This window comes from Patella vulgata, chromosome 1, assembly GCF_932274485.2.
Source record: "Patella vulgata chromosome 1, xgPatVulg1.2, whole genome shotgun sequence".
In the NCBI taxonomy this organism is placed as follows: Eukaryota; Metazoa; Mollusca; class Gastropoda; family Patellidae; genus Patella; species Patella vulgata.
In genome coordinates, this window is record NC_065879.2 from 75,994,841 (window position 1) to 76,139,019 (window position 144,179).

Genomic DNA, 144,179 nt, shown 5'->3' on the forward strand with positions numbered 1-144,179 from the left:
ATTACATTTTCAAGCAATTTATTGTGTTCATGTAAATATTAGTCCTGTGCGTGCAAAATGGAGATTGAAAAACGCCACTGCCGGTGTGTGATGTGTTGTATCTTTGTTTTGTATATAGATTCATCAAACCCGAGTAACCCACAACGAATTTCTTAGAAAAGAGAGTATCCTCGTCGAAACGTAGCCCAGTATTAAACTCAGTAATAAACACAGCGAATATAGGCAAGGTGAATGATAAATGGTGTGTATAAATACAACAAATATCTCTTATTTCAATGCCGTTGATAAGATTAAATATATGAAAAAGAATAGATCCCGTATTTCTGAAACAATATAATACCGCGATACTTACAAGAACGGGGACAATGTCAGTTCAATCATGGACCTTAAAATACATGTATTATAAGGTCCATGGTTCAATCTTAAAGGAGAACAACCATATTGATGTCCGTGAAATAACACCATTTTTATTGGAGATCCAGTGAAAATGTGAATTTCCCCTTTACACTGCGGGATACCAAACCTCTCCTCAAGTCACTGTATAGACATAAACAGTTTTGCAGCAAGAAACCCATTTGACACGCACCAAACAGAGAGCTAATCCAAAGAAGATAGGGACGAAGCATCAAACCCATTGAGTAACGAAGTCTACGCATCTACCCCGAAGCGCGGTAACATCACACAGGACCAAGTACCAAACATCTCTCAGATCACAATCGAAACACCATCATCACACACAGGCAGTTTCGAAAGCGAACAAACTTCATCATACCTTGGAGGCTCACACCGTGCCTCAGTTACAAGTACATCCATCGGCGAAACCCCTCCAAACACTTCCAGTTATACAGACAAAAATAATCTCAAAATTCTGATTATAAACTTTCAAAGTGTTCGAAATAAAAGGACAGATCTTTATAATATCATTTCAAGCTGTGCATCTGGCATAATTAAAGGGTCAGAGACACACACTGATAGCGATTTTCATAATGCAGAACTATTTCCACCAAACATCCCAGATGAACATAAATACCAAATATTTAGGAAAGACAGGAAAAAACTCGTAAATAAAAATGGTGGAGGCGTCATGATCATGGTCCGTCCTGAACTACCAGCCGAGGAATGTGTAGATCTAGACTCAAATTGCGAAATAAAGTGGGCCAAAGTCTCCACATCAAACAAGGAGACCATACTCATAGGCGCTTACTATAGGGAACCCAAATCTAAAGTTGATGCCCTTGATGAACTAGACAGGTCATTATCCTTAATACAAAATGAGCCAGCATATAGAAATATGAAAATATTCATAGGAGGCGATTTCAACCTCGGCGATATAGATTGGGAAGTAGGTCGCTCGATGGTTGGAGCAAGGGACAAGGTCCATTGTGATAAGATCCTTCAAATAAGCTCTAACTACTCACTTGAACAGATCAACACTCTTCTAACCCGTCAAGGTCGAATTCTGGACCTATTATTCACCAGCCACCCAAACCTTATCAAGAGATATATTACAATCCCACCTATAGGTCTAAGTGACCATGACATTCTATCCGTGACGACCAACATAAAACCAGTTATAAATAAAAAGGCACCAAGAACAGTTTATAACTATAAAAAAGCTGAATGGGACAACATACGACATGATATGTCAGTCTTTAGTGAAGAATACCTTCGAACATCCAACTCTAAACCCGTTGAAGACAATTGGACTACTTTTAAACAAGCATTGTTCGCCTCCATGGATAAGAACATTCCAAAGAAGGTGATCAAAGGCAAACCAGATATACCTTGGATGACCCAAAAGATAAAACGTATGATACGCAAAAAACAGAAACTGTATAACACAGCCAGGAACTCACAAAGTAAAGAAGACAAAGAATCATTTAATAAATACAGGAAAACAGTAAGGAATGAACTTCATACATCATACCATAACTACATTAGTAACCTCGTAGAACCAGAAGATGATAAAGCCAGCAAAAACTTTTATAAGTACATAAAGTCAAGGAAACAAGACACCATGAGCATTGGCACCTTGAAAAGCAACGGCCGCATTAGAGACAGCACGAAAGAGAAAGCTGAGATGCTCAACGACCAATTCTGCTCAGTATTTACAGAGGAGGACCTTATTAACATACCCAGCAAAGGAATGTCACCACATCCAACAATGCCGAATATTCAAGTTACAGCAAAGGGAGTGACTAACTGTATAAAACGACTTGATGTGAAGAAGGCAAGTGGTCCTGATAAGATTCCTATTATAGCATTAAAAGAAACTTCGATTGAAATAACACCTATCTTACAAGAACTATATCAGCAATCTTTAGATACCCATGAAATACCTAAGGACTGGAAACAGGCCAACATAGTCCCAATATTTAAGAAAGGTGATAGAACCAAACCGGCTAATTATAGACCGGTGAGTCTCACTGTAGTAGTATCAAAGATGCTAGAACATATAGTAGTTTCACAGATCATGCACCCCCTTGATACCAACAACATTCTACATGAAAACCAATATGGGTTCCGCTCAAAAAGATCATGCGAGTCACAACTCCTTCTCTCGACAGACGAAATCTCCCGACATATGAATCAAGGCCTACCGGTGGATATGGCGATACTCGATTTTGCGAAAGCCTTCGACAAGGTACCACATCGCAGATTGGCGGAGAAGATGTCATACTACGGGATTCGTAAGAATACCCTGTCATGGGTTAGTAGCTTCCTCAGAGGACGCCTACAACAAGTGGTGATAGACGGCGAAACATCCAACCTATCCCATGTCACATCAGGCGTCCCACAAGGCACGGTGCTCGGGCCCACGCTATTTTTACTGTTTATAAATGACATTGCGTCTAATATATCCTCCTCTACAATACGCCTATTTGCGGACGACTGTGTAATTTATATCCCCATAACATCTCAAGACGACCACTTACTACTCCAAAAAGATTTGAACACCCTGGTAGAATGGAGTAACACCTGGCAGATGCAGTTCAATATTAACAAATGTGCAATCATGAATATATCAACAAAGAGGAAAGTTTCCCATTTTGATTACAAAATGGAAGGAATATCGTTAGAAGTCGTCAAAAAAACACCCATATCTAGGAGTAGAACTCCATGAAAAACTGAAATATAACTTACATATAGACAACATAACCACAAAAGCTTCAAGAGTTTTAGGGTTCCTGAAACGTAATCTCAAACATTGCCCAAAAAACGTGAAAGAACGTGCCTACCAAACATTAGTACGACCGAAACTTGAGTATAGTTCACCAATTTGGAACCCGCAGCAGAAAACACGAGTGAAACAAATAGAACAGATCCAACGTAATGCAGCTAGATTCGTACTTAGCAAGCCATATAATTATCAGAACCCTAGTAGCGTGACACTCATGATAAACAAGTTGAAGTGGCCAACACTGGAACAACGCAGACAACATTCGGACTTAGTACTTATGTACAAAGTTATGCATAAGCTGGTAGCAGTACCAACATCTATACTACCAGACCCATCAGTTCGACACAGCAGAAAGTTCATACCATACCACTGTAAAATTAACGCATATCAACACTCATTCTTCCCACGCGTAATCGCTCATTGGAACCGCTTACCGGACCAAATTCTACAGTTGAACTCACTGGACAGCTTTAAGGAAGCATTACATTCAACCGTGGGTGTGTAACCCGAGTCATTAAATGTATAGTGTACATACAAGTTGAACTTCTTAACCTTTCACGCTATGGGGGAAGATCCGACCTCGCGCATGTACAGTTCACCCAGCACCTTCACGTCATGTCCATCAGAGGATTTTGTGAAGTATCTCATTGAAGTTGAAGTTGAAGTTAAACCAAGACTTGTTTTCTTACAAATAGTGTGAATTACTGGGGCATAATATAAAACCATTACAAATGGCTCGCACTTAAAAGATTTTCATTACAACAAGTGATTACCCAAAATTCAATACCAAAAACAGTAATATAAAAACTAAACAGAAAAATCTAGTTACAATTAATAAATTGTGTGGAATGGGTTTTTTTGGTCTATTTTAAACAATATTTTTATTCAGGATGTCTGAATGGGATTGGGGAACAGGCTTAGCCTATGTAAAACCCCTCTCCCTGTGGAATGGTTCTATGTTAACATTTTTTAGACACCCTCCATTAATACAAGAGACAACATTATTTATATGTTCCTTGATAAATATATTCTGTAAACAAGACAAAATTAAACATGCATTATGCAAGAGCCTAATCTGCCTATTGCAGTCTTTCTTTAGGTCTGAAATGTTTTCTAAAGTATTAATTAGACATTAATTAACTGATCCAGGCCTTAATCAACTCTCGATGGCACCAGTTTTCTCCGATATTAAATAGATTAGAATGGTTCAGCGATACTTGGATTTAATCAAATATGGAGGACCGAGACTTAGCTTCGATCAACCAGTACGGTGGTTGACATTATTGCACAAGTCTGTCAAACCTTTAAAGGCTAATATCTCCGCTTGCAATAGAGTAATTAGAATGAAATTTTCAAATTATTCATTTTACATCATCTACTTTCGAACTATTATAGCAAGAATGGCTAGTTCTTTATCTAAATCTTACATACTGTATCTTTAAGTTGTCATTCCATTATCATTTCGATTTACAAATTTATTTACACAACAATTAACAAACACAAAAAATAATGTAATATTTGGAGGGCTTGTGAGATTTCCTACAAATCTATGGAGATGTTTTTATAGGAAAATACGCTACGGTACTATAGTATTCTAAATATTATTTCCATGATAGTGCTTCCTGCAGCAATGTATAGGAAGGAATACTGTAGTATTCTATAGTTTGGGAATAGGGTAATTACAGTTTTCTGAAGGAATTGGCACTACAGAAATCTAAAGATTATTTTATTAATTTTATTTTAGGAAAAAAAATATTTGGGACATGACATATTCTAAATTGAAAGCTGTCTTCTAACTCTGCGTAAGATGACTGACCTTTATAATTTCACATACATTACAGGTCTACGTGTGACGTCACATCACAAGGTGTCCATAGCGCGTGCATTTTAGGGCGTGATAATAATTTAAGTTGCAGAAGAAAATAGAATTGATATAATTAAGACATTTGTTCACACGGATAAAAACATGTTACCTATAATTTAGCAAGACCCACACAGTAAGAACCTTTTACCAATTAGCATGACTCACATTATAGTTACATAGCAATCTGAAAAAAATCTAAAATGATTGTATCTAACTAGCAATTATCTAACTAAATAAAATTGTATGTAATATTTTCAGGAGAGGTATAATAAAAGTATAATTATAGTAAGTAATGATTGGATGGGTTTGAATGTGCATTTTGCGCCAAAATCTGGGTAAAAATCTATGTTATTTATTGGATGAAATATCATCAACAGGTACAGAGCAATAGATTTTTTTTATTTAAATATATAATTGTAAACATTGACTGCTTCGCTGATCAAATGACGAACACAACTCACAGCCCAATTCATCAAATAATTACCACATATTTTCACACAAAGAGCAATGTGTGTTTAGTGCAAAATAGACCTGTGAGTTGATTGTTGAACATGTTGCCGCAATTAATTTGTGTCAGATCTATCAGATTTATTCCAGTGAATATTGAAATCTTCTAAAAAATATTGTATCCAATTTGTGATACTGTTCAAAATGTTTTGTAATAATATCTTCCAAAATCGATGAACATGAGAATTTATTCTTTGTCGAAGGTGAAGGCCTGTAAATACAGACAAGGTGGCATGATTTGTTTTGGACGCTCACTGTCAGACTGAGATCCTCGACTGAGGGCAGATCAATTGACGATGCATTGAGTTTTACTGAAACTGCGGTTTTATAGGTATAAAATTACCTGGTAATTTATTTTTAATTTTGTAGTCGAATTGCCGCTTTAAACCGTGATAGGTTTCAAATAGCTAGCGTGCGTTCCCTTTAGCCAATCCGTGAACTCGCTCAACTTCCCGCACGTGCGTGGGTGGTAGGTGTTGTTCACCTTGTAATCTACTGCGGCGGGTGTGGCTGGCTGGCGACAAACCTCATAACAACAGTTTTTTTATTTGTTTTTCTTGACCAGAATGCCTCCTAAACGTAAAACTAACCGAAAACAGAGGAATGCATCAGAGAATGAAGAAGAGATGGATCGACAACCTAATCACTGTGACCATACATACCAACATCAGACAGATATCGAAAGTTTAAATGTATTTGCTTACTCTCATAAATTAAGTTCAGAGACGGTGTCGATCTTATGTGAGGAAGGATTCACATCGACTAAAGCTCTTTGTTTGCTAGAGGAGGCGGATTTAGCCCACACTGAAATCAAAAGAGGACAGTTAAAGTTATGTCTTCACGCTGTTAAAGAGGCTATAGCAAGTTATCCTGATCGGGTCCCGACGGTGTCTACCAATAACTTTGATTGGAACGATTCGCATCACAGGTCTGATATCCAATCGTCTGCTGATAAATCTTCTACAGTCAAACACCTATTAGATGGATTGGCGGCCCATAAAGCGACACTCACACAATCTCAACAGTCAAATGATCCAGGTTGTGAAGTTTCCTGGCAAGACCCTCACATCCACCTCAAGTCAAGTCCACTCGGTAAGAAATCGTCGCATCTCGATATTGTAGATTATATACCTAGAACTAATATATACGACACTGAAGAGCACGTGGTATTGAAGTCAAATTGTGGACAGGACATAGTGTTCAGATCAGGAGTTTCAAAACCAAAGTTGGAGTCAATATCCCTCGTACAGTGGTCCCTCGCCAATATCGCAATACTTAACTGTTTTCTTGAAAAAGGGGAGATGACCATTAGTGAGATCAGAGATTATTTGGCCTATACAACTCGCACACTCGAACTTTTCACGCGATACGAACATGTGTCTGTACTCTATTATGACAGGGAATACCGCATTCTGCAGAGCCAGTCCGGGTTTCGTTGGGGCATGTCTGTCACGCACTTGCAAACGATTCATCTTGTACCAAAATACTATCGACAAGGACAATACACTCAATCAACGTATAGGAACTCAACTCAACCATCGATGCCGTATCCGGCAACAAGCACCGGCCAGGTCATCTGCAAATTGTTCAACTCCACGCGCGGTTGTCATTTTTACAACTGTAAATTCAAACACGTTTGTTCAACAGTGGGGTGTGGTGGGAAACATTCTGCAGTAGAGCATGGTTCATATCCAAAAAACTAGTAAAGGGTCCCAGCACATCAGGGGGCTTAAAATATTCGGCTTTGGATCACCTTTTAAAAAATGACAAAGACAGGGATTTTATTTTAAAGGGCATTTCAAATGGATTTGATATAATTGATTCAAAATCGAGTCCTAAATTTTCTGAAAGTCATAATCATAAATCTGCCGGCTTGGGTAGTGAATACTTCGATAAAGCCACCAAAGAAATCACAAACGAAATTATTAACGGGAATTATTTACCAGTTTCTTGTAAACCCCTAATTACAAGTCCCATCGGCATCATACCAAAACCAAACGGTGGCATTAGGCTAATTCACGACTGTGGCTATCCTCCTGGCAAAGCTGTAAACGACTGTGTAAGTGATATAGATAAGCATCGTTATCAGACAGTAGATGATGCCGCCAGACTTGTAAAGAGGGGTTACTTCATGGCCAAGGTAGATCTGAAGTCGGCGTATCGGTCTGTACCAATTAGTAAACATAGTCAAACTGTAACGGGTTTAAGGTGGAATTTTAGCGGTGTATGGAGGCACCTTATTGACACAAGCTCTCATTTGGTTCTAAACTCGCACCCGGAATATTCCATCGACTAATACAGGCCGTTCGCCGGATGATGATGCGCCAAGGCTATGAAAATACTGTTGTGTATCTTGATGATTTCTTCCTCTGTTATCCCACCATGGAGCAATGCTCAGCAGCATTATTTTACGTTATCTAGGATTTGCCATGAACTGGTCTAAGGTAACCGACCCTTGCCAACGCCTTACATTCCTTGGCATCGAAATTGACTCAAATGCTATGTCGCTATGCTTACCTTCGAAAAAATTTAGAATCTCTAAAGTACGAAATTGGGTCGTGTTTAAGTAAAAAGCGCTTATCGAAGAAACAATTGCAGTCGCTGGCTGGCATGTTAAATTGGGCATCAGGCGTAGTTCGTGGCGGGCGTGTATTCATCCGACGAATTTTGAATCGCATTAATAGTATGTCATCTTCGCGGCACAGGGTTTTATTAAACCAAGATATATTACTGGATTTACAATGGTGGAAACACTGTTTAAAAACATTTAATGGCAGATCCTTGTTGCTTGATAATCTTCCAGAAGTGTCCGTCGTTACCGATGCATGCAACATTGGTGGAGGCGGCTACTTCCGGAATGATTGGTTTTATGTAAATTGGGAATATGATTTCCCTAACATTGCCCCCATGCATATAAACTATAAGGAAACGATGGCGGTGATAGCTGGCATATGTCGTTGGTGCTATAAACTGCAAAACAAACGCGTTATTATATTTTCGGACAACACGTTTACGGTGGCATGTTTAAATAAGGGAACCTGCAAATATAACGGTATCGTTATGCATGCTTTTAGGCACATGTTTTGGCTTTCGGTTATGTTCAACTTTCACCTTTCAGCAAGATATGTTAGAGGTGATCTTAATACTGTAGCCGATAAAATATCTCGGTTACACGAATTCGCCCCTGATGAAAGTTTTATATCTATTTCGGATTATCATATGCACATATCCGCTAAAACTCTTCCTTTTCTTTTGCAGAATCAAGTCCAAACCTTGTAAATCGGCTTGATTCCAGAGTGGATATCCTTTGGAGAAATATATTCTCTAAATCAACCCAGCTAACCTACGCAAATCACCTTAAATCATATCTACATTATTGTTCACTGGTTGATATTGACCCCGTTCCAATTAGGTTAAACGACCTACTCCGTTATATTGCGTACCCATCCGAAAGGTTGTCTTTCGCGTCCATTAGACAGTATCTGAATATCATAAGGTTGTTGCATGTGGAGGCTAATTTAAGGAATCCCCTAGATAACTGGCACGTAACCTCTCTTCTGCAAGGCACAAGGCGTACGTTAGGGGACAGAGTTAAGCCCAAACAACCTATTACTCCCAAAATCTTGCTTGATATTCTAAAAGTCTTAAATCTTACTTCTCCGTTTGATCTGTCCTTCTGGGCGGCTTGTCTATTCGCATTTTTCGCATTTTTTCGGAAATCAAACATCTTGGTTCCCGTCCAACCCTTCGGTTCTGAGCATGTATACCTTTTGCGTTCGGATTTTAGTTTTACAGCCAATTTAGGCATAATAACTGTGCGATGGTCAAAAACTATCCAATATCAGCAAAGAGTCCTAAAGATACAAATACCGTGCATTCCTAATTCCCCCCTGTGTCCCGTAAGAGCTTGCCAACTGGCATTCGAAGTGAATAGTGTTCCTCATAACGGTCCCGCCTTTTCATACCTACACATGGGTACTGTCACACCCATGAATTATTCCCGCCTTTTCATACCTACACATGGGTACTGTCACCCCTATGAATTAAACCGCGGGGAAATGTTGGCTTACCTCATTTTTCCTCGGGTTTAAACACCAAGACTTTAGGTAATTACAAATTCATTTCAAAATGGGGTTTAGTGTTCACTTGACAAAAACGAGGTCATTTAGCTGTGGAATGAAACCGGGGGACCCAGAGGAAACACATAAGGTTGAGCGAAACCACGGAACTTAAAGACGAACCTTATGATCTAAAGCGAACACATTAGAACCACCCCACACACCAATCTCCGATCTTACAACTACATGTATAAACTGTAAGTATGTACTAACTAATGGATTGGGCTATAACAAATCGCTTATCTGAAATGAAATGAAATGAAATGGTGTTTAACGTCCTACTGTTCTGCTCCTATGCTGGGCTAATGAAGACGGGCATACGCCATACAGTGTGCGATGGGGGAAATTTTGCCCGGGCAGCGGCACTATCGCCTACTCTTATATCGAATTCCAACTGCCAAAGGACAGCTGTCCTTTCCTTGTCAGGCCCTCCGTCCTGCATCACTGACAAGGGGGGACCACGCCGGAAAATCTGGATGAACTTTCTCGGCCAATGCAGGGATCGAACACCCGACCTCCAGGTTAGCGAGCCAGCGTCTTACCCACTTAGCCACGTGATCCCCTAATTGCTTATCTACACTTCACTTAGATCATTTGGAGACCAACATAATGGCATATTTTTTCTAAAACAGGGTGGCGGCATTTTTTGTCTACTCTTCTTCGAATTCCAATTGCCAAGGGATTTTGTATTTGTCGCCAATACCAAATATTATACCCCACCTCCCACATAGTATGTGCTCTTAATGCCAACATGATGAAAATACAATGTGGAGTAGATACTGTTACTCCTAGCTTACAAACACCATTATTTAGCCTTTATTACACTCGTGCCATGACGTCTCACACAATGAAGACACAATATCTGTTTGATAATCTAAATTTATTAATTATATTATAGGCAATCACTTAAAATTGAAATAGTTACATGTGGACCCACAATCAAATTAATAGTAATTACAAAGGCCTTGTTTATATAAAAAGATAGATTGTTGAATTGTTGAATTCCAATAGGCTTCTTCGTTTCATTATTCTAAATGATACATATGGTTTTTGTCATTAGAGCGTTTACAGGGTTCAACAAAGTGAAGAAGGGTAGTAATACTAGAAGTTATTAACGGAAATGGTGAAATACATGACGCTTTTTTGTGTTACTAATTCAAATAATACATATAAATTTAAAGGAGCTAAGTCGCTAATATTTGGGATCTCGATATTGACAAAAATGGGTCGCAACACATGTAATAATGTGATATGAATGTATATAAACTGATTTACATTCAATCGTTTCTGTTTTTACTGTAATTTCTAATCACCAGAAGTCTCGACTGAATGGCAATCTCTAGCTTCTTGTTATTCCAGTCTACACCGATAGTATTTGTTGCGCATGCTCTCCAGATAAGAATATGACGTCACCGTTTGACATGACTTGTGGAATATGCCTAGCCTCGAGTGTCTTGTTACAAATGGCGATGAAACGCATTATGGTACACGATTCGTGTACCAATGGTAAAATGTTTATTTTGTCGTAAATATTGGGTATCAGAAGCCCATCTTTTCCCGGTAAGATCACAACATCAATGTTGATTTAAATTGACAAATAATTTGTGTTTTCAATGTCGAAGAATTTGGATGATATTGAGTTAGAGACTTAGCTACTTTAATATGGATTGGATGATAACTTTTGTTGTTAACACTGACTAGAAGCAAATATTTGTTGGTTGAACCCCAACGCTTTGAGTAGCACATTGAGAAAAGCCCAAACTTTTGATTTCCCAAATCTAATTATCTAATTCACGGTTCCTACTTGAGATACTCAAATACAAATTTAAATGAAGAAAGAAGTCACTTTCATAGGAATATTGGGAATAAATCATGCATAGAGAAACAAGCTAACAGTGAGGCTGATGTCCACCACCAAATTTATAAAGTAATTAGGTGACACACATTTTTTGATTGTATATTTAATTTATCTTTTTATAAAGCATTGTTTGTTTGCTTATCAGTGATTAATGTGAGCAGAATATACTTATTAGTGAAGCACACATATGTTCCAAAAGGTTACAGACGAACAGATTCATTTTAATACTCCCTGCTTTTTACTTCAGAGTGATCAATCAGGGTTAGCATCTGCGAGTAAGAAACTTGTGACCAAATCAGGGTGATCAACTAGGACAATCATCGTATGGTGAGCTAGATAAGAGTTGAAATCTTCTCATCATCTCATAGTGTGATCAACCAGGACCATCATCTGCGAGTAAGGGTGATCAATTACCACCCCATCAGATGGATCAGCCAGGACAACCATCGTATGATGATTTATACAGCGTTGAAATCCCCCCACCACTCCATCTGAGTGGTTAACCAGAACCATAATCAGGTGATGAACTAGATAGAGTTGAAATGAAATGAGGTTTAACGTCCTATGTTCTGTTCCAAATGAAGACGGGAATACGCCATATAGTGTGCTATGAGCGAAAGTTTGCCCGGGCAGCGATTATATCGAATTCATTGACAGGCGCTCCGCCCTGCACCGCTGACAAGGGAAATATAAATGTATGTAGCGAATGACAAAGGTTTATAAGGAATCATGCTACTGCTTGTTGCTTATCACGCGCAAGTGTTATACAATATAATGGGGATTTCCACATAGTGCAGGTAATACAATTATTATGTTTTGGGACAACTATACAAGGCAGACTGTATTTGTGGGCAGCCCTGCACCTGTTGCCATCAGGTTTTGGACAAATGCTTATTTAGGTGAAAGTCCCATGCAACACTATGTGTCGCTGATTAGATGTGGAAAGTACAACTCCAAAAACCTCTCCCACAGCCGCCGTGTGATACATACTATCTTCTGCTACAGATTGTATTAGCCCTGTGCTCGTCTACTATTGTCCCTGGTTAGCACGTGCGCACTGTATCATAAGGTCTGTCATCGAGTCAACTGGCGTGGTTTCCATTCCTCGGCTGTATGTGACAAGGAGCAGGGTCGCCTTCCAACCCCGTGGGGTTTCTCCTACCGCTAAAGACCCCTACGAGCAAGCGAATTATTGAAACATAATTGAACCATGTGTTAGTCCCAAAACGACCTAGTTTGTGTCGAGTGGACTTTAAACCCCATTTCTCTCTCCCTCTGGTTACATTTGCAATTCTTTTCTCAGGATTCCTTTCCACGTAGTGTTTTTTTTTCTTTAGTTCACTCAGATTATGATTTCACATAGGAATAACAATGCAACAGTTCGTTTTAACTGGATACATAGGTTACCAAATTAGGTAAAATTAACATGTCTTTTTCGTAACACACAGATCTAGTTTACTGACAGGCCGGAGCCACGGGGCTAAGTGGGTAAGACGTAGGCTTGCTAGCCTGGAGGTCGGGCGTTCGATCCCTGCATTGGCCGAGAAAGTTCATCGGGATTTTCCGGCGTGTTTTCACCTTGTCAGTGGTGCAGGACGGAGGGCCTGACAAGGACAGCTGTCTAGTCGTTCGGATGGGACGAAAAACCGAGGTCCCGTGAATACATAGGCGTGCACGTAAAAGATCTGTTGGAATTCGATATAAGAGTAGGTCACAGTGCCGCTGCCCGGGCAAAATTTCCCTCATAGCACACTGTATGGCGTATACCCGTTATCCTGGCCCCATTTTGCAAAAGTTATGTTGGAATTGATCAAAAAGGAAAAGAAAAAATAAATAAATAAAAGAATAACAAATTTTTTAGAGGGCATGCTACCATCCATCAAAGTTTGAACAAAATGTGATTTTTTGCCTTTTTTATTTTTTTTTTAATTTTATGGAAAAAACGCTTTACATAAAAGGAAATGTTTCCTGTTGAATTACAATGTAAACAAGATGAAAGAAATATTTACTCAGCTACAAACGTGATTCCCGTGTTTTATACAGTGGTTCGACAATTAATTGATGAAATAAAGACTTTTCCGGAAAACTGCACCTTTTCCCTAAACCTGTAGTCGTCGCTGGTGATGTTGTTTGTAGAAGATATTTTTTGTATAGTTGTTGTATCGTCAACTTGATAGTTAATGACAACCGTTATTACTTTCGGGTCTGGCATTCAGCTATGAACGCGAAGGGTATTCAATGACATTATAGTGGTGGATTTTTTCCGAAATACGACATCGTTCTATGTTTGTGAATTAATGAAAACCTTCACTGATAGACGGCTGCAAATTACCCTCAAAACGTGAAGTGTTGAAAGTATTTTTTCATCACAATCAGAATGAAAGAAAAACTGTCAGGGAGAGTGCTACAATAGTGGCGGATATGATACTAGTATTCCATGCAAACTGAAAAAAAACCCAAAGAAAATAAACAGAAAAGATCTAAAGCGCTACAGGAAAAAGAAGATAAATTCAGTGACGATTTGGACGATTTATTCGACATTGATCACCCAGATGCACTGTCACTGATAACCACTGAAGAAGACAGACAGTTTTTGTTGGCGCAAAGAAACTGAAGGAGATGGGTTATGGTTTCTAATTTAGTCAGTGTGAACGGCGACTATTTTTAAAAAAAACACAAGAAAAAGTACAGCAGGTAAAACAAGAAAAGATGAGCGCCGAAAAGGCATCAGAGATTATTGAGTTTAATTCCAGTACTGAAGAAGGGGGGGGGGGGGGGCATTTTTAAAAAAAAAAAAAATTGTCAGTCATTTTGAAAGAAATGCCGGCCACCAAATGAAAAATACATTTTTTAATTGATGTTTGTCAAATTTGACTTTTCGACACATTTTGCTTGCATAACCACTCTGTTTGAGGAATTTAAAATACATTATTATATAGAGCGAAGCTCGAAAGCATCGCGGGAAGTACAGCTATATGACGACATGACGTCATAGTGGGGACCCAAAATGGCGCCTGTAAATGAGTTGTCGTAACTTTCCCTATACAGGGCTTTGGCGCCAACCACCTCGCTACCCGGGAACTTTCGGGACTTTTGGTTTGCATTTTTGATTGTTGAAAATGGCAGCATATCGTTCATCAGTTCATGAATCGACCAGAGTTACACCTAATGAGGTTGTCTTCGGTAAAAATATTAAACTTCCTGTTGATCTGATCTTAGGCAAGGTTGAACCTGAAAGTAGAATAAAAAGCAAATCAGAATATGTATCAGAACTTTCTGAAAATTTAAATCAAATACATAATTTTGTTCGTAAGCGGCTAAAATTATCCGCTAATGTCATGAAGAAAGAACATGACCGTAGCATACAGCTAAATAAATATAATATAGGGGACTATGTCTGGTGGTATAACCTTCGTAGTCGAGACAGTGGGGCCAAGTTGAGTTGTCCCTGGGAAGGCCCATTTCGTATTATAAAAAGACTCAATGATGTTGTTTATAAAATAAGGAGAGACAGGTGTACAAAAATTAAAATTGTTCACCACAATTACTTAAAACCATATGTTGGAGTAAGAGGCGAAAATTAAATTATTAATAATAAAATAAAGAAAATTATAAACTTAAAATTTCTATGGTTATGAATGTACAAATAAAACAGTCCAAGGGAAACCTTGGGAAGCAGTGATAATATAATTTTCGAACCAAACACTAGTTATATAAAACAGTGTGAGTAAAATGCAGACAAAAAAAAACAACAAAAAAATTCTTACACGCTTTATTACAATGTATTCTTCGGGTGACCAGATACAGATGCAAGATTTGTCCACAGAATGGGAGGGAGTGTGTTACTCTACAAGCAGTAGAAAGACACTTGTCTGCTGCGCATTCTGGATTTACCTACCAATGCTCATCATGTAGTGGTCTTTGTAATAGGGGGTTGCGGCACCAGAGATGTCCGGGGTCAAACATGAACCTTATAAAACGACAGAATATGAAATTCGGACCGGAGGAGCAAAAAGAATATTGACTTTTCAGAGACAACAGGAGAAACAGTATAAGTACCGTTTTGAGACGCCCCGTCTCGGAACAGGAGAGGCAGGAGGCCAGAAGAAAAATCACTGTACCACTAGTCACTGAAAAAGAAAATACTGCAAATATAGTCAAGAGGGAAAATGCTCAAAGAAAACGTAAAATTCTTGTAGGAATTTATGACAACAACCCATTAAGCCCAGGACTGAGAGCAATTAAAGTCAAGAGAGACATCCCAGAACCACAGCCTCCAGCACCTCAGCCAACCTTACCACCATCTCCTCTTTCCCCGATTAGCTGTCCACCAATTTCAATAGAAGCTGACACAATTCCCCTAGCACCATCTTCCACATCATTTCCTTCATTGTCTGTATCCCATGCAGTATCACCAGGTCATCCAACTTACACACCAACGAATAAAACAGATTTAAAACTAGCTGCCATTAAAGAACAGCAGTCACCAGTCATCTTGATTGTTGGGGGGTTTAAATTTACTACTTCAAAATTCACATTAACATCTGATCCAAACTCGTTGCTGGCCGAGTTAGTACAACTAGATTCACCTGTAAAGCCTGAAATTATTGATGGAATTAATACTTACAGAATAGACAGAAATCCTCGCCACTTTATGGTTATACTTTATTACCTAAGAAATAAAGAGAATAGTGATGTTAACAGGATACTACCCAATCAGCAACATCATTTGCAACAACTGCTCTTCGAAGCCATCTATTACGAACTTTCTGAATTACAGACTGTCATACGCTCCAGGATGAGAGAATTATGCTGCTGGTCTATGTAATTGTAAACCAACTCGTATTGATGACTTATTATATTTAATTTAAGCCTTAGAAAACAATTGTATTTTATATTATAAGCCTTCCTACATATTGTTGTTCTTATTGTCAATCAATTTAAAAGAGTTATATATATATTATTTACCATAGGCTATTTAAATTGCATAAATGTAGGCCTACTACTAGCTTAGATACACAGGTACAAATTATATGGAACAATATTAGTCTGTTTATTACTGTGCGACGTTTCGACTAGGCTTTTCTAGTACTGTAGTGGTATTGTATAATTAATTAATTGCATGTAGTAGGTTCAGATATTGTTAACTTACCTTGTCGAATTCCAAGGCCCTCCTGTTGTTATTGTTTCATTGTTAATTGGATTGTTGAGTCATATTCTTTCTTATCCTAAAGTTAAAGTATAATTAATTATAAATACTGGTAATAATTACATTATTCTTTAAATTCTTACTGAATGTTATATTATAATATTGCATGCTCTATTGTTTATTGACATAATTATTGTAATGTATTTTTGTGCACTTGCATTTTCTCAGTTATAGTAATGTATCGTCATTCGGGACGAATGCTTTTCAGGGAAGGGGGTAATGTTACGAATTATGTAGACGGCTAGCTGTCATTTCAATCACTCTGTTTACATCTACTCTAGGCCTTTCGCCGGTCTCGTTAAACCGGAAGTGTACTTTCATGGTGGAATTTAGCTTATTTTCACAATAAATACATATTGTCAATAATTTGTAATATCTTTAATGAACTCCTTGTACATGAATTACTTTTATAACTTACGTTATAGTTCATTAAACTTACGTATTTAGGAGATACAGCTTGAGATTCTCCGCTTCCATTTACCGCTATGTTAACTGTTAGAAGACGAGCGCGTGCCATTTCAAGCATTCCCATTGGACGACAGGAAATGCCATGCAGGGATTGGATAATATCGTCACGTGATATCTATGGAAGGTTATATAAGCAACCGCGTTCGGTTGTTTCGGCGCACTATGCCCTGGCTCGTATTCACGTCTGCTAAGAGACAGTGATCAACAGTTATTACAGTCTAATTGACTCTAATTACGACTTATTAAGTTCTACAATATGGAAGACTTAATGGTAAGAAACGAGTCAGTCTAAATATTAAATCGATTTACAAATTATATAATATATTATGATACTTATAGCCGCTTAATTATTATTCGCGGCGCTTCTAGCCTAGTCTACCGATTACTGCGATAGCCTAGTCCTATTCCGACTATTTTAGTATTTAGCCACACAATGGCTAAGTAGAAGTAACTTAGCCAGGTCTTGAATTAGTCTTAAGACAAAAGAACATAATGATGCATACTTGAATACAATTCTATACTATTAATATTGTCATATTATTAATAACATATTATTACCGTATCGCGGTATCCTTGACATATTATCATTATCATTAGGCCAATTGGAAATACATTTATTTTTACTTTAGTAATCTAGCCTAATAGCATACTAGTACTAATACCGGTAGTAGCCTTATTTATTATATATAGTGGCCTGTTAATACATGTATAAATAAAACTTATTGATTATTTATTAATGCCTTGTGTCATTTCTTTTGGTCGAATGCTAGAACTTTATGGAGACGAGCCCACTAGGAGGATTGCTCTTAGCTCTTTGGCGAGCCACAAAAGACAGTCCCGTTACAGGCCCAGCATATCACATCCCCTATTCTCGCATGTGTGTACTATTTATAAGAAGTGTCACTGACAGATCAAGGTGAGGACAAATGACTGAGTTGCCTCCGACTCTGGTTGAATGTGCTTCAGTCCTTTGCCCATCGATATTTCATAATCAATACAGGACAGGTCTATCTATGATAGTAGGCCTATAGTCAATAAATGGTCATGTTTTAAATATCTGGAATAGGCAGGTTTAGCCATCACATAATGCATCTTTAATATACATACATGTGCTTTTATGTAGGCTAATGAAGACGAGCATACGTCATACAGTGTGCTATAAGGGGAAAATGTTTCACGGACAGTGGCGCTATGAACTACTTTTATATCGAATGCCAATATGTACACGGGGCATCGCTTTTTCGTCAGCCCCTCCCCCCCTCCTGCACCACTGACAAGGAGAAACCACGCCGAAAAATCACGAAGAACTTTCTCGGCTAACACCGGGAGAGAATGCGAGACCTCCAGGCTAGCGAGTCAGCGTCTTACTAAGCCACCGTGGTTCACATGGCGACAGGGTATTCTGTAATACTAGGCCTATTACTGTGGAAGATGTTGGTTCTGAATACAAATTTACAAAATTGAAAACAAATTTACATAATTAAAAAGTATTCTACAAATGAATTTACGATGAAAAATGAATTTACAAATTAAAAATGAATTTACAAATTAAAAATGAATTTACAAATTAAAAATGAATTTACAAATTAAAAATGAATTTACAATATTATTAATAAAAATAGGAAATAAAAAATTATTCTACAAAATTAAAAATAGAAATTATTTTTACATAATTAAAAAGTATTCTACAAATGAATTTACGATGAAAAATGAATTTACAAATTAAAAATGAATTTACAAATTAAAAATGAATTTACAAATTAAAAAGGAATTTACAATATTATTAATAAAAATAGGAAATAAAAAATTATTCTACAAAATTAAAAATAGAAATTATTTTTTCAAAATTTAAAATAGGAAATAAAGGAGAAAACCCCCTAAAATATTTCGTTATTAAGCTTTCATAGAAAAGGCCTTATAAAATACGGTTGACAGTATGATTCCCACAAGGAAATCAATTGTTAAATTTGATGCATGGCATGTTTGTTTGCTGCACTGATATACAGTTATATAAATTACTCACCATTGAAGGGCGTACATCCCTAGCCATTATTATCTACAATATTCGGCATTAAATTAGAATTCAATATCCATTAAAATTCAGTATTGGCCCAATTCAATCAATGTTGATGGTGTTATCTTTACGTCAAAATATAATCATTATAATTTGCTAAATACAATTTTAAAGATCGAAATATCGAGAATGGGTCGGGTGCGTAACAATTCCTTGATATTAGGAATTCGAAAAAGAATAGACAAAATTAATACATTGTCATGTCCATGGTAAAGACGATTTATTAATGTGATAATCATTATTTAGTGGTTTCGTCGAAGTCCCCATATCATTGGCGCAATATGCCGAGGACGTGCATTAAACCACACTTCATTTCATCCCCATAGTAAAGTAAATGAGTTATATAACCGAAGCATTGCGTTAACAGACTTTTATGATTTGACATGACAGGCTAAGAATAGCATCGACAATTTAAAGAGAGACTGGCACTTTTGCAATCTGGTACATTGACGATGATCAAATTAGATAATTAGTTGAATGCTCGTCTGGGGTTATTTTCATAAATACCAAATTTACAATTAATTATACATTAACTTGGTGAAAGTGGGCCTCTTTAAGCACAGAATTCGGATATCCCTTTTTTATTGATTTTATCATTTAAAGGGAGACTGGCACTTTTGCAACCTGGTTCACTTGCGATGTTCAAATTAGATAATTAGTGGATTGCTAGCCTGGGGTTATTTTCATAAATATCAAATTTATAATTAATTACATTTATTAAAATGATGGAAGTGGGGCCTCTTTAAGTACATAATTCAGATATCCCTGTTTTATATAGGATGTAAATTACGGCTGTGAATGTTGTTATTATTACAGTAGAATTATTGTCTATATATTATTATGAAATGCTTAACACCCGGATGTCTGTATATAAGTAGTTAATAAGTGGTCGTCGTATAACTTCAGAGTTTAATGATATAGATTTATCTGGAAAACAAACTGAATATTACATCTCATTAAGAAGTAAGTTTTAGATACAATTATTTATTTGTATACTTATACTGTTGTAACGCAATTGAAATGTAAAAAAAACCCTACTGTTTCTCTGATTATCATTATACGTATTAAAATAACAATTATCATTGGGAGACCTGGTGACTCAGTGTGTAGGACGCTGGCTCGCTCTCGCGGAGGTCTCAGGTTCGCTCCAGGTGTTGGTCGAGAAAGTTTTCCTGTTTATACGACGTGGTTTCCCCTTGTCAATGAAGCAAGACTGGGGGTCTGACAGGGAGCATTGTCCAGTCGTTTCGATGGATGAGGTTCCGTGTACGCAAAGGAACCCCCTGACAGCTGGGATTCAAAATAGGAGTATCCCGTATGTATGTCTTGATTAGCCCAGTCCATGTCTAAAAGTAATATGTTAAACCCCATTTCATTTAGTGTGTCACTGGTGTGTATGTTTTAATAGATATTATACGAGATTCGGTGGTTTTCTCAAAGTCGATCTAGACCTATAACCGACCGTTTGAGACCCCATTGCATAGATACTGAGCTAATATAAATATGTGACAATTAGATCCTGAACAACTAACGTTATGTATCTAACTATATTCACCATTATATTGTTATTTTACAACAGTGGATTGTTCTCAACAATATAATTGCCATGAAGATGACCAAACAGCGAAGAAAGCCTTATTCATTTTCAACATTGCCATCAGCTCTGTTTTAGTGTTCGGATATATTTTTCATGTTTATTTTTTAAGTAAAATAAACGTCAAGGATGTGGAATGGCAGAAGAAGATTTTAGTGTTATGTTTAATTTGTTTTATTGTGTTAGTTTTGGTCGTGCTGATTCAAGCCGTGATCAAATTGTCGGTGATATTCTACGGTTTCCTAACAGCTTTGTCGATGCTTGGATATGTACTGTGGGGAGTGTTGCTTTTTATCGGCTTACAATGTAAGTATAACACTATTTTCTAAAGCCCGATTAACAATATGCGATTATTTGTAAGAAATATAATTATAGCTTGAACCTAAGACAAGACAAATGCGCCGAGATCATTTCAAAAGAACCCCGAAGAGTAGAGAAAGAAACGCCGCCGATTAGGTAAAACTCATCTCCAAAGCGATATATAAGACTCTAAATATTCTTTAGATTCCTTATACGAAATTGCCCCGAATAGGTTTCACTAATCCAAAGTGAAAATCTAGTTAAACCGATGCCTTTTAATAAAGTTAAATTTCTTTTTTCTTCAGGGAGACAGATCGAGATTGAAACAAGACATGATAATTATGAAAAACAGATTCTTGTATAATGTTTACTGTTAGAGAATAACGTCCGTGGAGCCATATATTATATAGATCCAGAATATTGATTGGAAAAAGACATTTAATTTATGCGAACGCCAAATGACAATATGTTTTCAATGAATCGAACTAGCATTAAACTTTACGATGAGGGGAATTTTCATTAGATCTACTACTTTAGTATCTAAAAGACTTCCAAGTATCAGTTTCAAATTCAAATCGAAGATTGTGTTTTGCTTTCACTTTAACATGTTATCATTAGTTTAATATTTTTTAATTCTGAAACCAAAGAAATAAAGATAGCACACTTTTATAATTCTGTATTAGCATGTAAGGTATGATATATAATATTCCTCAAGCAATGGTTACGTCAATATCAGATAACTATCCATTGACATTGGTACATTTACTACTGTAAAGTAAGTCGTGTTTCTGATCAATCAGTCGGATTGGCACCAGTTTAAATGAGGAATAGAAGTTTAATAAAGTTCGAAATAAGTGGCACCACAGGAGTATTGACTATTTCGATTTCTTTGTATATAGACCAATGAAAACAGCGGTCCATAATCGATATACACCATACTCACCATTTCTCAGCAATAATTAAACCAATTTAGAATTATTTACAAATATTAACAGCAATTGAAAATAGATAAGTGGAATACATATCAAAGATGCATTATATAAGAGATACATCTCCCTATTGCAGATCTTTATTTGGACTTCAAATGTTATATAAACTATGGTATATACATCTATTTATATGACAAGCCTATAGTCAACCACAGACCATCGGGTTGGTGTGTGTGTGTGTGGGGGGGGGGGGGCAATAGATTAACGCTTACGCTTTTGATCATCATGTCAGTGCCGATGCTTTGATTCCCCGCACGTGCGTTGGTTTTCTCCAGATCCCCCCACATTTAAATACCCCTACGCCCAAGCATGTTATTGAAATAAAATTGAACCGTGGCTACGCTTATAAAAGAGAGAGAGAGAGAGAGAGAGAGAGAGAGAGAATGGGGTTTAACGCCCACTCGATACAAACTAGGTCATTTCGGGACTAACCTGGTTTAATTTTATTTCAATAATTCGCTTGCGCGTAGGGGTCTTTAGCAGTGCGAGGAAACCGGAGGACCCGGAGAAAACCCACGAGGTTGGACAGGCGACCCATTTATTAATATTTTTATGATATACAACCAAATTATAAACTGTAACAGAAGACTAGGTCTTGGTGTTAACAATACAATTACCACCACAATTATAATCAAACACAAGCAGTTATCCTCTACAGAGACGTGTGGCATCCTATTAACGTATTAAGCAGGAAGGGTGGGTTAAATAGTACTATATTGTAGAATATCATATTTGGCCATAACTACAAAATCTGCTTATAAAACAAAACCGGAAATCGTAATTGAACCTCAACCAGCAACTTAATTATGTGGTTGTTAAATGCAGTAAAATCTCTGATTATTATGTTAGGCACCCACTATCGTGCGATGCGTGACGGTAGGACTGTCTCAATTATCCGTATTGATTTTGCGCGTGCCGTCATCAATGTGTTTGTATTTCTCATACGTGATACGGCACACGGATACGGCAGCACGTATCGAACAGATTTCATACGGAAAAGGTCCGTATAACACCTTCGTCTTTTACAGTCAACTTTGCTACTTTTAGACGCTGAAATGTGGCGCCATAGCGTTTTTATACGCCCACATTTTCATGTGGACGTATTATGCCGTCGCCCGTGTCCGTCCGTCCACAATTGTTTGTGGACTCTCTACAGGTCACAATTCTTATCCGATTTTGACGAAACTTTAAATATTGGTTTATCCCCAAAAGATCTCGGCTGCTTTCGATATTGGCATGTATCGGATCGAAACTTCATGGAGTATGGCCCCTGATTGTACTAAAAATCACGTTTTTATCTTGTGGAACCTATAGAGGTCACAATTTTTATCCGATTTTGTTGAAACTTGAAATGTAAGTTCGATATTTGCGCATATCGGACCGTAACTTCCTGAATTATGGCCCCTGGTTGTACGAAAAATCGCGTTTTTAGCTTGTGGACCCTATAGAGGTCATAATTTTTATCCGATTTAAAAAAAACCGTATTATTATATCACCGTTACACCCTAAAGACGGCTGAGTTCGAATTTCGTGAAAATCGGCCCAAAATTGAAAGACAAAATGGCCGCCTTCGTTCTCAAATAGCGTAAAAATATGGTATATCAAGGTTGTGGACCCTATAGAGGTCACAATTTTTATCCGATTTTGTTGAAACTTGAAATGTAAGTTTATAACACAAAGATCTCGGCTCCTTTCGATATTTGCGCATATCGAATTGTAATTTCCTGAATTATGGCCCTTGATTGTAGGAAAAATCACTTTCTTTTTAGCTTGTTCTCTATCCATCTCTCGAAAATGTGGGCGTATCCTGCCTGGCAGCCGCTGGTAAAGTTTCTGAAATTGCACCATATTTTAAACTACTACATGTATCACTTCATTTTATTCTTTTGGTTTAAAATGACAACGAGAAAGTGTATGCGTACTGCTTATTGATTGGTTTATTACACAATGTATTAACTGATGATCAATAGGATTCTGCAATGTCTACATACATGTATTCTCAGTATTATGAATACTACATGTATATCGTAAAACAATCATCGTCTCTATTCAATGTGTGGTGGATTGAGTCACACATTTTATAATTTCATGATTTTATTTGTACTTCTAAGTTTAGTCACTTCCTAGTGTGAAAGCCTACAATTATTCTCTTATACCAAAATTAGTCAACTTTTGACATGCTTATAATGTAAAATCTACAGACAAACAAAATGACATCCGTTTGTTTAAAGAGGAAGTAATAGTTTCATTAAGATTAATTTTAACTTTCATCTCAATCACCAAAAATCTCTTTTATTTTAAATCAGATTTTGTTGAACGATTTAGATAATAATTTCCAATCTGCTCAATATTTTGTGCTGGCAGTTTCTGAAAAGGTAAATCTATTTCTTAATAGTTTGATTTGCACATTTTAATCAATTTGTAACCAATTTGAAAGCTGGGTGCGTTCTTTAACAGGTTTTGTAGAGAAGCTGCCTAACTTGTGCAATGTATTGCTGACATGAGTTTTCTAATTCAAATAGATGTAGTACTATACCTTGTTCTATTTGATATTCGCATTTATATCAGATCGTAACTGCCTGAATTGTGGCCCCTGATTGTACGAAGAGTCACGTTTTTAGCTTGTGGACCCTTCAGAGGCTACAATTTTGATTTGATTTTAAAAACCGTTCAAAGCTATCACCATTACACCATCATAATGGTTGAGTTCAAATTTCGTGAAATCGGACAGAGACTGACAAAATGGCCGCTCCCCTTTACGCAAATAGAATAATAAGGTTGTGGAGTGTGGACCCACTAGAAGTCACAATTTTTATTCGATTTTGATGAAACTTAAAATATATGTTTATATCCCTAAAATCGTGGTTCCTTTCAATACTGACGCGTGTCAGAACGTAACATCCTGGATTATGGCCCCTGATAATCCCTGATTGTTTGAAAAAAAATCACTTTTTTTAGCTGGTTCCCTGTCCATCTCTTGCAAAAGGTGGGTGTATCTCGTATGGCAACCGCTTGTTTATGAATCTATGTGCAACCTAGAACACAAAGTTGTATATTTGGTGTGATTTTAACCACGATAAAGACTGGAATTTAATCATTATTTTCGATGAGTTTTTCTCGGAATTTTCATATTTTCCCTGTCTGTATGCTGGTTAATCTACGTGCTAAATTTTGGGAGGATGTGATTCTATGGTAAAGGGGTATAAAGTAATCTGATATGATAATTTAGTAAAACCAAAAATTGCTGTCGAGTCGAAGTCGAAGATTTTTATACGCCCACATTTTCATGTGGACGTATATTGTCGTCGCCCCTGTCCGTCCGGACGTCCGCAATTTGTTTGTGGACACTCTACAGGTCACAATTCTTATCCGATTTTGACGAAACTTGAAATATAGGTGTATCTCCAAAAGATCTCGGCTGCTTTCGATATTGGCATGTATCGGATCGAAACTTCATGGATTATGGCCCCTGTTTGTACGAAAAATCACGTTTTTAGCTTGTGGACACTATAGAGGTCACAATTTTTATCCGATTTTGTTGAAACTTGAAATGTAAGTTTATTACCCAAAGATCTCGGTTCCTTTCGATATTCGTGCATATCGGACAGTAACTTCCTGAATTATGGCCCCTGATTGTACAAAAAATCGCTTTCTTTTTAGCTTGTGGACCCTATAGAGGTCATAATTTTTATGCGATTTAAAAAGCCCTTTTATTATTTCACCGTTACACCCTAAGGACGGGTGAGTTCGAATTTCGTGAAAATCGGCCCAAAATTGACAGACAAAATGGCCGCCGTTCGTTCTCAAATAGCGTAAAAATATGGTATATCAAGGTTGTGGACCCTATAGAGGTCACAATTTTTATCCGATTTTGTTGAAACTTGAAATGTAAGTTTATAACCCAAAGATCTCGGTTCCTTTCGATATTCGCGCATATCGGACCGTAACTTCCTGAATTATGGCCCATGATTGTCCAAAAAAATCGGGTCTTTAGCTTGTGCACCCTATAGAGGTCATAATTTTTATCCGATTTAAAAAATCGGTCCAAAATTGACAGAAAAAATGGCCGCCGTTCGTTCTCAAATAGCGTAAAAATATGGTATATCAAGGTCGTGGGCCCTATAGAGGTCATAATTTTTATCCGATTTTGTTGAAACTTGAAATGTTAGTTTATAACACAAAGATCTCAGTTCCTTTCGATATTCACGCATATTGAATTGTAATTTCCTGAATTATGGCCCTTGATAGTAGGAAAAATCACTTTCTTGTTAGCTTGTTCTCTATCCATCTCTCGAAAATGTGGGCGTATCCTGCCTGGCAGCCGCTGGTTAAGAAGATGCGACATAAATATATTTTTTAATTGCTCAGCGACTGTCGAACGACTTAACTCCTTCCAGGAATTTTAGGCTAGGCACGTGTCTGGTACTGATGGTGATCTTGGTAGATATCTGCCATCATGCTGTAATAGAAATACGCTCAGCTCCGCGAAAATCTGCCAAAACTCTAAAACTGCATGGACGCAACGTATCTCGTGACGATATGGGTGGGAAAAATTCCGTATCCGAATGGTTAGCACGTGCGCGCTGTATCATAAGGCCTGTCATTGTGTCAACTGGCGTGGTTTCGAATCCCCGGTTGTACGTGACAAGGAGTAGGGTCGCCTGTCCAAACTCGTGGGTTTTCTCCAGGTCCTCCGGTTCCCTCCCACTGTTAAATACACCTACGCGCAAGGGAAGTATTGAAATAAAATTGAACCATGTGTTAGTCCCGAAATGACCTAGTTTGTGTCAAGTATGGACATTTCTTTCATAGTTACCATGGATGGTGCTTTGGACGTAAAAGCTCCATGGTCGGTGAAGTTTGACATGTCCCTGGTTGTGTGTATCATTTTAAATTCATACATATCCTCCTCGGATGTTATTTGCTGAAGTTTCTCCTCCAGAATTTCTTTTTGTATGGGTTTGCAACATTTATTTCCAGGCTCATTTTCCTTTACCGCTCCAATCCCACACCAGGCCATAATCGATGACAACCACTGGTACTAGAACAATCTGATTTAAATACAGATCTATATTTCGTTTCGTTTTTTTATACTTTCGATGGCCTACACTACATGAAGATCTGACAAGTTATAGCGATAGGTCACGTCAGGGGTCAAAAGACCGACTTATAACCCTATGATGTCAGACATTTGATTAACCAATCAGCATTGATGTTACTAGTGGATTACCCACAGTTCAGTGCAAAACGGGCCTAAAGCTCGCCGTGACAAGACTTTTTCATTGGCTTATCCCTGACACCATTCAGAACACGAGTTAAATAACAACTCTTCCAGATCCAAGTGTAGTAAAGACAAGTAAAACGAAATTTTGAACTATAAAAACGAAACGAAATAGAATCTGTGTTTTAACCAGATTGGTACTAGAAATTAAAAATGAGGGTAAATTTGTATGCCACTGTAATTGGAATCATACTCATTAAAATACAAATTTGTTTCTTACGGGAAACCGAAAACCGGTCTAGCTTCACGATCCAACACAACAAACAATCCGGCTCGTGCAGTATCATCAACAGACGAGGGCCAGTCATACTAACCTAGGACAATTCCATCAACACTTATTTAGTCTGGTAACCCAATTTTAACAAATGCTTCAACATCCTCGCCCATGCATGCGTTACCATCTGCTGACAAGATGGCTTCAGACATCAAATGCGGTCAGGATGCTTATAATTGTCAGGGCACAAGTTGGTCTCAGCGGCCATGGAATCTGGAACAACCATTCCACATCAGTGCCACTAATCACTACAGAAGATAATTCACATGTCATTAACGATCAAGGTACTGGCATCTTTTCCCAGTAAGATCACGACATCATTGTTGATTTAAATTGACAAATAATTCGTGTTTTCAATGTCGAAGACTTTGGATGATATTGAGTTAGAGACTTGGCTACTTTAATTCTTTACCTACAACAATCAAGCATTCGTTACCACTGGATTTAGATATATTCCAGACAGTATGAAGGGACAAATTTGGTCAGACCAGTTTGTTGATTTTAGCTCTCTGATATATTTTTCCATTCCGCAAAAAGATAATGAGTCAGTGGTCTTGCATACAATAAGATCCAATTAGCTCAGGTGCAAAACGTAAGGAGATTTGGACCTTGCCACAAGGCAATTTATTACAAAAATTTCCTCAACACATCATGTCTTCAATTAAGTGCAGCAATAATATAAGGAACATGGCGTCAGTTTGGATTCCAATCTGCAACATCTTATGGTGAAGCTTTCCTTAAAGTAAGATCTCTTATAAAGTCCGACTGAGCAAATATTCGCGATAAGTTGTGGTGGAAGGCTATTTTCCCTACATTTAAACTCAATGTCACTCAAGGAGGCTCCATACAAAAATCTTCATTTCGTCTCCAAAACAGTGAAGTCTCCAACACCGAGTTCTTCAAAGTCCAGATTCGCACCGAATCATTCCTAAAAGGTTATTGTTCGTCCTTTGATTACAAGGGAACATGTTTGCAAACAATCTGCAAATTTGAAGCATGAATGTCCCATTTGTGGTTAGCAACACACCGCAACGTCCTGCAAATCAAGTTTCAACTACCAAAGAGAATACTACCGCAAAAAGTTGTTTTAATATGAGAAATAACGTTAATATTAGAATATTTTTGGCCCTGTGAAATTTTAAAAGTCACTCTAAATATTTTTACAAAGGAAAAATATACCCCCCCCCCCCTCAAAAAAAAAAACCCAAAAAAAAACCGAATTGACATTTATGCATATCTGCAGCCTCGTTTTGATTTTTTCCGTGAATGATGTCATACACGACAGACGTGAACTTCCCTATAGAACTAGAAGGCTATTGCAACTGAGCACTGCATGCCGTCATTTTGACTAACTGGAAGCATAAACATGGTCAATTGCGTTGATTGGGGATATACTAATATGCTAAAAGCACCAGCAATAAATCAGGAAGCACGTGTCTTTTTTTTTTTAAATTTCCAAGCGAGTCTGGGCACAGCGATGTCAACGAGGCGATGTCAAAACACACTTCTCTTTCTTGTGTTCGGAGAATTTTGAGTTATCTGCTTACGAACGTGACCAGTGCAATTTTAATAATATGTCGATCAAGATATAACAGTTATGTTTTCTTTCTATGTTAAAACTGTGCATTCTATGGCGAAACCGACACGCTTTCAAAATCTAGCAATAGAAAGGACTGGTGTACCCATAGCAACGAAATGTAAGCAACACAGCGTAGGCCTAGCCTAAATATTAATGTAAATTAATATCCCTTCTTCGAGGCGTCTTCCGCCTCAGTAGTAGGTGTAGACCTATGCCGATGATTTTGCAGTCGATCATAGATAGTCCTAGATGTAAGAAGTTCGTCAGATTTAACTAGGTAAATGAATGTGATAGAATTTTTTTTTCAGCGATACTATGCCGATCGACAAACTCAGATAAGCCCTACACTACTCCGAATCCGATGATAGTCCTGTGATTTGAACCGTTTTTAGCTACGTTCTCGTAGCTAGTTTAGGGCATATAATACCGTATTTCATAGTTTTTCTCTGATATATATTTTTGTCGATGAAGCGTGAACATCAACAGGGCCTAAATGAAGCGAAAAGTTATCGAGAATCGAAGGACTGATGATTAAGACAAGGTGTGTACGCTGTGTTTAGTGCCTATTTATCATTCTTCGTCGCAAGAAATGGTAGAATGTTCCGAACTATCATCGTCACCGTTGTTCCTCGCATTTCTAATTGGCTCGTTCTGACGGGGAAGAACATTCGGGGCGAAATCAATGTCTGACAAGCTGTCACTTTCTGCCGATGCCATATTGAAATATATATATCGACTGCTATAGGAGTGTCAACTCTTCACCTAAGGAACATCTACATCAAGTTTAAACATTCTACCTTAATTAAAAGCAGACTTGTTATGTTCCAAATGTATATATCGACTGCTATAGGAGCGTCGACTCTTCACCTAAGGAACATCTACATCAAGTTTAAACATTCTACCTCAATTAAAAGCAGACTTGTTATGTTCCAAAGTCTTGACCAATCAAATTGCTTATCGATCCTTAGCCTAAGCAGAAAATTCTCATCATCAACTTAGTCAAGGTAATGAGAAAATTAATCTATACTCGGAGCTTCATCACTCAATTAAAACCAAAGTTATTGGCCCCAAAGCATCAACCAATCAGATTGCTTATCTCTGCTTACCGTAAGCAGACAATGTTTATCATCGAACTCCATCAATGCATTCACCTAATGAACACCTACACCAAGTAGGAACGATAAGCAATTTAATTGTTCGAGACCTTGGAACACAATAACTCTAATGGCGCTAGGATGTTCACACTTGGCGTAGGTGTTTATTAGGTGAATGCCTTGGTGGAGTTCGAAGATGAGAATTTTCTGCCTAGTATAAGCAGAGATAATCAATTTGATTGGTTGATTCTTTTGGACACGATAACATTAGTTCTAATTAAAGATACATTATGGGAGACTTTAATAGAGAGTTGGCCATTCTTGCTATAACAGTTCAGAAATAGATGATGAAAGAACAATATATTGAAAATTTCAGTCAAATTACTTTATTCTGAACAAAGTTATCACCATTGTAATTTTTGACTAGTCAACTCTCTCTTCACCGTCTCCGAGAATGGTCGATCGTTTGATAAATAGGCGTTAACTCCACCTACATAATCTCGATTATCAAGTAATGTTTTCAATGGCTGTGGTACCGTTAAAGGCCCGGTCCCACTGCACTTACGGATGCAAAGAGGATGTAAAACGGGGGAAAAAAACATGCCCTCCGTTTGAAATTTCATCCGCGCCAAAACTTTTGAGCTGCACAAAACTTTTATAACGGATGAACTTTCATCCGTGTACGATGTAAATGCGCGACATATACGAGCACCAAACGTTCCATGTCCGTTATCATCCGTTAAACGTTCACTGTATCCTCTCTGCATCCTCGCAACTTACAACCGCTCCAGCTGAAAACGGAAAGAGAGAGGAAAGATAAGGTACATGGAACGACTATACATCGTTAGTAGCACGGAACTAGGAAGGATGTAAGCGTATGCATCTCGTATATAAAGTTTTCAAAACGGACAAAGCGTTTGTATCTGGGATGTATCTGGTATGTTGGAAGGATGTCTGGCGTTTGCCTAACCCGTTCGGAGCTGTCATCCACTTCCATCCGCTAGGCTTCCGATGAACATTCATTTAACATCCCCGCTACATACTTCCCACGTTCGTTCTTTTCCGTTCTGTTTTCGCAAATTTTCGTCAATTTTGTCCATTTCTGGAGCGGATGAAAACGGATTGAGCCACCCCCGAAAGTTTGCTCGTCCTCTGTGTCCTTTTTGCATACGTTTTGTGTCCATCGGCCACTGGGACCGGGCCTTAACGGATGAACTTTCTGCCGTGTACGATGTAAATGCGCGACATATACGAGCACCAAACGTTCCATGTCCGTTAAACGTCCACTGTATCCTCTCTGGGAATCCTCTGGGCATCCTCGCAACTCACATCCGCTCCAGCTGAAAACGGAAAGAGGGAGGAAAGATAAGGTACATGGAACGTCTATACATCGTTAGTAGCACGGAAATAGAAAGGATGTAAGCGTATGCATCTCGTATATAAAATTTTCAAAACGGACAAAGCGTTTGTATCTGGGATGTATATTGAAGGATGTCGGAGCTGTCATCCACTTCCATCCGCTTGGCTTCCGATGAACATCCCCGCTACATACTTCCCACGTTCGTTCTTTTCCGTTCTGTTTTGGAAAATTTTCGTCAATTTCTGGAGCGGATGAAAATGGATGGAGCCATCCCGGAAAGGTTGCTCGTCCGCTGTGTCCTTTTTGCATACGTTTTGTGTCCATCGGCCACTGGGACCGGGCTTTAACATATTCGGTTTGAGACGAGGTTGCAATTCAATTCGTATCACTTTTTTTACTACAAATTAAAAATAAGACTTTTAATATAGATAAGAAGCGTTTGAAAGGATTGGACCAATGAGGCATAATAATAATAGCCGACTGACTTTTTGTTAGCCTGCGTGTACTCTTGTACTGTAACTGGTAGGCCTAAGTAACTCCCGAAGCAGACAAATAGGAAACAGTGATCCAATGGGGCTGCAATTCAACTGGAGTGACGTTAGCTGCGATGTTTATCAATTTCCATAATTTTTCTGTAAACACAAGTAACAAAAGAGCGTATAGCCTAATACCGACATCCAAACTCTCATTTTAACCACAACTAAACATAATATCAAGGCCGGATATATATCGAACTTTCAATCAAATTGACTGACAGCTAGTCTCGCTCAACAGCGGCCTCGCTTCGTACACTCTTTCATTTAGCCTCGATCTAAAATTTCCGGGAGTATGACGTCAACGTAACGGTTAATCTCCGCTTACGACGCCATTTAAAAATTTAATCAATCAATGAAATCCAAGCCATCCGTGGGTCTACAGAGTTGATTTTGTGCTTTTTGTGTAAATAAAGATCGAATTTATAATTTCTATGACATCTGAAGCCTAAATAAAGACTTGTAATAATCAAATTTAGCTCTTGTATAATGTATGTTTAAGTGAAAGTGAGGACACTTGGTGTATAGTTTTATGAATGACATCAATAGTTTGACTAAGTTCGATAGTGAGCAATTTCTGCTCAGGGTAAGCTGAGCTATAAGCAATTTGATTGGTCGATATTTTGGAACACAATAACTCTCCTGGTAGAATCTTAAAACTTGGTGTAGGCGTACATTAGGTGAATGCCTTGATGGAGTTCGATGATAAACATTGTCTGCTTAACTTAAGCAGAGATAAGCAATCTGATTGGTTGATGCTTTGGGACACCATAACTTTGATTTTAATTAAGTGAGAGTGATGAAACTCCCGAGTATAGATTCATTATATCATTACCTCGACTAAGTTCGATGATGAGAATTTTCTGCTTGGGCTAAGGAGCGATAAGCAATTTGATTGGTCAAGACTTTGGAACATAAGTCTGCTTTTAAAGGGACAATAACACCCGTGCTGGCTTGAAAGCTCCAGAAAATAAATAATATCTATATCTAAGTACTAGATGTTTAAGTGTCCTACCTGTTGTGTAAATTATCCATTACATCCTATTTGACTTGTCCAGAGGGTTCGAAAATATTTTTAAATCGAAGTTTCATTTGAAAAGGTTTACGTTAGACGTTTCAAACCATTATGTTGAATTTTTCAAAATTTTTAAATAAGGTGTGTTAAGATGAAATTTGTATCATCAATTAATTGAAATATTCTAAAATAGTACAATTTGTTGACCAGAATAAAGATTGGGACATATTATTCAGTTACAACAAGAGTGGTATTGAGCCTTTAATTATGGTAGAATGTTTAAACGTGACAAATCGGCCCCGTTTGTCGCGACGCAGGAGCGCCATCACGTAGTGATCTCTAAAACTATTATGGCCACTTCCGCCTTCATTTCTATCGGGTTTGGAGCTCACAGTACGGCAATAAACTCACTCTAACTTGACTGAATGAAAAATCTAACATACCTTTCGACTTTGTGCAATAAAAATCTATAATTCTACTGATCTTTTTTTTTTAAAATCTTATCGGATTCCTGAGAACAGATCTAGGCCTATTTTCTTCATGATCACCATCAAAACATTGAAGAATCCATTATGTCGTAAATTTTATGTTAATTAGATTGCCATTACTTAGATTTTCCTTTTTCTCACTGTTTTATTGTCGATTTGGGATGATACGAATATTAAGTATATATTAAAGACGTCTCTACGCCAGTTGAGGACGTAGTAATAGTGTCTCGTAGGTAAACAAAGGCCAAGATAAACTATTAGTTTATATTATGAGAGAACATGTGTACATAAAATATGGCTGACCAACACGACGAGTAAACAGGAAAAGCGCCCTCGCAGAGAAGGGAAATAACTCGCAGAAAAGACAGTTCGATTACTCTCGATGAGAACAGTTCGGTTACGTCACGCACCAACTCGCACCGTTAGGGTACTAATTAATCTAAACTAAAACATATATTGGCGTGACCTCTTTTTTCTTTTCCTTATCTCCTAAGCGTAAATATAGAGAACATAATAATGTCAATTGAACACAGATTAAAAGTCTAATTCAAAGTCTGCCAGGTTCAGCAACAGATGTGGGCTCTGGGGGTTCTGTGTTCACTTGGTGGAGGAGATCAGACGACTGAGATGTGGTAAGAACCATAGGTATATCATACTGTACTGTATTCAAGTCAGGTGGCTCGGATTGATCATGACGTAAAGAATGAGATGACGTCTCCCTGGTAGTAGTGGTAGGTTCTATAGGGTGTTCTTCGTCGCTGGAGAGACATTCCTCAGCATCCCGATAAGGTACCGATTCCGAATAAACCTTATAACACTCTGACAACTTAACTCTGTAAGATGTTTTGCGTAATTGTCGACCACTAAATTTACAGACATTACACCATGTACCTTCGGTTTTGGTAACCAAATAACGTTGTCGGGCTTGTAATTTGTTGCCATCAGCATGAAGGTAAACTATATCACCAACACAGACAGGTGACGAACTGTGAATTTTGGCAGAAGGAGCCTTTGATTTTTCACTAAACTCGTGATTGCTATTGCGATTTGAATGCTGGTTTAAAATGAGTTCCCTGTCAACTACAGGTATTTGATCTGCAGAGAACTGGTCCCTTTGTGTCCACATTTCGCGAGCCGATAACCCACTTGATCGAATTCGAGTATTGAGTCTGGCAGTAGAGATAGCTAATGTTAGAGACGTGATAGGACCAGCGGTGGGCTGTTGTCTAAGAATTTCATTTTGCAACTCTTGAATGGCCTTTTCAGCAACCGGGTTTTTGTTAACATTTTTTACACGTCCTATTTTAACACGTAAACGATGGTACAGCAATAGTTGATCGTTCTGAAGTGCTTGAAATGCAGGAGCTGGGTCTGTTCGAATAATGGCAATGGGACCATAAAGTGGACAAAGTTCTACACAGAGTTTGATGAGAGCTTCCTTTACGGGTACTGCTGACTCGCTATTAATAAAACTGGAAACAGTGTAAGATGTGACGGTCTCTCGCAGCACGAGTATGAGTTGGAGCTCTCTCTTCATTATATCAGCCGCGAAAGATATACCAATAACTTCGGGAGGGTCAGATGTGGACTGTTCAATCAAAGTATGAGACTTTTTCTGTAAAGACGAGCATTGGTGACAGGACTCTGTAGTCTTGCTGACAAGTTTATCGAGATCCAAAGCAAAGAAGTGTCTCTTTACGGCGCGTGATAATTGGTGACTTGACGGATGATCAAGTGTGAGATGCAATGATGTCAATAAGCCATCAATGATTGAACGAGGAACAACTATACATTCCCTGGGAGGCTCGAGTGCTTCTGTGTGTTTGACTACAAGTAAACCATCCTTGGCAATAGTTATAGAATTTAGGTAACGCTTGACGTCCTTAATGTTAGTTAATTTCTTTGAAGGTCTCGTACCTTGTATGAGATGAGCATGGACACGTCTGAGGTCCTGACACTCGCCTTGGATTTCCTGCCACGCGGCCCTGTTCGTGTAGGGTAAAGTGGAATAATGGTCTGAGGTAGATGTCTTGCGAACTATGGTCTCGTGACACTTCCTTAGACATTTACTAACTAGGCCATCTCAAAATAACAACTATGAAAACATACATATAATTTTAATCAAATAATAATTCTTATATATACACAGTATACACAATTATAATATTTAATCAAATTTAATAAAAATAGAAAAATAAAATAAATATACAATTGTAGAATATATAATTCAATATTGTATGTTACACATAATTTGTAGACAGCATAGATCGTGTTTGGAATAAACACACAAAAACAGAAGTAGGAAGATATGTGTAAAAATGTTGATAATAGTGCCACATTCTGGTTGATCAAACCCACATCCCTGTTAAGTTGACCAAATACATTCGGTTAGACAGAAGAGAATGAATTGTGTATATGGTTGGTCATGTCTACCGTTAACACAATGACTGCGTGGCTTTTAGAATATTGCTTAATATTTGTCAAGATCAATGTTCGTCTAGCCACTTTTTGCAAAGCGTGTCCATTTTACGCGGGTCTATCAGGAATAGATGCACCGCCGCTAGAATTGGTGCATTCATTGAAGCGGTTCATTCATTGAAGTTCTGTGTAATATAATCGGAGAGTTTGGGAAGGAAAACCTTAAATTATCCATAAACTTAAAGATGCAGTATGCAAGAATTCAATGAAACGGTCGTTCGTTCTATACTAAAAAAAAAAGGTAGTGAAAAAGGAAGGTAATTGAAACAAAGTCATGCTTCACTTTTTCTTTTTTTACGTAAGAAACTTATAAAAATACCGTCCCTAGAAAATTCTCATGACCATTCTTACAAAAGCACAAGTCAAGTATAAGTCTAAGCACATTGTGACTGGTAAAGGTTACCATAAACTGAGACTACGATGCTCTTTAACGTCATAAAAACAACTTTGGTCTGCGAATTACGTCTCCATTTTCAGTCCACCACTCGGTAGTCTTGGTGCGTGGAGTCTGTATCAACGTTTAATGAAGATGTCTAGTCCATTCAATAACTTAGCCATCAGATAGTTGATTATTGACTAGCCATCTGAATAAATTTATATTTTATTTATTTACCATTTGAAACTAGAAAAACGATTTGCAATAGACAGGTTTAGCTCTTATAATGCGTCTTAAATAAATCGGACATTAAAAGCATCTGCCCAATCATTGTTCTTAATATAAATGCAAGATATTAGCATTAGAAAGAACATGTTTATAAATAAAACAAAATATGTATGATACAAAAGTACAAATATGTGAACTTCTCACATAACTTTAAAATGGTATCAGGCGTTCTAGAAAAAGAAAGCACTGTAATAAAAAATAAATTAGTGCCATTAAAGTTGTATTTAGTAAGTGGCCCTCGGAAAGATCCACTGCTCAATGGTAATAAAGAGGCAATATATTTGAAATAGAAAAGGACAACTTTCATACGTGGTAGTCATATCCCACGCTATAAATATACATGTATTTATAAAATTAAATGATAATGTTGTTTGTCGGATCGCAAAATTATGCAGTGGAAATACATTATTTTGGTGAAGGGTTTGTTTGGGTTTTTTTTTTTTGGGGGGGGGGGAATCTGCTGATTTTGAGAAAGCATAATTTTGTAATTATTTGTAGAATATAATAATAGGGATGCATGTTTAGCTATAAGTGGTAAGTTGTACTGAAGAGTTTTGTCCCTTGAGTCATATGTGGTGGCAAGAAGCTTTTGCAATGGGTCGAAGTAGAAAAACTGAAGCATTTATTAAAGCACGACGTGTCATGAGGTACAAGGAATCTGGTGTCCCTTTATATGTAACAATTTTGTTGTCAAAAGCATTTAATTTACTATTCAGGAGGGGACCTACGAACTTGTATTGTAACATTTGTTTGGTCACGATGGTGCCACCGATATGCGTTTAATTTACTATTCAGAGTTACGTTACTGTTGAATACATCAACGTTTTCATAAAAAAAGAGCAGATCAGCGTAAGTGTTGTTTTTTTCTTCTTCGAAATGGTACAAGGGCAGTTTTACATTATCCGCGCTTAGCACTATTTTCGTCACTGAATCCGTTTGAATAAACCAAAAGTGATGGCCAGTTTACGAGACCGGTTGCAATATTGGTAACGAGAAATAGTCGTATATATACATTAAGCTAACATCTACCTATGATTCTTTACTAACAAAGGCACTCAAATGGAATTTGCATTTGAATAGAAAAATATGTTGATAAAATTTTAAACCCAACGTAAGCGGTGATAAAGCATAATTTAACTGGATTATTACGTGTTGTCATAATTATTCTATTACAGTGGCGTATAAGACCTCTCGTGGTTGAAAAAGCCCGTTGCACATAAAATTATACATTACTAAATAATGATAATACTTTTTTTAAATGTTAGGTATTAAAACACCCAAAACACACCCATATACAGGATACTCGTCAATGCAATTCATAAATTCTATCACGATTTGAATTAGGAAAGTTTGAAAAGCCATTTAATAGTGAGGGTAATAGTATGACAACTCGCGACTCGGAATTTCGACAATGGTTTAGGAATATCACCCGATTAAAAAGAAGAATTCAATGATAGAGCCAGTGTCGCCAAAACAATTATTCCATTACCAGAACAATAATTCCAGCAAGTTTGGAAAACGCCACAGTAAAGAATGTAAACAACATAGCGGCAGGCGGGAGATGCACAAAGGTAATGGCAACCTTAAAATGCGTTAGCATAAAATGTAAACAATGGACACAAATTATCAAAATACAATATCGAAGATGAAAAACTAAAATGAAGTGGGTTTACTGGATGAACAAGGCTAGCGAGTTTGAGCAATATAACCAATCAGCAGCACCAATATAAGATGACGTAGACAATATGATACCGTCACTCTTTCTCACTGGGTTTCCTTTGTAACCATACCTTTATAAATTCTGAAATATATGAATATTTATAAAGGCACTATATGTAAGACTACAATCAAATATAGACCTTCAAACCATACATATTAACGAGTAGCTCGATGGAAAAAGGTGTGTGTCCAGGGGAGGGGAGGGGGTAATTGAGTAGACATGTCTCAGAACTTCTGATTTTATAACATTCTCTGGTAATCCCCCAGACTTTAAGCCACCCAGGACCATCCCCTGCTCAAATTCATAAACACGCCCCTAGTGAATAGTACTATTACTACACAAATTATTATCAATTTCATGTAATCTTAAACGGAAATTATGATTATGACCATCTAATGATTCCATTACTGTCTCCTGATTTTATGACGTTTCCCGTTTATCTCGTTTCTGTCCATGAAAAGATCGCGGGTTTGTTTTATTTAATGGACCAGATTACTACCTGAAGAACTCTTTTCGGTACTTTTTTCGTCGCATTTAAATGTAATAAACGAAAATGAAAAAAATCTCCCGGAAAAAGTCCATGAAGGACGCACGAAAACCATTTATGGGAAATACGAAATCCGATTTCTGGGAGGACAATTTGCCTACGAGCAAGATGGAGAATATATTGACCATTTGTTTATGTAAACCGGGGTTAGTGTCATGTGACTTATCAGTCCAGCAAAAGATATTTTGACAATCTTTTTTTCAAACCCATACTACATTAAATGGGCATTATGGGAGATAGATAAAGAGTTGACAGTTCTCGCTATAATAGTTAAAAAATTAATAACGCAAATAGAATATACTGAAAATTTCAGTCACATTGCTCCACTCTGAACCGAGATATTAGCTTTGGAAGTTTAGGCTAGCCTCGATCATCATTAGGCTAGTGATGGCACCGAGAGATGATTATGGTCTAGATAAGTTAATTAATGTCTAATTAATAATTTAGATAACATTTCAAGCCTAATGTATGTTTAACACTATTTTAGCGATGGACTTTGTCAACGATCTATATTGTATCACATGTAAAATGTGAATGATATAGGTAGAAACTTTTTGAATTATTCCACATAAAACATACATTATGCTAGAGCTGAATCTTCCTATTGCAGGTCTTTCTTTTTGCCTGAAATGTTATCTACATTATCAATTAGACATTAATTAACTTATCCAGATCATAATCAACTTTCGATGTCATCGCTAGCCTGAGATGTTTATTGGATTAGGTTCCGATGTGTTGTTCGACTTCCATTCCTGATTTAATCATGAAATGGATGATCAAGACTGATTTTTATCGTACCGACTTTAGTAATGATGATCGAGGTTAGGCCGAATATTCAATCGCTAAAATCCCGGTTCAGAGTGGATCAATTTGGCAGACATTTTCACATAAAATTGATTACACTCATTAAAGAAACTTTCAAAATATGCCCATTACCAACGTTGTCAAGGCACAGGTGTTCCAAGCTTATCTACGCAGGAAATTCTAATCATCGACCTTAAGTCACGATATTCACATAATGAACGTATGCATAAACTTGGAACATTCTACCTAAGAAACCGAATTTTGTATTCAAAAAGGGGTGACGGACAAAAAGAGAACGCTCATCATCGAAAAGTTTGAACATCCTACCGCGACTGGTTTTGTGCTTCAAAAGGTGTGACGGGCGGACAGCTGCTTGCTCATGCAGAAAAGGTTCAATATCGAACTCAGTAAAGGACGAACACCTACACCAAGTTTGAACATTCTACCTCAATTAAAAGCAGAGTTCTCGTGTGGCAAAACGGGTAGACAGAAAAGCGGTCGGGCGGACTCATTGTAATTCGTCCCCGCTTTCTTCCGCAGGCGAGAGGCATTGTTATGTGCACTTTGCGAGATTTCTCTAAGGCTTTCGTAGTTTTTGATATGATATGGAGATCTGCCGCACCCATGCAGTACGCCGGCTGCAAATATATGCAAGTGAAAAATATCGACAATATGTATTTCATAACTACAATTACAATAATATATATTCATGCTTACTATACATGTATAATGCTGTGTAATATTGCCAATAGAAATTAATCAGAAACATAGTAACGGGGTAACTTTGAATAAAATGCATATATCTGTATGACTTGATTATGACCCAAAATGCGTATTTTTTAAGGTATAGTTGATGACTACAGTATATACATTTTCATCCTTGTTTTGCTTGCCTTTAGCCATTTATCATTTAAGAACTTCATTAATTTGTCTTCAAAGAAATGAAAAATATTTAAAGCAGAAGTTATATGAGGGGTAAAATCAAATTTTAAAATGACCCCAGGTTCTTACCCTCATAATCTATTTTGCCCTCTTCATTAACTTTTGCCATATTAATGATGTCTTCTAGTTCTTCATCAGTGAGAGGCTCTCCAAGGTTTTTCATGGCTGATTTAAACTCTGTCAGTCCAATTAAACCTTCTGATTGCTTGTCAAAAACCCTAAAGGCGCTCCTCACTGTCTGTTCTTGATGTTCAGGGTCATCTACTTTCTTTAACTCTTCTTGCATAAAAGTATGAAACTCTCGATATTCTATTCTACCATTCCCTAAATTAATTAAAAGAGATACACCTGTCTGATTTAGGTGAAAATAAAGTAATGAAACGGTGTAACTGAATTGTTGTTTCGACAAGTTATTGGGTCGGCTCTGTACAATAAAATGTTTGTTTCAAAAGAGACTAATCGAAATGAATTGAATTGGGATTATACATCCTAATGACGCCATTTAATGTGCTGTATGGGAAAGTTTACCCGGGCTACGGCCTACTGTTATATCGCATTTCAACTGTCAAGGGTTCTGTTACGTGTACGCTAATGTGTACATACGCCTCGGGGTTTCATCCCATCCGAACAACTATATGTTGCCCTTGCCAGGGCCTCTGTCCTGTACCACTGACAAGGGGGTGGGGTAGGGGGCACGCTGGAAATCCCAATGAACTTTCTCGGCCAATACCGGGATTGGATATTGGATTTTCAGGTTGAAAAGCCAACGTTTTGTTCACTGATCCTCAGTTTCATTTCAATAACTAACCTGATTTACACGTTTCAAGGTAGATATTGGTAGTTTATTGACTGTTGTCATTAAGTACGAAACCAATCACCAATCCATATAGTGAACATATATGCGACGACAATCGTCTTTGTGAAGTGCTCAAACATGTCGACTCTTGATTTGTAGAGAAAGTGATCTAGTTTCTGTTGACATTTACACAGACAATTTAAATGACCTAGTTTGTGTTGAGGTCTCCTCTCTCTCGTTACAATATCCTAAGGAGGAGGTAGCGTGTCACTAAGCGACATGACATAAATCATTAAAAGGAATGTTGAATTTAAACGTTGGGAGTCTCCGTCAATCTCCGCTACCTTCATATATCACAAGACTTACACATAAGTTGCTACTTTTACTGAGCGAAACGGTCTCACTGGGCTATAAGACACCGTTGTTTAGGATCATTACACACCATTGCGATATGCGACAAAGTTCATTACTAAAGAAGCACGCGCAAGCGAATTGGTGGTAGTCATACATTTATATTCTGAATTTGATCTAGTTGTGTAACTCCGTTATGACGTGTAACGTAAGCGCTTGAATTGGGTTGTAATCTTTGATCTTGTTGAACAGGTAGCATCAGATGTCGTTTCATCTAACATATTCCATTGATTTCCAGGAGTGAAGTTATTCTAATTAAATTAAAAAACCGGATAACTCGTTTTTACCGGAGATGTTAGAGGTAAATGATATGAAACGCCCTGCTTTTCTGCACCAACGAGGATAATAATGAAGATGGGCAACGCCATGCAGTGTGCTATAAGAGGGCTTTCCCCGGACAGCTGGGTTCCAACAGCCAATGGTTAGTTTACCAATGGCACAACGACGAGTTCACGCCTCAAGAAAAAGACCCCAGATTCAGATAGTAAATAGAGAGAGAGAGAGAGAGATGGGGTTTAACGTCCACTCGACACAAACTAGGTCATTTCGGGACTAACATATGGTTTAATTTTATTTCCATAATTCGCTTGCGTGTAGGGGTCTTTAGCAGTGGGAGGAAACTGGAGGACCCGGAGAAACCCCACGGGGTTGGACAGGCGACCCTACTCCTTGTCACGTACAACCGGAAATTGAAACCACGCCAGTTGACTGGCACGTGCTAACCATTCGGCCATCCAACCCCTCTTCAGATAGTAAGCCTTCGTCTTTAAACAATAAAAGTTTGGAGATTGTCGATTGGTATTAGATTTAGGCCTACCTTCTTTATCTAATTCCTCCATATACATATGTATATCTTGGTCTGGCATCTCTATACCCATACATTTTAAAACTTTGCCTAATTCATTAGAGGAGATTGTATTATCGTGGTTTTTGTCGAATATACGAAATAGCTCTCGAATTTCTGAAAATAGACAACCATAAAAATACGAAACCTTAACAATACCAAATAGTTTCTGAACTAAACAAAATATAAAAAAACGAACCAGAAAAACAAAATGTGAAAAGGACAATTTCAAATATTCTGAAATAGAGAAAACATTTTAAAATACGAAACAATTCTCAAATTTCTGAAATACACAAGCACTAATATTTAAGACTTAAGATCTAGTAAACATAATTTCCCATTTTCCGTTCCATTCCTATGTAAGCTGCCACCTAGTTTGCGACAAAGGGTGATTAAACTATTGCTGTTTGTAAGTCAACGAAGCCTCCGCCAATTGTCAGCCACGTCGTCCGCGTGATTCTTCTTGTTTATCACGATTTGAATGTTTTGAAAATGACCTTAAAATTTGTTGATATGTAGATCATTGGCGAGCTGTTCACGAAGTAAGCTATAATTCCATGAATACAAACTCAAACACAGCGTTTATAATTTCTCTAGATAGGAGTGATAATAGGGAAATGTCGTAAGGGGTCGTAAGCACTACTCTGTCAAACACTACGAAGTATTACATAAACCAGAGGAGGCGTAATTATAAATGCTTACCTGCGTCCATTTCTTTATCTCTCTTTTTACCCTGCAAAATATACAAGACTGTTAAGATACCTGTCGATCATATCAAACCACAAACCATTATATCTGTTATTGTCTTACAGATAATAAAGTCTATTCTTGACAACCAGGACTATCATGTGCCCACAGATGTCAACCTCATTTTTACTGGCGAAAGGGATCACGATTTGTAGTCCATTACTGATGACGTATATGATTTATAATAATTCCAAAGTGGGTATATAGGGTTACAAAAAGCGAAATCTATTTTTAGCATTGTTTACGGTCCTGACGAAAAAAATGCCAATCTTATTAAAATCTGATTAAGATCTTTATCTCGTTGCGTTTTTAAATGACATACTTTAAATGGCATAAAACGGAATTTTAAACTATAAAAAACGAAATGAAATAGGATCTGTGTTTTAATCAGATTATGCATGCGGCAACCGGAATTTCATTTTCCTATTAACGTTTTTATGGTATCCCCCTGGAAAATAGCAAAACAAAGATTGTGCAGATTTTTTTTTTATTTTTAAGGGGAGTAGAACAGTAGGACGTTAACATATTTCATTTCATGTGTATTAAAAGTGTAAAACGGGTTAGAACATTGTAAACTAGCATTCTAATGGCATTCCTTGTGCCAAAGGGCGTGGTTTGGAAGTCCCGCTTGTAAGTGACAAGGATTGGGATGGTCTGTCCAACCTCGTAGGTTTCCCTGGGCCCTCCGGTTTCCTCCCACCGGTAAAGACCCAAACGCACAATGACTTAGTTTGTGTCGCGTGGACGTTAAATCCCATTTGTTTCAGTCTCACAATACGAGAGACGTAGTAGGTTCAATGAAGTAAAAGCTTGGTACGATCCCCGCGTTGGTTGGAAACGTTCTTCAGGGTTTTACAGTGTTTTTTGCACTGGGTAGATGAAGACAGTGAGCCTGGCAAGAAACAACGTATAGTTGATCGCATGGGAAAGAGAGAGAGAAATGGGGTTTAACGTCCACTCGACACAACTAGGTCATTTCGGGACTATGATCGCATGGGAAGGTAAATCAAAGTACATGTTGGCGGCGATGTGAAGTTAGCTTGTGGTTCGTTGTTCGAGCAGTTTCATATTGGCAAATAACGAACAACGAACCAATTTGTTGTTCGGTATTTGCGAATAACGAAAAACGAGCTGGTTTGTTGTTTGTTATTCACCAGATATGGAATTATTTATAGAATAAAGGCACTTTTGTAGGGAATACGCCGGGCGTGGGTTTATAATTATCCTAACTGGTTCATAAAACTTCAAAGTCTTGGGAAATAGATTCTAACAACCTGTCTTTCCACTCGAACAACGAGCAGTTTCACATTGTCGAATAACGAACAACGAGCCAGTTTGTGGTTCGGTATTCGCGAACAACGAGCTGGTTTGTTGTTCGTATTCGCGAATAACGAACAATGAGATGGTTTGTTGTTCGGTATTCACCATAGATATGGAATTAGTAATATAATAAAGGAATTTTTGTAGGGAATACGCCGGGAGTGGGGTTTTATGGGCATAATTTGATTATAAACCAGGTTGTTAGAATCTATTTCAAAGTTGTTGAAATCTATTTTCCAAGACTTTGAAGATTTATGAACCAATTAGGCTAATAAAAACCCACCCCCGACGTATTCCCTATAAAAGTGCCTTTATTATATTACTAATTCCATATCTGGTGAATAACGAACAACGAACAACAAGCTATCTTCACGTCGCTCACCTTCGGCGTTGGCATGCACGTTGGAATTCAACGAAGTCAACTCCATTTCATTTCACATATATAAAAACTTTTATGCCTTTAAGACAAGATTCGTTTGATTTTATTTCATGTAAACCCGTACTTGGTTCACATCCACTACTTGAAACAAGCGGACGTTAGTGTAGAAACATACTCTGTGTGTTTTATAACCTATTAAATGCAGTGGCATCTGTTCAGTTGAAATCCTAATAAAATGTTTCTGATTCTTGCTCAGATCTCCTTTGATTTATTTTGTAAAACTCACAGCAGCGTTTTATCTTCTGGCAGGACCTCTTATCAGTAGCGATTTTTGTTTGATCAGCATTATACTATTTTTAACCTCTGTATACGGATGCGAATTAAAATACTTCATTACAATGCCGAACAATGCATGCGTCTTGCCTATAGTATGTTTGAACACGGGTGTTCTCTGAAAGTCGGTTGATTGATTGTACTGACTCATATGTACTATCAGACTTAAGTGTTTTTGTTCTAACAATGAATGAAAGAGATGTGCGATTGGTTAAAAGCTGTATTGGAGTATTTCCTTGCCAGTCAGGCATATATAGCACATCTTGCGCTGCTGTTATCAGGATGTCTTTGAAGTCCAAATCATGGTCGTACATGATATTGAACATGCGTACCGGGTCCTTAAAAGCGGGTTCAGAAGCTAATAGTTTGTGCCGTGAGCACACATGACCGGATTAAGAGCGTGGGTGGGTGAGCTGACTGGGCTGCAGCCAGGGGCCCCAATATTAAACAAATGAAATGAAATGAAATGAGGTTTAACGTCCTACTGTTCTGCTCCTATACTGGGCTAATGAAGACGGGCATACGCCATACAGTGTGCTATGAGGGAAATTTTGCCCGGGCAGCGGCACTATCGCCTACTCTTATATCGAATTCCAACTGTCAGTAGATCATTTACGTGCATTCCAATATATACACGGGACCTCGGTTTTTCGTCCCATCCGAACGACTAGACAGCTGTCCTTGTCAGGCCCTACGTCCTGCATCACTGACAAGGGGGAATTCAGGCTAGGGAGCCAGCGCCTTACCCACTTAGGCACGTGATCCCCCAAATAATATTAAAGAATATGACATTATTTTGTATATGTTTGTGCCAAATAAATCTATCTATCTACCATACAAACATACAATTTGCATTTGTGATGCAATGGTCCCAGTGACATTTTAAGCCAGAGCAGCATGTAGGCATGTACCGTTTGTCCTTTACAGCATTTTTCATACGATTTCAAGATTTTTCGATTACTTCTTTGGGAACAGGAATTAAGGCTTTTTTCACACAAGACCGTACCTAAGCACCCGATTAAACCGGTTGCCGAGGTCAAATAACAAAAGAATTACAAGCCTACAACTTTAGACAATTATATTTTAATAGTTCAATTATTCTTAAGACAATTACTAAAAAGTCTTACTATAATAACATTTAAAATGAAATAAAGAAACCAATAAAAGTTACCATCCCTTGTGAAGGTTATCTCGGTATGTTTGTAGATTATTCAATAGTTTATCATGGGGTACATCTGTTTTGCGCGCTTATACATCGTCTATATTTACAAAGCATTTATAGGCCAATATACTCAATTTTAAAGATTTGAGTTTTAATCTAATAACTACTCTGGTTAATTTTAAAGGAGCTGGTTCACTATTTATGTGTCATGATGGAGCCACGGTGGATAGTGAGAAAAGCGTTGGCTCATTGACTGGGAGGTTCGGGGTTCGACCCCGGGGTTTGCCGAGAAAGTTCTCGAGATTTTCCAGCGTGGTTCTCTGTTGTGGAAGGAGTATGGTGAAGGGTCATGGCAAACAACAACGAGTGGACATCAGAACGCGCGGACATCCGTGACTGAGTTTATTATGCAATTATATTTCCTAGTAATTAGAAATATCGTACTTTCAGCTAGAAACAAAATCTGTGGGCCGAACAGTTAACCTAATTAATTATTGTGCTCGAGGGAGCATATCTTTAGCTTTATAGATTGTTATCAATTTCCATTTCCTTATATTGTTTGATATATTGAGTATTACGAGTTATTAAGACAAGGTTTAGCTATAAATCTTTGATTCACTTTGTAATAGGACTGCCTTGGTTATAAAAATGAAATGAAATGGGTTTTAACGTCCTACTTTTCTCTGGGTTGGATTTTGTTTTAGATCGGTTAGAAGTTGATTGCCCATCACGTTATTTTAAAGGTGGCAAGTCTTTAACCCAATATCACCTACAGTCTGCGACATTGCAAACACGACTTATTGGTCAATTTAAATCAACACTGGCGTTGTTATCTTACCATGAAAAGATTGCCTTCTGATATCCAATATTTATGACAAAATGAACATTTTAAAATTGGCAGAATGCTTTCGAGCGCCATGTTTAATGAAGCGACTCGATGGATACTACCGGACGTGAAAAATTCCGGCATACCTTAGAGGAGTTTTGGGATGTTAACTTCATCGGTATTTTTTTTTTCCAGTAGATAAAAAAATGGCCTAATTTCAATAATTGACCCGCTAGAACTCGGGGAAAGCCAATAGCTCTAGATATTCACTTGATGTCATCAGGATTTTTTTCAACAGTGGAACATTTGCTTAACTACTTACTATACTAAAAATTGCCCTGCTTTACTTGACCCAATGTCACCTACAGTCTGCGACATTGCAAACACGACTTGTTGGTCAATTTAAATCAACACTGGCGTTGTTATCTTACCATGAAAAGATTGCCTTCTGATATCCAATATTTATGACAAAATGAACATTTTAAAATTGGCAGAATGCTTTCGAGCGCCATGTTTAATGAAGCGACTCGATGAATACTACCGGACGTGAAAAATTCCGGCATACCTTAGAGGAGTTTTGGGATGTTAACTTCATCGGTATTTTTTTTTTCCAGTAGATAAAAAAATGGCCTAATTTCAATAATTGACCCGCTAGAACTCGGGGAAAGCCAATAGCTTTAGATATTCACTTGATGTCATCAGGATTTTTTTCAACAGTGGAACATTTGCTTAACTACTTACTATACTAAAAATTGCCCTGCTTTACTTGAAAGGGTGGTGAAGGAATTTCAACCGGCCTATTACAGTGTGCTTCGGCCTTATTTCGATTTTTAACTCTTAGGATGTTTTTAACGTGCTAATGGCATATCGGGAACCGAGGGTTTTTTTTTTTACCCCATCGGAACAACAAAAAGCGTGACCTTACGAACCATTATGGTTGGAAAACACATCTGGCTAATCACGTGGACCTTTCTAGGCAAACACAGGAATCAAGCATCGTCTTCCTCGTTCTAGTCACTCATTACAAAATATTGTTTACGTGATTCATTTCAGTTCCATAATTGGAATATGCGGTTAACAGAGGGCGCAAGTCATTCGATCTTAACCAAACCAACAGCTTTATGACTTTTACTATACTCTTCTGGTAAGAAAGTGAAAACGTGTTTTCTGCGTGTTTTCTGTTTATGTTGTTGTTCGTTGGTCTCTCTCCAAGCTAATTACGGTCACTCTAGATCGAAGAAGCGACAATCCGGACCACTAGCCCATTCCAACCCTCCCCCTTTCCTTTTATATCGAGTTGTTATTTATATATACATCATTGGACGATTATTGTCACTCTATAGATAACTGTATATCAATAAATGATGTACACGATGCTCAATAGTTTATTCATGCTTCAACGAGTGTATTGTATTCATTTATACGATAATGGCAATCACAATCAATGTACCCTGGAACACACGTAAACCATAATGCTTTGTTTGTGATGGCGTGACGATATAGCTAGTATTGTATCAACTATAATCGTACAGGTTAATAAAGGAAAATTGAAATGAAATGGGGTTTAACATACCGTCGTGTGAGAAACAAAATGCGGGATAATTAAGACGGGCATACACCATGCAGTGTGCTATGAGGGACATTTTGCCCAGAAAGCGGCCTTACGGTCTACTCTGATTTGTAATTTCAGGGGTTAATTTACGTACCCATTGTCTCGCTTGTTCCTCCCATTCGAAAGTTTGGAAACTTGCTTGCTAGACCCTACGTCCTACACCATTAACAAATTGGAAAATACTACCAATACCCGGGATCGAACCCCCTTTCTCCTGGTTAGTGAGTCTGCGCCTACTAACTCGACAATAATAAAGGCAAAATCCAACATTTTTTTCTCGGAGTAAAACTGGTTAAATGTGTGCGTGTGGCTCTACGAATCTTGTATTCTAGTCTCAGAGTAACTATCTGAACCCTTTTTTTTGTTATAAAAACAATACAAACAACCAGTTGTTTAGATGAGTTTGAGACAAGCCTTTAGACTAGCATTGCCCTTGTGTCTTGGTAAACCTGTCCAAACCTCCGCCAAGACCACACTGAAAACTTTCCGCTAAAATTTCTGTGTTTTTTGGGTGGTTCTTTCTGGTTTTACAGTTACTTATTATAGGTCATTCAATGATAAAATGGAGGCAAGGGCTCTAAAAGTGTCCGATATAGTCTTATTTCTAAACGGCTTTAAACATAATCTGTTGGTCTCATTTGCATATTTAATATAAACCAAGGTAGTAGGCTATTCGTTTTATGTCTCGGATGTATACATATTCGGGGGGTTGGATGGCTGAATGGTTAGCGTGCGCGTGCTGTATCATAAAGTCTGTCATTGAGTCAAGTGGCGTGGTTTCGAATCCCCAGTTGTACGTGACAAGGAGTGGGGTCGCCTATCCAACCTCGTGGGTTTTCTCCGGGTCCTCCGGTTTCCTCCCACTGCTAAAGACCCCTACGCGCAAGCGAATTATTGAAATAAAATTAAACCATATGTTAGTCCCGAAATGACATAGTTTGTGTCGAGTGGACGTTAAACCCCATTTCTCTCTCTCTCCGTATACATATTCCATAAAAATGTACAAAAGTAAAACGCCCCCCCCCCCCTTACGCATGGTTTTCGTCTCAGTCGGCCCTTTAGAATCACCAAACCTAAAAAATTCTAATAAATAATAAATTCTAAATCTTGTTTTTGTTTTATCTTATTACATTAACAAAACATACCGACTGCATTACATCATATATTTAGATTGGCGTAGAATTCAAAACGGGATGATTTCATTTTATTTCCGACAAAACATATCTGGACCCCAACGTGAAAACATAAACAAAAGCGGATCCCAAAGGGCAACCAAAGAGGGATTAAATCGGCCAATATGCACTAAGAATTCATCAGCAAGACCTTTTCCCGTCCCTTTTGTGATGTTCGGAAATTTGAATTCATTGATTGGGAAGATGGTCAAGGGTGGTAGTTAGCCCCAACTCTGTTTATGGAGTTGGGTGGGGATTAAACATACATTATGCAAGAGCTAAATCTGTCTATTGCAGGTCGTTTTTAAGGCCTGAAATGTTATATAAACTATTAATTAGACATTGATTAACATGGCAAGACCATAATCAACTCTCGATGCCATCTTATGTGTAGGATTTTCATTAGATATGAATCATATCTGCTGTTCAACGCCCACTCATGATTAACCTCAAAATGAATAATCGGGATATCTTTATTATCGTTACAGTGGTAACAATGACAATCGAGGATACAGTGTTTTTAAATGAGGTTTTCTCGGCTCCGAGTGAAGTATTGAAATTTTCGGCATATTTTTTAACTATTATAGTGAGAACTGCCAACTCTTTATCTAATCTCCCAAAATGTATCTTTAATATACTATCATTAAAACTAGAGAATATTTGTCTTAGGTAATATGGATTTGTGATACTATCAATGAAGAATCAGAACCGGACCTCAAGGAAATCAAATGAAAACGGCATGCAGTGTGTTATGCCGCAATTTTGCCTGCAATTTTGCCCTGACGGCCAGTCTTATTTCAATTTTCAACGGTAGCCGAAGGTCAATAGTAAAGACTATTTATAAGGCCTCAGTTTCTCCTCTTATCCGAACGACTAGACTCTTTTCAGGTCCTCCGTCGGACACAGCTGTTAATGAGAAACCATGATCAGCTTTTCTTGGTCAATGTCGAGGTCTAACCTGCGATCTCCTAGTCATCAAGGAATCGCCATACTCACCGTGTCCCCGTACGCAGGACAGAAGATAAAAATATCTAACTATATAAAACCTATTCAACGTCGGGTAAACAACTTTCTGAATTCACATAGGAATAATTTAACTAAGTAAAAACCTCGCCACGTTATGGTGAATAATTTGGTTAGTGGCCAGATTCACACATACGAGATTAAGGCATAGTAAGCGGTGTTAATGACAGTGCGACTCCCCAAGGAAAGGGGACCGTATGCGGTTAATAATTGTCTTTCTAGCTAATGCTAAACATCACACCTGTTATACAGTAGTAATTTGATTAGTCACCGAGTCTTGCCAATTTTTAAATTGCCGTGTCTGAAAAGCGTCATTGAAATTTCCAGCAATATTTAACAGTAAAACCTCTTAGTAAAGACCATAAATAATGACACATTCTATACACTAACAACCAGAGCTTATTGGTAAAGAAAATACCATACAAGACCAGAGCACATTGGTAAAGAAAATACCATACAAGACAGGAGGTGTCATGTATTGATAGAGTTAAAGATTCTATGCGTGATTTTTGTCTACAGAATCCATTGAAAACTACAATATTGTCTCTAATAGCGATGTCAGTCCAAAAAGGAGTTCAATTCCGTTCAATATCCATAGATCTATGTAACAAGACGACCTCCGTCTTTATTTGCCCGTGAACCAAATTGATGGGTCTGTTTTTAATTTGATTGAATCCCAGTTGGGAAATTATCCAGCATTAGTATTTTGATTTTGTTTTCTTAATAAAAGTTTAAGCACATATTAACGTCGATTAAGCATTGGGAAATTCCCCAAAAATGACAAAACACGTATGTGTGGTTATATTTTTATACAATCTCATCTCTGGTATATCGTGCGTTCTTGATAAAATAGCAATGTTCTCCCTTGAAAGGCTATACCAGCTATTGAAAAATGATATTTTGTCACTATGGACGTTATTTTGAAAGCGATTAATATATTTGTAAAACGTGTATCATGTCTCGGTATTGCTTGTTATTTTATCTACTAATTTTCATAAAAAGTCATTATAGCTTTCTTTACAATTTTGAAACTGCGGTGGCTCGCTCACTTGCAGGTCCCACTCGCTTCTGGTGTTGGTTAAGAAAGGTCTTCGCTTTTTCCGGGATGGTTTCTCGTTAACAGTGATACAGACAGGACCTAATGATAACGAACGGCGTCTAGCTGTTCGGATGGAACAAAAAACCGAAGTCCCGAGTAAAAGAACCCCTGACAGTTGGAATTCGAAAGAAGAGTAGACCGTTGCACAGCTGTTCGGTCACAATTCCCCTCATGGCGTGTGCCCGTCTTCATTAGTCCGGGTGGAACAGAAAAGTAGGACGTTTTACCTCATTTCATTTCTTTACAACTATATTTGAGCAGACGGGAAGCAAATGTAAAGTCTATAGGGGTGATGGGGTGATTAATTAATAGCCATATTTTGAAGTTACTGTGTTCCAGGAGAGTTATCTGTCAATCATATTTCCGAAGTACAAGAAAAACATTTTAAATAGCTGTAGAAAGATAAGCACCTGTTTTGTTAGTCTCTTAGATATTCAATAATGGTTAATTTGCCGAACTGCGTTGTTATCCAAATGACAGTCTTGCGATAGGGAGGACAAGTTGACATTCCTAGTCGTACATGTATAATCACATATGGTCTACCAGAATAGACAAATCAGAATATGCTGATACGTTGTAGAAAGATAAGCACGTTTTCTACTATTTTATAAGATATTCAAGAATGGAAATTTGCCGAACTATTGTCAATTCAAAGTGATGCCCCTGCGACAGCCAGGACATTTTGACAATGCTAGAGGTATATGCATGATCACAAATTGTATACCATCAGAATATGCTGATATAAACAATAATTGATATTGAACAAGAAAGGTTAACCATTTATTTCTATAAGTGGCTTCGAATAATTATCTTTAAAATTATTTAGATTCTTATTCATATATGTAATGGCTAAACAGAAAACGCATGTTCAAAGATGTTAACACAAGCATTAGTCTACACAAAACCAATTATATTCTCATCGATAACGTTTGAGTTAGAAATATTTCTGATATTTGTACTAAGACTTTAGACATTACAAAGATTGTGGTTTTATGTCTTGGTTCCTCCCTTGTTTTTTTTATTATTTATTATATTATGAAAATGGAAGTTGTGGTTTGGGACAGGATTTCAGAAACCGATGACTGTTGAGTTTAACATAACCCCGGGGTCAACTGGGTAAATGACGACAGCATGCGCCATGCACTGCTATTGGGGAAAGTTTGCTCGGACCGCGCGTTTTCGTCCACTGTTCACCAAGGTCCAAAGTTTACGTGGACACCAACGTGAGCACAAGGCCATCGTTTTACATCCTTGCCAGGCCCAGGGAACTTTTTTGGGTCAACACGCGGGGCCATCGTCTTATTCACTGAACCACAAGTCAGGATAGCTCAGTGAGTAAGAGGTCGCTAGCCTGGAGGTCGCGGGTTCGCTCCCGGTGTTGGTTGAGACAGTTCATCTTGATTTTTTAGTGTGGTTACCCCTTTTCAGTGGTGTGCACGTAAAATATCCCTTAGCAGTTGGAATTTGATGTAAGAGTAGGCCGTAGCGCCGCAGCCCGGGCAATATTTCCCTCATAGCAGACTGTATGACGTATGCCCTTCTTCATTAGGCCAGTCGGGCCAGAACAGTAGGACGTTAAACCCCATTTTATTTCAATTACTTTCACTAAACCACCGTGGCTCCTGGTCCAGCTACTCTTCAGTACATTATATTACAGATTAAAATAAACAGTATATTTAACGTCCCACTTGTCTGCACTAAATATTGCCCGGGCTATGGCACTACTCGGTTTTGTTTTTCGGACCATCCGAACGACTATAACACAGTCAAATATGACAAAATATGTGTATTAAGTAACTTAATTAAATAAAGTATAAAAGATGAAATTAATATCTATATATATTCAGTAGTAAATCTAGGAAATCTGATAACAGCTCTTCGTGCGACTAAATTACGTGATAACACATGTACCTTCACAGTCGCAATATTAATAAAAGCCAGCAGTTATATTAACGATAAAAATACAGATAAGAGATTGTGTGGAATTATTGAAACAGGGCACTTTACCTTAATATAGTATTAAACAGTCATCATAGTCTTAAAACATCTCATACGATCTCGTTCTATCTTTAGGATATATTACGATGTCTTCAAAAGCCGGTAGTATCACAGTTTTACGTTCCTACAAATTCCTCTTCTAGTCGACATAGATTTTTTTTTTTACAATATTTTTTCGCGTAAACAATTCATTAGAAAATCAATGACAAAGAACAATTCCTTTTATAGTCGGATTCGTCCAGTGGCATAAACCTGTATCGATTTTAGATGTAGTCCTATTTTTCCAGTGCTGCTTATTGTTTTGTGATATTATTGTACAGGGTAGTGCGGTGTTGTGACATCCTCGTCTACAACACGTTGGTTAATACAATATAAGAATTAATAGATTTAGAGTAAATAATATGAGCTTCCAGAATTATATTAAAGGCACACATCAAGAACAAGAAAAATGCCGCGTTCCATTTGAGTTCAGCACAAAATGGATATGTTAAATATCTTATGTTCAGAAACGTAAATGAATATGATTATAAACCCATCTCTAATCAATACGTACGAAAGGGCGCTTTTAAAAAATGAAATGAAATGGGGTTTAACGTTCTACTTTTCTGCACCGACTGGACTAATGAAGACGTACGTGCGCACCTCATATAGTGTGCTAAGAGGGAAATTTTTTCCCGGACAGCGACGCTATGGCCCACTCTTATTCAAAATAATGAACCCAACCTAGGAGTAATGTAAATTCCAACCCTTTTCTTCGATTATATACCAAAAATTATATATAAACCGCCGTGTAAAACGAGATAAGGGTAAACAAGAGAAAGACTATAAATATATATATGAATTGATTTGGGTTCAACGTCCTATCTTTCAGCCCCATGGGCTATGAGAGAACTTTTGCTCCGACAGGGGCATTCGTCGTCACCCCCCCTCTCTCTCTCTCTTTCTCGCCCGCGCTTGTTATTTAATATGCTAGAGATATTTACGTACAGATATAGATCAATAATAATGTTCTTTAAGACACTAGGCTGTTGAATTTCTATTGAAATCTTTTATTAATTTTATCAGAGAATTTTCGAGTTACAAGTCTAAACTTCGATTTTTTGTTGGATAGTTTTAATCATACTTACAATAGACAAACGTGAAACACGGTTTCCTAACCAAGTAAAATTCCTAAATGTGAGAAATGTTATCAGGTGTTCGTTTGTAACTAACATGTATACAGACATTATTTTATATAAAGCGCGAATCGTGCATGTGTTCATCGTTAAGGTAATGGGAGTCACGGTGGCTAAGTGGGTAGGACGCTGGCTCACTAGCCTGGAGGCCGAGAAAGTTTATCGGAATTTTTCGGCGTGGTTTCCCTTATCAGTGGTGCAGGACGGAGGGCCTGACAAGGACAGTTGTCTAGTTGTTCCGATGGGACGAACAACCAGTCCCGTGTACACATTGTGTGCACATAAAAGATCCCTTGGCAAGTTGGAATTCGATATAAGAGTAGGCGATAGTGCCGCTGCCCGGGCAAAATTTCCCTCTTAGCACACTGGATGGCGTATGTCCGTCTTCATTATCCCAGTCGGAGTAGAGCAGTAGGCCGTTAAACCCCATATCATTTAAATTCATTTATGTTAATGGATAGAGATCAACATTATCTCCCATTTAAACTGGGGTTTCCTTTAGTTATAGTATTTATATAGGGTTCAATGAGTAAGACGCTGGCTCGCCAGCCCGGAGGTCCAGTGTTCGCTCCTTGTGTTGGTCTAGAACGTTCCTCGGGATTTTCCGGCGTGGTTTCCCCTTGTCAATCGCACAGTGCAAGGGGCCTAGTTGTTCGGACGGTACGACAAACCGAGGTCACGTGTACATATTGACATGCTCGTAAAATAACCCATGACAGTTGAAATTCTAAATAAGAACTCCCTCTACATGCAGGTTTTGCAGAGAAGCCCACAGTACGAGGTAGGGGTCTTAATATAGTAATATGTTGTATTGATTTTAAAAAATAAGCTAAAACTGAGGAAAACCGGGGTTACCGGGGGGGGGGGGGGGGGGCTTAATATATTTTATATTGATTTTAAAAAATAAGCTATAAAAGTGGAAAACCGCAATGAAATCCATGACTACATAGATTACGGATCTTGTGATTTACAGCGCACGCGTTAGATTACACAATCGCGAGAAAGGTTATCCATGCAATGTATTTTACAATAGACCTGGCAATCTAGTTTGTTCATTATTAGTTAATCAATAATCAAAGATGATTAATTATAACATATTATTTTACGTTTTGTTATGTTGCAGACCTATTATATTTCATTTTAATAACAACAGAGAGAGAGAGGGAGAGGGTTAACAAAGATATAACAACTCACTTCGATACATCGCGGCCACTCCTGACCAAGACTACCCCAGGGGGATTTGTTGGACGGACTGCAGTCAGAGAAACGCATCGCAATCAGAGAGAGACCAGGGGACGGAATACCGAAAGAGGGAATGAATCCGATAGGGTTTAACTTCCCACTATTCTGTGCTATTTTGCGCCATTCAATGTGCTGGGAGGGGAATTTTGTCCGATTAGCCATTGAATTCCAACTGCCAAGGATTCTATTACATGCATGGCGAGGCGCACACGGGACCGCGTTTTTTCGTGCCATCCGAACGACTAAACCCTATTCCTTGACAGGCTCGAAGTCCTGCAACACTGGCATACAGAAAACCACATCAAGGGAGGGGTTCAAAGCGGATATCAACGAAAGGGACATTTCAACAGAAACCATTTCAAGAGCAAGGATGCACACTAAACGATATCAATAGATGTGAAAATTTAAGGACTGGGTGAACTTAAGTAGGATGTGAGAGAATAAAACAATATATTGATTTTCTAAGTTACCCTTAACGGGGGATAAACACCCAGATGTGATAACTAATTTTATATTATGTATGTGGAATGCCAGGCCTTAAATAGTTTGGGGGGTTGGATGGCCGAATTTTTAGCACCTGCGCGCTGTATCATAAGGTCTGTCAATGAGTCAACTGGCGTAGTTTCGATTCCCCGGTTGTACGTGACAAGGAGTAGGGTCGCCTGCACATCCTCGTTAGATGTGTTAGTCCCGAAATGACCTAGTTTGTGTCAAGTGGACGTGACCCCCCCCCCCCTCTCTCATATAGTTTACGAACAATTGATTGTTTTTAAAGGATTGTGTTAAATGTAAAATTGGAGTTTTGATCCTGGACTTATGAAGACCTAACTTTATATCGAATTCCAACTGTCAAGGGTTCTTTTACGTGCACGCCAACTTGTACACGGGACCACGGTTTTTCGTTCCACGACTATACGGTATCCCTGCACCTTTGACAAGAGGAAACCTCCTGGTTAGTGATCGAGCGCGTTACTCACTGATTCACAGCGAATCCCGTTTTGACAAAGGCGACGTCATAGTTTTAATAAATTCTGACGTTGGTAGATTCAAGTTCCTAGATATTTTAGAGGATAATAATACATACGATAAAATATATCATAGATATAAGAACGTTTAAATTGATATATATAATCTGATTAAAACGGCAGGTCACGAATTCACAGAAAAAAACCGGAATTTAATCAAGTTTCAATGTAAGACTTATATATGTTATGATTTTAAAATTACAAAAAATGCCCTAATGATAGCAATGGAATGAAATTAAATTGAGGTTTAACGTCATACTGTTCTGCACCAAGATGGATAATGAAAACGTTTTGTTTTTTTGATAGATATGATATGAAATAAAATGGGGTTTTACGTCCTACTCCTACTCGGCTAATGAAGACGGGTATACACAATACAGTATGCGATGACGGGAAACTTTGCCCGGCCCGCGGCGCTACGGCTACTCTTATCTCGAATTCCAACTGTGAAGGATTCTCTTAGGCACACGCCAATGTGTACACGGAACCACGGCCCTTCGTCCAATCCGAACGACTATAAGTTGTCCCTTGCAAGCCCCCCCCCCACCCCCGGTCCTACACCACGACGGAAAATCCCGATCTAATTTCGAACAAGGGATCTCCGGGCTAGCGAGCAAACGTCCTACTCACTGAGTCACCGTGATTCACTTGTGTGATAGAACAAACCAGTAAATCATGTGTGTAATGAAAAGTCTGTTTAGTTTGTATTTTCCATAGGTTTGATTGTGTGTGGTGCAAACCTCCTGCACTTACTAAAATCTATCTGAAAACTGCGTGCGTTTGTTGCTCATTGCTTGCAATTATCTTTGTAGTTTATATGGCTTTGTGTGTGTATGTGGCACGAACTTCCAATAGCTATCAAAAAATCGTGGGATCTACGTTTTTGGGTTCTCGATTGACAGATTGTCCACAGGTTATTTTTGTTTTAAAAAACCGTTTGTGACTGAGATTAAATCTTACATAAAGGATGACATTTACTTCCTTAATAAACTTCCTCAAGACATAATCGACGAGGAAATATTTGTTACATTAGATTTATGTAGTATCTATAGTAATATCTCACATAATCTGTGCCGGGAGGAGGTCGGTTATTAGAATGATGGATTACCTTTTCGCTATCTCTTGATTTTAAAATACTTTTATTTAAAAGCTATACAGAAATTATTCTTTCTTGTTATGCTTTTGAATTAAAGGAGTAGCTGTGGGTTCAAATTTTACCCCCGAAATCACAACACGTCATTATGGGATATTTATAAAAGAAATATTATATGCTGTAACAGAAAAAAGATTTAGTATAGAAATAATGGTGAATCTGGCACATTTTTGCGTACACGTTTTCGTGTCCATAGACAACAGGGTAAACTAGAGTTAGCCATTTTTCTAACATTGAACGACATGTGCTAAATAATAAATTTAGTCTTCTCCCTTTATTACAAAGCGATAGCTGATGAGAAGAAAAGAACTTGGAATCAAATTTCATTAAACGATTTCCAGTAACCAGAGGAACTAGGTCCATTCTTGTTCTTGGGGGCGACGCTCTTAAAAATAGCCAGATGACTCGCCAATTCAAGTACGATCGACAAGAAACTTGGCATGTCCGTTCTTTCGGCAATGTCGCTTTAACAATTTAAATATTACAAATTTTACATATTTAGTTGGGGTTTTTTTTAAAAAAACAACAAAAAAAAAGCAAAAAAAAAAACGGAAGACATACTGTCGACAATATTTGTTTTAACATTTTAACATGCATCTGTAACATTGGGTCAGAACGACTGTGTATGGTATCAATATATACAATTTATATTATCACCCATTCCGTGTAAATGGTATTTACTGTAAGTTGATATGTTTTGGAAGTCGATTGGAATGGTAAATGTCAAACCGAACGTGACTTCAGACATACAGTTGACAGACGATTTTAAATATTAAAGACGCAAAATTGTCTTTCATTTAAAGGGATATTACCGTGTTAAGTATATAAAAAATAAATTACCTGTATGTACACATAGTTGGCATATATATATGTGTGTTTGTAAGAATTTTTTTTTGTGTTAATAGCTCAGTTAAGATCCGACCGAAGCTACCATCCAAAAACAAGTAACCAAACATATAGATTTTTAGACCCATTGTTGGTTACAAAATCCTTAAAACATATTTAAAAAAGAAAAGCAAAAATGATGAAACCACCTGCTCTTAATATTGTTAGCAGCTAATTTATAAATATAAAATATTTTTTATCTTCGCTGATAGGGTGACAGGAAATTCGTAAAATCATTTCTCAAGAGAGCATCACAACTTTGCCATTACAATAAAGCTCCACCAGTTTTACGCCATTGGCAATATTATAAAGTGACGAATTATCTATTGTACCGGTCGGCTGTGTTGTCATAGCTACTCCCAAGGGAGGTAATTCTACATATTATACTAAAGGCCTCACGATTTTTATCTAATGTCACGAGAATAGTGTCATATGCAACCCAATATCTTGTAATCCTCGATATTTCCATATATTCTCAATGTTTTATTTCTGCTGTGGAGTTTGATATTGTATTTAAAACACAATGTCAATGTTTTATTGTTTCTTCACATGCAATAAAGAGATTTGTCGAAGATAGAAAACAAATGGATTCAGATAAAGATACAACTGCATCACGCCTTTGTGTTAAAGGAGCAATGCCAGATATATTTAATTTAGAGAATAAAACTGGTTAATTCTGTGTGAAGGACTCTTGGTTTTCTTTATCCTAGACCCGTTTAACTATCTGAAGCGCTGAGATACGTGTGTTTTTGTGAAGCAATACAAGTTTCCGTGAGTCCTCAAATTGCACATTATATTTTGTACTTGATACCTATGGCTATAGACTTTCTCAATATTTTAATTTATTTCAGACACGGTAAGAGTTGATTTCGTAATATTTTGCAGTTTCATACACTCACTAAAACTAACGTTTGTTTACTAAATCCTGTAAGATCTTCTCCTTTACACAATCTTACCATAACAAAAAACAAAAACGAAAAAAAAAAAAAAAATCATATATAAAAAATTGCACATTTTATTATTAAATGGATACCTGTGACCATATACTTTCTCAGATTTCATGAGCACGCACTGCAAAATCTGGCACTTCTCCTTTAACTAATTTTACCTTTCCCAAAAAAACCATAAAAAAACTGTTAGAGCTAATATGGTCTTCTTATACAGATGAGAACTAGTGTCGGGTTTAAAAAAGAATTCAACAGCACTCCTCATGAATTAATATAAATTGGAAAATGTCAGTCAAACAAAATTGAGCTTTTTAGCTAGGTAAATGTTTTATTTTAGAATTATTTTAGAAAAATTCAGTACTTTTGTTTCATTAGTTGCGGTGGGGTGGTCTGATCTTAAGGTCTATCATCGGGTCAAGTGGCGTGGTTTCGATTTCCAGCTTATCCGTGACAAGGAATACGATCGCCTGTCCCATCTCGTGTGTTCTCTCCGGGTCCACACTCACTGCTCCCGACTCCTACGCGCAAGCGATTTAATAAAATTACCCCCCCCCCTCCGTCAAAACAGTGTTACATGTAACTCACCTTATTGGTTGATGTAGAAGTAGGTTTCATTTTAATCTCACTAGCCATTACAAAATCTTAACACAAGTTATAATCCAGTATCAAATCTTTGATTTAGTGTAAAATTCAAGTACAACTTGGATGCGATGGAGTATGCGATTTCTTTAAACTGGAGTACAATTCCGAGCATCTAATTGTCTTGGTCAGAATAACACCGAGTGATAATATTTAAGTTTAAAGCATTTCATTAAAATTTATCGCGATTTTTGATGCACAAATCCAATAATCCTTAAAATATAATATCTCGCCCAAAGTGGTTAATAATTGATAAAGTTCTAAATTTAATGTTGAATATGGCAGCAATGGTAACCATTTGAAGTACAACAGGCTTTGAGTGACAGAACAACCAGTATCATCCACTATGGCACAATTAGAACAATGACACTTAAGGCACAACCAATTTTCATTCCAAACAACCATCGAGTAGAAAATAATCTAGAATCATGGTATCTATGTCTCTCATGCTGATGAGACTTAAATTGTTTAAGATTGGCACCTGTGTTGGACGCGGGCAGATATACGTATCTTAATAACAATCACAGAACAAGCTCTAGATACAGAACCAAACGACGTCACAAAACATTGACGTTTGCCTTGAACGTACGAACAATATCTATAATCGTTCTTTAAAAACATGTCAATATTCGCCATTATTACAAAGCAAGTCGAAAACAAAGAAGAAATTGTTTCAGTCCTTGATAAATTATAAAAGACCCCAGTCTTAAATTAACGTGAAAACAATGAAACTTATTTTTCAATTTATCGAACCAAATCTTCAAATTCTCATAATAGGACATTTTTTTTATACTTCGTGCAGTTTAGCATATCGACAGCTACGTTTTAATTGGATGGCATGAGTGTGTTATTTATAGAGGACCAATAGAAATGTCCGTTAATAATTTAACCTTTTAAATAATTAGAGACTCTTAAATGGATGAAATTAAATCCATATTTTGCAAAAGGTGCCTTGTCAAAGGACATTTCACCACACAGAAAAAAATGAAAACACCCAGTAGAAAAAGATACCACATGTGTACAGTACATGGATAAATAAGTAGTAAAAGCACGCAAAGTCAATGAACAAACAGGTAGCAAATGCGCCCCAATGGAACTGAACAGCTGAGTCGTAAACGCGCCGAACAGTCAACAGAGATCGCCTGATAAAAGCCCTGAATAGGTAATCGATAACCGAGTTGGGAAGGCGCCTCAAAGTCAATCGCTACGGAGTTGTATCAGTGTCGATAGATGTCAACAGCGGACCAGTAAAGGCGCCCATTTATATATCAACAACCGAGTAGTAAATGCGCCGAATTGATACCGAGTAGTAAGGTCAGCAATCTAGAATCGAGTTGTAAATATGCCACATATAGACAACAAGAATTTAGTAAAAGTTTCCCATTGTCAAATCGTTTCAATTCAAGGCTGGGCCAAAACATCCACACTTTAAACTTATGCCTAGGTCCCACTGGGCATTTTATGCCTCGGGTATGTACTGCCGATGGGAAATAATGAGCTCCGTGAGGCGTCGGGTACAGGTTCCCCGGCGTCGGGCCCTGGTACAAAAAACGACTATAAAGCAATATAAAAACGTCGGCAAAATGTCCCTTTAGATTTATATTTGAAAATTTTATTATAACTATAAAGTGATTATGAACTTCGAGTGCTTGATCGTTTCTTTCATTCTATTTTCCTTATAAACGTGTAACGTGGTTGACTGAACAAAGATGTTATACATTAATATAATGGAAAACTAAAGAGCGGAAAAGAAAACTATTGAAATCGTTCTGTCCATTCTTACTATTCTGGAATAATAATGAAATCACAAAATTTATTTTAATCCTTATCTATATTGATACCCTATTTCCACCTCTACTTTTATTGGGATTGTTAAAAGCATAAACCCAAAGTGCTTGATAAATCCATACATACGTGAAGATTCTGAGCAATCGATAGTCGCAGAGCCAGTGTCGGATCTAGATGAAGAGAGAGGCCCTCGCCTACACCCCCCCCCCCCCAACCCAACCCTTACAAAGATTCTGAGCAATCGATGGTCGCAGAGCCAGTGTTGGATCTAGATGAAGAGAGAGGCCCTAAGCTATTCCTCCCGCCCCTCCCCCAACCCCCGCAAAGGAAGATGAGGTGATGATTCGACGGTTAAGACTATAGGCAGTGTGAAAAGTATTACACACCCGTTATCGGCGGTCCTGTAGATCTTGCTGCCCTAGGAGTCACCTGCAAGCCTACAGGTAAATCCGACACTGTGCAGAGTCTATTCCGCGTGGTTTCGATTCCCCGGTTGTACGTGACGAGGTGTAGGGTCGCCTGTCTAGCCTCGTGAGTTTTCTTCGGGTCCTCCGGTGTCCGCCCACTGCTAAAGACCCCTACACACAAGCAAATTATTAAAATAAAATTGAACCATAGGTTAGTCTCGAAATGACCTAGTTTGTGTCGAGTGGACCTTAAACCCCATCTCTCTCTCTCTCTCTCTGTGAACAGGTGAACAACATGAGCCAACAATACACTTAAGAGTTTAAAATACTGCTAGTAGATATTGGCATCGGACTGTACAGTAATGCGCATCTAAAGGCTAACAGAACATGCCAGCTTTTAAATACCAATTCTGTTTTCTTCACAGAAATATATTTTAATATTTTAAATCCAATAACACCCAAAAGAAATAAGCAATATTTAATTTATTTTGGTGTTAACAATAATGACTATTGACTTCTCGTCAGTATAAAAACGTATAAAGTATAAAGTTGAAAGAGCTCAAATGTGACTTAATTTAATTAAAATGCCGACCCTTAATGTCAAAGTAAGAAAAGGGTGACGATTCCTCGTACCTTTTTTGCTTTTAATTATTAAGTTAAAAATATTAACTAAATACTATATTTGGTTACTGTTAAAAAGTCAGAGTTGATGTCGTTGATTAAGAACTCGATAATTGCTTTTACACCCATACCAAGAAATAAAGATATCATATTTATCGAGTGATGAAATTTCAAAGATTATTGAAAACGTAACGTGGCGTAGTAATCATGAATTTACAGAAAGGGTAAAAGTCTATTTTTATAGGTTTTTTTAAAAAAACTAAATGCTACGAACGATTACTTTAAGGATAAGTGCGATTTAAATTTGATTATTAAAGATTATTGACACCATAACTTAAAGCGGCATTTGGTAAGATTAGATAAGGAGCTGACGATGCTCGATATAATAATTATGTAAACAAAAAATGGATACTTAAAGAAAATATTTTGAAACTTTCAGTCAAATTACTTTATTCTGGGCCAAGAGATCGGCGATATAGGCAAGCCCCGATTGTCATTAATATCGTTGTTACGATAATAAGTCATTAATATCGTTGTTACGATAATAAACTACGTTTACGGTAACGGCATCCAGCACAAAATGTTTTTGAATCTACTAAATATAACAGGCATCCGATGGCATCGACAGTTGATTATGGTCTTAATTAATGTCTTATTAATACTTTAGATAACATTTCAGGCCTAAAGAAAAATCTGCAATGGGCATAATGTATGTTTAAAATACCACAACGTGTACAATATGTTATCTTAAATTTCCAGAAACGATAAAACTACATATTATTCCAATGACTATATTTGTAATGGTTTGAATGATTACTTTACAACAAGTGCGATTTCAAATTGATGAATTATTAAATATTATTGAAAATGTAACATAACATGTGTACAATATGCTATCTTAAACGTAAGCGATAAAACTACATATTATTAAAATGGCTATATTTTTAAAGGTATGAATGATTACTGTTGTACAAGACGTACATCCTTCTCGGTAACTACAAAACTAATTTGGTTCATTTACTTTGTAAACGTTTCTTAGAAATTGAGCGTAATCAGTTTTATAAATTTCGGACCCTTCCTATCACATTAAATTAATGTCGTCTGTCTATATTACAATTAAATATGAAGCTGGTTGGTCAACATTTTAATTCCTAAATCGTTGATTTTAGTTGAAAACACTAAGTACTTATTCGGCTTCCATTTAACAAATTCGTTTATTTCGTCTTTGTGTGTATGAAAATGACATTAATTTTTTAATTAATGCCGGCCATCCAGGGCTGAGATCTATTCTTAGAATAGATAGTTGCCTGTGTAAAAAATGCCTTCATATTAATGTTACTCGACTTTCTTAACATGATGTTACTGAAAATATCGCATAATACCAATTGCAGTGTTAAACAAGGAATTTGATTTAATTATTACGGTACCATTACACATCACATCAAAGCAATTTTTCACTTTGTACCTCAGAACAATAAAATATTTAATAAATTGTAATCACATATTAACAAAACAAGTTGTATTTGTTTTTTTACCAGATAGCCATCAGAGGAATAAAGAAAAAATACAATACACAAATTGTGTGCATCCATTTTGTTTGAATCAGTTTCTGTCATTTTTATTGTTTTTGCACAAGAACAAACGAATGAAAACCACTTCACGCTGTTGCTAGGCACCAGCACATACCCAAGGAGAGGTACATGAGAGCAGCCATTGTTGCGTATTTGGTAACAATATTATTCTTTGTGAGCATTCATAAACATTCCTATATTTTTAATTTGTTAATGGAGAATACCTTCAAACAGACTTCCAATATGCACGCGTAATAGCATTAAGTGTGTTGCTAGAACGAACTCTTTTGCGCGTACTTTTGAGCCATAAACCCTTTTTTTTTTCAAAAATGACGCAGAGATTTAATTTGGCGATATAGCGACCATCTCCAAAATACACAATGATTTGAATTACTTAAGCGAACTTCTGAAATTAACATCACGTCGCTTTAGGTGTTCTAGATGATAGAAGATGATAGTTTAATTTCTGTTACAACATTCTAAAATAAATGATGGTTTCATCAGGCATCAATGCAAAAAAAGGGCAAAACGACCAACCAGGGTTAAAACGTATTTTAAACTATCATTTATTTAATGTATTCAATAGCCTCGAACAATTAAATAAATGAACTTATAGATTAAAAATATCTATTAAGATAACAGAAATTGGAATAGCAAAGGAAATCCAATTCTGTTAACCGATGTATTTAACAAGTATAGCGTTTATTTATTTGATTGTTCGAGGCTATATATTGAATACATTAAATGCTATACGTTAAAACCATCTGTTATTTTAGAATGCTGTAACATTGTGAATCAACAAGTCAAAGGTTACGCCCCGTAATTAGAACACGCAGGCGTGTTGCTCGACCAAATTGTAATATTATGTTCGTCATGTTCGTAACGGAACATTTAACATAACTGTGTGTTATTTTGTGACCATACACCGTCGTTTTGGTTAAGATATTAAAACCACATTGAACTATTGGACATGGGTAAAAAATAAATAAAATGGTCGATTATATTGAATTATATGTGTTGACTTGTATTTTGGGATAGCAATCTGTTTTCAAGACGTTGGCTCGCTATCCTGGAGGTCCCGTGTTCGATCCATGCGTTGGCTGAGATAGGTCATCCGGATTTTCCAGCGTGGTTCCCCCTTTTCAGTGGTGCAGGACAGAAATGAAATAAAATGGGGTTTAACGTCTTACTGTTCTGCTCCGAACTGGGCTAATGAAGACGGGCATACGCCATACAGTGTGCTATGAGAGAAATCTTGCCCGGACAGCGGCATTACGGCTTACTGTTATATCGAATTCCAACTGTCAAGCGATCTTTTACGTGCACGCCAATGTGTACATGGGACCTCGGTTTCGTCCTTGTCAGGCCCTCCGTCCTGCATCACTGACAATGGGGAACCACGCCGGAAAATGGTGCAGGACAGAGGGCCTGGCATGGGACAACGTATAGTCGTTAGGATGGGACAAAAAACGGGATCCCGTCTGCACGTAAAAAATCCCTTGGGCCGTAGTGTCGCTGTCCGGGCAAAATTTCCCTCATAGCACATTATATGGCGTATGGCCGTCTTCATTCGTCCAGTATAAGCAGAACAGTGGGACGTTAAGCACCGTTTTATTTCATTTCCGTCTTCAGTTAAAATCTGATGTCTTTAGACAAAGCCAGTATTGAGATTATCCGATTATGTGTTTCGGTGGCGACACAGTAAGCCAGAATTTAGACATTAATTATGATTTTATAAAAGCTGACTTCAGCAAAAATCACATAAAAATCGCCCACACACATCGAAATAACCAACTCGCCCATACACAAAGAAATAACCAACTCCCCATACACATCGATATAACCTACAATCAAAAAGGTAAATGGCGAAGAAATAAGTTAACACCAGGCAGATCTTTGACACTTATTTTATATATTAATGTCAATTGTATTGTCTGTACTCTGTACCCGTTACCTATATATTATTAAGCAATTTTCTTGTAGTGTTTTGTTTTTCACCTAATAAAGATCTAACACCAAGTAAAGACCAAAACTATCAATAATAAATGAGTTACTGGAAATAAGAGACACTCTTAAGACGATTACAATCAAATTCGACGCACGGGTATTCTTCCTGGTGATCCGGTCTACGATTCAGCTTGTCACCAAAGAGACAAAGCTTCAGATTTAATACAGGCCCGTCGGGACAAAATTCATAAGGTGAGGGGGTTGGGTAGCGTTTTCTGTTAATAGCCAAGACTAGAAAAGTGTGAAAATAACCATTGCATGGATCTGTTCAACCTTCTTAATTAAACAGCGTTTAATGATAATGTAGTCATCATGCCACGATTATTCAGCCCTTAACCTTTACTGGAACTAATCTCTCCTTGCCCGCTGAATGGTTCTGGGTATAAAATCAAATAAGCCAGAAATACCGGCATTCCTCTAGAGAAGTTGAGTGAAATAAATCCGATAGCATCTGGATACGGATTCGTTTTTGATTTAGATTTGACCGAATTGGAAAATCTGCTCCCATATTCTACAATATATATATGAAAACAAACTATGAGGTTGAACTTCAAGATGAAAAATTCCTACCCTGTCATGCACATAATATTATTAAATGTAAATTAAAGAATCTTGATTCCGATACAGATCAATCCAGCACGACCATTATCTCCAGTGTACTGACGACCAAACCGACCTGGAAAAGGTGTCCCTCATAATTGGATACCCCAAAACTGCCCCTATCTAGTTCCCCGAGTCACATAAATAACTGTAGCTGTCCACAAGAACTAGTATATGGACCTACTACAATGAGAGCTATTCACATATTTTCAGCAATTTGTGAAACAGTAGTTTGGGACTCACCAGAGATAAACTGGTATATATCACTTGTCTCTAATTTTCCTTGGTAGCCAATATGTACTCGCACCAAGTGCTAAACGGCCAACACACAGCATGACACATGCCTGTCATCATTAGCCCGGTTGGTTCAGAAAAGTAAGACGTTCATCCCTATTTCATTGCATGTCATTTTCGAAGAAGTACAGTCCACAAAAGCCTCAGTCGGGTTCATATTCTTTTTGGCTAGCTGCATCGCCTGCATCAACATGATTCCGGATTGAAAGAGGAAGTATCATTTACTGCAGAACTTCACTTGGCGATTATTCTTGTATTTTCACGCCGATAAATAACATCGTAAATAAAATATAAGTTGGTTGAATTAAAGGCATTGATGAATTAAAATGTAGCGGACAATACTTTGATCTATCACAGTATTGTCTTCTATTGTTTATCAACAATGGTAAAAACACTCTTCAAATAAGATACATATTTATCAATCAATGCATGTTATAAATTATTCAAACATTAATTATCTTTCCAATGTAGGACTACTCTAAGTCGGTAAATATAGATAACCTGGAAAAACATCTTGAATGAATTGAATGAAGTGGGGTTTAATGTCCCATTAACATAATATTTATTCCGTTTGAGACTAACATTACATATGGTAGGGTGTGGATGCCTAATCGGATGGAATTCGGTAATTTTTCCCATCAGAATGACTATGCACACTTTCCTTGCCAGTCGAATCGTATATAATCTACAAAGATATCTAAGGCGTCTCAAAATAAATCGATTTTTGATAACACGTGTGATTTGGGTAAAACTGAATACAATGTAAAATAAATGCGTACGCTAGTCGAACGCAAGCTATAAATTATTTAAATATTAATTATAACTACGGACAAACTAAAAAAAGAATTGGCGATTGGTTCCAAAACATTGCTCGATCAGTGGGTCTCTTTTGATCTAACAGTAGACACAGGGGGGTTCCTTACTGGCTCTAATTAAAATTCGAGATTCCTGTTTTTATAACAGAAAGCGAATTCGTCCAGTGACACATATCATTAAAGGTGACATTTTCTATCCCCTTTTTAACTATTCAAAAACAATTATCAGTAGCGACTTAGACTGATATTTCTCTCCCCATTGACGGCGATGTTATGGCATCATTATAACATTATTTAAAAACATCCCGATGATCATAATCTTTTCACAAAGAGTCCAACATCTCACTATCTGATTAACATTTGGAAAGGGATTGACCTCGATTTTTTTTCTACACGAGGGAGAAACAATCTATAGACAGTTACGTTATTTTCCTTTCCCACATGTTATCCAGGGCGAACTGCCAGAGAAGGCAACTCTGCTTGGTAGAACGGTTAATTTCGTGAGTGATCATCCTGTGTATCGCTTGATCCTTCCTCCTCAAATTCATGAATATGAATCTTAACCTGGCATAAAATGTAAATTCAAATACTCCACTTTAATTATTGACCAAACAATCAATTAAACATGACGTGGAAAGGACGGGAAAAGAGACAATGGAGAATTGCCATACACAGACGAACTATATTACCAGCCTTAGTCCATATCACGAATTTATACGGATTGGGTATGATATGGGAACAATGTTTCTGAAATAGCGGATCGATTTTAGATTATGGACAGAGGAAATAGTGCGTATTAAAATGTCGTTAATTGTCTTTGTAAATTATAATGTCTAGGCCTATCAATTGAACTAATTTATTTATTTATGTTTTCTACAACCTCGGGATCTACCTATTCCGCTTAAAATTATTTCAAAGATATTTCTGTTATTAGTCTTTAGACGACCGACCTACTAAGATTTGAAATATAATCAGATAATAACCATCTGTGAATTCATCGTTCCATTTTTTTTTTACATCTTGTCGGCAACAGTTTTCTGAATTTTTGGCCGAATTTCTACGATTTCTCATTTTCTATTGAAATTCTTCTGTTATAAAACCGAGATTCCCTGGTGTCTATTTTTTGATTAATAGATTAATTAACTGAGACAATGATGTGGGTTTTGTATTTTGAAACATACAGTGCATACTGAGACTCGGCCGTCGAGAATCCCCAATATGTTCCGTAATTCGAAATAAACACCTCTCAAGTAATTGACACAGTTACACAAGAAACCCTCACACAATGTAATTATTCAACCATAACATTTAGCAAGCACAGAGACAGCCGTAGATATTTATATGGTATCCGATGTAAGATTTAGATAAAGTGCTGACGGTTCTTGATATAACAGTTCAAAAATAGATTACGAGAAATGAAAATTTCAGTCAAATTACATTTTTGGAGCAAAGTTATGAGTGTTTGAAGTTTTGACAAGAGAGTCTTGATTGTCAAGTACTATTGCTACGATAATAGACATAGTCTCTATTATCCATTTTATCGTTAAATTATGTAATTCTAATCCATTCCATATCCGAGCCATCCGTTGGTCTAGAGTGTTGAATACATGTCTAAATAATAATTTATAATTATAACACCTGAAGCTAGAACAAATACATGCACTAGCCAGATTTATCTCTTATATAATCTTTAATGAAACTATTTAAAATACAATTAAGCCCTTTAAACCAAATGGGGTATAAAGGTATTAAATAAGCATATCTCAGAATCAAGCAAGAATGGAATGTAAGCTTAATTATAATCAAAATAAAGTTATCACCCTCTAGGAAATAATTTGTTATATATAGTAATTTTCTCAGTAGTTACTAACTATGACATTTCAGTCATCTACCTTGAAATGTATAATAATTTACCCAATTAGACTTATGTGTAATTACATACATATCGCTTTGTTTAGCCACTATGAAAGGTCGCTAATTCACCGCCATTCTGTACCATACTGTACAAGACTTTAAAACTTACATAATATTAATTAATCGTCCGATCCGAACAACAATATCGTAGGTCTATATACTGGTAATATATAACGCTACAGTATGAACATTTAGATAGAACTTTAGAGGGCTATATATGGTCAACTGTTTCTCAAATTATGAATAAACCAGCTTCGAAATACACAAAGAAATGAGATGAAATGGATAGGGTTTAGCGCCCTACTTTCTGCACCGACTGAAAAGACTGACATGCTCTATGTAGTGTGCGGTACGGTCTACCCTTATTTCGAATTCCATCTGTCAACGGTTCTTTCAAATTTGGTTGAGATTATTTGAGAGATGAACTAATAAGTTCGAGTTACCCCAAGTCTTTGCGAATTACAATTCTTTGTAACTGCACCATAATGTCCCAAGTATATGTTCAGCTTAGCTAAAATATATTTATCTGGATATGAGAACAACAGAGGAAACAACAATAAAAACCCCATCCCCCGCCACCCGATTCAAATAATAGAAATTTTTTTATCAAAAAGTCAATAATCAAAGAAAAGATATAATGAAATGCGATAGTGAAATGCCCTCTTGGGGACATGATAATTATGACATTTCATGAATATCGTTAAATTGTTCAGCATGTCTTTTTAAACTAGAAGGTATCAGGGAACCTTTCTCGCACAATCCGTAACAAATTTGGGGTCATGAAAAACAGTTTTAAGGGTAAAGAGTTTATATTATAGCACAACAATCATAAAAAATAACAAGTATATTCGCAAACTTCTATAGAAAACCAAAGAAGTGAGATTTTTAACACGTTCGTCCGCATTTAATTTTGTTGTCTTTCTGAATGAAGACAAAATACTAGATGACTTAATATTATTCTAGACAAAACAATAACATGTCAAAAATGTGGCATGCAACTAACCTCAGATAAACTTGAATCATCCGATTGTGTTTTTGTCAAAGGTTGTCGTTTGGCCATGTTTATCGTCTGCTGGTATCAGTTGTAGAAACACTATTCGTGTGATTTGGCGGAAAACAGCGTGACTGGTTTTCTCTAATGTCGCGATAAAACTCTACTTCGCGCAACCAGTCCAGTGGCTATCCATTAACTGTGACATATATATCTATGTCATTTCTATTAATTATTATTTTCTCTTTCTCTCACTCTCGTATATATGATACGTGGAATATGATTATTGTAATTAATTAGATATCGCTCGATATCTGCGTATTATTGGGGCTAAACACGCAGGCGAAAAAACAACAATTACGTAAAATATTCTGAGTAACCCTTCTGTGCATTCAGAATACAAGTCGGTCAAATGCGTTCTCCTGTTTGGCTACTGTACACCTTTGTCGTACCGTACTGCAACATATTCATTTATTCATCCTTCTTTGGCATTTTAATTTAACTAGACCTACATCTCAGCAGTAACCAAGCTTTGGTCCAGCATTCAAGAGCGCGCGCGAGAGAGAGATAGAGACAGTGTTGACTGAGAAAGTTTCCCCGGGATTTGTCAGTGGTGCAGGACGGAAGGCCTGGCAATGACAGCATCTTGTCGTTCGGATGATGCTAAAACCGAAATCCCGTGTACACATTGGCGTGGACGTACGAGAAACTTTGACAGTTCGAATTCTAATTAAGAGTAGACCTCAGTTCCGCTGTCCGGACAAAAGTGCCCTCATCGCACACTGTATGGAGTATGCCCGTCTTTATCAGCCCGGTCGATACAGAAAAGCAGGGCGTTAAGTTTCATTTTATCTTTTTGTAATGTTCCGGGTTTATTGCGTTTCATTTTAATATTTCAGAACAGTCACTATATATTAATTTCCTCACGCGATGCCTTAAATATATGTTCTGTCATTTCTTCGACGCACAAACATCTTTTCTAATTTGAAAGTCCGAATTTTTTAATGGCCAAGAAAATGAACCTACACATTGTATAATAATCCAATAATAAAACAATAAAGATTGGATATCGGTGTGTGGGTGTGTGTGTGTTCTATGGTAGCAGGTTGCACATTAACCGACCTTATAATTTGAATTACGTCACATTCATAATGACACCTGCCTATATATATATGCATTGTTTACGAGAGTATCACTATCGCTGCAATATGAGTTCACATTCCTGCTTTGTTTCATATGGTACTTTTAAAATAAAGAACGCTAGGCGTTGGGTTTGTTTTGCCAAATTTACTGACTAAATCTAACAAAACATGAGTGTGACACCGCCCCTGGGGCTCGGGTCATGCGCAAAAATAAATAGTTGCTATTCCTACGGTATAAGGAGTAAATATGCCAAGTTCCAAAGAGTGGTCCATTCAGATTCAGAATTCCAGTCTGTTGACAAAAAACGCGAAAATTTTGCGTGGCTCATGAACGAATATAAATAATTCCAACCCTATGATGGATCATACTGAAATGAATTCAAATATGTTAATAGAAAATGGGTCTGGCTCTGCCCCTGTGGGGTGGGCATGCATGCATGATTCTTAAGGTATAAGTCATAACTATGCAAAGTTTGAAGATGATCCATTAAGAATTGTGGCCTGCAGGTGACAAACAACCAAGTACAAAAAATGGGCGTGGCTCTGCCCCTGGGGGTCGGACATGCACCAAAAACCATAGGGATCATCCTTATGGTTTAAGGAATAAGTATTCAAAGCTTCAAGACAATCCATAAAGAATTGTGCCCTGTAAGCGACCCACAGACACACACAGGGGCGACGACAAAATACGACCACATTATGAATGTGGACGTATAAATGTGCATGTTTTGAAATATCCCACAAAAAGTACTATTTATAGGGCATAAAGGTATTTTTGTGGTTTTGCTGAATCCATGTTTTTTATTTTGGATTTCGATGGGCGTGCCTATTAATAATCGAATCTACAAACGTACAACAAAATATTTTCAGGTATGTGAACTATATATCCAATGTGATAACATTGCACAGCTCTAGAAATCATCGGTGACAATTAAATGCTTTCGAATCTTAACGGAGGTTTGGTGTCCGAGTGGTCAAATGCGTGCCCGCTAGGTCATACAGTCTGTCATTGATACAAGTAATCGTGTTTTTTTGTGACAAGACGTAGAGATGCCTTCCTGACTGGTGCTACGATTTCTTCCCCACTGATAAATACCCCTGGGCACAAGTTAATAACTGAAATTAAGATATACATTTGTACCATATAATGTTTGTCCCGAATGGACCTAGTTGGCGATGAGTGGAAGTTGAACCCAATTTATAGCTCCAACATGTCTGAAATGTATGTTACGAAATACCGACTGCTGTGAAAGTAAAAGAACCCTCGGAAAATTCAAAAAAGGTGTAGCCAGAAACGCCACAATCCGGAAAAACTTATCCCTCCTAGGAAGACACACACGACTATATAGGAATAAAAATACCATATTATTAGTATCAAAATGAACAAAGTAGAGTAATGTTAAAACATAAAAATAAATTAGGATCATGCATTACGTTGTTGTCAAAACATTATAAAACTACCGTCTTCATTAACCCAGTTGGTGCAGAAAAGTTGGGCATTAAACCCTATTTCATTCATTCCTTCATTCTTAAAATGAATTTGCTTTACCATTGGTTTTCATCATGCGTTTTGTTGCGCAATGTTTTTGCGTAGCCTATTCGATTCGTTCTTTTACATTATCCCTGTTGTTGTAGAAAAGTAGTATGTTAAAAACCATTCATTTGATTTCACGTCTGTTCGATGCGACTCCAAGTCTGATTTTTACAATAACAAGTTATATCATCAGATCTATGAGAGGGATCATATGAACCACACTCAACATCGAATTAAGAGCTATGCTATTGGAAAACGCTAATGCATTGTTCTTCCGCGTTGTATTTATGACATCCAATTCCCAGTCTATTTGTTATGTCATGCTTTGCAATTCAGGATTCTACATCACATTTGCAAAATGTCAATCCATCCAATTAGAGAATTTATCACCAACACAGCTATGAATAACAGCGAGTCGAGCTATTTCCATTATTATTTATATTCGATTCATTGTTGACGATTATATTAAAATTACTGAAGGGATTTTAAAGCTTGAAAATAATATGATACCACTGGATGTGAGAAAAAGGTGTGACAATAGAGACTACTAATTGTCTATGTATAAAGATCAATGAGTCTCGTGAGTAAGATTAGTTTGTGTTTATGAGCATAGAGAGAAATAGGTTAGATTATAAAAAAATAGTGGAACTTCAATCAACACGTTCACTATATTGTTACTGTACGATGTATTTGATTCCTGATTTTGTAATCGTTTGTTTTAAAGAGACTCCTCAATTCTTCAACCTAAACTGTTTTCTCCCTTGTGGAATTTAAATTGGGTTTTAACTTTAAAGACTCTTTGCGTGATTTTACAATGGAATTCCTTGCAAACTACAGTAGGTTAAAAGTATACTTTTCTCTCTGATTTGCCTGTCCTTGCCCTGCAGATGTATGTATTGGGAGTCATAGTGCGGTCACCATGATAGAGAGCTGCAGGCCAAAAGGTGTGCGTTTTTTGTTGGTTTTCCTCCGCCCCCACCCACACCCACTTTTTAAGCGGCCCGGCAAACAATTCTTTGGTCAAATTGCCAATCTGGAGGCACATGTATCGTCGCTCATACAATCTCCCTTCTATGATATTTGTTACCTATTGAAGTCTCCAAGTCAAGTGACAACTGGCAGTCGTCATGTGACATCTGTGCATATCAAGGGTGGACAACTCACGGAACAGTTAAATATCAGTCCAAAAATTGAATATTCATGGATCTATGTTGCTCCCTATGTAACAAGACACTCGCCATCTTTATTTGCCGTGATCGAGATCGATGGGCCTGTTTCAAATCTGATTGATTCCAAGCCAAGAAATTGTCTAGCATTGGTATTTGTGATTTTCTTCCTTAATTAAATGTTAAATAATCAATCTGAGTATATATTAGCGTGGATTGATTCGTGCAAAATTTACTATTTTCCGAAAAAATGCAAATCACGCCTGGCTATTTTAAGTACATTCTTTCAGACATCTTACTCTACATTTCGAATAAAAACCAACAATTTCTGATCTCTGATTTGCGAGAACTTTTTATTTTTTTTCTCTTGTGGTGTTTGTACGATGGACTATGAACAAAACGACTTTGGGGAGTGTTGATAGCTCGATATCTGGATCTGAAATCTTTTATTTAGACTCAAGGTGTCTTGCGTTAGAGCGTTGGTTTGTTCATCTGGATTTCGGCGTCATCAGCCATCATCCGGAATATTCTTGTGGTGAAGCATGTGGTTTGGATTTATAATTTGACTATGATTTACGTTTCGGTATTTAGTATATTTGAACCGTAATATTTATATGGGTAGCCCCCGTGGCTCAATGAGTAAGGACGTCACGGGTTCGCTCCTGGTGTTGGCCGAGAAGGTTCGTCGGGTTTTTTGTTTTTCAGACGGGGTTTCCCCATGTCAGCGGTGCAGGAGGGAGAGACTGTCAAGGCACGGTGTCTAGTCTTTGGGATTGGACGAAAAACCGAGGTCCCATGTACAATGTACAATGGAATTCGAAATAGAGTAGCCAAAATATTACTTATAACTCATGATTATCTTTATTAGAACAGTCGGTGCAGAAACTTTGGACGTTAAACCCCATTTCATTTCATTTTTTTTTTATTTGTTTTAATAGACTATAACGGTTTTTTTTCTGTGACATTTTAACACTACCTGTTCCCAACTGCTGTTACAGTTAATGGTATATTCACTTTAACACGTGTTATTGCAACTGATCAGCGTTTATGTGTCAAGTACTTGTCGATTGCATCGTGTGCATGATAAAACATAAAACGTATCACAGTGCAGCAATAGAACACATAATAAACACAGCAGTCAACTACATTTTATAACAATCATAAAACATTATCACATGCTTGGGATTGTCATAGAAAAAATAAACCCGGAATCTATCAAATAAAGAACAACTTGTTTGGAAAAAACACGAAAAAAAAAAAAACAAAATGAAAATCAACTGGTGTTTAACGTCCTGTGCACCGACTGGGCTCATACGGAACGTTTTGCGCGGACAGTGGCGCTACGGCCTACTCTTAATTCGAATCCCAACTGTCATAGGTTCTTTTCCGTGTGATGAAATGAAATGAAGTCTTATGGCAACACAAAACAACTTCTCCCTACCTGTTGGTGCTATAGTAGTTTGGCCAGTCTCCTTAGAGGGGATTAAGGTGATGAAGTTTGTGTGTGCCTGCAAGATCCTAAGACCGTTGCCAGCGACCATAAATGAAATTATTTACAATGGGTTTACAATTGTGTTTGTCATAAATTGCTTGTAGACAGAACATGAACTCCAAAGCCTGATAAATGATTTTAGATGGCATGACGGTAGCCGAGGCTACTTGGATCACCATCTTTAGAACCATCTGTGTAAATAAGAGCATAAACTCCATATTTAGACGGTAACTCTCAATAGAGAGATTGAAACACCACGGAGTTAGCGTCTTTCTTTTTATGTTGAAATCGATCTTACTGGAGATATAGCCCACGATGGAGCCCCAAAGAAATGGGTATACACAAAACTGCCATGACTGATACCAGCCTCAGACAATAAGGGATTCTTTTATGTGCACTCCAACGTGTGCACGGGACTGCGGGGTTTCGTCCCATCGGAACGACTAGACCCTGTCCTTGTCAATCCATCCGTCCCACACCACTAACAAGGGAAATGAAATGAAATGGGGTTTAACGCACCGACTGGGCTAATGAAGACGGGCATACGCCATACAATGTGTGCTATGAGAGCCTTACTCACTAAACCACCGCTTAAGCGGTGGATACGCTACCTTAATCAATCGGCGCCGAAATGCAGCTGACTGGGGGAGGACACACCAAGCGAATCTTTCGCCCAATTCACCAAAGTCGATAGCATCTCCTTTCACGTCACATGATTAAACATGGCAGTGACCATGTCTTCAAACAATCACGTAACTTCTCGATATCAGTGGTGATTGGCTAATGAATTCTACAATCGAGCGATTGCTTCGGCGAAGCGGACACACTAGGCGTAGGCGAATATAGTTCCGCCGAATGAATGTAACACACATGTTTGGTCTGGGCGAATAGAAATTTGGAAAGAAAAAAGACAAAACAAAACGAACACAGCGTAGCAAAGAAAAAGAAATTATATGTAAAATAATTAATTAATAATTATTTTCGGAGAAATAATAAATTTCCTAACAGAAAACAAAGTATTATCTCTTTTATCTCTATTTTTGAACGAATCAAATATTTAAAGGTCATTCTCATTTCCATCAAAAGCGTCTTGGCTAATAGAAACACGATTTCATGGAACTACAAAAGATCTCGCCGGCGTTTTCTTGCTGGTGAAAAGGCGTACATGGAAAGCGGGTCTAAACTAGAATGAAAACTAGAAAACAAGCCAACTGCCGCTTAATATTTCATAACAAATCTATAACCGAATAGAACCTGTCTCATTCGAACGACTTAATTTTGACCAAAATCACAGAAGTCTTGCTCGTTAAGCTGTGATTAATGACGTTTTATTGCTATTGATACAAAACCTACTTAAGGTAAGGTGCGAGCTGCCAATGGCCATTTTCGCGTGCGATATGCCAATGCGAGTAAAGTCCAGCGTCTGCATAATTGATGTGACTTTACCGACTCTACTTTTGGAAGAAGAGGTAAAATTGAAACCAAATTTAATTTTATTGTACTGAACGAAGTAGTGCTTATAGTAACATGGCAAGATCACCAAATTTGGTAATGTACCCTTTAATGGTAATCACGCCGTAAGTTTAAAGAAGCTAAGTCGCTAACTCAATGTGCTCCAAAGTCTTCGACATTGAAAACGCGAATTATTTGTCAATTTAAATCAACATTGATGTTGTGAACTTACCGGGAAAAGGTGGGCTTCTGATATCCAATATTTAAGACAAAGTAAACATTTTACCATTGGTACACGAATCGTGTAACATGCATTTCAGCGCCATTTGTAACAAGGGAGTCGAAGAACGAGGCTAGATATATTCCACAAGTCATGCCAAACGATGCCACCATATTCTTATCTGGAGAGCATGCGCAATAAATACTATCGGTGTAGACTGGAATAATCAGAGGCTAGAGATTGCGATTCGATTTCGCAGAATATACCTGATTAGAAATTACAGTAAAACAGGAACGATATAAAGTAAATCAGTTTATATGCATTCATAATACATTATTATATGCGTTGCGACCCATTTGAGTCAATTTCCAGGTCCCAAATATTAGCGATTTAGCTCCTTTAATATATGAACTCAGAATGTCAATGAGATTGACCAGCTTTGTAATGATTTAATAATTACACATCTACAGGTAACAATTTATTAAGATAAGGCACGTTTTGCTACACGACTGGGCCCCGGACCCATTCACTTTATCTGATATCTACGTTTGTTATTTATTGCTTGCAATGTCTGTACGTCTTGTCGTATGGGCTTTGTTTTGTTTGTGTTGCGCCGTCCTCCTGCACTCTAATAATGTAGCACCAGTTAGACTAGTTGCAAATTTTCAGTATCATGTTAACATATTATCTGAATTTTCTATAAAAAAAGAAGAAAATCCAGCTGGTTACTACTCGTGTATCATATCCTTCATGCCCTTTTTGACAATAGCAAAGAACTAATAAATCCCTTTGTCTGATTAATTTGTCAGTACAATCGATCCTATTAGATAAATAATCTTTCTGGACCTAGTGAGATATCGGTGTCGCGTCTTGGTGATCGAATATAACTTCCGGTTAAAGTGATAGACCAACGATTTTTAACATGGGGAATTCAATATAATCATGCCACGAGAAACATTTTCGTATACAAGCCTACGTGAATTCAACGTAAACATTCTCTGTACGGGATGATGTCACAAGTACACATGCATCGATGACGTGTTCCTTAGTTTTCGTGTCCCTTTTCGTACACGTGCGAATGTTCTCTTTTAGGCGCTATTGCACTTTCGCACCTCTACCAGTTCCCGTGGTCGTAGAGACTTGAAATTTGCAGGGGATGTTAAAGGGGGCTAGTCATGATCTCACACCAAACTAGTCGTCGCCAAATAGTCGTTTATTAAAAAAAAATGGTGGCTTAGCGCAAAAATTAAAATAAACGAAAATTATTATTATTATTACGTTAGGCAGGAAGCGCAATGTGTCGGAATCCGTCTTAGTGTCTTGTTATTCGAGTCTAAATAGTCAACAAAGAAAATGGCGTCGAACGGATAAAATCGTATCTCGTCTGGAGATAAAAAGTCGGTAAAATAAAAAGTTATTGATCGATTGGGCTGAAATTTGGTGTGAGATCATGGATAGCCCCCCCCCCCCCCCTTAACATCCCCTGCAAATTTCAAGTCTCTACGACCACGGGAACTGGTAGAGGTGCGAAAGTGCAATAGCGCCCTCTATTATTGGGATGTCCGATTTATTATAGTTTTGTTTTAGCATCTTAGGATATTTACCGTATGTATCTGGCTTATTATTATTGCATGAGTCAAATATTATTTTCAACAACATTATTGCTAGAACATGCGCCATTCTCTCTGGAGATTAACGCATGCATTATTCAGTCAGTACAAACAAGCTAGCTCACATGTTTTTTTTTAAATCTTGTAGTATTTGTACGATGATATTAAAAAAAAATCCTAAAGATGATCCTGACTAATACATAAAATTAATGCCATAATTTTGACTTCGTAATGCCTTTATGATTCAGATTCGTTTTACGCTACTGTATGTATTCTGAAAGGCTACTGTTCAGTCGGCGGTGTTAGTTATTCACCATACGTCAGTGACGTTATCAGTGAACGATGTCTAAGCCTTATTGGAAGAGTTGCATTTAAATGACATTCGTTGTTTAAGACCACTAATCTACCCCTTTACGCCGGGTGCGGGGATTTACATATAGCTAATCAGCTTGTTGGGTTTCGATAAATACCGTTACTAAGATGGGGGGGGGGGGGGGGTAACGCGCGCGCTTTAGATCATAAGGTGATTGAGTTAACTGGCGTGGTTTCAATTTCCAGATTCGGGAATAACATAATATATGGTTCATTTTATTCCAATAATCAGCAGCGGGAGGGAGCCAGATGACCCGGAGCCAGATGATCCGTAGAAAACCCACTGGGTTAGACTGGCGACCATACTCCTTGTCAGATGTGGGGTCGAAATCGCCCCACTCAATGGCAGGCCTCATCATCTAAAGCGCACGAGTTAGACCATACGAGCCCCCCCCCCCCCACTGTATTAAGAGGTTTTAAAGTTCCATCAACACTACTTTATTGGACCGATGTCATCATCTGTCGAATTACCTTGACAAGCGAATTTTTCTCTACCACATTATTATGTTAGTCCCAGTTTGTGTCGGGTGGACGTCAAATACCACCATATATAGTGCTAGAAAATGGACAAATCCTTACAATGCTTCCTACGCCGGATTTATGTGGAAGCTACATTACCCTTTCAAACAAATTAGAAACAAATACCGAAGGGATGAATTTTTTCCTCACGTAAAGAATTGTATAGATTATTTTGTACTTCAGTCTACGCATAACGGATATTTCTCGACATATTATAGGTTCGCCATTGATAATTAAGACGTCTTACGCTTGAATGAGTTTTACGATTACCCCATCATTTATTTAAACAACTTCTCTCATATAAAAAACAGCCAATGTATATCATTGTTTTATATAGCGACCATAATTATAAATCAATGATTGAAAGATTTAACAAACGAAACAATTAATAAACCACACATCCCCGACAACAGTGTTGCCGTAATCAAACTAACCCCTCGCAAGTCGCAATATTACAGAATAAAGGAAATATATATCATACACAATTTACCTATAGGCTTAACAGGCTGAAGCCCAGGATCTCAACATTAGGTGTTCCCAGGCCAATGTGTATGCTATGTTTGACACTGCCATAAGCATACGAAACTTAGGTTGTCTGTCTAGCTCCGCTTTAGAACAGACGCAAGGCTAGTTGGTCGACATTGTGATTCCTAATTCGACGATTTTAGTCCAAAACATTAAGTATTCTTCGAGATAATTAAGAAGTGTTTATTCCGCTTCCATTATAATGGAATTGAAAACATTTATTTAGTCTATTAGAACCGCATTGCAAAATGTACACTAATTTTTCAATATTGTGGCCATTTGAGGCGGAAATCTTTTCTCAAAGTAGATAGTTCTCTATGTGCAGAATCTGCCATAGGTCTTTCTTACACGCACTGCGGTCTTTAACATCCATCATGGTCCTCCGTTTTGCTCAATTATGTTTAAAACACACTTTCTCACCTTTCCCTAGTCGTGCTGGATTGGGAGGGCCCCATAAGTGGACTAGCTTAGGGTCCCTCTTCATTTAAATCCGACACTGACAAAAAGTAGTATTTTTCCTAATATTGGTACATCTTTTTAAAATCGATCAACCCTGACGTAAACTATGCCCATCTATATAGTTCATATTACTTGCTATTGATTTCACACCGCCGTCCATTTTGCCCTTTGGCCAGTTGAAATGCACATAGAAAGCTAGATTATGTGACCTAAGTGTTCTGTTTTAATCGTTGTCTAAAACACTATTAAGATATAATTGTTATTAAATTTAAATCAGGAAATGTTTCTAACATCCTAGCACACCATATAAACTAAAGATATCAAACGATAAAATTTATCCCACATTGTTGAAACATCCTGAACCAGTCTACTAAAGTCTTGTCTAAAACTGGATAAACAATCACAGGATTATTTTATAAAGTTCTATATCAATCTTGTTAACAATTAAAACCTCTTCTAAATCAATTCTATCCTAGCGGTAATGACACGGTATTTGTTTATTCAAAATGAAATGGGGTTTTAACGTCCTACTTTTCTGCGCAGTGCTATGATGGTAATTTTGCCCGGACAACGTCTCTACGACACACTCTTACATCGAATTCCAGCTGTGAAGGTTTTTTTTTACGCACACACCGACGTCTACACGGGACCTCGGTCTACTAGAGGTTATCGTTGCCCGGCCTCGTCCTGTGCCACTGAGAAAGCGAAACCACGCTGGGAACTTTCTCGACCCAACACCGGGATCGAACCACGGACCGCCTGGTTAGTGAGTCAGCGGTCAACACACTGAGCCACCACGACTCCCTTGTTTATTTGGGATTCTGGATCAATCACCCAAATCTGAACATCGATTCGATTCAACTGTCGCCGAGTTGATTGCTGATATGAAACCCCTAGTGGACGTTAAACTCCAATTTCTCTCTTTCTCTCTCTCTGGCACACCATAGTTTCCAACGAATTAGTAGAAATGTGCTACAGCTTGCAGAACCCCATGCGAGTTATTCCCCTTGGTTAGTTTATTTCAACTCCAAGTATCATTTTCTAGTATGAATTTATTTAAATTGTGTGTATGTATTGATATTTTAGGTGTTACTGCAGAAACCTAGCTCGTCATAAGCCACAACGGTGCCCCACTAGTTTTTACTAGTATAAGAAACCACCGGATCCCTCATATTACCAGCAAATACATCCCTGTGTTGAATATCTAATTATCGTTTTTAGATCGTCTGGTATGGGGTCTTTTATAAGTCCTTTATGAAGACCCTTCCGTATATTTTGAGTATGTAAGTTTGGGACCCCAAAGAAGTAGAACAAGCGGAGAACGATACAGTGTCTTGTCAACAAACTGTTTTCATAGGTTTTAGCACCATTCGCCATGTGGAGTATTTTCGTAGAGGTTGGGCAAGCACAAATTGTTCCTAAATAGCGGATTAATAAATAAACCTTTCCTACCTTCTTCTTCTTCTTTGTTTGTTCTTCTGATAATAAACTCGCACTTTCTACAGTTATTGTCACTTCCGCGTCTGTTGCCGCCATAGTTGCGTATGTTATACTTCTCCCGATTCTGCTATTACGTCCTGGAGAATAAAGATTTAATTTATATAGATGGAATAAGTCTCTCCACGCCAAAACCGGACTTAAAACAAACATCCTCTGGTAAATGAGAGTGTTTAAAACGAAACATGTCCTGTGCACCATAACCATTACTGCCCAATGCTAAATGGGTTTATATAGGTCTGAGCGAAATTATTCCACGTACCTCACATTCTAGATTTCAGAAGTGTTAGCTGGAATCAGAATTCATGAAATAATATTTGTTATTAGTTACTGTTCTGCGCCGACTGGGCTAATGAAGACACGTTTCATACAGTGGGCTATGGGGGAAATTCTGCCCGGACCGCGGCACTACGGTCTACTCTTCTCTTATATCAAATTCCAACTGTGTACAAGGGACCTGTTTTTTTATCCTATCCGAACGCAATACGTTGACCCTTGCTACGCCCTCCGTCGAGTACAACCGACAAGGTGGAACAACGCCGGAAATTTCCGATGAACTTTCTCGGTCAACACAGGGATCGAACACGGGACCTTCAGGTTAGCGAGCCAACGTCTTAAATCACACCCTGGAGAAGAAACTTATAATTAACTAAAAAATAGTTGTCTATAAACTAACTATAAAATATGCTAATATAGGTTTAACGTTCTACATTTCTGAAGAAGGGCATAAGTCGTTATTTGTACTATGAGGGACATTTTGCTCCTTTCCACCCACTCATTATCGAATTAGGGGGGTGGGGTGGATGGCCGAATGGTTAGCACGTGCGTGCTGTATCATAAAGCCTGTCATTGAGTCAACTGGCGTGGTTTCGAATCCCCGGTTGTACGTGACAAGGAGTAGGGTCGTTTGTCAAACCTCGTGGGTTTTCTAAGGATCATCCAACTGCTAAAGACCCCTACGCGCAAGCAAATTATTGAAATTAAAAAAAATAAATGACCTAGTTTGTGTCGAGTAGATGTTAATCCCCATTTTCTCTCTCTCTCTCTCTCGAATTTCGTGTCAGGTGTTCTTGTCCTTCTAAATGTAACCTCATTATATCGTTATGGGAGAATCAGTGGTTGGTTGAGTATGACACTTGCTCACTTGCTTCCATCCCCGTGTTGGGTGACTTTCGGAATCGTCCAGTCTGGATTTCCCTTGTCTGGGCGCAAGGAAAAGTTTATAGTCGTTCGACACCCCCCTGCTTACCACTGACAACGCATTAAATATCCTGGGAGGGGTGTTGGATGGCAGAATGGATCAGAAGGTCTGTCACTGAGCCAAGTTGCGGGGTTTCGATTCCCCGCTTGTATGTGGAGTAGGGTCGCCTGTCTAACCTCGTGGGGTTTCTCTGATTTAGTGACATAAAAAAATGCCCATATGTTAGTTCCGAAATGACCTAGTTTGCGTCAGGTGGACGTATCCCTCCACACCACCAAACCTCTAAACATTCTCCGACAAATATTTGAATTCGAAATAAGTAGATCGCAGCGCCGATGTCAGAGCAATTCTTCCCCATAGGGTTAGTTACGAGAACGTAGCTAAAAACATTGAGATATACTGATGTGTTTGTTTTTAGCTACGATTGGATGCCTTTAGTTCCAAGTGGCAAACTCAATTTCTTTATTAATGCATGTAACATCTTTAAAATAGATAAGTTTATGATATTATGATTAATTAAACTTACAGAGGCCAATGTAGTGGCACAACTGTCGCCTAACTCCAAATATTCACGTTTAAATTAATGAAGCGTTGTTTTTGTCTGACATTTCACCGCCATCGAAATCCATTCATAGTTACTGTGCTTTCGATTGTCCTTTTGATTGGCTGTTATAAAAGCCTTATATTTAGCTCCGCCTTCATGATGACAGCGTATCGTTTAAAAAGATGGCGGTCTTAGTAACGGCTTAACGCCTCGATTTTAAAAACGACGATTTGTACCCGTTTCAGGTAGGATTATATGCTTAATTGTAGTTGGGTGTTGTAGAAATATTATAAATAACACTAATCAATCGTTGTTTTGATTAAAACTATTGTCAATTTTGTTTTAAAATGCCGGGTGTGAATCGCTCCGGCAGCTGCAACGTTATAGGTCATGGCCTCAGTTCTTAACTCGAAACACGGAGGGTTGAGAGATTAAGGTTTGTTATCTACCATAGGGTATGCCCGTCTTCATTAGACCGGTTAGTACAGAAACGTAATACATTTAAGTTTATTTCATTTCGTTATATTCAGTTATTATATATTGAACTAGCTGAACTCCCTATGTCGTTATTATATATTGAACTAGCTGAACTCCCTATGTCAGGCAAAGAGGACAATTCTTCTTGTCAGCAATAAATACATGAATGAAATGCATTTTTATGACACGTCAGCCCCAACCCGGCTATATCAAATTAAAACAATATCACAATTCTGACAATTAAGGAACGAATAGATTTAGCTGCCAAAGCTGCTTTAGATCTCCCCTGTCACAATTTTTATTACCATATCATGATTCGATGTAAATGTTCGACCATGTAACGCCAACAACAAATATAATTTTCATAACTTTACTTTTAGCGTCAACGACAACATCAATAAAATTGTGACACACAAAAAAAATCCATTAATTATCTTAATCTATCCCGAGATTATTGCCCACTCATTGTTCCTAAATTATACCCATTACAAGAAATTATAAATAAATAAGTAGTGTATGTATATAATGAGCAAGTATACATTGAATTGTGTTCCACTCTATGGCGAACATGGCAGTGAATTAACTACTTACATTTATAATGAATAGTTTTTTAAGCTATGTTCCCACTTGCCTAATGAAGTACACGTGAAGCTGACAAAGTAAAGTGTTGCTTAGTCGTTGGAATGGGACTAAAATCATGGTTTACCCGTGTAGAGGTAAAAGAACCTTTGACAAATGGAACTTGATCAAGGTGTGAGGTTTAAACGCTCATCCGTATCATTGCATACCCTACCATAGAAAATTAATTACGGATCCATTTCTTTTCCTTTCTTCTGAATAGTTTTTACAATGGGCGTATACACCAATTCGACACCAGACCGTAACAACATTAATTTTATTCGTGTACAAGTAAAAGAACCTCATGGCAGGTGGAAGTGGCGCTGTGTGGGTTAAATGCTCAGCTGTGTCATTGTACCCTTTACCATAGAAAATTAATAACTGTATGCCAGTCTCAATATGACCAATGTGTTATTTATTGCGACGTTAAACACCACTCATTTTTTCCCCTTTATTCTGTATAGATTTTACAATGAGCTTATATACCAGTTCGACATCAGCCCGTAACAGCATGACTTTTGTCAGAAGAGCTTTCAAGCAAAACGATGTTAATGAATAGTTAATATATAAAATAGTTGTTTTATTCAGATGTGGAGCTAGTGATAGATGATTCATGGTTAATATTTAATATACAGATTAAATACTAGATCTATGAAGCATGGCGTTTACGTCAAGTACTTGTTGACATTCAAATGATACTGTTTAACATTAAAATAATGGATATTAGTGTCTCCATTTACGCAGGCAAGTTTTTAATATTAAAATATGAGACATTACTTTCTCCATTTACACAGGTATTTTATAATATCAAAATATTGGCTGTTAGTGTCTCCATTTACCTTGGCAAGTTTGGATCTGTGAGGCACAGTTTCTAACAATAATGGTGTACGAGACATGGTATGCAGTCATATGGCGAGTTCACCTTAACATTAGGTTTAATTTTGACATCTTTTTACTTAAGACATTTATAGTGTCATTCGAAGGGTTTTGTCATTCACTATGATCAGTTAATTGCCTGTGCCGTAATCAGGTAACGTGTACTCTATTTTTGGAGGCGCAGACTCAAATACACTGTTTACGTAAAAGCTCCGCTCTATGCATAAACGGGTGACTTCATTCATAAACAATCTCACAACGGAATAAGCAACAACAAAAAAGAGAAGATAAAATTTAAAAAAAAAACAGAACAACCACAACAATAAGGCACAACAGAGACGTCCCCCCCCCCCCCCAAAAAAAACCCCAAAAAAACAAATATGAACAACAGTATTGCAATCACAGATACGCCGGTCCGTGAAAGATATTTGGCAAATATAGCCAGGTTGGTCCTGACGTGTCATGGAACTACATTTTATTGCATTAAATATGTAGGTACAATCATTGAGCGGACATGGGAATATCTTAAAGAACAATTAAAACAGAATGGAACTTGTTGACACCTTATTGGGGTCCTTTGAGATGGGCATTTAATTTTTTCTAGGGTTACGTGTGCAGTGTGATCCTCATCCCCAACGGAAAAATACAAATTAATTAATGTGCACGATGTCCATCGTAATTTTTCCCAAAGAGCGACACTGCGGTCTACTCTTTCCGAATTCGAACTGTCAAGGGTTCTTTTACGTGCACGGTTTTTCATCCCTTACGAATGACTAGATACTGGCCTTTTCTATTTGATTTTAGCGATTAAAGTAGCTAACTCGGCATCATCCACAGACTTCGTCATTGGAAATACGAATTATTTGTCAATTATTCAAATCAACATTGTTGTTGTGATCTTACCAGGAAAAGATGGGCTTCTGATATCCAATTTTTGAGGCAAAATAAACATTTTACCATTTGTACACAAATCGTGTACCAGAAGGCGTCCCAGCGCCATTTGTAACAAGGGACTCGAAGAACGATTGAATGTAAATCAGTTTATATACATTCGTATTACATTATGAATGTTTGTGTCAATTTCTATAGGTCCCAAATATTAGCCATTTAGCTCCTTTAATGTAAAACATGTTTAGTGGTTTCAAAAATAAAAGCGCAGGGTGTAAATCAGAAATAGACGATGCACGGCATGTGTAAAACACGGTAGAATTACGATCGGGGACGCAAAGACACAACTGGAATTAGAAGCCAAGGGCGACATAAATGCTTTTGACAATGTCACATTAAATTACCGATATTACGTTCATAGAACAGAACTTAAACATGCTCATTTACTGAATTATAATTGCATCGACTGATTGCAATAAAATAAATCCGCAAACCTCAAATTTCAACCAATCAATATATTAATCACTAGTTGAAAACTGAGAGAAAATTCGCAATAAGATCTAATCTCCCCTTACCAATAATCAAGGGTTTGTTTGAAATCTAGTTTTGCTCTTTCAGAACAAATCACACTTTTAAACACAGTTTGTGTTTCCCCCTCTTATATATTTACCTGTTAAAATGTCCACCTGTGTAACTTATGTTTGCTTATAGTTGGAATCTGTTAATAGTTCTATTCCACATACACCTTGTCAAAAGTCAATTACACAGTCATAGCGCGTTGTATAGTTTATACTAATATAAATTGTCTGCAAGCCCTGCAATGGTTCAGTGATGTAGACAGGTTCTTTAGGTCTTGATGTAGTATATTCATTTATCACGGATGATTTACTGCATTCAACAGGTGTTTATAGTCACTATTATCAAGACATACTGGTCGATGAAAGTGAGTGACATCTTTTGAAAATTTAATATTTATGTCTGTCGTTTAAAGGATCATGTTCGAAACGCATTAGGGGTTTTATAATAACATACAGGTAGCAAATAAAGTGGAGAAAGGTTAATCTACTTGAAAATTGTTGTTGTTTTTCTTTTTAAATCGGTGCTTAGGAAATGAGTATCCGAACTAAAATGTTTCACATTCGAAACACCATATGTTTAGAGCAGTAGCCTTGAGATTTCCAAGCCCAGTTCTTGCAAGAAACGTCCGGCGGTAAAAAGTGTAATGAAAAGGGGTTTAACGTCATACTTTTCCACACCGAATGGGCGTACGCCATACAGTGTTATAAGGGAAATTTGGCCCGGGCACCTACACTACGACCTACTCTTATTTCAAATTATGTCAAGGGTTCTTTTACGTGCACGTCAATCTGTACAAGGGACTTATGCTTTCCTTCCTATCGGAACGACTAGACACCGCTCCTTGCCAGGCCCTCCACTCTGCACCACCAGAGTGTTGTTTTTGTCCTCCAGATGGAATAGTGCATCAAGTCGTTTGGATGACGCGTAAACGCCGAGTCCCCGTGTGCACGTTGGTTTGCACGTAAAATTTAACAAGGGAAACACAGCACACTGCATGGCGTATGTAAAGACTCTGAAATAAAGATTATGTCATAATAATGTTATTCCCAAAATGACTTACTTGCTGTTGATTGAATATTAACCCCAGCTATATTTTCCAGGAAAGCGACGTAAATGCATTACCGAAGCGCGAAATACCTTTCCTATTTTTTACGTGTAAACCAATCTATATACAGATGGATGTCGAATTCCCGTCGCATCCGAACGACTAGGCAAAACTGTCCTGACAAGTCGGAATCAGGCATGAAAACTATTCAGGGGTTTAATTGAATTATAAATTGTTATTACAACATAAAAATATAACGGGTTCATCGATTATAACAGGTGTTCATCAAGATATAAATAACTGACAAATTTTATTGCGCGAACACTCATACAAATTCATTGAAATTAATATCAATCAGTTTTTAAAACAGAAAATTTCCATAGTAATATGTCTCTTACTTTTGTATTAGATACCGGGTACTTTGTAAAAAGTAACAATTTTGTCTACATTCACCGCAAGGCAGTATCGAGAGAAAACGCTACCTACCCACTCGTGACCTTCCCAGCCGGTGGGTTTGTATTACCAAATGCCAAAAAGATGGAGTAAGGAATTGAATTTAGAAACAGGCACGTTAGGTAACTCAACAATTGTTTTAAGAACATTGTAAAAGTAAAATGAAACTACTGCTAGTACCATGTTATTGCCCAACTTGTGTGTTTTCGAGATATTATTTGTCCTAAACCAAAACGATACAGTTAATGATAAAGCAATTTAAAAAGAAAACAAACGTAATTTCTAAAGCTGCTGTAATAACCAAAAAGCTAAATATTACTGCTATTCAGAACCGTCAACAATAGATTGTTTACGTCTGTAATAGCTGATAGATTTGTAGAGAATTGCACGTGCTATTTATAGTGTCATAGACTCGCTAGCGCTGATTTTTATCATACTGCGTGGTTAGCAAGAAATCACTTCGAGGCAAGCCATTGAAGCGTGCACATTCGCCGTTTCGAGTCCAACTTTCTGTAGGGAAAATTATTTTTACTGCACTGGTCACCCTAATAATGTGATACGTTGAGTATAAAAAGATTATCCATTTCGATACCATCGCATAGTTAGATTTCATTTTTCCTCTGCCTTCACCACTTACTTGTCCTAATGTACATATGGCACCGATAACACTTCTTGGTAAATGTTTATATTTTTCATTTTATTATTGATGATACACAATCTATTTTCCAACAAATGTTTTCATTATGGGCTAATGAAGACGGGCATATGCCATACTGTGTGCTATGAAGGAAATTTTCCCCGGACAGCGGCGCTACGGCCTACTCTTATTTCGAGTTCCAACTATCAAGGGTTTTTTTTTTACTTGCATGCGAAAACGGTACCTTGGGAATGACACCACTATTTACTATCCAGTCTGAGCAGGTTCTCCTTATAACTACTACACGCTTACCCAACGAATTGTTAGTAGCTGGCAAACTGTAAATGTGTTGTGTATAAATTACACTTGACATTAATAGGGTATTATACTTTATATTTCACTCTGGAAGTCAGGTAAAGGATACTATTGAAGTGATTCGACCATTGATGATCTCAAAAATGGTGCTGTGCATAAATTACACTTGATATTAATAGGGTGTTATTCTTTTAATTTCTCTCTGATAGTCAGGTAAAGGATAATATTGAAATGATTCGACCATACAATTTTCCATCCCGGTATACGCCCACATTTTCATGTGGACGTATATTGCCCTCGTCCCTGTCCGTCTGTCCACAATTTGTTTGTGGACTCTCTACAGGTCACAATTCTTGTCCGATTTTGACGAAACTTGAAATATAGGTTTATCCCCAAAAGATCTCGGCTGCTTTCGATATTGGCATGTATCGGATCGAAACTTCATGGATTATGGCCCCTGTTTGTACGAAAAATCACGTTTTTAGCTTGTGGACCCTAGAGGTCACAATTTTAATTCGATTTTGTTGAAACTTGACATGTAAGTTTTTAACCCAAAGAGCTCAGTTCCTTTCGATATTCGTGCATATCGGACCGTAACTTCCTGAATTATGGCCCCTGATTGTATGAAAAATCACGTTTTTAGCTTGTGGACCCTATAGAGGTCAAAATCTTTATCTGATTTTAAAAAAAATGTATTATTATATCACCGTTACACCCTAAGGAAGGTTGAGTACGAATTTCGTGAAAATCGGACCAAAATTGCTGGACAAAATGGCTGCCGTTTGTACGCGAATAGTGTAAAAATATGGTAAATCAAGGTTATGGACCCTGTATGGGTCACAATTTTAATTCGATTTTGATGAAACTTGAAATGCATGTTTATAACCTAAAGATCTTGGTTCCTTTCGATATTATCGCATATCAGATCGTAACTTCCTGAATTATGGCCCCTGAATATACGAAAAATCGCGTTTTTAGCTTGTGGACCTTATATAGGTCATAATTTTTATCCGATTTATTATATCACCGTTACACCCTAAGGAAGGTTTAGGTCGAATTTGGGGAAAATCGGACCAAAATTGCCGGACAAAATGGCTGCCGTTTGTACACGAATAGTGTAAACATAGGGTATATGTCAAGGTTGTGGACCCTGTATGGGTCACAATTTTAATTCGATTTTGATGAAACTTGAAATGCATGTTTGTAACCTAAAGATCTTGGTTCCTTTCGATATTGTCGCATATCGGATCGTAACTTCATGAATTATGGCCCCTGATTATACGAAAAATCGCTCCTTTTAGCTTGTGGTCCCTCTGAAGGTCACAGTTATTATCTGATTTTAAAAATCGTTTGAATATATCACCGTAACACCATAATAAAGGTTGAGTTCAAATTTCCTGAAAATCAAACCAACACTGCCGGACAAAGTGGCCGCCGCTTGATCGCGAAAGGTGTAAAAATATGGTATATCAAGGTTGTGGACCCTGTGGAGGTTACAATTTTAATCCGATTTTGATGAAACTTGAAATGCATGTTTATAACCCAAAGATCTTGGTTCCTTTCGATATTTGCGCATATCGAATTGTAACTTCATTAATTATGGCCCTTGATTGAAGGAAAAATCACTTTCTTTTTAGCTTGTTCTCTATCCATCTCTCAAAAATGTGGGCGTATCCTGCCTGGCAGCCGCTGGTTTTAGATTTTACGATCGATTAAATTTGTAGCTTTTACAAGTTAATTCTTGCAGTGTCTACTTATCGCTATAGGTATCTGGATGTTAATGCAATAGTTTATATATATGTATAAAAAAAAATACGCCCAGGTATATATATATATATATATATATATATAACTATTATTATTCTATTAACATCCATATACCTATAGCGGAAAATGAATAATCAATACGCAAATACCTATTATTAACACCAGCTGGTTTACCAATAGGAAATGTAATTGTTTTTTATGAATAGAAAATCCTATGATGATCTTTATAGATGAAATACATCTTGTCAAAACTACAAAGGCGATAACTTTGCTCAGAATAATTGGAATGACATTTTCAGTATATTCATTTTTCAGTCTATATTTTAGAACTATTATAGCAAGTAGATCAGCTATTTGTCTAACCCTTCCGTCTTTGACCCGAGTAAACTCCGAATATGGAATTCACCTAGAAACGCCAATTGTTATTACTCATCAGGCATAGGCTAATTATAGGAGCGACGTGTCAAAATAATGTATTAGTAACTATAATTCCGATTAGTTACTAACTTGATAGTTTATTAACCTTTTGGCGTTGTCTTATCTGGATTATCGCCCTTTTTATTGTTTTGTATTACATTTTACTCATGACATCCATTTGGCATCTTACCGGCTTCAACGTCACGTCATTTAGCAAATGATCGTCGTCGAGACAATTCACATTTTCGCCGTTTGCTTCAGTAGGGTTTTTCCTCTACTTTGTGGTAATAAGGACATTAAATTCCCGACTTTGTAGTCAATACACCTCAATTTTTGAACGCTTATGTTTCTCACCGTAACATATACAATTTAGTTATACGTGGCTTTTAATAAATTTCACCGTTATGCTACAGGTATTAGGTAATTTTTCTTCAATGTGCTTACATTCATATTTCATGTGGCAAATAGCAGATCATGACTCGCACTAGTATTATACAATGTTTTTGGGATATATTCCTCCTTATTGTTAGTTTTAATGTTTAAGTGAAGTCTGTACCACTACAGACCCGGGATTGTACAGCGCAGTAAACGCTTACGACTAGACCCCGGATCCATTCATTTAATCGGATAGCCTATGCGCGTTTGTGATTTCAGTGTATTGTGTCTTGTCCGTAATTTTGTTTTGTGTAATTGTTTGTGTGTGGTGCAGTCGCCCTGCACTTACTATGAATTTAGAAGTTTTTAATGTATCTTTGATTGGGGCCAAAATTAGACATGTCGATTTGTTGAAGTTTGGTGTGTTGATTTCTTTGTTAAAACGGATTGCTTATCATCAATATCTGACGCGAATTCGACAACTGGCTGTCCAATTTCATGGAATCTTTCGGTTATCTGGTGTTCTCACTGAGTTAGACACTATGCGTAATGGTAGCGCTATAGAATCTCTTGCAAACTAAAATATTGATAAGGTGGAATCTCTAATGTGAAAATCAGTCCAAAAATGGTTCAATTCCGTTCAGAATTTACATGGATATGAAGAATTGAAATTCCATCCATCCATCTTTATTTGCCGTAAACATGATAATTGATTGGTCTTTTAAATCCGATTGAGTTCAAGCTGGTAGATTATCTAGAGTTGGTATTTTGATTTGATTTTCTTAACTGTTATATGTGATCAATCGGAGTACATATTAACATGGATTAAGCCAAAAGAAATTTTCCGGAAATGCAAACACGCATCGTTACTTTAAAGGCCCTTTGTTTTTAAAAGGAATTATATGAATACAGATATACCATAATATGCAAGTCCCGAAATAACTTGTGTGTAATCAAGTGTGGAGCCTCTTTCTGTGCAAAATAATTTATACGCTTACCTGACAAGTCTAATTCTTCTGCAGTTGTTTTATCCATTCAGCCAGTCAAAAATTCTATAAAGAAAATCCCCTAGATAGACAACGCTTGCTTGAGAAACCCAATATTCATTTCATATTCTTTTCAGAAAATTTCTGACAATGAGTCTTCTGCATAAATGGTTTGTAAGACAATGGTACCACATCTAAATTTTTCATAAACGTATTCAGAGGTATTCAAGAAATTTTCCTTTTGCTTCTGGGTTCCAAATGGAATTTTGATAAGCTATCACTAGTAGACTATTATGTTAATATATAAGTCTGATAACAATTACGATTCGGTGTGAAGAAGTTTGCTGCATTATATGAATGTAATTATTCTAATCATTTCGTTTCTTTGTATGTTACCGGCAAATTTCGACACGCACAGACCCGAAGCACAATGATTATTCAAAGGTTTTCCGTTGGGAATTGTCAGAAAAAATCCTATGTAGAGCTCTGTTTATCTCGTATAGGTTTTAAACAATAGTTTATTGACGTGTAATGTGCGCCGCGAAGCTTGTCCAATTCCACCTGAACGATTCTGAATAAAATTGGACCATATGTTGTGTTAATAACAATTTAGTATATTAGCCTATTCTGGTCTGATTTTTAAAAAAAATACCCACGTTTAGCTAAAATACAGCGGTGTTCAGTTTATTAAACGGAATTTAATGAATATGTGTTTTGATATTAAACGGGCCATGTTAAAGAATAAATCCGGTTAAAATCGAGCAGGAAATTGTGCTTATTTACTAACTATTGGACTGAACAGTCAACAATATATTCTCTTATTAACAGCAATCCAATATGAACATGTAATTTTAGTAGCGATGATAGTTCGGTATCCGTATCTAGATTTTTTTATTTGGATTCAAGGTTACACCACTACATACAAATTACACAGACGATGCAAGATATAAATGACAAATCCATTGAATGGATCCGGCACGCGTGAGCACCCACTGCGCTTTACAGTCCCGGGCCTATATTGATGATAGGTTTTACTCCAAAATGAAAACAAACGAACAAAACGCCCCCCCCCCCCCCAAAAAAAAAACCCCAACAAAACTTAGCGATGAATTACAAGACCGGCAGAATATAATTTATTTGACTATCTTGACGTAGGTGGTCTGATGAATGGTGTTTCTTGATGGCAGTTGACGTCATGAATTAGAACGTCAAAATATTAACAATAAGGGCGATAATCGATATATTTTCGGAAAACGTTAAAATTTAATAAAGTGTAGCCCACGAGTAAACAGGAGCTGTTTAGATTATGATTATTTGTATATTTATCACTTTGGAGGTTAACATTACACCTAAATAATGAAGGCGCAACGGAGATTGGGATTGCCGAATGTAAAACAGAAAGGCGGACGATGTTATTATTATTCGTCGTTTTTATTATTTCAGATAATCTGATCCGTCACCAAATGTGTTCAGCTGCGGTTTGCAAAGTAAATAAAAGGCTTTTGACTACTAGTTTCACTTTGAATCCTATCAATTCTCCAGCCTACTTGTTATGGAGAGACAAATTTATATTATCCTACGCCTTTGGAAGAAAGCAAAGGACTATTAAAATGGGTCCGTCCGTCCAACTTTTTGGGACACAATAATTCTAAATCAGCACGAATGTTCATACTTGGTGTGGGTGTTTATTAGAGTTCAGAATTGATGTAAACACCCATATTTTTAACTTCGTTGACTGGTTTAATTTCAGAGTCAGCTATTTTCAAAGTTAATGTATCAGATTTTGATAGTGAGTGTCTTGTTTAATTTCAGAGTCGGCTATTTTCAAAGTTGATGTATCAGATTTTGATAGTGAGTGTCTTGATCCAATTCCAATAATGATAGCTTCAGGATTATCATCATTTAATTTCAACATATTGGTGGGTTTATTGGCTGATGATATGAGATACACTAGTTGTTTAGAGAATAAACAGAACAGGTCCGAGCACCGAGCCTTGGGGCACTCCCCAATATATTTCAACGTTATTCGACTTAGCATCTGCAATGGCAGTTGGTGGAATTCGATTGTTTAAGTATAATGCGACCCATTTTAGACAAGGTCCATGAATACCGTGTTGGTCTTGAGAGTCTTCAACATAAGGTCCATCCATGGTCAATGGCATCAAAGGCTGTAGATAAATCCAGTAACACCAGAGAAACCACTTTACCTCAATCTACAGCGCAACCTATATCACTAACTACCCTCAGTAATGCTGTTTCTGTACTATGGTTTTTTTCTGTAGGCAGACTGAAATTTATCAAACAGAGAAATAAAAGATAAATGTTCTCGAAGTCAAAGGTTAACAGTCTTCGCCAATATTTTCGAGAGAAAGGGAAGATTCGATACCGGTTGAAAGTTTTTAAGTATATTCGAATCTAAATCGTCTTTCGTCAGTAGGGTCGAACAACTGCTTGTTTGAAGATGTCAGGAAAGATTTCCCTTTTTTATACTAATATTTATTATTGTTGTGATAACCGGAAGAATATCTAAATGTTGGATAACTATACGAGTCCGTCAAAACCTAGGTTTTAGAGAGAGAGAGAAATGGGGTTTAATGTCCACTCGACACAAACTAGGTCATTTCGGGACTAACATATGGTTTAATTTTATTTACATGTACATAATTCGCTTGCGCGTAGGGGTCTTTAGCAGTGGGAGAACCCAGAGAAAACTCACGAGGTTGGACAGGCGACCCTAAGGTTTTAGAATTTTCAGATGCTGGTAGCTTCTACAGTGGTGCATTTCTTGCCAATCAATGAGTGGACGAATCTGTGAAGTTTTTGCGGATCGTTACTACATTCTTCAAGTTTCAGCAAGCAATAATCATGTTTAGCTTGATGAATGACGCCGATTGTCTTGTTTCTAGCACCGTAAAATATCTGACGAAGCCCCTTTGCAATTAATGCCTAATTAATAATTTAGATAACATTTCTTACCTATTGTAAAATGTATGTTTAACAAAGTTCGATGCTGAGCATTTTCTGCTTAGGCAAAGCAGAGACTTCAATTAGATTGTTCGGGGCGTTAGAACACAAAAACTCTCCTAATTGAGGTAGAATGTTCAAACTTGGTGTAGGTATCTGTTAAGTGTATGAATTGACAGAGTTTGATCATGCGCATTTTCGTCTTAGGCTAAGCAGAGATAGCAATTTGAATGAGACCGTGAAACACGACAACTTTGGTTCTAATTGGGTGAGATCGATGAAACTCTATAGATTCATTATATCAATACCTTGACTAAGGTCCATTTTATTCAAATTACTCTACTGCTAAGCCTCGCTTCTCCATATTTAAGGTAATTCAAAATATGGCTAAACCATTCGAATCTACGTAATATCTGAGATATCTGATGGCATCGCGTGTTGATTATGGTCTTATGTTAATTAATGTCTAATTAATAGTTTACATAACATTTCAGGCCTAAATAAAGACCTGCAATAGGCAAATTTAGCTACTGCATAATGTATGTTTAACATTTAATTTAGAAAATATCAACACAAGATAATCTCCAAGATTGGATTCAATCCGATTAAAGGGAGGTCCTTCAAAAGATCATAGATCCATTAGATGGCACTTTTGACCATATGCGGTTTTTATCGTCTGCAGAGTAGGCGCACTGTTGACAAATTTTCAATTGACCATATATTTGAAGATACTGAACCGAATTTAACGATCTTTGGACAGATATTCATATTATCTTTCGAGATTATATATTTAAGTTTGCAAGGTATACCGCAGTCCCTTAAATGGGGTTACGAAACGTTAATGTTACCACAGTGGCAGTCCACCAGAGTTAAGAAAGCGGTTTTTATTTGTAATATAATTTTATTTATTCATTATTATTTTCGCATTTTCTTAAGCTCTTGCCTATTAGCCAACTTCTGTCTGCCTTATACATTCTTTTACGGAGCTTTATCTTCGCATTTTCTTTAGTTCTTGGATTGGCCAACTTCTGCCTAATGCAATTTTTTTGGGGGAGCTAGCAACTGCCTCCTTTCGCTTAAGATTTTAAAACAAATTATTTTAGTGAGTAAAAGTACAGAAACTTAAATTAACAGGTGATATAAAAAACGGGTCACCTGAAAACACGAATCTTCTGTCCATATATGGTGCCCGTAAATAGGAATACAAAGTTTCATAAAGATCGGTCAATTGTGAACTTTATGTGCGGACACAATATACTCCCCCACTTTTTGACAAGTATTTTTATACTTTTGCTGTTAAAATGTTACCCACAGCTGCTATTATTGAAATACTACAGCATTTGCCATCAGGTAAACACCATCCCAAAGACAAGTGCACTTTGTTTACATCGAAATATAAAAGTAGACACAATGCTGATAAGAAAAATTTAGAAGGAATAATATACAATCAAATTTAAATTAATAATAAATACATCAATGAGAAAAATCTGATATCCAGTTTTCACTTTTCATTCAAACAGTCAAAACGAGGGTTATATAACAATTCTTCCAGATCCTAGTGTAGTAAAGACAAGTAAAACAGATTTTGAACTATAATAAACGAAACGTAATAGGATCTGTTGTTTAATCAGATTGGATCAAGCTTCATTGTACCAACTCATGAAACAATTTCTCTCGGGAATTATACACAGAGGAACACCACAGGGTGAACATTTCCATAGGGTTTTAGACTCTTTTTTTTTTTAGATATTCCCAGCACATTTTACAGTTTTTTCTACCCTTTGTAGCTTTATCTGAAATCTGGTCATTATTTTCTGCAATTTCTGTAGGGAAGTGACCATTGAGGACAATGCAATGGGCGAAGAACAACAGGTTCTAGGATATTATCACCCACAAGTTCCAACACAAGGGACTGTCTAAAGTCACGCTGTGATAAAGTTGGTTGGTTTGACATTTTACACATTTCATTATAAAGAATAAAACTATTTACAATAGCAATATCTATAAAATGAAAAAATAAAGTCTTGTACCATTTGTTGTTTTGTGTATAACTTGATAATACCGAATAAACTGGTCGGACAAATCAACACCACCAACAAACTTATTGTACTCTTTTACTGCAGGGGGGGGGGGGGTAGGAATTTCAACCTGCTCAAAAGTACCAGTTTGTTGTTTTTATCTGATTTTCTCAAAACATTGTCATTACCGATGGCTTTGTGAAATGATGAACACATCGTCACATCATGAGTATCCTTCCATCTGACAAACTGATCCTCGTGGCAGCCCTTTCAGAGATCCATTGATGTTTTTCTTTGGAAAACCTTTCCTACGTTCCCGAATTATTCCACATGCTAATGTATTATTAGCAAAAACATGTTGAAATAATGTAGCACTTGTGTAGACGTTATCAACAAATAATATGTAGCCTTGTCCCAAATAACTTTGTATAAGTTTGCATACAATATAAGTGAACCCATTTTCTGATTTAGAATCGTTTTTACCAGTGTAAATGTCAAAAACGCTTGTGTAACCAGTGGAGGAATCTGCAAGAAAAAATATCTTGTATCCCCATTTCACTGGTTTGTCTTTCATATACTGTTTCATGCCAATTCTTGCTTTGGAAGGAACCATTCTTTCATCAATACATATCTCTCTGTTTGGGATATAAAAACTGTAACTCACACTATATAATGGTTTGACTTTTGACAGGGGATCATGCCATTGTTTTCTCTTTTGATTTTAATCATCGTCATATGCAGCAGGTTCCATATAAGGGGTAAAACCGGGCTCTGAACATCACTCTTTTGACAAAAGGTTGCCCAAAGAAGCCATCCTCAGACCAATTATCTTGAACTCTTGAGCTAAAACAGAATACAGCTCTGACACATGGTGTACGCCATTTGTACTTCTTTCCCTTTTAGCCTTCATACGATCACCATGTAAATTTGTATTAACTGCTAAAGTCTTCAAGCTGTCAACTGAGAAAAAAAATGCTTAAACTGGCCAGGTGAGTAATTATCAGATGTTGACAACTGGGGCCTGTTTCACGAAATTTTAACTAAGATAAAAATCCAAATTTTAGTAATTTGATTGGATAATATTAGATTGATTTTAGTGCTTAGCCAATCAAAATTGAAGTATCTACTAAAATTGGATTTTATCTTTAGTTAAAATTTCGAGAAACCGGACCCGGAACTCCAGTTCCACGTCTCGGGGTATGATGGACCCTGCATCTATACGCTTTTCATCCTTCCACTCTTCTGTGCTAATACTATGAGAATGACATATCTTCTGGCGAAGACAAGGCTGGAATGCAGATGGCTTTCTGTTCATTAGTGGTGAATTTTCTTCCGCAAAATATTCTGCATAAGAACGTTTCATGGCTTTTATTTAGCACCATACCCCTCCTGTCTTCAATAAGGTTATCTAAGTATATAGCCAGTCGTGTTATTGCAAGCTCCCACCCGAGAAAAAAACATAATGTGGCATTTGGATCCCTTGCTTTAGCGACACTCAATCTGATTTAAACACAGATCCTATTTAGTTTGGTTTTTCATAATTTAAAATTTCGTTTAATATGTCTTTACTACACTAGGATCTGAACGGGTTCTTAAAATGCGTTCTGGTTAATCTGAGAAATTAGCCAATGAAACAGTCTGTTGCAGCGAGTTATTGGCGTGCGATGAATGGACCACCGGGTATCTTACCAGAAACATCAATGCTGATTGGTTAATCAAATATTTGACGTCATAGGATCAAAAGTCGCTGGTATGACCCCTGACACGACCCCAAAAACTGGCCAGATCTTCGTGTATTAGAGGCCATCGAAAGTATAAAAAACGAAATATAGATGTGTTTTAATCACATTGCATTATCTCCTCCGGGTCTATATCGTGTAGACGGGTTGATCCTGTTTCTGTTATCGATTTGTCATCTCAATACTGAAGTACGTCCAATAATGACGATCCAATATGTAATAATAACTGACTGAAGAGAAGCTGATACTATCTTGAAACTTGTGGACGTTAATGCTCTTAGTGACTCGGTTGTTGAATCCAAATTCAGAGGGTCGCCAAACAGGTAGTTGAGTCAAACAGTAATCGCTGCGGATATTTAAGCGTGTGCTAGACATCATTAGATCCTTAATGCTTCGACATCAGTGTACAACTGTTGCATCCACGTTTCTGTTAGATGTTTGCCGACGAATCCTAAAAACTCCGGACAGCAATATGGAGTAAAAGACATGTAGTCGGTTTCATGGGTAACGTGGCAGTATTCCTCCTGACAACTGCTGCACATCTATCAGACATCGCGTTGGTTGATAAGTTGCTGGCAAGAAGAGTCTTGATGGATTTCATTGATATGTATTCCCCCCTCTAGAGGCCACAGATTTGATGAAAATTTAAAGTTCTGTTAATATCAATCGCGGTTCTTTTCGATACTTGCACATATCCGAACTTAACTTCCAGGATTATGGCCCTTGGTTGTTCGAAAAATCGCATTTTTAGCTTGTGGACGCGCAGGAAATCCCAATTTGTATTCAATTTTAGAAACCGGAACTGCCCGACAAAATGGCTACTCTTTGTTCGCATATTGTGTAAAAGTATGTAATACGAAGGTTGTGGGCCGTCTTGATGTTGATGAAACTTGAAATATATCTTTATATCCCAAAGATCTCAGTCTCTTTTGATATTTGCGCAATTCAGACCATAACTTTCTGGATTATGGACCCAGATTGTACGAAAAATCGATTTTGTGTTTAGCTTGTTCTCTATCCAACTCTTGCAAAATGTGGACCTATCTTTTCAGGCAACAGCTGGTTCAATGTTAATTTTATGTTTTTTTGGGGGGTTTTATTATCGATGTCAGAAGACGGTGTAGTATTCAGAGGAGCACACTTTGTCGTAAAAGGAATCTATATGAACGTGCGGTGTGTATGTTCAGTTAAAGGGGAGTAACTCGATTATTGCTAACAACAGTAGATCCCAACAGTGATTCCCGAAAGAGACCGAAACACCGTGAAGCTTGCATCTTTCTCTGTGTTATATGTTACATCCAACTCGGTCTTTGGAAGAGGTATAGCTCACGGATGTGCCCTGAAGAACATGGTATTCCCAATAATTGTCATGGCTGCATACCAACCTCCGACAAAAAAGGTTGAAATTTGAATGCGACTAATATAACGTAAATGTTGGACAACCGCTCCACAAGACAAAAACTTACAGACATGTAAGCAATAAAAGTACTTTATAAACCTGTAACGGTAAATCTCTTTGATCTTTGGGGTATGTTCTATGCCCGGAATAACTCGAGGTCAGAAAGTCGGGGGCGGCTTTGGATATATACAAGGGAATTTGGGGCTATTCTTCTGAAAGTTTTTCTTTAAACCTGTAACGGGTCGGGTGTTCGATCCCTGCATTGGCCGAGGGATTCCATCCAGATTTTCCGGCGTGGTTCCCCCTTGTCAGTGATGCAGGAGGGAGGGCCTGACAAGGACAGCTGTCTAGTCATTCGGATGGGACGAAAAACTGAGGTCCCGTGTACACATTGGCGTGCACGTAAAAGATCCCTTGACAGTGGGAATTCGATATAAGAGTAGGCCGTAGTGCCGCTGTCCGGGCAAAATTTCCCTCATATAGCCTACTGTATGGCGTATGACCGTCTTCATTAGACCAGTCGGTGCAGAACAGTAGAAGGTTAAACCCCATTTCATTTAATTTCCTCTTTGAATAGTACCCGACTCCTGAAATGACGGAAACAGCCGCCTCCTTTTGAGTGTTTAAGACAATCTTTTCTCTTCGAACAGTACCCCGACACCTGAAATATAGAAATATGAGAATAAATAGGCAACACAAATAAACAAACTGAGAAATTAATAAAAAAAAAAACAAACTATGTGGTAGAATTAGAAGGGAGATCGCCTCGTGGTTTCAACTGGAAATAGCAATAATATGCATCTTTGTTTCTAGCGAACATCCCGTCAGTGGCCCCCTAACAAGACGATTGTTAACAATCAATAAAAAAAAAGTAAACCTTGAGTCGAGTGTGACATAAATCTAAGCCTATCTCAAATGATGTATGCACGCACCATGGCCAATGCAATGACCATTCCATTTACAGGGCTCTCAGTTATTGTTGATGTGGTGCGGCTCAAATCTGATTAGGCTGGCATTCGTACACAGATTGCTATGATACACATGTGATATGTGAACAATCCATGTTGGATGGCAAATCAAAACTTAATGTCTGGTCACTATGAAGGAAAGCCCGCGCACGCAGGTAAACTTCCGAACCCGTGTTCGTGAGAACTTGTAAGAAATCCGCCCAAATCTCCCATCTGACGAATTCAAGCCCTGCCAGATTCTACATTCCGCATTTTCAATTTTCTCATAAAATTGATGATAGAGCTCTACCATTTTGAAAATACATGCCACAAGATAATTAGAAATATTGTAATACATTCTTAAGTGTTTCGAAATCATGGAACGAAATGTAAACATTTACCCAAATTCACACTCCGCCAATAAATACCCCTAATAATGGCTATTTTGATAAGGGGTTGGATGGCCTAGTGGTCTAGAGTGCCGCGCTTCGACCTCTAGGCTAGCTGGCCGGTCACCTCTGGCTTGCGGCTGTGGTTTCCTCGTGGGTTTACTCCGGGTACTCTGGTTTCCTCCCACAGAAAAGACCCTGCGCGTACGCTAAGATAATGAAAATAAAAAAAATAAGACTTGTCTGCGATATCACCTTCGGTGGAAGCGGACGTTAAACACTAAGAATAACAAGCTATTTTGATACAAAATAGTCAGAAAAATGACCGTCGAGCAATAAACATTATTCTTAACCCCCCCCCCCAATAAATCTGGTCTGATCTCCCCCCTCCCCGCAATAATTAAAAAAAAACAAAAAACAGTATTTGTGATATGCTTCGGTAATCAATACCTTCTACGTGCTTAAACCCAACATTCTCACCAATATGGAAGGATAACGTTGCCAATATTATTTCAATGTTCACGGTGCAAAATACATGTGTCAGCAGTTCAAAATACGTTTCTTAGTTTTACAATTTGTAATTTCCATTGCTACACAATACCAATGTCATAGTGTTAAAATACAAAATACACTTTTCAATAATACTAAATACAGTATAATAGTTATTTTGCACATTACACTTCTCCATTCTCCATAATACTCAAATGCATAATAGAACATATACCTTATATGGGATCTATGTTGAGGCTCATTTGCATACACAAAAAAGAACGGACTTTGGCGCTCATGAAGGGATTTGATGTTGACTGGGATCAACATGTCGCTTCCGACGCCATGATTCTTCTGCACAGCCCTTTATACGTCCGCTATACTATCATTAGTATTACCCAAAACTGCTATAAAATTGCAAATTTGACCCCTTTTCTCCAATTCTAGACCAAAAAAGGCAGGAAAAGGGGAGGGAAAACTTTTTATAACCGGCACTACATTATGAAATAAAGGGAAATAATTACTGTATCTATTTGCATTTCTTGTTCTTGGATTTTATTGTCCCACGCTTTTCGAAGAAAGCAGGGGACTATTAAGTGAGAGTGAGGACACTTGGTGTATAGCTTTATTACATCAATACTTTGACTAATTTCAATAATGAACATTTTTCTGCTGAGGGTAAGCAGAGCGATAAGCAATTTGATTAGTCGAGACTTTGTAACACAATAACGCTCCTTCTAATTGAGGTAGAATCTTCAAACTTGGTGTAGGTGTTCTCCGGGGGACCCGGAGATAACCCACGAGGTTGGACAGACAACCCTACTCCTTGTTACGTACAACCGAGAATTCGAAACCACGCCAGTTGACTCAATGACAGGCCTTGTGATAGAGCACGCGCGTACTAACCATTCGGCCATCCAACCCCCCATGCCTTGATGGAGTTCTATGATGAACATTGTCTTCTTACGGGAAGCAGAGATAAGCAATCTGACTGGTTGGTTATAATGAAGTGAGAGCGATGAAACTCGGAATATAGATTCATTATATCATTACCTTGACTAAGTTCGATGGTGAGAATTTTCTGCTTAATCTAAGGAGCGATAAGCAATTTGATTTGTCAAGACTTTGGAACATAACAACTCTGCTTTTAATTGGGGTAGAATGGTTAAACTTTGTGTAGATGTTCATTGGTGAATGCCTTGACTGAGTTCAATGATAAACATTTCGAGCTGAAGCTAAGCAGAGCTAATCAATTTCATTGGTCGATGCAAATGAAATGAAATGAAATGGGGTTTAACGTCCTACTGTTTTGCTCCGAACTGGGCTAATGAAGACGGGCATACGCCATACAGTGTGCTATGAGGGAAATTTTGCCCGGACAGCGGCACTACGGCCTACTCTTATATCGAATTCCAACTGTCAAGGGATCTTTTACGTGCATGCCAATGTGTACACGGGACCTCGGTTTATCGTCTCATCCGAATGACTAGACAGCTGTCCTTGTCAGGCCCTCCGTCCTGCATCACTGACAAAGGGAAACCACGCCGGAAAATCTGGATGAACTTTCTCGGCCAATGCAGGGATCGAACACCCGACCTCCAGGCTAGCGAGCCAGCGCCTTACCCACTTAGCCACCGTGATCCCCCATTGGTCGATGCTTTGTGACAAGATAATCTTGATTCTAGCTGATAGAGAGTGATGAAACTTAGTGTATAGTTTGATTGCTCGATACTTTTGACAAAAAATAAATGTGCGATTAATTAATGTGTGTCATCTATTTATTTTGGGATTTCGGCGGGTTACATCAGCCTCACTCTTTGGCTTGTTAATCCCAATTCGCCGATAGATATGATTGTTTATAATAATTCATGAAATATGGCTCATCACTTTCTTGGCATTAGCTAAAACGTTCCACTGTCCACGCGTAACCGGGAGTTGCTTATGTTGTTGATTATCCAGTAAAATTTCATAAGTGTGAACACAACTGAAGACTAGGAGGTTCTGTGTGTCGGAGAGTGTTCTTGTCAGGCCCTCCGTCCTGCATCACTGACGTGGTTCCCCCTTGTCAATGATGCAGGACGGAGGGCCTGACAAGGAAAGGACAGCTGTCTAGTCCTTCGGATGAGACGAAAAACCGAGGTCCCGTGTAGACATTGGAATGCACGTAAAAGATCCCTTGGCAGTTGGAATTCGATATAAGAGTAGGCGATAGTGCCGCTGCCCGGGCAAAATTTCCCTCATAGCACACTGTATGGCGTATTCACGTCTTCATTAGCCCAGCATAGGAGCAGAACAGTAGGACGTTAAACCCCATTTCATTTCATTTATTTCTGAGACTGAGATTAGTTAGACATGAAAATAAGTACACGGTTCTGTTCAGTGCCACCAATTAAATACGACTATTCTCTGAAAATGATATGCATTTTTCGGCGTATACTTGCTAGAGATGATATAAACAAAATGACTATGGCATAAATATTTTAGGCGCCACATGTGAACTTTTGTTTAAAAGTTAGATAAACTTAATTTTTTGAGGAGTCACCTCAGAATAAACACATCTATTTTTTGTTCCCTAATAAGTTGTCTTAAAGGAACAGGTTTTAAATCATACAAAATACATGATAACCTAAAATGGTATGTCTATTAAGTTTTAATTTGATCATTATGTTGAAAACATAAGATTGATACTGTTATTTTTTAGGATTCCTTTCTCCTTGCTGAAAAATTGGACTAGTGGTTAGTTAGTTAGTTCTTGGTGTTTAACGGCTGCTTCCACATAAGTGATATCGCAGACAAGACATAGGAGAGCCGAAGCTGATTCCTGTTTTTTTAGAATATGATTTTGCAATCTTTCCATTTGACCTTAGGCCATGGATTTGGTTTAGTGGGAAGTTCTTCCCTTTATTTAATATAAAACATATCGTTTGGTAGATGATCTCGTCTGCTTCTGGATTGGTAGATGTCATCGTTTGGGGTTAGTGTTTAGGTGCCAGGGCCATCTTATGGTGGCCTCCCCTTACTCCACTATCCGGGTTTGGTATCAGTTTTATTTGCGGAATAGTGTTTAGGTGCCGAGTTCGTCTGACCGTAACTCCCCCTTACTCCACTATCCTGCTATTTCGGTAGATGTCATCTTTGTGGGGTTTGTGTTTAGGTGCCAGGCCTGTCTTATCGTGACCTCCCCTTACTCCACTATCTCACTCTAGGTTTGGTGTATGTTTTTGGTGGATTAGTGTTTAGATGCCGAGTCCGTCTGATCGTGATCCCCCCTTACTCCACTATGGACTAGTGATATGTCCATGGAGTTTTTATTTGATTATACTGTGGACAAACAAGATTGCTATTGTTATTTTTGTGGATTTTCCCCCCTTGCTGAAATACCTATGCCCATTGAAGTTTTGACTTAATTATTATGTAAATTACATTAATCTATTATTGTTATTTTATGGGGGTTTTTTTTCGCACACATTGAAATGTGGTTGTATAGTGTCGTCACCCCTAATGTGTCATCCGTCAGAAGCTAAGTTATCATCTTATTGACTTGAAATTTATACATGATGTTGATGTTCATCACAAGAAGAAACCTGTTGATTTTCGACTATTTCTGACGATTGTGTGGACATTAAAGGCTATAGTTAACTTTCCAATTGACTTGAAAGTGATAAACAGTTTAATCAAGGCAGCATATTGATTTTCAACATTTCAATAATTACTTCCAGTGTTGTTGCCTTTGACCAACTTGCGGAGTATAAAGTTGTCTTTCCCGTGCCTTTAAATTTATACAGTGTTTATTGTCACGGTCGTATTTCATTAGTATCACTATCGGTCGCCAAACTCTGCCGCGTGACTCGCCCAAACTATTTACCTGTAATATATTAAGGCTCACCCAAACTATCTACATTCAATGCACGTGCATACAGGTAGTATACCAACCTGGCAGTCGGGCTTATTTGGGAGACGATTATGATTTATCTAGTGCGCGCACTTGAGAAAGAATTGTTATATTGTATTTTGAATTATATAAACTGAATTCTTTTGTATTTAGATTTCTTTATTTCCCAAAAAGGTCACGCCTCGTCCATCCTGTGACATTTATGTTCATGAGATCACGAAGTCGATAATTACTTTCAGAGTTTTAAATTCTGTGAACCATTTAGTAGCTAAAGTTATTATCCAATGATTTGAAATTTATACACGGTGCTTATGTTCATGAGACGAAGCAGTCTATTGATTTGCAACGATTTACTAAAACCAGCTAAAGCTTTCATCTGATAACCAGTTCATATTTCTTTTAATTTATGTTCGCATAAGGAAGAACAGAAGCCAATCAGATTTTACACGGTGGCTAGGTGGTTAAGACGCTGGCTCGCTAGCCTGGAGGTCGGGTGTTCGATCCCTGAATTGGCCGAGAAAGTTCATCCAGATTTTCCGACGTGGTTTCCCCTTGTCAGTGGTGCAGAACGTAGGGCCTGACAAGGACAGCTGTCTAGTCCTTCGGATGAGACGAAAAACCGAGGTCCCGTGTATACATTGGAATGCACGTAAAAGATCCCTTGGCAGTTGGAATTCGATATAAGAGTAGGCCATAGTGCCGCTGCCCGGGCAAAATTTCCCTCATAGCACACTGTATGGCGTATGCCCGTCTTCATTAGCCCAGTTTAGGAGCAGAACAGTAGGACGTTAACCCCATTTCATTTCATTTCCAATCAGATTTTAATAATTACTTCATTGGTTGTTGGTCTTGGTAATTTGTAGTTTCTTGTAAAGGCTCCCATTTCCTACAAAATAATTAATATGCGACAACTTCTGTGGACTACTCAGACGACATAGCTGTTGTGGGCATGTTTCGTTGTCTGGCAACCATCTTTTTTTGTACATATAAGTAAAAGGCAAACAATTGGTATGTCCATTAATAATGTTTTAATTTGATTATTATTAATTATAAGATTTATTATGAGCTTTTTTCATTATTACTCCACATTTTGACATTATTGGGTTGACTCGGCTTTTTATCACAATTACTGTTTCTGTCATACCTTTATTGCTGACATATTTGTCCCATAAATGGTTGCATATCATACATAATGGATATGAAAAGAGATTTGGGTATCTGGGGTTATAGGGTGGTATCCAGTGGTATTACTCTTTATGTCTCATTAAATATTTAGTGAAATCATTACATAGAGAATGAATGGTAGAACTCTCCCGATGAGGTATTGATTTGTGTGTACATAAAAAAGACCCTTTTTATCCAAATATACCCTTGTTGTTTCAGTTATTTGTTAATAAAGTATTGTTCATTTCTATTTAAAGAAAAGTCATCTTTGCTCTTTAATTAGATTCTCTCAATTGTATTTAGAAAAAGTATCTGACACACTGTAAGCATACATGATATGCACCAAGTAAAGTGTTAATGTACACCAGAGCAAGTAGCAACTCACACACAAGTGCATAGTATACCCCATTACACTTCTAGACGATGTACGTTGTCAATAATTAAAGTCTTGCCCGGAAAGACCGTGAAGAGTGTGCGAAGGATGTGGGCCGCGCAAAATGACAGGCCTTGATACAACGCTTTGCGGTGACAAAAATCGTGAAGATATCAGGGTGGCATTAAACAAAATACATATTTTAATTTATCGTACGGAACAACGCGGGTGGGTTCATCGTATGTCTACCTATTCTTGTTATTGCGTCCCTCTTTCATTCCCGTCTTCATTAATATAGTAGGTGCAGAAACCCCATTTCATTCTTTCCTTCATTCCTAGTTACAACATAGACAACGAGTTGGGTTATATATATTTATATCATAAATAACAAGAATATGTACATTATACAGTAGTTCAAAACTACGATTATTTGCTTGATAACGATACTTGTATGTGTATTGAAACGTAGCATGTTAATAAAATTCAAAGGTAGTATATCCGTATAAAGTGTGTCAATAGTAGTTCAACATTAATTGGGCGAACAGATGGTGTAGCATTGGTCGAACATGCGTGTGTTTAACTAAATAAAAAATCTAAACATGCAATCGAAACTAAATAAAAAAAAATCTAAAATTACAATTACAATCGAAACTTTAAAATATACAAATAGCAAATGTTCAACGCTGCATAATGTTTAGTTGAAACATCAAAATTGATTAACGCATGATATTGCGTAATGATACGCATAATAGTTTTTTTTAATTATTATAAATAAAATGTGAATTTATCTGATAATTGTGGTGTTTTATGTGATCAGTTTACTCATCTGTTTACAAATATACAACGTCCTTGTTCACTCTAGGGAATTCTGTGCGAGAGAAAGGTGCATGTAGCGCCACGGGAATTTTCGGCGTGGTTTCCACTTCTACCGAAGTGATATTGCAGACACTTACATGTTATATGTACAAAGTGAGGCTTTTTTTACAAGTTGATTTGCGAAATCTTGTGCATATAAAAGAACCCTATGTAGTTTGAAGTCGAAGAGTAGACCGTGGGGCCGCTGCAGGGAATTTTTCCTCACAGCACACTGTATGGAGTAGGATCGTTGTTATTAGGCCGGTTGGTGCAGAAAAGTAAATTTCATTTTGTTCACTACTTTCGTTGTATTTTTATACATCTATTTACACATTATTTACAACGTCCTCGTTCACTCCTTTTTTTATTTTTTATTTTTATAAATATACCTTTTCACTAAATATCTCATTGACTTAAACAAAAGTTTTCGACGTAGGTTATATTTTTCTCTTTTAATTCTTCATGGTTTTCAACAATAAAAGATCGTTTTAGAACACTGACGGTCGCCCGTCCAAGGATGTAGGTGTCATCAATCTTTTTTACAGCGTCGCAAATGGGCCATTTACATGAACCGTCTTCTTTGCACTACGTCAAAAATTGAATTGTGAAAACTCCATATTCTTCCACTTTGACAAACAAGAAATCATTAAAGAAATTCACCCCTACCCTGTCCTCTACTTCTATATTGATCTGCAAACAAAAAGATACAAAATGAAATGAAATGATGTTCTGCTCTGACTGGGCTGATGAAGACGGGCATACGCCATACAGTGTGCTATGAGTGAAAGTTTGCCCGTACAGTCGCACTATGGCCTAATCGAATTCCAACTGATCCCTACCCAAGGGATCTTTAACGTGTACGCAAACGTATACACGGGACCTCGATTTTTCGTCCCAACCGAACGACTAGACAGCTGTCCTTGTCAGGTAATCTGTTCTGCGCACAGAACAACTGTATGATATTAAGTTGCTTACCTCTGAACTTGGACCGTCTTTCGACCCACCACTCTGGTCGGATGTCAGGTTGGACACTAAAATATGATAGAATTATACATCCCAAGTTATACTGCGAAGCTTAAGTGATTTATTTTTTCAATTATGCTGCCTACGGACACGGAACAGTGCCGTATATAGGTTAAATAGTTTGCGCTTACTATACATGTATTGTCATTATCCTTCTCTTTTTTGCAGGTATAATTCACATGGATCGCTGATAAATGAAAGGCATGTAATGTTATATTAGAACTCTTACCAAGTCTTCCTTTTCGGGGGTTGCAATGTCCATAAAAGATGGTTCTTCCACCTCAAGTTCCTCGCACTGTTAATAAAAAAAACCATAAAAGTAATTTAAAGAGGCTATGCACAATAAATTTAATATAAGATTTTAGTATCTTGGGTCTTTCACTTCGAATAAGTAATCATTCTCTTTGATCACACGAATCGAATACATAATCTGTCATAATCATTGGATTTATTTTTGTGCGGGTTAAACCCGCACGTGCTCTATGGTGTTTGCACTTAAAATGGTCGGTATCGGATATATTATACCGGGAGATATGTTATATTCGAACTCTTACCAAGTTTTCTTTTTCGGGGGCCGGAATGTCTATAAAAGTGGGTTCGTCGGCTTCTGAACTCTGGTCGGCTGTTGTCAGATTTTTGTCGAAAGATGTCACAGGGCACTGAAATAAATGTATCAACAGATGAACAACTAGTTTATAACACGGATCATTGTTAAGTACTTAATTGCGAGCATTATGTTATCTCTTGGTGAGTAAATGGATCAACTCGATTAATAAATTTGAATTATATACCCTTGGTTTTCTCGCATTCGGATTTTCCAGCTTATGTTTGTCTGAAACCTGTTTATGAAAGAACTACATTATATGATGCCACCAAAATCAATTATACATTATAGACACCTCATAAATTTCGATTCTGAGCAATTTCATTTCTTGTAATATCGTAAAAGGATACACTAATTTAAAAAGCCACACGCCTTCGTCGAGTCAATTATATTTTTGGATGAAACCTGAATAAACAGGTTAATAGATAACTTTCGATAATTAGTTATGAAGCCATGTGACAAAAAACTTGGATGCTGCTCTAAACATGGACGAGCAAATCTTGCGACTGTCAGCAAGTGTAAATTCCAATATTGGTGGTATATATGTCACATATTGGTGTCGGTGACGCACGTTTCTCGGAAGATATTTAACCTGTAAACGCGTTAAAATGCGGCTGTGTAAATTTAAAAAATATACATACCTTTGTTTTATTATCTTTTTAGATACGCAACACGTCTTGGATACTGGCCAATAAATTCGCTATTGGACGGAAATTAATGTAAATGTGTATCAGAATGCAAAACATTGAACCAGAAGCCAGGTTCTGTAGATTGAGAATAGCAGAATCTAACCGTTAATTAACACAGGCAAAGGTCTGTAAAAACTATAGCATAATACGACCAATAGAAGTTTGTTAAAAACAACTTACCCCAATATCTGCCCATGTCTGGTTTGGTCTCCCTGGAACCTTTGCAACCCAGGATCGTGGGTGTTTTCGAGATAGGTACACAAGGTAGCAATCCAAACCTGGAAATTAGGAGAGAAAACAATACTCACAATTACATGTTCATTTGGGCTTGGGGTCTTACACCTATTCATTAACTACTTTGCCTTGTATCGGTGCAATAAAAATACCGCACTTACCGTCTACTGTCTTGGGCACAATTGATATGGTCTTCCCAGTGGCAACAAACTTTCCCTCTTCTATCAATTTAACGCCTGACCTGTAAAAACATAATGGTTTAAAGAATTTTGATCTTTAAATGATTTTTTGGTGAAGCGACTTATGTTTACTACTTACTTTCCCTCACTGTGCATAACTCATCAAACCAATTATATTCAAGGGTGTATTGGATCCTCTATATGTCAACCTACACCAAGAAGCCCCATTTCACGACATGCAATTTTTACAATTCAATCGTATTGGAAACAATGACATACCCTTCAACCAACTCTTTCGTCTCTTCTTCATCTACTCCCTCTACCTCCCTTTCCATCTCGGGGTTGCGTTTTCTGAAAGACAAGTTTATTAGAAATTTGAAAAAAAAATTCTGTCGTATACGTGCAGTCTGCTAAGTTACAAGACCAGGACTTTAAGGTCTCAATTTTATCAGGATCTGTATGAATGCCGTCTGAAGAAAACTACACTTTGAAGGTTTTAACCGAAGATTGTGTTGACGAAAACGTTTAAAAACCGACTCCTACCTGGACATATTTTCATGAAAGGTTTTAGAAAAAATAATGACATCGTCTAAATATATCAAACATTGTAAAAGATTCATATCATCCATATAGCGTTCCATCATTCTCTGAAAAGACATGGCGCGTTAGTAAATGCTGTTTTATGTTTGTCTGCCTCACCTATTTCAATCTGCCAATAACCTGACTGTAAGTCGAGAGAAGAAAAATATTTTGAACCGTTTAATGAATCGAGAGTTTCTTCAATACAAAGTAGAGCATAAACATCTTTAATTGGAAGTGAATTTAGCTTACGATAATCGACGCAGAAACGAAGACCACCATCTTTTTTCCGAACAAGAACAATAGGTGAAGCATACGGACTCGAAGAAGAACGAATAATATTTGAATCAAACATTTCTTGTATATGATCTTTAACTTCCTGGTACATTAAAGGAGGAATTCTTCTATTTTTAACTAAATCTGTTCTATTAATATATGTGTCAGATGAACTGAAAATATCCCTGTATTTAAGAATTAAATCGTTGAACTGTCAACTTCAGAAATATATTCTTTAAATCATCTGTATGAATACTTCCTAATAAATCATTAATACTATCAGTTGACGAATTAGAATGTACAATATCAACTTGGTGAAGCTGGCAAATAATGGATTTAGCTGGAATGGTAATTGGTGTTGAGTCATTTTGCACGAAATTGGCTTAGGAAGACGTGATAATCCGGATATCGAAACACGTGAATGAGCTGGTATTTTCGTTGAAGATGTACATTTTAAATCATAAACTTCATTACTCTTTTTAAGATGATTAGATAAACAAGTAAGAGTTGAACTCCAAGAAGAATCTATATGTGAATTATGGACATTATAAAATCGATTCAAAATATTGGTACCAATAATAACAGGAACACGAATCTGTGACGGTGAAGTACTAGAAGGTACAATAATAAATAAAACATCCATATGGATATCTGTATCAGGAATCTGTACAGGTATTTCAATATATCCAAGGTAGTTGACCTTATGACCTCCAGTCGAACGAATATCTAATAACTCATTCAAGGGAAACAATTCAAATGATGAAAAATGACGACGATATAAATTATCTTCTAAAGTTGAAATCATAGAACATATATCCAATAAAGCTGAGCAATTAATTTTGTTAATTAATAATGTTTGAATGACCAACTAAATCTGAAGAAATGGGACAATTGTTGATAACACTAAGGGTTAGCAACTGAAATGTTTTAAAGACCCACTGACTGTCCCTTTAGGTAGGCCTGTTGTAGTTTAAAGAACATGTTGTGTCTCCTCTTCTATGGCCAGGTTGTTGACAATCCCAACATATATGACTAGGATTAATTCTTGGTGGAAACTCTTGTCTATGTTGCATTATTGATGGAGGAGTAACTACAAATGAAGGTGGTGGACGACCAGGACTAAACTGAGGAAATGGGTGTTGACGAACAAACTGAGATGACGAAGATGGAATATTTTCAGCCCTGTGTGAATATGTCTTGTCTCTGATCTATTTTAGATTCTAATTCTGATACTTTGGATTTAAGCTACGAACCTCCTTTATTAATGAAGATATATGTTGATGAAGTTTTACAAAATCACTGGTACTTTCGTTTGATGAATTCAAGGTTAAAGATCCCATAGATCTAGTACAATTACTTGAACTAGACGAAGTCGATTTAGGAATAGAGAATTCTGTATGTGAAGAATCAGTTGCTGACTTCTCTTCTTCCACATACAGCATACATTAAATTAGAAAACGCGGCATTAGAATCAAGAATATGTCGTGTTGATTCTTTAACCGGTTCTTTAAGACATTTTGATGCAGATGGTTCATTAAGAATTTTAGATGACTTTTATTTATAAACAATATCCGGTAATCTACATGCCCATGAAGAAATGCTTTCTGTAGATGCCTGTGAAGTTGAATATAAACATTCATCTGAAAATATACTATTCAAAAAAAGTAGGGGATATTTGATTTTTAAGTGTTATTAAAGTCACCTAATGAAACTGACGAAGAAACAAATGACAAAATGAAATGAAGTTCACATTCATCGATTTATTCTAAATGATCGTTAGACTAAGTAAGGCACAGACTGACCATTATAAGGGTAAAATGATACCCGGGGTCAAACAGCAAAGTTACCACAGCATCACAACCAAGTCAGTAACGGGTAAATCCTCCTCTGTTTGCCAAACAAGCATTGATCCGACGTGGCATACTCCTAATGAGACGTCTAAGGTCATTTTGGTCCAGATTGTCCCATTCCTGTTGCAACGCAGCAGCAAGTTCTTGGACATTGGCAGGACGTTGTTGACGTTGACGTAACCTCTGTCCAAGCATGTCCCAGACATGCTCGATGGGGGATAGGTCGGGACTCAGTGCTGGCCAAGGTAATGTGGTGATGTTCTGTTGTTGGAGGTAACCTGTAACGATCCTGGCCCTGTGACATCTTGCGTTGTCATCCTGGAAGATGAAACGGCGGCCATGACGTCGTGCGAACGGCACAACATGGACTGCCAAGATGTTGTCCCGGTAGTACTGGCCTGTAACACGCCCTGCAACAACATGTAAAGCCGTTCTTCCAGCAACAGTGATGCCTCCCCACACCATAACAGAACCACCCCCAAATCGATCATGTCTGATGACGTTAACGTCTTGGAAGCGCTCGTTTCGACGACGCCACACCCTCCTACGTCTGTCCAAAAAATCAACAGTGAACCTTGACTCATCTGAAAACATCACATTGCTCCAGCGTCGATTATCCCAGTGTTGACGATCCCTACACCAACGACGTCTTGCCTGAATGTGATGATCTCTCAAACAAGGGATCACGCGAGGGCGCGAAGGTGACCCCTATGCAGTCGATTCCGAATCGTCGGGCCACTCACTCTCACACCAGTGTCTGTTTGAAGACGAGCGCTGATCTGATTTGCTGTGATGACACGATTTCTCAAGGCCAAGGTACGGATAAATCGATCCTGGGCTTGAGTTGTCGACCTGTGCGTAGTCTGTCCTTTCATTTTGGGTAAGCCGACGCATATCAAAATTTGTTTTCTGGTCACTAAAACAATTAAACTAATGTTTCCACCCTGGAATTCAATGCCGCAATGACTGTAACATTCAAAGTCAGAGTCGTGCAAATCTTGGGTTGGACCCCCATGATGATCCCAAGCATCACCTGCATTCCATGCGGTAGCTATTGGTGCGTTTGGGCGTCACATGTAACTGGAAATGTTTCTTCTGTTAGGTTCTATAGTGACTTTTTTCGTAGTCATTTGCATATTTTAGTATTATGCCCCCAAAATCAAATATCCCCTACTTTTTTTTGAATAGTATATTTCACCAAATAGTGGATGAAGAAAACATATAAGTTGTTCCACAGAATCAAAATTTACCGTAACTAGAGTCTGGGCGACAGCACCTCTCGCTGCACGACGAATAGAATTAATAATAGTAGAATCTGAATATATCCCTTCTGACTTTAGTCCAATAATTTGTAATCTCTGGGGCTGAGAAATATTTGAAGTTCCGTAACCGTCTTAATCAATATAATTGGCCACCTTACAGGGGCATTATGGGAGATTATATAAAGAATTGGCAGTTCTCGCTATAATAGTTAAAAAAAATAGATAACGGAAATGAATATGCTGAAAATTTCATTAAAATTGCTCCACTCTGAACCGAGATATTACCAATTGAATCTTAGCCCTAGCCTAGATCATCATTACTAAAGTCAGTACGATAAATAACATAGTCTCGGTAATAGATTTCTGGACTAAATAATCATTCTTCAAAAAATGTATTCCAATCCTCTAAATATCACAGGCTAGCGATGCCATCGAGGGTTGATTCTGGTCTAAATAAGTAAATTAATGTCTAATTAATAATTTAGATAACATATCAGGTCTTGAGAAAGACTTGCAATAGGCAGATTTAGCTCTTGCAGAAAATAAGAATACCTGATTGATCTTCTTTTATACTTAAAATGTGGGCGTATAAAAAGTCTAACCTTTTCCTTTACTTTTCTGCATGTCTGTGTGTCTTTCATACATTTCAGGCCACATACATCTACCGCTTGTCGGACGGAGGCCTATTAAAAAATTCTAATGACATACGTTTCATATCATATACAGGAGATTTCAGTAAATGAACATTATATTAGCTGACCACTCATCCTGTTGAGTTAAATAGGACGTTGAACTGCATCTAGTTTTATCTCGATAGACAACAAAGATACACGGGGCAGTGTATTATTTATTTTATAAATCCGCCGGTATGTACAAAAAAGACAACCATTACCGCGAAAAAGTTCTTGGCCTTGACTTCAGTGTCTGTCATTTGATCTTTTCTTTTACTTGACACTAACAGGTCTCTGGTATATGTAGTTGGGCTCACTTTCAGCGGTAATGCTTTAACAAGCCGATTCATCTCGTCATTTTCTGGGAATAGATTTCTCAGGGCAGCGGGTCCCTCTGGCGGGGCTGGAATAACCTGAAACCAGACTCATCTAATATAATAAACAAACGTAGGTCGACCTTATGAAAAGTCGCATCTTGTCACGAGGTCGAATCTCCAGCATTCTGATTTTAGTTATTTAAGAACACTAGTTCTAAACGACAATCTAAATTTAGTAGGTAAAAGATTATATACTATCATAAGCAAATTGGTTGGCGCCATCTTCCTAATAGCCGAATCTTCGAATATTGGGTATAAACAGTTATCAAATAATGCCACTTTCAATATTGCTACAACTGCAAACTATTTATTCCTTGACACACTTGAAAACAATTACGCCCCAAAAACATTTTGAAAACCTAGATTCTTTTTACGCACCCCTTGCTGAGGAATACAGTCACGGCCTTCAGAATATTTACCAGTGTCTCCCATGGATAGTAAACGGTGGTATCGCTGAAATGTTTGGTAAAAAGACGATATATAAAATTGTAATTGTCAATGTACAAGTTTCTGTGTTTATTAAGCAGTTTAATAAACATGCAATCATGCAAAATGGCACGCTGCATTGTAGGCCAGTACGTGGGCCATTTCAATTACTAAAACTGTCTATACACTCGAAAATACGTACCTCTTGTAGTATACGCTCGCGACTGGCGTCATACGACCACGGTGTTGGACGATGTAATATCTGCGAAAAATAAAATAACAAAAAAAGATCATTCTATTGCAATAATTATGCCCCAAAACGTCGAAATGTGATCCAGTCGTTTATCTTATGTCAATGGGGTGGCTCCAAATCGTACTTGAATAATCTTTATTACACGAGGATCGGATTTGTGTGAAAATGATCGTAACTTAGAAAGCAATCGTTGGCAGAATAGTGGGTTTAATAATAACATCCTTACCTGTCCGCGATCCCGTCGCAGATCACAATATGGTCTCTGGAAAGCTCTGATTTAAAATACAGTTTTCACCTTTAATTCTTACATTCACAAAACAATGATCCATTTGTTTATACCGAGGCAAGGTACCTAATCCTATACGACAAGCCGACCCACAAAATTAACTCAAAATGTGAACAATACTTTAATTGGTGAGAATTAATTGTATTTCCGTTTAAGACTACATTTACAACGATTAAATATCAACAACTACAAATACCTGAGAAGGAAGGGGGGGGGAGGAATAAAGTCCGACATCCGATCACTATACGGCAACTGCTAGGGATAAAAGCGTTCCGTTGGCTAGCCATTCTGGAAAAGAATGTCTGGCCCTGCAGTTTGGATATTTATACGCTTTTTAAACTAAAGACAACTGAAGATGTGGACACAGCTCACCAATTATTCCTACGGCGTTACCAACGAAAGAAGGGCCAAAGCTATTTTTAGTTATTCTCCCTGTTTGCATGGCGATATTTGTTGACTTTTTGGTGTAGAATTGAATAAAAGGGTTTAAATATACATTTACTACCGGGTTTTGGTGAATATTCATGATTTTGAGACGGAAGGATAGAAGAGGTTGGTTGTGTTTTCTGCCTCCAGACCCAGATTAGAGAATCCAACTAGTTTTGAAGTTCCGCCTCTGTTTGCAATTTGTACGTCTTCTTGAATCGCCATTTCATCAACGATTAAACCCCCATAGAACCCTTCTGGCGATAACTGGTCATGTTGTACCTGCATGAACATCCATTGTAGCATGTCATTATCGACTCCGGCTTTCTGTTCAACAGAGTTTTTATAGCGGCTTAGTGTAACTTCGGATGGTAGAATTAATGTTCCAGTTTTAGCTAACTGTTCGTATGCTCTCGGACTACGTGTCCATACAGATAATGCTAATTGAATAATTGTAGGATCCCACTTCCTAGCGTGAACATCATTACATTAAGATGTGGTGCATTGACTTTTAAAAATTCAACAATTTGATCTGGTGAATATTGAGTTTTAGAGGTTGTATTTGCATCTAACGGGATTCAGCCCCCTCAGGTAGATTTTCAATTTCTGTCGTTGATGTACTTGATTTTACTTTTGAAAACTTTTTACAATGAATGCATATATTGTTTGTTTTTCTCTTTTTTAAGTAAGTTGTTGAATAGCACACTGGTGATTTTATAGCATTTGTTTGGATTATAGCATTCTCTTTTTTAACTTTGATTGTAAACCTTCACAAAATCTAACTATATTTAGCATGGAAAACAGAGCCTGTATTGCATTTGCGTTGAAACGAAGGGTGTCAAATGAAAACATGTTTTTAACCCTTGTAAACCCCCCCCCCACACACACAGAAATATTTAGCATACCATCATGGGCAATGGAAAGTTACATGTACACTTTATTACTGTTGCATAATAGACCTGTGTCTTTTCCAATAGTAATGCACGATGCTGTTTTTCGTATTATAAAAAAATCTGATGGTATAAATTCAGATACGTTTTCAAAAGGGACTTGTTCTGAAAATTCGGTTCTTTTAGCAATTCCTTTAAACACATAGTATCGCTTGTTCCAGTTTCCCTTCTTTTCAGGACTTGAACTTGAGGAAAAGTCTTTTTCATGTAGTTCCCTATACACTGCCTTGAAGTACCCTCAAAGTTTTCATTAAAATCTTGTACAACTTCTGTTAATGGTATTGGCGAATTTTCATTCTCAACATAATGCCTATATAACCAAAATTTCTTTTAAAAAAGAGAGATTTTGTGAATCTTATTATGTATTAAAAGTAAATGGTATTTATTTTCATAAAAATTGCAAATTTATAATCACATTTTGAATATCTTCAATTTTATTACAGTAGATAGAGTACTCAAAATGTTTCAGGTCATTTTAAAGTGTAATCTTATTCTATAAATGTATATACTGCTATAATAAATGTTATATCATGTGAAACTAACCAAAGATATAAATTGATTTTTTTTATATTGACATACAATAATATCTAGTCTTGTTTTTTTCCCATTGTCAGTGGTCCAATCTGATTGGATTGAAGAAGACATCATTTGTGCACACAAACAAAAAAAAATGATAGCATAAAGCAAAGTGAGTAGCCTACTGTAGAGTAGCACTAGCCACAGGTGTTTAGACTGATCTTAAATGTTTTAAATTCATTAGTAAATTTTAAAAAAAAGGTTTCTGAAAAATTGATGAAACAAATAATGATTGATGCTCAAAAATTGTATTATAGCAGAGACCTAAGACGTATGGTTTCTGGCATAGGCATAACAAACAAAAGAATGGACTGGAAGTGGAAGTCTATACCATTGTATGGTATCGGTATTCAGAAATGAAAAAGGTGTTCTTCATGTTTTAAGAAATAATATGAGTTGCTATCTGATAAGGATGGGGGACTTTATTTCGGGTTCTTCGTTTTGCAGACTAAAAGGCAAAATATTTTTTTTCTCCAAAATATATATTAATTTTTATCGCTTTATCTGCCCCACCACTGCTCATATGGCTTTGCAAGGAACAGAAATAAAATTGTTTTATTATAGATATGTCCTTTATTAGGTATATATAATATATACATATGTAGAAGTAATTAGAAGATTCCATTTGAAGTAGTTAATATACGTAAAATAAATAATCCTAAGAAGCATGTTACATACCAATGACAATATTCAGCTGTCATTCTGACATTCATAATTCGCGGTCAGCTGTGACAGTCAATTTTATCTTTAGTAACACACCTTGACCAATCAAAAATAAGGGTTTCACCAACGCGACGTCATTGACCTGATTTCGTCTTATTTCCGGTCTCTTGAAGTTGCTTGTCGCCCAGTGATAGCGCTTCAAGTTTGATTTGTAATTAATAACACTGTGAAATGACCAATTTAATTACATTGGAAGGTGTATAATAATCAAATAAAGTCTCGGCAATAAAAAACGACGGGACGTGTTAGAACTAGTGAGTATTGTGAGATGATAGCAGGCGAAATGTCTTGGAGACGTGTAAACAAAGATGGCGGCTGAAATACCTTTTATATACTATAATATATAGTCAAGCAGTAGTAAGACCAGGATTAAACTGAGGAAATGGGTGTTGACGAACAAACTGAGATGACGAAGATGGAATATTTTCAGCCCTGTGTGAATATGTTTGTCTCTGATTTATTTTAGATTCTAATTCTGATACTTTGGATTTAAAGCTACGAACCTCCTTTATTAATGAAGATATATGTTGATGAAGTTGTATAAAATCACTGGTACTTTCGTTTCATGAATTCAAGGTTAAAGATCCCATAGATCTAGTACAATTACTTATACTAGACGAAGTCGATTTAGGAATAGAGAATTCTGTATGTGAAGAATCAGTTGCTGACGTCTCTTCTTCCACCCTTCTTACAGCATACATTAAATTAGAAAACGCGGCATTAGAATCAAGAACATGTCGTGTTGATACTTTTAAGTCATCGCGATATAAACCATTCCAAAACCGGTTCTTTAAGACATTTGATGCAGATGGTTCATTGAGAATTTTAGCTGACTTTAATTTATAAACAATATCCTGTAATCTACATGCCCATGAAGAAATGCTTTCTGTAGATGACTTTGAAGTTGAATATAAACGGCTCATTAAACATTCATCTGAAAATATTTCATCAAATAATGGATCAAGAAAACATATAAGTTGCTCCACAGAATCAAAATTTACCGTAACTAAGTCTGGGCGACACTACCTCTCGCTGCACGACGAATAGAATTAATAATAGAAGTATCTGAATATATCCCTTCTGACTCTAGTCCAATAATTTCTAATCTCCATTGTTTATAAGATACATTCATTAAAATTGCTCCACTCTGAACCGAGATATTAGCAATTGAATTTTAGCCCTAGCCTAGATCATCATTACTAAAGTCAGTGCGATAAATAACGTAGTCTCGGTAATCCATTTGTGGACTAAATAATCTTTCTTTAAAAAATGTATTCCAATCCTCTAAATATCACAGGCTAGCGATGCCATCGAGGGTTGATTATGGTCTAGATAAGTAAATTAATGTCTAATTAATAATTTAGATAATATATCAGGTCTTGAGAAAGACTTTCAATATGCAGATTTAGCTCTTGTAGAAAATTAGAATACCTGATTGATCTTCTTTTATACTTAAGATGTTTTTGTACAGCGATTTTTCAACTTAAAATCCCTCATATCATCCAGTGTTGGGTTGTACAATAATATCTAAAACATACATTTCATAAAATTTGATTCGGGTGTATAAAATTAAATTCTATATGTTGAATTATATACTAGTTCGTTTAGCCTAAATTTTAATCTCGGGTATTGGCCATAAGCCACGAAATGTTTCTTATAGAACAAAGTCTAACCTTTTCCTTTACTTTTCTGCATGTCTGTGTATCTTTCATACATTTCAGACGACAGACATCTACCGCTTGTCGGACGGAGGCCTGTAAAAAATAATTCTAATGACATAAGTTTCATATCACATACAGGAGATTTCAATAAATGAACAAATAAATCTGAACAAACAACCTTACGCCGTGTTATGTGTGATCCTAACATTAGCTGACCACTCATCTTGTTGAGTTAAGTAGGACGTTGAACTGCATCTAGTTTTACCTCGATAGACAATAAAGATACACTGGGCAGTGAATTTTTTAGGAATAGTGTACATTCGTTCATAAATCCGCCGGTATGAACAAAAAAGACAAACATTACCGCGAAAAAGTTCTCGGCCTTGACTTCACTGTCTGTCATTTGATCTTTTCTTTTACTTGACACTAACAGGTCTCTGGTATATGTAGTTGGGCTCACTTTCAGGGGTAATGCATTAACAGGCCGCTTCATCTCGTCGTTTTCTGGGAATAGATTTCTCAGGGCAGCGGGTCCCTCTGGCGGGGCTGGAGTAACCTGAGTAACCTGAAACAAGACTCATCTAATTATTATAATAAACAAACGTAGGTCGACCTTATGAAAAGTCGCAGTTTGTCACGAGGTCGAATCTCCAGCATTCTGATTTTAGTTATTTAAGAACACTAGTTCTAAACGACAATCTAAATTTAGTAGGTAAATGATTATATACTATCATAAGCAAATTGGTTGGCGCCATCTTCCTAATAGCCGAATCTTCGAATATTGATGAATATATCAATCAATTAGCCGAAATGTTGGGTATAAACAGTTATGAAACGATGCCACTTTCCATATTGCTACTACTGCAAACTATTTATTACTTGACACACTTGAAAACAATTACGCCCCAAAAACATTTTGAAAACCTAGATTCTTTTTACGAACCTGTTGCAGAGGAATACAGTCACGGCCTTCAGAATATTTACCAGTATCTCCTATAGATACTAAACGATATATAAAATTGTAACTGTCAATGTACACGTTTCTGTGTTTATTAGGCAGTTTAAATTTAATTAACATGCAATCATGCAAAATGACACGCTGCATTGTAGGCCAGTACGTGGGCCATTTCAATTACTAAAACTGTCTATACACTCGAAAATACGTACCTCTTGTAGTATACGCTCGCGACTGGCGTCATACGACCACGGTGTTGGACGATGTAATATCTGCGAAAAATAAAATAACAAAAAAAGATCATTCTATTGCAATAACTATGCCCCAAAACGTCGAAATGTGATCCAGTCGTTATCTTATGTCAATGGGGTGGCTCCAAATCGTACTGGAATAATCTTGATTACACGAGGATCGGATTCGTTGGCAGAATAGTGGTTTTAATAATAATAAAATCCTTACCTGTCCGCGATCATGTCCCTATTCACAATATGGTCTCTGGTAGGGACTCTTGAAAGCTCTCATCTAAAATACAGTTTTGCGACCTTTAATATGTCGGTCCGTGGTAATAAAGGAATGAAATTAATTGTAATCAAATGTGCAGACTATGCACAAATAAAGTAAGAACAGATTGAGTGTCTAATAAAACAAAACTACAAAAAGACAGAGCCAACTAAATGTCTAATACAAGACTATATAATATTAATAACCTTTATACAGGATACCAGAGGCTACTTCCTAGAGAAATGTAAACTAAAGACAACTGAAGAACCAAATGTGGACACAGCTCACCAATTATTCCTACGGCGTTACCAACGAAAGAAGGGCCAAAGCTATTTTTAGTATTTCTCCCTGTTTGCATGACGATATTTGTTGACTTTTTGGTGTAGAATTGAATAAAAGGGTTTAAATATAAATTAACTACCGGGTTTTGGTGAATATTCATGATTTTGAGACGAAAGGATACAAAAGTTAAGAGGTTGGTTAGGTTGAAATGTAGGGCGAAAAATTGCTTGTTTAGTTGTCTCTATTTCCAGTTTGTATCTCAAGTTTTTCATGATGAACCTCATGCATGCTTTTGGGCAAGAGATTGCCACATGTTGCTCAGTCTGTGGTAGAAAGCGTTCTACCCAACGAAAATTTGTGTAAAAGTTAGAGCCCGTCTAAGAGACGAGAATTAATATTAAAGTCAATGGGGAAATCATTGGTGATCTGTGACCATATACCCTACTAAAGTACCTTGATTACAAGTTATATTTTCTAGTTGAAAACGTAAAAGTTATTGTGACACTCAATAATGCGAAAAGGAAATATGACTTGTGCAATTTGAGCAATAACTTCGATTCCAATATGACTTTCTGTGTGATTTGAGCAAAATTTCAATTCGAAAATTCTAATTACTGCCGAAACGACATGGCTCAACGAAGAATTAGTCTTATAAATTTGTAAACTGTTTATCCGCCATTAAAACTTGGCACGCTATGATTGATATGAATGCAGCATGGTGGGCCAACCCGTACAAAATAGGTACCGGCATTAATTGTGACCCACATATTAACCCACCCGCTAAAGACACGGTACATCATGGGTCTGAGGCACAACAATTATTATAGCGAATTACAAGTTAGTATTTCGCGACTTTGACATTACATTGTTTTAATTAACATTTTAGTCATTTTGAGATAATTGCTCGTAAAGTTTGATTTGCTCATTGTGCACATCCTTATTGATTGTTTCTGGTTAATGATTGAGATTTTCAGTCGTACTGAGTGCTTGACAGTGTCTGAGCTTTTTTGTGTTTTCATCAAACCGCATGTACCCCTTTATTTGAGAGAAACATGAATGATATACCATAAAGACCTGGGACACATTTGCGACCAGAGCAAGTTGCTTCTGTTGTTCAGATTATAGACTTAAAAGGTTGTATCAGGTCGGTATCACCTTGTTCTTCATCACTGGGACACTTGAGTTAGGCTAACACATTTAGCCATGCAGTCGGAGGGATGCTCACCTAACTAAAATGCAAGCTGAAATCTGATTAGTTCCCTGAAAACACCCTTCCTGGCTAAGCCGAGGCCTCATCCGTGGAAAGTGGCAGATAAAACCCTTTTATTTTGAAGAATGTGGCCTCTCGTGAATTAAAACCCTGTACTTGTGGTGTGGACGTAAGACCACTTTATTTTATTGTTTTAAATCTTGCTATTAGACAGAATTATATGTAATACTAACAATATCCACTATCAAACATAATTTTGACTAAAATGTTAGTTAGAACCCAGTAATGTTAATGTCGCGATTTCTAGATTATCCTGATGTCATTTGCGTGTTTAGCACTAATAATACACAATATCGAACGATATTTCATTATTAATATTAATCATAATCCACTATCAGATGTACTAGATAAGAGAAAATAATAATTAATAGAAATGACATAGATATCCTGAACTTGTTGCACAAAGTTGTATTGTCACGTTAAAGAAAAACCGACACGCCGTTCCCCGTCAGATAACTTCAATAGAGTTTCTACAACTCGTACGAGCAGACTTAAGAATGTCGAAACGAAAAATTTTGAAAAAAATCAGAGGGAAGATTCAGATTTATCGGAGGTGAGTTGCAAGGAATTTTGATTTTGTTTTTATTGATCTAATCCAATCTGTCGCTGTGTTGGGCGATTAGTTCCTGTAATATATATACAGCACTGTAAACACCGAACCAATTTGTCTAAAATAAAATGTAAACTAGAATTTTTAACACTACCCGAATAAATCGAAATCAAGTGTGAAATGGACACTATTGTTTAGTATGGTATTACTAGCTGTGCAATAAGGTTTAGAAATCGATACCATCTGCTACACACGTGTTTTGTTTTATTTCCAATTTCAATATGTCCATTTATACCCTCTTAAAATAAAAGCCCATAATTTTACTTTACATCATTAGTATTGCCCAACCACAGCTTTAGTTTTGGAACAAGGCGGTCGAGCAATTTCCCCGCGTGGCGTTGGACAAATAGAATGTCGAGTCTCAACTATAGACATTATGGAATCATTCACAACCTGTATATTTACTCAAGACTAAGTTTTTATTCAGGTTGTTTATATTTGCCGACAAAGAGTTGTCATACAATATTCGACGACAAAGTGCGGGGTTGGATGGCTGAATGGTTAGCGTGTGCGCGCTGTATCATAAAGTCTGTCATTGTGTCAACTGGCGTGTTTTCGATTCCCCGGTTGTACGTGACAAGGCATAGGGTCGCCTGTCCAACCTCGTTGGTTTTCTGCGGGTTCTCCGGTTTCCTCCCACTGCTAAAAAGACCCCTACGCGTAAGCGAATTATTGAAATAAAATTGAACCATGTGTTAGTCCTGAAATGACCTAGTCTGTGTCGAGTGGACGTTAAACCCATTTCTCTCTCAACAAGGAAAGTTGGCATTGTCGTTCGGATAGGACGAACAACCGAGGTCCACCCAATAAGGCTGTCAAAAATCATATTATGTTAGTCTCAACTGACGTGGAACGTTAAACCTCACTTCATACCATTCATGTAAAATGTTTTTTCCAGGTTATCTATATTTACCGACTTAAAGTAGTCTTACATTGGAAAGATAATTAATGTTTGAATAATTTATGACATGCATTGATTAATACATATATATCTTATTTGAAGAGTATTTTTACTATTGTTGATAAACAATGCAAGACAATATTGTGATAGATCAACTTATTGTTCGCTCCATTTTAATTCATCAATGCCCTCTACAGTGTCAAAAATAAATAATTAGGTCAGATATTTGACCCACAAACCTTATTTTTATTTGAAAGTAAGATATTTCTAATGACCAGGAAATTAATTTATAGAAACGTATTGTTTAATTAGACCCCAGCCATTATTTGGCCATTTAAAGATGCCTTCCCGTGTACAAACCGTGTGATTTGATAATTTGGACTAAAAATATATACGAACTAATTTACTTTTCAAAAGTTAGCTTTAATGCCTTCGCAAAACACATTAAACGAAAAAAAACTACCCCATGCCACGAGTTTCTATCTATTTTATCAGCTTGTTTGACACGTGGGTTCGAATCCCCGGTTGTACGTGGCAAGGAGTAGGGTCGCCTGTCCAACCTCGTGGGTTTTCTGTGGGTCCTCCGGTTTCCTCCCACTGCTAAAGACCCCTACGCGCAAGCGAATTATGTAAATAAAATTAAACCATATGTTAGTCCCGAAATGACCTAGTTTGTGTCGAGTGGACGTTAAACCCCATTTCTCTCTCTCTCTTTTGACACGTGGGGGGGGGGGCACGGTGGCTAAGCGGGTAAGGCGCTGGCTCGCTATTCTGGAAGTCGGGTGTTCGATCCCTGCATTGGCCGAGAATGTTCATCCAGATTTTTCACCCTTGTCAGTGATGCAGGACGGAGGGCTTGCCAAGGACAGCTGTCTAGTCGTTCGGATGGGACGAAAAACCGAGGTCCCGTGTACACATTGGCGTGCACATAAATGATCCCTTCACAGTTGGAATTCGATATAAGAGTAGGCCGTAGTGCCGCTGTCCGGGCAAAATTTCCCTCATAGCACACAGTATGGCGTATGCCCGTCTTCATTAGCCCAGTTCGGATCAGAACAATAGGACGTTAAACACCATTTCATTTCATTTTTGTTTGACACATTTTTGTTTGATTGATGGAGAATCCATTTCGACTTGTATGTGTCGTTAGTAGCTGTCCATTTACCATGAATAGGGAAGTCCAAGTAAATTCCCGTTTCCGTTGCCTAATCGCAGTATACTTAACGTTCAATTATCTCAGACTTTTCACAGTCGTTCGTCATTAAAATAACACACGAGAAGCGCCCCTTACGTCTCTTGAGCAAATAGGGTGCCAGTTAGGGATACTTTATATTTTTGTCCCGTGGGCGCCCTATTTCTATTAAGATAGAGTTTCTCTTCATTCCATATATACTAAATATGCCATGCAAGTTGCATACTAACCCCGTTCGTGTTTAGAGCGCCCATTTACACGTTGTTTTGCAGTTAAAAGGGCACCGGCGTTAATATGTGCATTCTTTAAACTGTACTTATGTTGAAATATCTCTTTAAATGTGTTTTAGCAACAAATACATTATTAGCTCGGCAGTCTATATTGCCAATGTGTATTTGGGTTGTATTAAACATGACGCCATTTTGGGGTGAGGTTCAGTAGTTAATCACGCGTCGCTATTCAGTTGGGTGACCAAAGATTTAAATGAAAAATAGCACAAGCTAAATAGTTTCAGATTTCTATTAAATAACACTAATGTTGAGATATAGTCGATTGTGTGTTTCTATGTCGACAAAGTTAGACAAAATGAAACTTTAATTAGTAAACAACCAGCTGCTATTTAATCAAAATATCACACCGTATCAACCCAACTTTATTTCGACCTAATTCAAAGCAGATTGTCGTTTAAGTTGTTCAAGTGATCTCGTTTTTTCGTTGCAGCATTAAGACTTAGGGAAACCCTGATCAGTTGGAACCCGACCGTAACAAATCCGCCAAACAACTATCAGTTCCATGACCAATTAGGGCTACACGGTTAGCTTCAAGTCCATGGCTTTCCCCTAATAACCATATGCATATTTGGCGGGAAATGAACTGGTGGTGATACAATGTTATTGGCAGTAATCTCAGATTTTTCATGCAGCACCCGAATGACATAAAGGGTCCCTAAGGTCCATGCTGATAATCAAATAGTGATATCCATCACAAAATAGATAAGACTGATTCACTATCTTAGATGGTAAGACATTCTACCAGGCCGTGAGCTTTGTCGCATGGGTGACATTTTGAAGCGTAAACCATACCACCCAGGAGAAAACTTGTCGGGCTCATTTTCTTTTGATCATCTTTGTCTGTCTCTTATATCCAGTAACTCATTATTTATTTACGACGTCACTTGGTGCTAGATCTTTATTAAGGTAACAAATACATGTAGATAGGGACAATTCGCCATATTTGTATAAAAACTTTCGGTAATCTTCTAAAGTAGTTTAACTTATTTCTATAATCTACAAAATAGATAACTATGAGAAATACTAGACTCAAAAGGGGTTTACTGAGTATGGATATAGGGAAGTCGGGCGAAGTTTAGTTAAATCCAAATAATTATCATTCTCACGGTTTGTGAATTTTGTCCATTAGTAAATGTTCAATACGTCGTGATTTTCCACACAGTGTTACTTAATTAATTCAGTGATCAATATTTTAATAGATCATAATCTATTAATTACCTCAATTTATATCTTTTTGTATTTCATATTGTCTTATAGCTTTCCATAATGTCTCTAATATTCTTTGTTTTACACTATTAATTTATCTTATAAATTGTAATTAGCTTTTACGGGTTAAACCGTTTTACATATCATGTTGTTTGTATAGACGATAGATTATAGGATTAATGCTAGGGTAACGCATGGTGATATATAGACCCAAATAAGTCTAGTCAAAAAAAACTTGCTACAAACCGTCATCGTGCGATCAACTTCAGATCACATTCTTTATGCACCTGTATTTGGGTAATTCGAGACCAAATTATATATATAGAAATATCAACAACCAGCACTAGTCCTGTTTTAATTTATTTATCCATGAACATTCAAGAAACTATTCAAGAACTGCTCTTGTACAATAGCAAAAGACACAGCGGGATTTATCTAAGGTTTTGGTTATTTGGCATGGTCTAAAGGTCCAGAGACAGTTGAAACACCACATGTTTACTTCAACATTACCCGCGATCAAGTGAACATTAATTTGCCTTAGAATCATCTGTTAACCACTTTCTAAAGGTGTCGTTACTGGCGGAACAGAATCAGAAAAAACGCCTGTCGTTAAAACACTAACTGTTTATAATATTGAAAAGTGTCAATTCCAGTCCCATTCAATGGAATTCAAAATATTTATTTAGTCTTTGTGTATATGAAAAATGTAAAACGGATTGGAACCGCATAATAAAAAAAGTACATTTTCTTTTCAATATGGCGGCCATTCCAGAGATCTATTATTAAAGTCTGTACAGAATGTGAAATGCTGTTTAATATTAATGATGTCGCTAACGCAAGCAGGTCTTCAATCATATTTATGGAAATTCAAACGTTATTGAGATCAATCGACATTAAGTTTACAAATTAAAAATACAGAAATATTACGACGTCTCACAAAGAAAAATATTGTTTCAAAATATGTAACAATGATTGCTCTTATGTGTCTTTACTTCTTTTCATTGCGGTAGCCTAGCAACGGAGTCAAAAATGGTCTATTTGTTTGATTTTGTTCTCTGTGGAAACAATACTGATTCAAATAATATAAATGCAGATAATATGAGTAGTGTAATATTTTACGCTCTTTGATTCTCATCCCGTGAAGAACAAAACCGACACGTTTTGTTAAATTTGGTCTGTGTTTACTTAGTATTAAACATTTAGAGTTTTATTGTTCAGTGCTACAAAGTGAAAAATTAATTTGATGTGATGTAAGGTGGAATGGTAGCGTAATATTAAGTCATGTGTACAACATATACAATGCAGAATGTAATAGATCCTAAGGAGACATGGGGTGCTAAAACCCATCAGCTAAAGGGCATAATAAAAACATTTTTAGTACATGAACTTCTTAGATGGGAATATATCCGAATAATACATACCCTTTAAACAAAGTGGTATCAGGTTTTCAAGAAAGAGCAGGTATACCATGTATAAGTAACAATTATGTCAATTGAACACAAATTTGCTTTAGATCATAAGGTCTTTCACTGCGTCAAATGCCGTCGTTTCATTCCCACGTTTGTACGTAACAAGTAGGGTTGCTGTCCAATCTCATGGGTTTCTCTGGGCTCTCCGATTTCCTCCCACTGCTAAAGCTCCCTACGTGCAAGCCTCTTTATCTCTTTCTCTCTCAAATACAATCCGGGAAAACATGTGGCTATTGGCCAGTACACGCGTGTAGTGGCTAGTAGAGGAATAGGTCCATTCGTTCAGCAACGTTCCCTACATTAGTGGGATCCTGGTATGAACTTAAATATAATGATTATTGTCCAAACAAGACGTCTCATCGATACTCTACTCAGGTCATTTTGAAACTAACATACGGTATTCTTTTTTTTCTGTGGTTACGTATAAGATGCCATGAGAATTGTGCCCGGGCTACAGCGTTTATGCCTACTCTTCTTGAAATTCATACATTGAAAGGAACATTCAAAGATTACCAATCTGAAGTCTGGAATATTTATCGTTACACGAGTGTCTAGTGCCAGGACCCTTTTATAACACGGCAATAAATACAAAAAGGGTTATGTTTTTGGAACCACTACAGATGGTAGCAACATTCAGTTTTATTTCGTCATAAGTTAGTCGAAGCGGAATAATCGAGACTTATCCGGTTCGGATTTGAAAAATCAATTGGAAACCAGCTAACAAAATTCTGAATATAAAAAGAATCTTGATGGCCGCCATCTGATGGGTCCCATATTAACAAGATTTGAATCCGATCTGTGGTTCAACGGCTGTTGATGATTAACCGTAAAAATGGATAATCGAAACTTTGTTTATTATCGTAACAACGGTAACAATGACAATCTAGGCTAGTGTGCGAATGAAATGAGGTTTTCGCAGCTCAGAGTGAAGTAATTTGACTGAAATTTTCAGCATATTCCCTTTACATTATCTATTTTTAAAAAAATATTAACGTATTTCTTATGACTTTACACCCATTGTTTTCTAAAACGGAAGTGAAACTTTACCACATTCTACCCAATACGTACCTGAAATTTATGTTTTTAGAAGCTGGAGAAAAAGCTCTCGCGAAATGTCTACTGAGAGCAAACCTCGCCCATTTGTATAGGCTTATAGAAATGTAACCATTTATTGTATATTTGTTGTTACAAAGATCTGTTTACACAACATGAAGTCACACTTAGATCGCAAGCCTCGCCGCTTGTTATAAAGCCCCAAAGTTAAAAATGTATAGTTTTCATTCGATACTTTTTTCCTGGTACTTTGATTTTAAAAAAATCTTTTTAATAAACACAAAGGTGTTTGCTAAAACTTTAATTTAGTTTTGAATTTCCAATAAAATAGTAAGTTTATTGTTTTTCAAAAGAAATGGGAGTTTTAAAGATGGGCTCCCGCGTACAAACTGGGTGATTTAATGGTATATATGGACTAAAAACATATTTAAACTAATTAATTTTTCATAATTATGCTTCAAATCCTTCTCAAACATTGTAATTGCGAAGGAAAGCCCTGCTATTAAAATTCGATCAAACCAGGTCATGTTTACGTCACGTCTTGGAAATCAGAGGAGAATTCATTGCATACATAAGACGATGTTGTCTTTAATCGCTTACTATTTATTGATGATGATGATTGACGATGATTTATTTTTAATATAGCGATTTACATCAATATAGTAATTACCTAGTGTATAATTCAATGATAGACAGTACGTAAAATCGTTCTAAAAATAACATTACAAATAATTAAAAGAAATATCAACAATAACTAGACATCTTAACCTAATACTATAAAACTCTCGAGTATGTTATATAATTTCTAGTTGCATATTTACAATGTATGGCATATTTCATAATCTTGCGGCCTCAACAATAAAATTTTCTAAAAACGTGCGTTTTCAGTGCGGTTTTGAAGGAGGCGAACAAATCTATATCACGGAGAGAGGCTGGCAGGCTATTCCACAGATGTGTTGCATAGATGCAAAAAGCGCGGTCACCGTATGCTCGTGACGGTTTTGGTCTCATATTGTGATTCACCAGTTTTGCACTATCGCAACTTTTAGTGCGGATTTTAGGGACATGAATTTCATTCAGTTCAGTCAGGTAGAACGGTGCAGACCCACCATGATGGATCAGTTTGAATATGATGCATAGATTTTTGAATTCTACGCGCGCTTTCACTGGTAGCCAGTGAAGTTCACGTAGAATTGGTGTCATGTCAATATGACGTTCTAATTTTCGTCTGATTACCAGTCTAGCGGCAGAATTTTGTATGTGTTGCAGTTTTTTGATTTGGTAATCATACAGGCCGTAAAACAAACTGTTACAGTAATCTATCCGAGAGCTAACGAAGGCGTGAACTAATTTTTCGGTTGAGTCTTGATCTAAAATATGTCTCAGTTTACTGATCCGCCACAATGAGTACGACGCCGTTCTAAATACCTTAGCGATATGCGCCTCCATGGTTCCACTCGAGTCCATCATCACTCCCAGATCCCGAACAGACTGCGCAGAAGCGGCAATCCTGACATCACCAATCCTGACCTCCGTTGAGGTAGTCCGGGCTTCAGCTTTCTTGAAGCGAGAAGAAAACCACCTAATTTCGGTTTTCGAATCATTGAGTGCGAGAAGATTTCCCTCATCCACCCTCTGATCTCATCAACGCAGGCTTCGATTCGGCAGACCAAGGGATAGTCAGTCTTAGCATCGCACTCGATGTAGAGCTGAGTATCATCTGCGAAAATTACCGTGTCTAAGCCATGGCGAGTGATGATGTCCTCAAGTGGAACCATGTACAGAGCAAAAAGGACTGGTCCGAGGACCGAGCCCTGGGGTACACCATAACGTAATGGATGCTCCTTCGACACAATCGATCCGATCGACACTTTCTGAGTTCTGCCATGCCAGTATGACCCCCCCCCCCCCAAACCCGAACCTCAAGCGCAGCCTTCTCAGAAGTATCTCATGATCGATGGTGTCGAAGGCCGCAGACCCGGTCAAGCAATACATTGAGAGCGAACATGACGTCATTTTGCACTCTGAGGAGTGCAGTTTCCGTACTGTGGCCCTCTCGGTAGGCAGACTGGAACTTGCCATACAACCAATTTGACTGAAGATACAGGTGAAGTGGACTGAGAACAGCTTTCGCCAAGAACTTGTCTAAAAATGGACAATTGGAAACTGGGCGGTAATTTTTCATGACCTCCTTATCAAGTCCAGCTTTTTTGAGGAGGGGACGAATGACTGCTTGTTTACAGATATCTGGAAATACACCAGTAGAAAACGAAGAATTTACGATACTAAGAAGATATGGAGCTAGTACATCAATACATGATTTGACAAGATTAGTTGGCATGGGATCAAGCGAACATGATTTATCAGGCATGTCACAGACTATCTTACGAACATCATCAATGTTTAGCAAACCAAAAGATTCCAGTCTGGCGTCACATTCATAAACACTACCAGCTGATCCTGATTGCGCCACGTTCACGTTCAATGCACTGTCCTCATACTGGGACATTACCTCACTCGGGGTCATCAGGTCCGATCGAATGACCTCAATCTTCTGGGAGAAAAAGTCTGCAAATATGTCCGGTAAAGTTGAATGGTCTTGGTCAGGCAAGACTGATGCTAGAGCCCTCTTGTTTCCAGATAAATTGTCCACAATTGCAAACAATTCCTTAGTGCGCGCTTCCCCGATTTTCGTTCGATGGAAGCAAGATTTGACGTCATTCAGTTGTCGCGAGTAAGCGGATCGTGTGTCAACTAATATCTGACGGTGAATCTCAAGTTTTGAGCGAAGCCACTGGCGTTCCGTGCATCTCAATTCCTGACGTCCCTCAATGAGTTCGTTATTAAACCATTCAGAACGTGGCTTATCAACCAAGACCTTCGTCTTACATGGTGCATGCTTGTCTAGAGCAGATCTTAGAGATGTATTGTACAGGGTCGCGAGATCATTGACATCATCAGATGACCTATTGACTGACATCGAATTACGTATAGTGTCCCTAAATGAGTTAATGTCGAGGTTTGTTAGAACACGATGTTGTTTAGTGACCTTAGTGGTCGGTGGGCGTTGAGTAGATGACGTAAAGTGCACGGCGGCATGATCAGAAGGCATTGTGTGATCGATCGAAAAATTACATACACATCGGTCCTCGGCACGAGTCAATACTAAATCGAGTGTGTGACCCTTGTTATGTGTGGGACCCTCTACATACTGGACTAGATGACCTGGCGCCTGGTACGTTCGGGCATTTTTATGCGCGAACTCTTAGGTTTTTTTTACTGGCATGCGCACAGGTACTTTTTCTTTTTCTTTTAACAAGTACCCAAATCGGGGATTTCGTGCGGAGGTAGTTCGGAGGTAAACAGTCTGTGAAGTACAACACTTGCCACTGTACCTGTTTATCGCTAATTATAAACCGAATGTGTGAAGACAGTTCATACATATCACTCAAAAAATTTTCAGTACAAACTCAGTTGATTCACGCTCGATTTGCTACTAAACAAACCCATTGGTTTATTTTCTCAACAGTGTGACCCCGGATTTATTGACCTTGTATGAACTTATCCATAGCTATATCCTTACACCGAGAGAAATTATCTAGTCTCGGTGAAAAGAACCATGGTCATCTGGTAGAAAATTACTTTTGTATTTTTTGGAACGGAAAACAGTGTTTTTAGAAGCAAACTAACCTGCCGCACATGAGGAAGTCATTATACTAATAATAAAAGGCGAGACCTCTTTTTGCGGCGCAGGCTTATCACTGAGTAGTAAACCGTTCACAAACAATAATATAGGAAGCCTAGTGTAGTAAGTAGGCTATAGACTATAGGTTTGAGTCGAGATTACTCGCTTTCAGTTTACTCTGTTTTTGCGATAACCAATTATGTGAGAAATACCATACTGACATTCGGTTTTTAAAAGTTGTACGCGAACTAAATGCGTTTGTTAGATACTGACAGAGCAGCCCCGAGTCGAACAATCGCCGCCCGAGCTGTCTTCGTCAGCTAGTTTCACAATATCGTGCAATAGGTGTATTAATGTGATTTTTAGGTTTAACCCCGCAAACAATGCCAAAATAGTGTTTTCACTGCTTACAGAAAACTGAAATTTAAAAAAAAAAAATTTTATGAGGGTGACCGTCCCACACACTCCCTATCGAGCTGCCGCTCGGTTTGCGCAGCCTCATGCCTGGCAAATACTGTCAACATTGTATATTTTTTCCGTTTCCGCCCTTCCCCCCCCCCCCACAATATATATTTCACGGCTACGTTGCGACGGTACCAGCATACCCAGTTGTTGACACCCATTACATCACTCCTGTCTAACAAATCATAAAGCTGTGGTGTTACGGTGGCGGCATATAGTATTTCACCGTAACACCACAGCCACTCTAACCATTCATAATACATCTAACTATCCCTTTACAGCACTTCACTCCCTACACATTTCCCCTCGTCCTACTTTCCCAAACGTCAACAACACATCTCATACATCCAGTTCGCTGATTAACCCTTGTACCACGTCTACTGGATCAAATGATGTGAATAAATCGATGAATTGGCTGGCCTCTGTGCATTGGTCATTATCCACGTGCAGGTTCATGTCTCCGGCTATGATTAAACGGCCAGGTAATGTACACACGGTTTCCATTAGTGTACCAAACTCTGATATGAAACAGCTGATCGGAACTTTGTGCTTAGACGTATACGAAGGTCTATAGATTAGGACGATGTGCAGAAGTTCACTACCACTTCGGATGTTGTAATCCATAACTTCCATAGACTGATACGAGCTGCACTTGTTTTTAGTAACCTTCAAGTTGGACCTCACTAATAGGGCTAGACCTCCTCCTCTGCGATTCGCCCGTGGTGCATGGTGTGATGTGAAACCACTGATCGACGACGCTAAATGGGCATCGGCGAAGGCAACTTTCTTATCGGTCGTCCAGGACTCGCAGATCATAAATACATCAGTATGGTGTGATAGGATAGATGCACCTACTTTTCCATCCATAGATCGTGCATTCCATAAGGATAAATTCAGACACTGACGAAGATTGTACGATGACTGACATTGGATTCTAGTACGCGTAGGAATACGGATATCGGATTTGGATTGATTTCGATCACGAGAAAATATGTTCACAATGGAAGGAATTTTCGAAATTTTTGACCGCAATTTAACACCTCGACTATAGGATGTACATGCCTTTACAGATCTTGCATTGAGAAGGCCGACTTGACATCGATATGTTTTGAAAGTAACATACTGATTGGTACATTTGATTTTCTGATTGGAAGCTCCACCTTGAGTTCCCCTTCTTGTTTTCTTCACTTTACAAATGTTAAGTGTTCTCAACAACGATATTACAAATATCGAATCCTAATTAAATTCTCGGATTATCCACTACCCGCGTCTTTTTCCGTCATGTTTATCTCAGAAAGTGTTGTACGTCTAACTCTTCATAAAGTTTATCAACTTGTACATCAAGCGATTAATGTTCACGTGTGACCTTTAACATCACGCGTGCAGAAATTTTTAATCGTCGGGCTGTTGATTAGGGGAACCCTTACATTTTTGTCCTGTATAAGCTCCATGAATGTTTTTCGGGGAATCCAGTATTTTTCTAGTAAGATTGGATATCTCTACTTTCCATATATACCAAAATTGCCATACTTTTATTGGAAATAACCACTCGATAAATACTTTTCTGGGAATCCATCATTAATGAAAAGTGCTGGAAAATTTACTTCTTCATCAAACTAAAACCAATTAAGAAATAATTAGGTAGTATCACACAACATTCTGTTAACCAAATATTTAATAGTGAGTTGTTATGACAACCCAGCCGACAGTTGGCATAGCCAATTTGACATTCAGCACTGAATAATAAGTGTATAATTGTCAAGACTAAATAACGAGAAAGATTATATCGGAATAGAATGCCCCTTGAGAGCTGATTTTATGAATTTTGTGTCACCTTGACAAAAGAATCGAGACAGCTTTTTGAATAACCTATAATATTAAGAAATAAAATGAAACGGGGTTTAACGTCCTACTGTTCTGCTCCTATACTGGGCTAATGAAGACGGGCATACGCCATACAGTGTGCTATGAGGGAAATTTTGCCCGGGCAGCGGCACTATCGCCTACTCTTATATCGAATTCCAACTGCCAAGGGATCTTTTACGTGCATTCCAATGTATACACGGGACTGTAATATTAAGAGCAGCAGATTTTCTATTATTTAGAGAGATAACCAACCATAACCACACACAGTTAGATAATCTATTCCTGGGATTAGCATTGTGAAAGTTGAATTTCTAATATATACATCAATCGAAAAATGGTTCAATTCCGATCAGTATTAAAATTGCATGGATCTATGCTTAACGCCGCCTTTATTTGCCTTGAATTAAAGCCAGGAGATTATCTAGCGTTGGTATTTTGATTTTGCTTTCTTAATTCAGTCTTACACAATCAATCTGAATACACACTAGCAGAGGCGTAGCCGTGAAATATATATTGGGGAGGGGGGGCGCAAATGAAATTGTATAAAATGTTGACAATCTGTGACGCCGGAGGCACGAGGCTGCGCAGCAGCCGATGTAGCGCGATAGGGAGAGTGTTGGAGGGTCTTCAGTCTTCAGTAAACACTGTTTTGGCATATTTTACGGGGTTAAACTAAAACATCACACCAATACAATGTTTATCATGTTTAAGTCAGGGGGTGCCGTATTCATATTTTTTCATGACTTTTTACATATTGAATGTTACGCTTGAGTTATGAACAACACGACAGAGAGTTTAGTAGGGGAACTTTTATGAGGAGGATCCAAATGAAACAAAACTTGATCACATAACTTCAGTTTAGCAGGATGCATATTTCACAATCACCTTGTTAACTACAATACTATATACATATACACATTGACATTTACAAGAAAGTTGTTTAGATATTTAAAGTATCTTGTACATTTTGTGTATTATAAATGGATTTCAAAAAGTAAACATAAGTGTTTGTGTTCTAATTTGTACATTGTTTTAAACGGATAGAATCTTAACTAATCCCCTAATAAGTGTTGTAAATAGTTAGGGCCTACTATGTAAAATTTTTAAAAAAAAAATTTTTTTTTTTTTTTTTTTGGGGGGGGGGGGGGGCAAGTATATTTAGACCCCCCCCCCCCCCGAAAAACAATTGGGGTGGGGACGCCCATGCATACTAGCGTGAATTAAGCCGTAAGAAATTTGATATTTTCCGGAAATGCTAATCACGCATCGTCACATTAAAAGTTCTTTTAGCCGGGGACATATGTAGTAAGATAGAATTTTTGCTCTTTAAATTAATAATAGCATTATATTGTATCTTTAATTATTAGGTTCACATATTGTATAGAAGTGATGTCTCATATGCACTTAAATCCAAACGAGTGAATGGTTGACATATAAAAAAGATTTATAAAATTTAAACATAGCTGGTTCCGTGAGAATCAGGATATCATGTAACACGTGATTGCAAATTTACTAATTGCATCATACACTATAACCATCCAATCAAATTCATTATTTGCAGAATGTTAAGTCATGACGTGAACAAATCTGTTAAAAAGCTCAAACCAGCCATTTTAAGATTTAGATATCATTGGGATCCGGAAAGATACCATCTGAGTTCCTAGAGACTGCCCCTGAATTCTCAGAGCGGGTAGACACCGCCTTAGTTTTTAGACGACAGTATGATGTTAGCCGATTCTTGAGTCTAGCCATTCTGGTTAGACTTTTACAGGAGTTGGGGTTGAGAGAAAGATGTAATGTAATCTATTATGCATTTCATTCATGTTTATCCAGCTTGATATAAAATGTAGAACTGGACTGATGCATTGTTATTCCTGGTAAGACAAACGTCTTAACTACTGAGAAGCTAAAGGTCTTAACGGCGGAGATAGTAATAAGAAAATACACAACGTGAAAGGGAATCCAAAGAAGAGAATTACAAATACTAGACGATCACAAGGCTATTGAGATACGTAGTACGAAGAGAGAGAGCATGTGTCACACGTTGTTTAAGTGAACTTTCCACATCTAGCCAGCTACTCATAGCACTAGGAATAGTGTTACACATATTGCCCAAAAATTCACTGAAATAGGTCTATTTGTGACCGTTTGAAGGTTACATTACTTTCTTTTGATTTTCCATCGCCATCTTTATGCTTCTGTAAATATTGCAAATTTGGATTTATATCCGCTACATTGATATCAAGAGATTTATATTAGATGTCGAGGGAATTTATTCTTTTCTCTTATAATTCAGTCATTGTTTTAGTTTAATGTAAATAGTGGTCATGAGCATTACAACCCAATTCCCAAAACATGTCAACAAACATATATATGAATGTTTATGGCGTACATATTAGTGATATAGTTACTATAATGAAATGAAATAAAATGGTATTGAACGTTTTTGCACCGACTGGGATAATGAAGACGGACATAGGTCATGCAGCGTACCATAGGTATCAAGGACATAGGTCATGCAGCGTACCATAGGTATCAAGGAAATTTTGCCCGGACAGCAGCGCTACAAAAGGTATACACATCAATGTATACTTTCGTCCCATCAGAACGACTAGACATGTAGATACATGTCAATATTAATGTTCTTTAAGACACTGGCCCATTGTCTTTCGTCTATAATCTATAGTAATTTTTATTAATCACAATTATTATATATACATTGTTCCTTATACACACTGTAGTTTCTTTTATTGTTCCGTCTAGAAAAGCTTTGATCTGCAGGTTATGTCCATTTATCCTGAAAAACAAAGGATGTCTTCTACATTTATCTCCTTTATTTCTCTCATTAAAGATCAATTGTGTGAGAGCTAAGTCTGCCTATTAAGGGTCTTTTTTCTGACTTCAAACGTTATATAAATTATGATTTAGACATTTATTGACATGACATGACATACCATCGAATGAAATGGGTTAGATTCATACGCTAGTCCGAACACGAATTTGGGAATTGTTAAAAGCGTAACTATTTGACACTCAACAATCACAACCGAGTGATTTAGACAAGACCTTTACACAACCGAGTGATTTAGACAAGACCTTTACACAATCGAGTTTGCGAAAGCTTTACCTGGATATAATACATATTCGAGTTGGCAGTCAAAGTACAACTTAACTTTATGAAATAAGAGGTGGTATCAGGTCTTCTGGAAAGAGCATAACTACCTTGCCGTGGGTGTTCAGTTACTTCTGGTACTGGCTTT

At 37.4% G+C, this 144,179-nt stretch overlaps 4 long non-coding RNA genes across 5 annotated transcripts; 1 reads left to right on the forward strand and 3 right to left on the reverse strand.

Annotated features, from left to right (window-relative positions):
- Positions 1-14,348: 14,348 nt before the first annotated feature.
- Positions 14,349-16,202, reverse strand: LOC126823742 (uncharacterized). Its single transcript, XR_007681290.2, has 3 exons — positions 16,156-16,202; positions 15,588-15,658; positions 14,349-14,759 (listed from the first exon to the last, which is right to left on the reverse strand). It is a non-coding gene; the product is annotated as an uncharacterized LOC126823742 (long non-coding RNA).
- Positions 16,203-20,088: 3,886 nt separating this feature from the next.
- On the forward strand, positions 20,089-21,845 carry LOC126823703 (uncharacterized). Its single transcript, XR_007681266.2, has 3 exons — positions 20,089-20,242; positions 20,859-21,179; positions 21,479-21,845. It is a non-coding gene; the product is annotated as an uncharacterized LOC126823703 (long non-coding RNA).
- A 14,041-nt stretch (positions 21,846-35,886) lies between these two features.
- LOC126823724 (uncharacterized) lies at positions 35,887-91,124 on the reverse strand. Of its 2 annotated transcripts, none has more exons than XR_007681280.2 (6): positions 90,969-91,124; positions 84,681-84,805; positions 43,695-43,725; positions 42,966-43,109; positions 41,011-41,265; positions 35,887-38,729 (listed from the first exon to the last, which is right to left on the reverse strand). It is a non-coding gene; the product is annotated as an uncharacterized LOC126823724 (long non-coding RNA). The 2 variants fall into 2 exon arrangements; XR_007681279.2 differs by lacking the exon at positions 90,969-91,124 and adding an exon at positions 90,000-90,127.
- Positions 91,125-112,505: 21,381 nt separating this feature from the next.
- LOC126823753 (uncharacterized) lies at positions 112,506-113,514 on the reverse strand. The gene is made up of 3 exons (XR_007681296.2): positions 113,385-113,514; positions 113,108-113,163; positions 112,506-112,822 (listed from the first exon to the last, which is right to left on the reverse strand). It is a non-coding gene; the product is annotated as an uncharacterized LOC126823753 (long non-coding RNA).
- Positions 113,515-144,179: the final 30,665 nt, after the last annotated feature.